The following is a 144,179-nucleotide window of genomic DNA, read 5'->3' on the forward strand; positions in this document are numbered from 1 at the left end:
TAGGGTTAATAACTACTACAAGTAGAAAGGCACTTTTACTTGAATATAGCATAGTGATACAGTAGCATATTGGACTGCTGTCATGCCATTATACATAATAACACCACTCAGTCCTATTAAAACCTGTAAGATATGTATCTCAGTAAAGCAAAAGAAAAATGCAAGTACACAAGATGGATGTTGAACAAGCAGAAAAGCTAGAATTAAATACAAAACAATGAGCAAAGCTAGCAGAAGAGACCATAATATATTGACAACTACAATTCAAATATGACACATATTCACACCAAATGTAAGACATGCGCCAGGGAACTGAGCATGTTTCACATAGCAACACTAAAGAGAATTCCACATGATATCTTGGATGTTATCAATGTCAGGCCAAGTACAATATGCTGACTCAGCAGCCTTCTTCATCATGGTCTACATTTCTAAGTTCACCCCAAACTGGCGATCAAGATTCCCTGGATTTTACAGTCTCATAACAAACTAATGTACATTTCTGTGTACATCACATAGTTACAATGGCAGGCATCAATGATTAATGACAATATGATAGTCTGCTTTGAACTCAAAGTTATCCATTGGAAATAGTGCATATGACAGCCTATGTGCAGCTTATTAGATTTATATAATATATGTTTTCAAAGTGGTATGTTCTACTATTCTATACAAAATGATAATTACTGAAAGATGTACATCAAGTCCTTCATTTTTTTTTGTAAATAACCTGTTCAGTTTATCTGTGTATATAGATGTCTAAAATTTAATGAATGGTAAACAGAGGAATCCAACCTCATTGAACCCAACTCAGTCATTCTACAAGTCCCAGAATGTTTTCACATTCTTCAGCTCTGCTGTGCTATTACAGTTCATTTTTATAACCTTGTAGAGTGTTTTGCTTTTTGCTAGATTTGTGCAACTGTGGACGTAGCCACCTAACCTGGGGCTTGCAGAGAGCTTGCCCTGCTGCAAAACTCCTCCTTACTTCTGTTGTCACCCAAAGTTTCCTTGGATGAAGTGTTCAAAGAGTTTGACATTTCAAGTTTGCTGTCAGCAGGTCATATTTTAACTTAATAGAACTTTCTGTTGATTTTATGTATGAGTATGCATGTGTATGTATGTATGTATGTATGTATGTATGTATGTATGTATGTATGTACCTATATATATTGTTTATGGATACAGATAGACACACATTATTTATGGATACAGGCAGACACACACACATATACACACACAGACACACACACACACAGACACACACACACACACACACACACACACACACACACACACACACACACACACACACACACACACACACACACACACACACACACACACTCTGGAAATGCAAACACAGCAGCCCAGCATTAACAATTGTCAGAAAACCCACACAAACAAACATGCAAACAAAGAATGCATTAATGTTGAGGAGTTTTGTCCTCATTGCCCCCTTCCTCTGTGTGTGTTGTCCCCTCCACTCTTTACATATATATTTGTTCTAATCAATTGACTGACATGAAGACACTGCATACGTATATAGATACACAAGCCAGTAGACATACACACACAAACGCACACATACACAAACAAATATGTGTATATATATATATATATATATATATATATATATATATATATATATATATACACACACACATACATACATACATATATGTGTGTGTGTGCGTGTTTGCGTGTGTGCGTGTGTGTGTGTGTGTGTGTGTGTGTGTGTGTGTGTGTGTGTGTCTGTGTGTGTATGGGTGTGGGTATATATATATACACACACAACTAAAGCAAAAGGTATAAAGGACCCCAGGCAAACCATTTAACAAAAACTGCAGGAAAGACCCAGCTAGAGTCTTCACTGTGTTATACCTTAAACCTCCTGCATTAGAGACCCATGGGATATATGCAAATTGCCCTTAAAGACATGCCAGAGATTCAGATATATGGATTCTGAATGCCCTTGACTTTTTACTTTGTTAAGTTTTCCTAGTACATTCAGGTAAAAAAGACAAACCCTATTAGCAATAAATATGCCATGTTTCACTTTTTTTCTGAGAATACTTTGGGAACACTGACTGACTTTATTTCTTTACTATCAAAGCATGATCTTTCTGAGTGAGTAATCATAGCCGGCTGTAGGCACCAGCGAACCCTGTGATCGCTGGGGGCCCGCCTGTTTCTGGGGGGCCCCCAACCACAACAAGATATCTTATTTTGATATTTTATAAAATATTTGTCAAACCAACAAAAGCTAGTGCAGTAATCTTGTACACTTAATAAAACAGGTGGGTAATAACTCTTATTACTACTTTAAAATTCAAAGATGTCTGTGGTTATAGTAACAGTGTTTTATCAAGTAACAGGCTTCACAATTCCATTAAATATTTTACCAATGACATGGTTCCCCTGACTTACTTAAACCCTGCTGGTGGACATTCTCTCCACTAAAACAAACAACATAGGCAGCTTTAGGTACCTGCAATACTCTTGACTGCAGGGGGGGGGTCCCCTTAATCATCCTTGACTGTGTGGGGGCCCCATAAAAGCTGCTGTTTCTGGTTGGGAAAAATGAGGAGAAAAATGTACTGATTTCCATTATGGTCTTTGACCTGAACAGGGCTGTGATATGACCCTGTTATGATAAAGCTGACAATGAACATGAGCAAGGTAAGCACTGGGGAGATCAGCAGCTCAGAGTGCCTGATCTTGGTGCATAGCTTAGAATTTAAGAAGAGCTGATGCTTCTGATCTTCAGGGATGGTTTTCTCTTTCAGGGAATTTTATAAATGCTGGAAGGACAGCAGATTAACTCTTGGCTTTTTGCTGAAGAATTATGCACAGTGCCAACAATAGTATCAAAATAAAGGCTCAAAATCAGGAACATGTTTTAAATATTACTCTAATTCACTTAAAAAGTTAATAGAATAACAATTTTTGCATCAACATGCATTGTTTTGGATAAGAAGAAGAATAAAACTCTGATGCCTGGAATTATCAACTGACAGGAATCCTGAACGATTTACCAGCAAATCAAACTTCTTATGAAGGACAGAACAAAATTATCAGCAAAATCAGAGTAGGTCTGTAAAATTACAGACAGTGACAAGTATGCATTACTCCTCAATGAGATAAATAAAAGTGACTTACCAATGCTGCTCTTTGACAACTGTTAAACAGCAGTCACTCATCTGGTGTGACAGTTCCAGTGTTGCACAATGTATTGCTAATTGCTGAAATAAGTACAGAACTAGCATTGCTATGGCTTGTGTGCATGCATGTGTGTGTGTGTGTGTGTGTGTGTGTGTGTGTGTGTGTGTGTGTGTGTGTGTGTGTGTGTGTGTGTGTGTGTGTGTGGGTGTGCGTGTGTGTGTGTGTGTGTGTGTGTGTGTGTGTGTGTGTGTGTGTGTGTGTGTGTGTGTGTGTGTGTGTGTAAATTATCACTGATTTTTATTTGTGCGCACACCCAATAATGTCAGAACCCATACATCATTCTTCTGGGTATCACTAAAAAATGCAGGTAACAAGTCATTATATTTCAAAATAAGGCATAAATTATATCATAGGACATTCAGACACTTATATCTAATAGGAGTCTGGTGGCCCCCACTCTCCAGACTGTATAAACTGATACAGGGGGCTCGCTTAATCATCCTGGACTATGTGGGGGCCCACAAAAGCTGTTGCTGGTTGGGGAACATGAGAAAAATATGTTCATTTTCTGATTACACTCTTTAACCTGAACAGGGCTGTGATACAACTCTGTTAGGATAAAGCTGATAATGTTCTCTGCTCTCACCTGCATCCATTCTGAAACCGTGTGTGTGTCTGTGTACAGAAGGCTGCTGTGGTTTATGTGGGGGTGGGGTTGTGGGTGGCTGGGGACTGTGTGGTTATTACTGCTTTAATTGTCATCAGAGTCAAATCTTAGAGGTGTGCAGAGGAGGTCAGTGTAACTTATGCTTGGGCTGATGACAGGGTGGTCATTGTTTCTTTTACTTTTCTCACAGACCTCAGAGGTGTACAAAGAAGGCAAAGGAGGTTACTATTGCTTATGTAGGGGCAGTGTACGGTTTAAGATCAACAAAGTGGAATACATTACTTTAATTGTTATTTTTTCACTTTCCTCACAATCACATATCAGGCATGCATACTGGCATCTGCCTTTGGGGATTAGGGGTGAAGAGTGAGGAGGTATGCTATGTATATCAGTAGTTACTTAAATTACATGACTGTGGCAGTTTGAACCTCTACTTTCATCCCTGTCTAACATCAGAGGGATGGATAGGCACTTGCTGTCTTTTTATTTTTTGGGGGGGGGGGTTAGGGAGGCAGGCAATATTCTCAGATAGGACATGTGTAGGCTCACAACAATTGCCTTTTTAGTTTATTGTTAGCTACTATTTTGTCATCTTTGAACTTTAAGCCTTGGGAATAACGTACATATTCCTTGAAAGAAATAAAAAAATAAGACTGTAATTCTATTCTTACTCAAGATTTTATTTAGGCCACCATTGGATTAAACATTTTGGAAAATGGTCTAAAATGCATCCAAAAGCATTTATAACCCCTATGACTTCTAGGGGCACCTGCTTAATTGAGTTATTTCCAGAAATGGTTATTATTGTGTTGTCTTGGTCAAGAAAGGTGTGTGAAAAGGATGCGAGGAAAACTAAAGCTGAACAGCAGCACTGAATTTCTTTCCTTAAACACAATTTATGTTCAAGCCATCATTGGATGAAAAGGTTGTATAAAAAAAAAAAACTTTAAAATGCTCTTCAGAGCATATAGAAAGTTATGAGGATTAGGGAGAGCATGTGTGTGTATGTGTGTGTTGTGTGTGTGTGTGTGTGTGTGTGTGTGTGTGTGTGTGTGTGTGTGTGTGTGTGTGTGTGTGTGTGTGTGTGTGTGTGCGCGTGTGTGTGTTGGGGGGGGGGACGAAACTGTAGGCAGTGCCTGTGGTGCCATTTCACCTAATTCCAGACCTGCACATGGAGTTTTTGTTATGTATCACTGTTGCAACTAAATGCCAGTAACTGTAAATGTACCTTTGTGAGACAGTGCAATATAGTATTGTAGGCAGGCCTGCCGTAATGTAATAATGTAAGAGCATTGCAGATACAGATCATTCTATGCGTACTACTCCTAAAAAGTTTGCAGCATGAACTAAAAGGTTGCTTAGGAGTGGTGGCAGTGACAGGGTGATGCTTAGACTGAAGTGCCTAGGGCCCCCAACTTGACATTTGCTGGGGGAACCCCAAAATACTAACATTGGCCCTGTGAGTAATTTATTTAGATTATTTGGGGTGGAATTTCACAGATTTCGTCTACTGCAGGCAATAACCTGGAAAAAGTGTGGTCACAGTTTAGTACTACCATTGCCTTACAACATGTGTAAGGATTAAGAATGGGTAGTTGAGACCCTTTTGGGATTGAAAGTGCTTTACATAGAAAAAGAGACACTCTAATGATTTTATAGTGCAGCTCAGTGATATGAATAAAAAGAAGTTATGTACTCACCATAACATTCCATCTGAGTAGTTAGACTTCATTTGTCAGCAACCTGTTGGTTCCAGATCCGATACGGATCCAAGCCGGCAGCTTAGAAAGCTAAAGATCCAAGCTCCAAGCTCCTCCCCCTTACCCATACTACACTGCAACCTCCTTCCAATCCTCGGATCGAGTTTGCCACCCATTACGTGACACACAACAACCTAAGATACCAAAAACCTGACCCAAACACATATACTAGGTTCATCAAACTCAGGACATAGAGCCCAAACAGAGAAATAAACCACCAAGGTCAGGGGGAAGGAGGGAGGGAAGGTTGCTGACAAATGAAATCGAACTACTCAGATGGAACGTTATGGTGAGTACATAACGTCTTTATCTGAAGTAGTTAACTTCATTTGATCATCAACCTGTGGGACAGAGTCCCCAGCTACCCGAAAACTTGGGAGGCCCTTAAGGAAGGATATTCCAGAGCACTGCAGAGCCAAAGGAAGCCCTTCCTCTAGACACCATATCTAGCTTATAATGAGTAATAAAAGTGTGAGAAGAAGCCCAGGTAGCTGCTGAACAAATATCATCTAGGGAAACTCTAGACCAGAATGCAGCAGAAGTAGCCATAGAACAGGTAGAATGAGCATGAACCCCTTCTGGTTCTGGTAATCCAAGTTCTTTATATGCTTGTAAAATACAAAGTGAAATCCATTCAGCGAGAATCACATTCGAAACTAGTTTCTCTAAAAAGGGTTTTAGTAAAGGAAACAAAAAGCTGATCAGATTTACTGAAGGGTTTGGACCTGTGCAAGTAAAAACGTAACTGCATGTGAACATCCAGCATATGAAGTTTGTATTCCCCTTTATTTTTAAAATTAGGGAAAAATACAGGCAAATTAATAGACTAATTAATGTTTGACTCTGAAGCAACTTTAGGAAGAAAAGACAGCTTAGTCCTGAGAGACACCCTATCCTTATGAAAAACTAGGTATGGGGGTTTCATACATAGCGCTTGAAGCTCCGACACTCTCCTGGCTGAAGTGATAGCTACCAGGAAGGCTGTCTTCCACAACAAGAATTTCAAGTCAACTGATGCTGTGGGCTGGAACGGGGGCACAACTAAGGCCTGAAGAACCAATGTCAAATCCCACAGTGGGGAAGGATTTTTGATAGGTCTCAGAAGAAAAGTACCTTTAATAAAGGTCTTGCAAATTCTGGCAGCAGCTAGAGAACCTGAATTTTCCCCACGTGAAAATGGGATATAGCCGCCAGCTGGACTTTCACTGTGGAAGAGCTGGCCCCTTGCTGGAAAATATGAGACAAAATCTAACACCACTGGAACTGGAGCGGTAAAAGGATCCAGATTTCTCTGCGAAGCCCAAATGGAAAAACGTTTCCATTTACTATTGTACATTTTTCTGGTAGAGGACTTGTGTGCCACTTCCAGAATGGATTTAACTGGGGAAGAGATACCGGGAGTCCTGGCAACTAATGGAACAGGAGCAACCAAGCTCTGAGCTTGAGGCTGTCTAGATTTGGAGGAGGAATTCCTGAGGGATGACGAATGAGATCTGGAATGGGATACAAAATCCAGGGTGGAGCTAGATGAGACCGTAGGCAAGGGAACCAAACTTGACAAGGCCAGAATAGGGCTAATAGGATAACCCTGCTCCCCAACTGACAAGCTTACTGTAAGAATTTTGTCATGAGAAGAAGCGGGGGATACACATAAAGAAGACCAAGTGGCCAAACATGGACAAGAGCGTCTCTGGGGACTTCCCCCGTTGGGGGAATCAGAGCAAAAAACTCACTGCACTTCACGTTGGATGGTGATGCAAAGAGATCACAGCAAGGCTGACCCCACCTGAGGAAAATCTGTTACACTACATAAGGGTTCAGAGACCACTTGTAAAGTGAAAGGATAGTCCTGCTCAATTGGTCTGCCAAAATGTTGGACCGACCCGGGATGTGCGTTGCTATCAGAAAACGGTTGGTGGAGATCGCCCATTCCCACACTCTCATGGCCTCTTCACAAAGTGGATAGGACCTGGTTCCCCCCTGTTTGTTGATGTACCAGACCACTGACATATTGTCTGACTGGATCGCAATAGTTCCCAGAGGAAGAGTGGTATGAAGGGCCTGCAACGCTAAAAGGACTGCTGTCATCTCTACAGCATTGATATGCAGAACGGTCTCGCTTGGGGTCCACGTGCCTTGGACAGTCCTTCCCAAGCAATGCCCCCCCACCCTAAGTGGCAGGTGTCTGTGCTCACTGTGTCTTGGGGTGGAGGCGTAACAAAGGGGCGTCCATCTCGCAGATCCTGGGATTGAAGCCACCACATGAGAGAAGCTTTGCCTACTTTGCTTAGAAGAATCGGAAAGTCTAGAGACTGATATAGTAGAGAACACTGAAATTGTAACGTCCACTATAACACTCTCATATGCAGATGTGCACAAGGAACCAGATTAATAGCAGCTGCCATGAACCCTAGGGCTCTCAGGACTAACTCTGCTGGGGGTGCTGGAGTCTGAAGGAGCGCCAAGACATGAAGGGCCAGGCTGTGAAGTCTGTCTGGGGTCAAAAATATCCTGGCCTGAAGAGAATCTATTCTTGCCCCTATGAAGTCTAGAATTTAAAAAGGTTGAAGAGAAGACTTCTTGAGATTTATTGTGCTACCCAGCCGATTCAACAACTGAAGAAAAAAAGTTTCTGACTAGTACAAGTTGATGCCTGCTGTGGGCAGTGAGAAGCCAGTCGTCCAGGTACGGGAAGACCTGAATGCCCTGAAGCCTCAGGTGGGCTGCTACAACTGCCATGACCTTGGTAAACACCCTGGGGGCTGTGGTGAGACAGAAGGGTAGAACCCTGAACTGGTAGTGACTGGCTCCTAGCTGAAAGCGGAGGAACCTCCTGGAATGCCTGTCCATCAGAATATGGTAGTATGCATCCTTGAGGTCTATCGAGTACATCCAGTCTTTCTCCTGCAAGAATGGCAGGATGGATTGTAAAGTTACCATCTGGGACTTCTCCTTGGCAATGGACAGGTTCATTGTGGATAGGTCAAGAATCGGCCTTAAGTCCCCTGTCTTTTTTGGCATCAAAAAGAACCTGGAATAGATGCCTGATCTGGACTGGTCTAGGGGCACTAGCTGGATTGCTCTTTTGTCTAGCAGCTTTTTTATTTCCAAAGTGGCCACCTCCCTTTGAGTGGGTGGGACATCTGGGAAGCACTTAGTGGATAGGGGACTGTTTATGAAGGGAATAGAATAGCCTCTGAATATTATTTGAAGCACCCAGCGATCTGATTTGATGGACTACCACTGGGCTAGGTGCCTCGAAGAATACCCCCGACTGCCTCCAGAGAGGACCAATTGGGCAACCGCTCAGGGCTGCTGCACGGGTCAGTCGGAAAAGGGTTACCATGACCCGAAGTTCTTTGGTCCCCCTCTGCCTCTGGGCCTGTGTTCACCGTGTCCCCCTCTGCCTCTACGGGAGAAGGAGTCTGGAGCATTCCAGGACTGCTGAGACTTCTGGAACCACAACATCTTCTGCCCTTGCTGGTTCCTGGAGAAGGACCTTTGAAAGTTGGAAAAGTGGATGCCAATGGCCAACAGCATTTTCCCGTCCATCTCGCTCTGGACTAGCGTATCTCAGATGGTCTTCCTGAACAGGGTCGAACCGTTAAAAGGGGCATTAGTGAAGGACGCCTTGAAAAGTTAAAAAAAAAATCACAAAGCCGGAGCCAGGCATGACGCTTCATGACAATACCAGACCCGGCTGCCCTAGTGGCTCCCTCAGTGGCATGAGAGAGTAGATGCATGGACATATTCAAAACAGACTTGAGAGTGGCCATATGAGCTGAGAATGTCCATTTATCCTTGGCTGAAATGGACTCTGAGGGAGACTCTGCATACTCTTTCACAAGGTCACGCTGAAGTCTAATTACATGGGCCATGTAATTCAGCGCCCTTATAGCAAAGGTAGCTGAAGCAAACATCCACTTTCCAAGATGATCCATCACCCTAGACTCCTTGTCCAGTGGCTGGACCGAGGAACTTTCCTGGGCCAGTTCCTTTTTGGTGGCCACTGCCACCACCATGGCATCAACTGGGGAACCCTTATTCCAAGTGGGCTTGTCAGCAGGAGGGCTCAATACTTTGTCTGGTCTTTTGGGTATTGGCTCTACAGTATCCGATTCCTTCCAAGCTCTGGTGGTAATGAGATCCACCAGAGGGTCAGCTGGGGGGGACACCCAAGAGGTAGATGGGCCTGCGTCAAATGCCTCCAGAAATACCGACTCATCTGAGGAAGGTTTTTGGAAAGACCAGCCCCCCGATGAAGAATTTCCATTATGTCTCCAAAGGAGATGTCTTCGGGGGCAATCTGGGGGAACCTTCCCCTTCCTTCAAGTCAGTATCCTCAGTGAGGGACTCGGGAGAGTCCATGTGCCTCCTCTTGCACTGGCATTTGCGAGGGGCTTCCTCAGGGGGACTCTTTGGGGAGGGCTCACAAACAGTCTCATATTCCTTAAGGGGAACTTGTTTAGGGTGTATCAGACACAGGCTGACCCTGGGATGACTGGATGATGGAAGACAAACTCAATTGTGAGGGAGCAGGGGCAGACTCCGAGGAAAGAGTGAGGGGTCTCGATCCTCCAGAGAGAACCCTCTCCACAACGTTGAAAGCCGAAGGGGAACCAGCTTCCCTGAAACTGGTGGGGTGGGTAGCCATGCCCCTTGGATCCGATGAGGGGATCAGAGCCAAGGCCGGAGCAGCCAGACCCAGGGGGATGGTATGACCCGACCACAACGGGTCTGAAGACACACTCATTACCTTGGATCTGAAGCCCAGATCTTGGCTCCGAGAGCGGGGATCTGACAGTGGATCCAACAGACTGGAGGGCATGGCCAGCGTCAAGGTTGGAGGAACCATCAGCTCCGACCCCCTGACTCCGGGGCTCCTGGAATCCATGGACTCCGAAACCTGAGGGTGGATCGGAGAAGGAGCTATCAGGGCAAATGTCGGAGCTGAACTCCTCGCTCTGGCTTGGTGGGGGGGACCCAGCAACACTCCCATCTGCAATTGAGTTTGCAGGTACCTTCTCATCATCTGATCCATGTCAGCTTCAGAGAGGCTCCTTGTGGATCATGAGGACGCCATGACACCGGCCGGGAGGGCTGATGCGAGGATGACCTTGAAGCAGGCCATGCCTCCTCCTCCAGCTCCAGGGAGAATCGTGGAGAATGGAGCCAAGGGGAAGATGGCCTAGCAATGTTTTCTGGAGTAGAGATCACTTTAGCGGGGGGGGGTGATGGATCCGAGTCCGCTTGCCTCTTGTGACCCCTCTCCATCTCTATCTCTCTCTTTCTCTCTCTCTCTCCTTTTCTTTGTGTTTGTCCTTCCTGGCCTCTCTCTTGCCCTGTTTGGAAGTGGGAGTGGGGGTCCCGGACAGGGGAGGAGGACCGAAAGCCTGAACAGTTACAGCCGTGGCTGACAAAGACGCTGCAGAAGTGGTGGTTGATTCTGCAGGTAAAAGACCCGCCAGAATCAGCTTGGTCCTGCAATCCTGCAGGGCCCAGAGGTTGAATGCTGTACATATCTTACAGCCCGATGTGAGGTGGGGAACCCCTAGACAAACCGCACACAGAGTGTGACCATCGGCCGGCGACAGTTTATGGCCACACTCTGTGCACTTAGAAAGCATCGGCTTTTGTGTCTCTGACATATCTCACTGACTAGGCTAAGTAACCAAGCACATACACACACACACACACACACACACACACACACACACACACACACACACACACACACACACACACACACACACACACACACACACACACACACACACACACACACACACACACACACACACACACACACACACACACACACACACACACACACAGACAAACACCAAGGGCGGGAAGGGGAGGCCTACACTGGTTGAAAGTTCTAAAACTTTCCTCTCTACTACTTTTTTTTTTTTTTCTGACACAAAACCCGAGGATAAAGTGAGGAAAGGGATTAACTGTTTAAACACTCAGACAAACCACACAGACCAAAAGTTAGCTGAATAACCTAACTATACCTGCCTGGAGCTCAAGAATCCCATGCTGCTGAAGCCATGGCAAACAAGATCTGAGGACTGGAAGGAGGTTGCAGTGTAGTATGGGTAAGGGGGAGGAGCTTGGAGCTTGGATCATTAGCTTGGTAAGCTGCCAGCTCGGATCCGTATTGGATCCAGAACCCACAGGTTGATGATCAAATGATGTTAACTACTTCAGATCTAATGTTCTTCATATTGATTACTGCCACAGTAGTCTTAGGTATATAGGTTGTAGCTTGCCAAGGATATAACACCCGGCCAGCTTCCAAAGCTTCAAGACACCTTCCACACACCCAAACTATCAAACAGCTCAAGCTGAGCTGACTAAAAGAAAGTTTGGGTGCAAAACTCTTCAGAGCTTTATTGCCACCAAAGAGTATGCTCCTCTGAGGCTTTTGAGGATTGGTGGTTGTCTTGTGCTTTCCTTAGCTGGGCAGATAAGTTCCCTTTGGGGAGCAAAACCTTCCATTTTCCTATTTTTTACTGTTGCTTTATTACTTTCCTCTTCAGGAAAGTTATTTTAAAGCTAGGAGTATTGTGTTTTAAAAGACTATTTTGAGACTGTAATATACTTTTAAATGGAGAACTCTTTGCTTCTGTCAGCAGTAAAGTTGTGTTATCTAACTGATAAACTATTTTATCTGGGAAAAAAATGTTTATTTTTAAGACTGCGGGGTTGCCATAGTGTTTGAAAGTCCTTTTTGATGTTTTTTTTTTCCTGTCAAAAAAGTAACTTTTGTGGACTGGTAGTTTTACTGGCATTGTTGCTTCTTTTCCCCAGGAGGGTCTATATTAGAACACCGAACGTTCAAAATTTCGAGTGTGCTAATATCAACCCGTTTTCAGTGAATGCTAAAAATATCGAAGAAACAGAAAACCGAATTTTTTCCTAGGGAAAGAATTTGGTTGTCCCTTTCTGTTGCTTTGGCATTTTCAGCGCTGTGGTGGAAAGTTACGGGTCGGGTTCAAGTAAGTGTGCGATTGTGTGGACGTGAGGGTTAGGGCGGGTTAGGTGAGTTAGGGTTAGGGTGCGGGTGAGGTGACTGTGCGATAGTGACGGACCTTAGGGTTAGGGTTTGGGTTAAGTTAAGTGGATAGTTAGTGGTGTATGTATAGTTTAGTGTAGGGTTAGGTGTAAGAGTTTAGGTGCATGTGTGTGGATTGCTGTTTGTTTGGTGTGCTTGTGTTGTGTGTATGTGCTTTGGGGCAGCAATTTTTTTCCCTAGGAAAAAATTCGCTGTTCTGTAGATTCGATGTTTTAAATTTTCGATTAATAGGGTTTGATATTAGAACACTCAAAATTTTGAAAGTTCGGTGTTCTAATATAGACCCTCCCCAGGATAGAGGCACCATTTTTAGCTTGACCAAGGAACAGATTGTCTCTCCCACAGTCTTTTGTTCTTCCAGCCACAAAAAGAAAAAGTTAAGCAACCAGCCTTTGCCACCACAGCAGACTAGCAATTTACCTCATCCACAGGAGGTTGACTCTGCTGTGGCCATTTGTTGTACCTCAGAACACTCATATTTTATCCCAGATCCCTCTGGTGTAGCATATACAGGCACTATGGACTGGGAGTTAGCCTTGTCCTCTGTGGCTGTTGGGTGTCTGTCAGTGGGCAAGAGGGAACCACTCTTGTTGGTCCTGGGAGAGGGAACAGGGAAGGTTTCACTACTGTGTCAGAATGCTGTGCCCATCCTGGGGAAGATGTGATTTCCATTAGTAACATGGTTGGCCACATTTTTCATGTCAAAAAGAAACAGAAAATTAAGCATTTATCTACGCCTCCTCAAATTTCTTTTGATTGGAGTAGTTTACTGGGACTAGCTCAAGGTTTGATTCAGGTTAGTGATCTTTCTTGTAAAGTAGTTTCTGGTAAGAGAAAGAAGGATGCCTCCTTTTGTATAGAGATCCAAGATTTGTAATCAGAACAGGAAGATGAAGGAATAGATTTAGGGCTTTGTCCTCAGATTTCTGATTCTGACTCAGAGGAGAGCTCCCTGTGGGAGTTCACTTTTTCTGAGACTGTTGCTGGAATATGCTGATGTTTCATTGGGAGAACACTGAGGTTTCTCAGTCCCTCAAACATATTATGAGTTGTTACAGAAGGATTTTCCAGACCTTGCACCCATTCTTCATTTTCCTGTCTGCTTTAGAGGATGTGTATCTTACTGGCTTAAAATTTTCCTGATAGTCAGCCAAATGTCCCCAAGAAGGCAGATAGGATGTATAAAGTTCCTCAGTCTTTTAAAATTGTATACACTATTCCCAAACCTGACCCAGCAGCTATAGCCTAAGTTGACTCTCTGTTAAGCACTTAGTTAATTCCAATCCTACTCTTTCTAATGTAGATGGGAATATTATTGATAGGTATGGGAAAACATGCATACTTATGCAACTTTGAATTTCAGTATTTTAAAATGTCAGGCTCATACATTAAAGTTTATGCAGACATATTGTGAAAGTATGAGGAGTGTTTTATCTACAGTTTCTTATTGTGCAGAAAAATCTGCATTAAATAACTTTTTTTGCTATTGCATGGGTCACTACTCATTGTTTGTAGTGTGTATATGACTCTATTGATACTTCTTTCAGAGCTATGGCCACTGCTACTGTTTTAATGAGGTTTGCTTGGTTGCAGTCTTAGAACTTCCAGATGATGTTAAAAATTAAATTTTAAATTCTTCCTTGGATAGATTCATAGGTTCATAGGTTCATAGGTGTTTACTAGGCTAATGACCACAAGAGCCTTTTTAAGCCTAGCCATGCATCCCAAATCTATGACAAGTTCTGATACCCTTGATAAGTGTAAGCATGGGCCTGGGAGAAGAACCATTTACAAGTTACCTGGGTCTATTAGAGAAATAGGTGTCAAACCAGGGATGAATTTCTGGTTTTCCATCCAGTTGTCCAAGTTGAATTGGATTAGGGAGGAACTCCACCTCACTTGAATGGGGAGTCTGTTCCATAGATGGGGTAGTCTCTGGGATACATACCTATCTCTCCAGCAGGTCATATTTAAATCACAGGCAATGTGTAAATCTTTAGAACAGGTAATTCTGGTACTGTTTGTTTTGTGGATATGCAGGAGGTCCATCAGAGTAGGGTCTGACAATGTCCTGTATCCCAGGCATAGATCTCACCTCAAAAGCCTGTAGGAGACAGAATATAGGAATAGGGCCTTGAGGCAGTCAGCATAGGGCATTTTACTTACTCCCTGTATTCTTTTAGTAAGAAACCTTTGTGGATGTTCCAGTTGTTGGATATGCCTGGTTAGGTGCATATTAAATGAGGCATTGTACTCAGTGATAGGTCTGATGAATGCCAAATACAGTGGAAAAATGACTTCCTTGGACTTAGATGCCATACATTTGTTCATAAGTTGTGCAACAGAATGATTTCCTCACCACTGTAGACATGTGACGGTCAAAGGCTAGATTGCTATCTATGTGTGCCCCTAAGTCCCTGACTACTGGGTCAGCTCTAAGGGGTGTGTTGCCAATATGATAGTTACCAGGGATGGATGGCTTCCCAAAGGATACTATCATGCATTTCTTGGCATTTAGTTTTAGTCTGTGGCTCTGACACTGATTGTTTGTCTGTGTCAGCCCCTCCTGGAGAACATTTGTGTCAGTGTAAGATTCAATGACAACTCCTAATTTGCAGTCATCTGCAAATTTATTCAGCCAGAGACCACTGACATTGGCCTTGACCTCTGAGAAGTAAATGCCAAAAAGGAGCAGTGCAAGGACTGATCCCTGAGGGACTCCACTTGTAACTGGCCTCTTTGTAGAGGTGGACTCCTCACTTTTAACTTCTTGGATCCTGTCTATAAGCCAGTTGTCTATCCACTGGGTGACATATGGATTTGTACCTAAGAAATGTAGTGTTTGGCCTCTCTGCTGCCGAGGTGATCAAAAGGTGTGATGAAAGAGGCAAGCTGATCTAAGGCACATCTAAGATGCTTCAGTCCTCTTTTTCCAAATTGTCAAGGGATTCTCTTTCTCCTCTTCCACTTTTGGCAAAAGAGATAATAAACAGTCAACAGAATTCAAACAAACAGATGTTTAAGAAGAAGTGGCAAGGAGGTTCCAAACAAAAGTCTCAAATCTCCCAAAACCAAGGACACTCCAACAAGACTGAATAACTAATCAAGAGACTTTATGACACTCTCCCACCCTGTCCATCTTTCCCTTCCAGAAAGTCTAAATATCTCTTTTACTCTTTGGCAACATATTGTTTCACACAAATGATTTCTAAAAATCATTCATCAGGGTTACAGATGGGAGTGGGAGTAAATTCCTCTTTTTCAGGGGGGCATCCCTCATCCTGCAGATCAGACTGTTTAGTTTCCAGCTATTCTTCATCACATGCTTTCCCAAGGAGTGATAGAATAAGTTCTGCCCTCCTAGGTGGGGAAGTGGTTTTATTCAAGGATGTTCCTTGCCCCAGAGAAAGAAAATTCTTGGAGACCAGTTCTGGATCTTTCTTTCCAAAACCTGTTTGTGATAGTGCCCAAATTCAAAATGATGTCACTTCACGACCTATTGCCTCTTCTTCCTTTTTCAGTTTCTTGGTAACACTAGACTTAAAAGATGCTTGTCATCACATTCCTATTCATCCAGAGTTCAGGCATTTCTTAAAGTTTTGTGTGTCTGAATCACATTATCTTTTCTGTAACTTATTATTTGGAATATCCACTGCACCAAGACTGTTCACAAAGTGTCTGCCTACAGCTATAGCTCATTGCAGGCTACAGGGTATCCACATTTTTCTGTATTTAGACAAATTGCTTATCTTTGCAGAGCCTTTTTCAAAATGTTAGGAATATATCTCTCTTGGGTGAGAGATCTCTTGCACAAACTGAGATTCCAAGAGAACATTCAAAAGCCTTTTTGACTCCCTCACACAGGATTGTGTTCCTGGGATGTCAACAAGACACCTCAGTTCAAAGAGCTTTTATTTTATAGGAAAAAAAATAGATTTTTTATTTAGATTTATTTCTAAGGTTTTCCACCCAGACTTCAGTCACTGCAAGGGAATAATTCAGGATTTTGGGTCTCATGGCATCTATGATTCTCATGATACCCCTGGCAAGATTCCACATGAGAAAGATACAGTGGCATCTGAAATCTCTTTGGTCCCAGCATTAGCACCTTTACCTTTTCAGATCCCAGTACTGGAATATGTCAGAACAGAAATCACTAGATGAAGACAACAGATATCCTTAAAACAAGGTCTCCCTTTCCCCCTCCCTGCTCCAAAGCAGTCATCACAAATTCGTCAGAGTTTGCTAGGGAGCAAGAAGTGCACCGAGTGTGGGACACTAAGGCCAAATGCAAGCCCATAAATATCAAGAAGATGCTTGCATTGAACAAGCACTCAGTTATATGAACAATCTTTTGTCCCCTGGACCTCTTCAAGTCTTTACAGACAATACCACACAAATGTGGTACATTAATAAGCAAGGGGTGAACCATGTTTTATCCCCTTTGAAGACTACCCACAGTAGCTTGGGATATAGCTTTGCAGCACAAACTCACTCTGCAGGTATCCTACATTCTGACAGAGCAAAACTGTATGGCAGACAAGCTGAGCAGGACAAGGACAGACCTTCACAAATGGAAACTAGATACAGGGATCTTCCAAGATATGATTCATCTGTGGGGATATCCTCAAGTAGACATTTTTGCTTCCTCTCTGAACAATCATCTGGCAAAAAATCTGTTTTAGGACTCTATGCAAGAAGGTCTGGAAGAGAGATGTCTTTTTTTTTCTTTTGAAAAGAATGTTTCTGTATGTCTTTCCACCCTTTCCACTAATATTCAGGGTACTTCTGAAGATTCAGAAGGAATCTGCCAAAATTATTGTGGTGACTCTCTTCTGGTCCAGGCAACCACGATGCTCCCTTTTTTGGAAATGGCCAGGGGAATTTACCACAAGCTTCCTCATAGAATGGATTGAATCACACAAGAAGAGGGAGTGTTTGATACACCCTAACATCAGTCATCTTCAACTGACTGCCTGGATGATAGGGTCTTAATTCATTTTAGGCACATGTTTGCTGTGGAAATGCAGCAGGTAGTAATGGAGGCTGTTAGAAAATCATATATTAGCAAATGAAAAAAAGGCATTCTAGTTGGTGACAACAACATAACCAGCACCCATTCAGGGCTAGATACTCTATGTTTTTACAATATTTTATTCCTCTATCAAGGTTCATTTATTAGCCACTTCAGCATGTCTGCCCATGTGTCCTTCTCTTTCAAGGTAGTTACATATCAAAATGTTCTTGAGAGGGATTTTGCATAAGAGGCTTCCAAGTAAGCCGCTGTCCCCTCCTTGGGATCTTAATTTTGTAGTAGAGAAACTAACACTTGCTTCATTTGAAGTAGGCAATCTGGCTGACTTGAACGTCTTAACATGGAAAACAGTTTTAGTGACTGCTCTGACTTCTGCAAGAAGGGTATCGAAGTTGCAAGATCTTATGGTGAGTCAACCCTATCTCATTTCCCAAAAGAACATGGCTTCTTTGAGATCTGCTCCTTCTTTTATGCCTAAAGTTGTATACATATTTACCTTAAGTCAATCCATCCATCTCCCTGTTTTCTTTTCTGAACCTAAAAATGAAGGAGAAAGGATACTTCATACCTTGGATGTCCACAGGCAACTCAGGTACTATCTCGACAGAAAAAAATCTTTCAGATTATCGAAGCAATTGTTCATTTCTTGTGAAGGTAAGAAGAAAGGACAAGTGGTGTCAAAACAGACTTTCAAGTGGTTGTCTAAGGCTATTATCTTTTGTCATACTCACATTGACAAATATATTCCAGGCAGGGTCAAGGCCAACTCTATAAGGATCTTGGCTTCATCTATAACTTTTTGGAAAGGGCTTGCTTCTAGAAGTATTCTAGATGCTGCTTTTTAGTCATCTGTACATACTTTTACAAAGCACTATAACCGGATTCCTTCTCTAGGTCTAGATCATGCTTTGCTAGGACTATTCTCCAGGAGTTCCTGGACCATTCTCCTTCCACCTCACAAATATAGTTAGTTGTGGTAATCTACCCATATAGCTAATGGTACTGTAGCAGTGATCAATATGTATTATGTTCTTCATATCGCTCACTGTTGCAGTAAAAAATATGTTGAACAAAGTAAAGTTGAGTAAGTTGAACTTACCATAATGGTAGATATTTGAATGATCACTGCTGCAGTAGCTGCTTCCTCCCTTCATCCCCTTGTTTTTGAATATTTTTGTATGCCATGTTGTAGGATATTTATCTTTTGTTATTCCAAGTCTTGTCCTTTCAGGGCTCAGCCTGCTTCTATTTGCTGGCAGTAATACTGTGAAGGGTTTGGCCCCAAATGTATCTTTTGGTCAGCTCAGCTTGAGCTGTTTGATAGTTTGAGCATGTGGGAGGTGCCCTGAAGCTTTGGAAGTTGTCCGACTGTTGTGTCCTTGGTAGGATATAATCCATATAGCTAAGGCTACTGCAGCAGCGATCATTCAGACATCTACTGTTAAGGTAAGTTCAGCTTACATAACTGAACTTTCCAACTCTTCACTCCCATACGAAAATGACATTGGATGATTTAATGTTACAGAAGAGCTTTCTTGTTTTGTCACATGGCATTAATTAAAAGTCATTTTAATGTTATGTTAGACATGCATTAAGGTTTTTTGGTATATTCTACAGTGGGACAAATATGGAAACTTATCTACCATATGGCAATATGGCATTGTCTGATAACATTCACATACTCTTAACTAAATATGTATTCTTGCATCCTGCATGTATTCTGATGCTGCATTAATTATGATATTGCATTAATCATATTTAAATATGATAGAAACACTGTAAATATATACATATTTTATTTGGCAAAGAAAACAATTTTTTTTTCTTACAGGTTGCAGAGAGAATGCTGCAGCAAAAGTGATAACCTACACAGCAGAGAGAGGATGTTTATGATGACAAGCTCTGTGATTTTCCATAAATCAGCCTGAGAGTTTAGAGTTTACCAGCACTTTATATTCAATTTGCAGTGAACACAATTTAGAGGGCCAGTGAGCACAGTCATACAGACAAAAGCTGGTTCAGCACTTTTATAGGTGCTGAATGTTAGATACATAAATATGGTTCATGTGTAATGTTGGGACAAGGACATAAACAATAAGCAATAACTGTAAATAAAATGGCAGATGCTCCCAGTCTTAAAGAAGCCCTTTGCTTAACTGAATCACTTCCAATTAAGATAGTTGCTTTCTGCATACTCAGTAGCATATTAATATCAACAGTTCTTTTAACAAGGTTGATATTAATATAGGCAGTTCCTTTAAAAAGGTTGTTAATAAAACATAATATGCATGTTTCTTTGGAATATACCTCTGCCCTTTAGTATGTGCTTAATGTGTTGAATTCCAAGGGACACAGCTGTACAGTGTCCTTTTACATTTCACTAATATAAGGATGGCGCCAAATGGAAGAAAGAAAAATGCAAGCCTTTCTGAGAGGTACTTAGAACACCCATTCAGAAAGACCCTGACAAAATACAGAAATGTGTGTGCAAAGACATTTGTAAACTTTCTTTTGGCACTACAGGATTAGTGTAGATCACACAAATGGCAATACCATAGTCTAGTTTAACCCTTCTGATGGAATGACCACATATTATGTAGCAGATGACCCTTTTGCTTCTGACAGCTAATCACAGAATGACTTGTGTAAACATTTTTATTCTTAGAGTTATACTTCATATCCAGTCACTACATAGAATTATGACATCACTCAGTATTTTTCTGAATATATATGACAGCATAGTATAACATTATATGAATTCAGAAATTCAATGCCTATCCAAAATATTCAAACTCTATTGTGTATTTTTGATACCTATTTTTTCATACAAAGGTTTTTACATATTTTTAAGAAAGGTTATGCTTCAAACTGCATATAAAATTTTAAGTGTTTCAAAATATCTCAAAACTTACAATTTTCATAATGACTGACTTGTACCTTAAGTTTACCATTTCTCACAGAGGAAGAATTTTCTCCATGCATCTGAAAATAAAGCAGGACTAAAGCCTTTTTGTTCAAGTGTATAAACATGGTATTGCTTTCTCGCTTCCAATTTTGGCAGAAGAATGTAATATCCAGAAACTTCATAGGCATTAAAAAAATCATATTATACAACTTCTCCCATTAGTATTAAAAAATGTGCATGCTGATTGGTCAGCATGCACATTGTAAATCAGAGTTATAGTAATGGAAAAAAGGTCCGGTTGCCCGGACTTTTTCCGTTACTATAACTCTTTTTTTCACACTGTTTTGCTATGTTAAAGGAGTTTAACATAGCAAGACAGCTTTAAAAAAAAGCAACAGAGATTCTTCGTTGCTTTTTTTAAAGCTGTCTCGCTATGTTAAACTCCTTTAACATAGCAAGACAGTTTGTAAAAAGCAACAGAGATCTTGCTTTCTCCGTTGCTTTTTTCAAAACTGTCTCACTATGTTAAATGGGTTTAACATACCGAGACAGCTTTAAAGAAAGCAACGGAGATTCTCTGTTGCTTTTTTTAAAGCTGTCTCGCTATGTTAAACCCATTTAATATAGCGAAACAGCTTGTAAAAAGCAACGGAGATCTTGCTTTCTCCATTGCTTTTGCCCACAGTTCTGATGTACTGTGTAGGCATACGCATGCCAGTACATCAGAACTGCCTCAGAATACCAGACAGCTGTGGAAGGGCAGCAAGGAGGCATTATACAATGCCATTATTTAAGAAAAGTAATTCTTTTTTTTCTTAAATAATGTCATTGTATAATAGCAATAACCCACTTCTGGGTGTGGGCAATGCTGGATTTACCCACGGTTGGCTTTGTTTGGCCACTCGGGCTTCACCCTCGTGACCAAACCATGCCAACCGTGGGTAAATCCAGCATTACCCACACCCAGGCGTGGGTTATTGCTATAATATAATGCGGTTCCTTCGAAATCATCTGTAACTCTATTTCACTGAAAACCTTTGATGGCAATTTTATAACACTGTTTGGCCTTGTTGCCCTAAGGACCCCATCAGTTTACTTATGTGCATAACACAACATTTTCTTCATATTTAACAGTTCCCTGCAACTTTTCCTAGAGTTAACTTATCTTGAGATTCCCCAGTATCGATAATTGATAGTGATATATACTGCTGTCTTCTTTTTTTGTTTGCATGCCATTGATGGCTGCTGACACTTATTTCCTTTCTCCAGACGACTGTTACAAAGATGAGGAAGGAAACATAATACTGCACCCAGCAGTAGAATTTCTTTGCTTGGGACATTGAACTTAAATTTATTTATTTATTGTCTTTTGTTTACCGGGAAAGTCTGACTGGGCACAAGTCTCATTTTCTGCTTAGGCCCGGGGAGAAAAGCTCCACATAAAATGCACATTTACAATGAACAACAATAAAAATTAATCATTTTAAGCATTACTTTGTAGGCAGTATTGAAGTGGATAGTATTTATCATATACCTTAGAAGTTAGATTATTTTAAATAAGTCAAGACATGAACCATGTAATAGCTGAAGGACCAAGAGCAATATAATGCATATGGGTTCAGTATATGTATATTGGCATTAATGAGGTAGGATGTCACTAGAGCAGGAGCAGAACATAAAGGAGGAAGGGCATAAGCAGAAATAATCAAGAAAAAAAGTTCTGATAGTGGGCAGATTGAGATAACAGTAGATAAGTACGATGACAAAGTGGGTAAGGGGGGAATTAAAAGGAAAGGACTAAAGATATAGGTTAGTTGGAGGAGCCATATTGGGGATGAAAGAGAAGAGAAAGAGAAAGGGATAAGAAAGGTGAAAGAGTCAGGGTGATTGATACATAGATTGGCTATGGAAGAGAAACAGAAATAAAGAAGGGTTTAGTCAAGATAGAAGCATGCGCATAGCCGTGAGGATGTTAGATGTTACTTTACGTCATGTTTGAAACATGTGGTACTGTTGTATTGTTTTAGGGTGAATGGGATGGAGTTCCATTGTTTAGTAACATAAGTTGGGTAAAGTGAGTCACCTGGACTGTTATGAGACTTAGTCTTGGTCAGGAGATACTTGTTCTGTGAGTGGAGATTCGTATGGAGGCAATTAGAGTTTGAAGATATTTTGTAGTGAAGGGCAGGTGTTGGGCTTGTGTATTTTGTGGGCACTAAACAGCTGGGAGTAGGTAAGGTAATTAGGTAGTCTGAGCTAGTGTAGGTACTTCAGTGAAAGACAGGGGTGTGAACGTTTGGTAAACTGGATGCAAACTTAGCTATTTTATTGTAGCAAATCTCTAGTTTATATTTAGAGGTGGAGTGAAGGTTAGTCAAGATGGGTGCTGCCTAAAAAAGTGAAGGGAGAAGACAAGATGTTGCTAAAGAATTCCTATAGGAGTTGGTGAGAAAGGGTTTGTTTCTGAAGAGGAAGCCCAATGTTTGTGGAGTTTTCTTGATGGCTTCAGTGATGTGTTGGTCATATTTTAAGTTATCATCCTTTAAGACACCAAGAACCTTTATGTTGGAAACTGTTTCAATTCAGGCATTATTTGCTGATATGATGTTGAAGGATTGTTTCTGTGCTGACATAGATTTGGGTAAAAACAGCATTAATTTGGTATGGATTGTTTAGTATAAATGGAGGAAAGAGCAGCCCTACTGCTTAGAAGGCTGAGCTTGCAGTGATACTAGGTACATGTCACACACACACACCTGTGCTTGTGACTTTGCATCCAGTTGTCCCCTACACAAAGACATTCTCAGCCATGAGAACTTTACTGTCCATTCTTGCCCAGGGAGTACTCCATTTACAAGAAAAACATACTCTGCCCAAAGAAGAATTGACAATGGCTACTCAGCCCCTTTGATTTTGTCCACCAGCTTTATAATTGCTAACCGGTCTTGGGTCTCCAAACACAGTCAGATGCCATGTTACTTCAAGTGTATTGGCCAATGTGTTTTGCTTTCTGAGCCATTTTAAGGTGATTACTGATAACAACATGGTCTGATCCCAGTCTTCAAACATGTATGTTCCAACTCCATGATGTATCTCACCTCTATTAATGGCACAGGACATAATCAGTTTTATCACAGTTATACTTTATTCTAATTGCTCTCTTTGTTCATGAGCTAGACATCATATGCAGTGGTCACATTATAACAATTAAATAAGACAATATGCCGCTATTGACTGAAGAAAAAAAAGAGCAGTAGATAGTGCAGTTTTACGAAGTACTAAAATAGAGTATCCCAACCAATCTCTTTAACTTTCACTAATAATTTGAACTCTTTCATTTAAATAATCAGCTCAGATAACAATTCTGAAGTGTGACTAAAACTGACATCAAACTATAAAACAACAAAGCAGCTTTCACTGATGAAGTGAAGGCTTAACATCAGAAACGTGACACAGAATGCATTTTGTCAGAACAGGCACACCTGTTTAACATTCTTTGTCACAGTGAGAATGCAACGGACGTCTGGAGGTATGGTAAGATGGTGCAGCAAGAGGGAGGGATCATCTCAGTTCAGAAAAGTGTTGTCACTAAACAGTAAACAGCTTGTATTAGCCAGGATTCATACAGATTGGCAGGTCAGCCTTGAGGTCGCAGTTGAAAACTGAATTTTTAAAAAGATTTTTTTAAAATAGTAACTCTCCACTAAACCTTAACTTTTTAAACAGGTAAAACTCAAGTTACCTACTTTCACATCTGACTTCTCTAGTGCACACTGCAGAGTGCATTCTTTTCAATCTTACCTTTAAGCATCCCTGTGACTAGCACTTTCTCTAATACCTGCTGGAAAGCACTAGGAAGCCTTAAACTCATACAAACACTGAACTCTCCTTGTTAACAAGGAGAAATTAATAGTAGGCACTAAACAGCCTATAATTGCAAAGTACCTTGCTAAGGAAACAGCTCCTATACTTTACAAAGAAAAACAAAAAGCCCCAAACCAGGCATGTCCAAGGGTCAGCTTCCGGTGATTTCTCCTGTCCACCTGGTGAATCTGGGCATACTGGGGCAATGCAGCAATTGCCTCATGTACACAGACAACCCTCTCCTCCTACCACCCAGCACTACAACCTGTGAGAGATGCACTTACATAGCCAAAATGGAAGCAAAGCTCTCTCCACCCAAGATTGTGCTAAACAGTCAAGAGGAGAAGGTTAACACCCACACTACACATCAAGCAACACATAGCCCTTCTAAACCCGCACCACCAACACCCACATATAGCAACACTAAATCCACATATGCAGAGGCCCTTAACTGTAACCTGCCCAAGCAACAAAGACCTCTGAAGCTGAAATGCAAACAAACACCAATCACAACCAATGTGTCACATAGTTCACAACACCAGTGTGCCACCCAGCAACAGCCCCTAAGGCAAGACAATGTACCTAACACTTTAGTCATAGGTGACTCTATAGTCTGGCACACTGATGTCCCTCTCACCAGGTTGAATAAGGAGAAAATTACAGTCAGCTGCCTGTCGGGTGCCAGGATCCGCCACATAACACATGCACTCAAGTCACTCCACAACAAGTACAAATATGACTCTGTCATTGTCCATGTTGGAGTGAATGACTTGAGACATACCTCCCTGGACTACATGAAAAGAGACATGGAAGAGCTCTCGGATCATGTGGCCCAGGCAGGTATGACCCTAGCCCTGAGTAGCATCCTGCCTTCGCCCAGAATGATACCACAATATAAGGATAAAATGATTGACTTCAACAATTGGCTAAGCTTATGGTGTCATTCAAAGGGGATCCAGTATCTGTCTGCCTGGGATGACATGATTGACAGACCATGATGCTTTGCCAGAGATGGTCTGCACCTGTCACCCTGGGATTCAGGTTACTGGCTAAGGCTCTTGCCACCCCTATAGTGCCTTTTTAGGCAAACTTCAAAGGACAAAACCACCACTGTAACAGGTACAAGCATGCAAAATCTGAAGGTAATGCTACTCAATGCTAGAAGTCTAAACCTCAAAATGCACTCTCTCGAGGCACTCCTAAAAATGGAGAACATCGATATCTGTGCAGTAACTGAGACCTGGTTCAAGGCTCCAGAGAGCACCCCTGCAATACCAGGCTACAACTCTTACCACACTTTTCGGCCACCAAACCAGGACCGAAACACTAAAGGTGGAGGAGTGTCAATATTCACCAAGGATATTCACACCACCAGGCTAGTTGGCCAACACAATGTGTCTGAAATTCTCCAAGTGCAACTAACACTAGGTAAGACTGCAATCCAAATTGTAGCTTGCTACAGATCCCCCACCATACCCCAAGATTCTTACTACACCTTTCTAAACATACTGGAAAATATTAAGATAGAACCAAACACCCTAATACTGGGTGATTTTAACTACCTTGCCATTAACTGGGAAAACTACTCATGTCCCAACACTTTTGCGCAACTGTTCTTGGAATTCATAAATTCCAACGCCCTGGATCAACTAATCCATAGTCCCACCAGGGGTTCCAATATCCTAGACCTGGTCATTACCAACATGGGAAATCAATGCTCCATACCTATGGTCACCGCCTCATTAGTCAGGTCTGACCATAAGCTAATCACCCTTAACATCCACATCCCACCCCACCCCCAGTAAAGAAACCACCATAAAAAACTTCTCCAAAGCCAACTTCATGCTACTCAAGTCAGAAGTGACAAACTTCAAGACACCCATGCAGATGGGAACTGAAAGTTCAACTGCTGAATCCTACACTAAGGCACTGTACGAGCACATCCACTCATGCATGAATCGTGCCATCCCAAATAGAACCAAAATGCTCTCATCCAAAAAGGAAGCCAATCTGGTGGTCCCCTGCCATAAACAAACTTTACAACAAAAGGAAGAAACTTTTGCAGAAAAGAGGAAAATCCCAGGATGCAAAAAACTCCCTTACTAGCCTCAGTAAGAAACTGAGATGCCTCATAAAATCCTCCAAAGCTAGTTACGAAAATAAAATTGCCAAAGATTCCAAAGACAACCACAAAGCATTCTATAACTATTTTAAGAATCTAAATGGCAATGCTCAGATCTGCTCTGAGCTAAAACAGAATGGCATTAAATATACTGATCTGAAGGATATTGCCAATATCCTGGCAGATTGATTCAGTGTCAACTTCACCCCCCTCTCACCCCCTAAATGGCCCATCTCAATACCGGAAGATTGCCAAATTCCAGCAATAACAGCCACACAGGTACAAAATGCACTCTCTAAAGCCAAGAATACAGCATCCATGGGACCAGATGACATCCCGGGCCATGTACTACATGAACTACAATATGAACTGGCACCTCACCTAAGTGTCATGTTTAATCATAGCCTCATCTCAGGTTTCGTGCCCACTGAGTGGCGCAGAGCTACAGTTATCCCAATCCACAAGGGGGGATCCACCTTGGATCCCGGAAACTACCGTCCCATCAGTCTGGCAAGCCTTATCTGCAAGGCCATGGAGTGTATTATCATGGAACTTATAAACAAAGACATTGGCAACCTTCAAGCACTAGTCCCCACCCAGTTTGGGTTTGTGAAGGGCCGATCTTGTCTCCTGAACCTGATTGACTTCTTTGAATCAGTCTCCAGAGCCATGGACAAGGGTAAGGTGGTCCACACAGCCTATCTAGACCTTACCAAGGCCTTTGACACCATCCCCCATGTCAAACCCAGAGCTGTTGGACATGCTACACTTAAAGAAATCCCAATCCCTCAGAGCTACACGCTCCAGGGATCTAAACCTTGTCATCACAATGAACAAAACATGCTGGAGGGATAGCTTCCTGACCCAGAGACTTTCCAGACTCTGGAATAGATTGCCCATACATGTCAAGCAGAGTGCCTCTTTGGACCTCTTCAAGAGGAACCTTGACGATTGGATGGGAGAAAGGAAATTCACCCCAGGGATCACGTCAGTTGCCCTGCTAGACAGGGGTCCAGGAAAGTAAATAATGTGTGAAGAAATAGCCAGGGAATTGTTATGGCTAGGCTTGTATAGGCCCTAGGGCTGATAGCCTAGCACCAACCTATGAACCTATTTGTTAGACATGAAAATAAGATAGCTGGCATCACAGAGAGCTTGGATACAGAGGACATATGTTTCCCTGGATACACTAAATATGAATGCTTGTGTAACCAAATAAAAGATGACAGTGTTTTGATTTTGATTTTGATTCATAATAGTTTAAGTGCATCATTAAAATTTACAAGTAGCTTACTGGAATGAGCATCGACTGAAATCTATTTGAGTAAAGAGAAGATTACCCTTGATATTATTCTTTGTTACATAAGTCCTAATTAGGAATCAAAAGCTCACTAGGACTATTGGCTAACTTAGATATTAATATTAGAAATGCTAATACCCTTTTTAGGTGACTAAATTGCCTAGATATTGATTGATTTAACTTCAGTGTTCAAACTGCAAATTCTAAGGAATTTTCAAATATTTTGCCTTTTTACAATTTGTAGCAATTGTTGTTTGGAAAATACAAGGGGTGGTAACATATTGGATATTATCTCAACAAATAGATTACACTTTATTCAAAATGGAAAGGGTATTCTGCCACTAGGTACTTCCGATCATAGTATGATTAAGTTTGAAATTCACAATATATACTCTCTGTAAAGTATTCAAAAAAGTGCAAAACTACAACATGATTAATTACTCTTTATTGCATGAAGCCTTATCAAATACTCAATGGTTAGAATTCATGAAATTTAAAGAAAAAATATTTGGCTACAATATGTTGGCAGCTTTATTAAAATTAAGTGGGGAGAACACCATACCCTACCAATTATGTTAATAAAAAGAAAGCATTTATGATCTATAGAAGGTATCCAACAAGAATGAATAAAAGAAGGCTACATAATATTAACAAATATTTGAAATCTCAGACAGCAAATAATTTGCCTTAGTATGAGAAAACTTGTCTGATAACAATGCTAATAATAAGAATTTTCATAAATACACTAATAGGAGCATAAAAACCCAAAATATGATTAGTACTTTAAAAATCAGTAATTTTACTATCAATGATCATGAGCAAATTGCAAATAAATGTAATTTGAACTTTACTTCTATGTTTGTTTCACAGTCTTGTGAGGCAGTTATCATGTCAACATATCAGTGTTATGATCATTCTCCTTGTCCATTTATTGATACTCTTAGTATAAGAACGGCATTGAATAGAATAAAAAGGGTAACACTGATGGGCATGGATAGCATCCCTGCTATTCTTTTACATAATATAAAAGTTATACTTGTGCATATAATAAAACCGTTATTTAACATGTTACTTTATACAGGTTTGGTCTTGGAAAGTTTCACATTATCTCAATTTACAAAAAATAGAAAAGCGATGAGGTAAAACATTCCAAACCTATTAGTTTGACTTCAGTTGTTGGTGAATGTTTTGAGCATTGTATTATAAATATTATTAGTCATTTTAACAATCTTGGGTTATTAGCTTTATTCCATTTAAAAAGAGAGAATAAACTTTAATTAATTTACTGGTATTTTATGATCTCATCTCTTTAGCAATGGAAGAAGGCCTAATGACAGGAGTTGTGTACCATGATATGGATAAGGGTATTGACTCAATGCCACATATGTTAAGTCATAAAACTTTGGTTATGACTATCATCAAGCCATACAACATCAGGTAGATAATGAATTGGGTGCAGGGCAGAATGGAAGTGGTTACTATTGGAGGTGCCGACTCATATAGTTTAATATCATAATTCTATTATACCTCACAGTAAGCCATGCTGGATCAATGGATATGCTGATGATTTAAAAATAGGGTTTATAATATCAAATGAAACTGATTTAAGTTAATTAATTATTACTGGGATGATTACTGGGCCTGACCTTTAGCACAGATAAATGTTTGTTTATGTATTTGGTAAAGTTAAAACCAATTATAATATCTACTCGAAGTAATCATGTTTAAAACAAGTTGATCATTGCAAAGACCTTGGCATAGTAACCAAAAATAAATTCTCCTTTGGTAAACATACTGAGGCAATAGGCATTTATTCCATTAAACAACTATATTTGATGTGATGGAACTTAACAACAAAAGACACAGATTGTTCATTTTTTATATAAAATCTATATAAAACCAATTCTTGAATATAATAGTTCTTTTTGCATTTATACCAAAGGAAAATTAACAAATTTAGCAGTCCAAAGGACATTTACAAAAGGGTCTTATTTAACATTATATTTACTTATTCTGAATGGTATAAATTATGAAATCTTTATACTATACATTACTATATTATTAGAGGTAAAATGATTTTAGCATATAGGGTATTTCATGAATCCCTTTTCCAAGCCACATTAAATGTTAGTACTCAGCAAGGAAAATCGTTACTTAGGAATCATGGTTAAAACTTACATATGAAACCAATTAGAACTAAGAGGGTTCATATTATATTGTCAAACTTTCAAAAGTCAGAACGCCATATGGTTGAACCCATGCATTTGAACTTTCAAAAGTTTAAAAACATCAAAAAAAAAAAATAAAAAACAGAAAAAACCTACCCAACGGTTGTAAGCAGGGGGGCAAACCCCCTGTACCCCCCACATGAGTGGCTGTGCCCCCACACCCCCCCACTCTTTAAATATACCAACTCCGAGATCGCATTACAGTGCAGTAAAGGGAAATCTTCCCTTTCCACACTGAACGGAAATCCCCATTGAAACGGTTGAACTTTTGAAAATTCGAACATACGGGTTCGACAATATGGCGTTCGAACTTCTTACGGTTCGACAACGTAATATGTATCCAAACTAAGAAAATGAATTCCTTTATTTCAATAGGGAAACCTTTGTTATGTAACACACTTCCTTTATGGGTGAGCAAATCAAAAAGTTCTGACATTTTTAAATCTAATATTGATTTATGGATGAGAAATAACGTATTTGATCCCGGCATGGTGGAATCAGTGTTTCTGGTAGGCCGTTAGACCTGAATGCTGTTATTCTCATTTATGACATTTATTTATATTGGTGGAAGAATGTTAAGCAAACAAGCCAAAGACGTGGTCAAAAATTTATTTGAACTTCAATTTCCACATGTTGAGAGAAGAGGAACTTCCATAGAACTAGAAATAAAGAACATTTTTATTATTCTAATATCAATAATATAAGTAATAAAACTGAAGAACTTGTTACTTTAGTATGCCAGTTTAACTACTCCATAATAGTTAGCACTGGGGATTGGTAATGTGAAGGTATCTATTTGTCAGGTTACCAGAAATCTGACTGTTTAAGAGCTACTACCTCAGGAGTGCTTGCTTCTTTGATCAGGAATCATTACTAGCTAAACTACTAATTAGAGATCAGAAAATGCAAATAACTGTGGTGGAAGCATTGAGCAGTTTTTTGGCAAGCAAAGTCAGAGGATCATGGCTTGTTTCAAAAGTCAAAAAATGAATGGCAAAGAACAATTTCAGTTTATTGAATATGAAAATAAAAAAAAAATTAGATATGGAAAATCTTATTAATCTTAGGAGAATTTAATTTCCTGAACATTATCAGGCACACTGGAAGTTGTTGTTCACCCCCCCCCCATTGTTCACTTTTTGACTATTGATTGCATAATTTAGTTCTTACCAAAATCTGATTTGTGCAGCATAATCTTGCTCAAGATAGACATGTTTGTATTTCATTGGACCCCTTAGGTTGTTCAAGCCATTATGCTTTTCATTTTTCTATTTGTCAAAATGTAAATAATTCAAAGTTGATTAAAACTTTTTTATGATTGCTGTAAAATAAACAACTATGGCATGAATTAAGGTCTTAACAAAATAGCTTGAAATAATATATGTGGCAACAATGCCTCCAAATGATGGGACATGGCTGAAAAGGCTTTGTCTTATTTTTTTTTGGAGGAGTGAAAAACAAATAGGACTGGTAATCAGTAACATGAATCAGCCTCATGGTGGAACAGATCACTAATTAAATTGTTAAGGGTGAAGAAGAGCAAATTTAAAATGTTCAGTCTATACCATTCACTTCCAATTTGAAGCATGTTTAATAAAGCTTTTCAGACCTTAAAAAATGTATTAAGATGTAAAACACCAACTGTGAGAACAAGCTGTCAAGTTGTCACAACAACAAAAACATTCTTATGTATACAAAGGTAGTACCAAGTGTAATTCCATCAGGCCTGAACCAATCCTAGATGTGGGAAAATTCTTTATGAGGGCATTGCTTAGGCTAATGCACCTACCAGACATTTTTATGAAGCAAACCAGACAATGAATAATAATCAGGTGGCATATCATCAATCAAATAAAAGTAATCAGACCACTCAATGTTTTATTGAAATTACCCTTGCCACATCTTTGCAAAAGGTTAAGAAGTTAAGAAAGATAGTAGCACAGTTCTTTTTTCCATACCAGGTTATTTTCTAGTTAACTTTGCTAATGATCCAATTCTATCATGTACATTGTTATTTAATATATTAATGACAAGGTACTGTCTACCAGATGCACGGAGCTAGCCAAAGTGGTTTGTGTTCATAAGGGAGAGACATTTAATTCACGTACCAATTACAGACCAACCAACCTTACGTCATTACTAAGTAAAATTTTGAAATATGCTTTTTGGCTGTATTGGATAAAAACAAGAGCACTGCTGTCCACACTCATCATAATCAGCATGGTTTCAGTAACAAAAGATCTGCATTAGCCATTCTAGCTAATTTTACAAACCAATCAGTAATGCCATTGACTCAGGAATTACTGTTGGTGTTTTATTTATTAAAGGCATTTTGCAGCATTCCTCACTATATCCAATCACTATATTCAGTCAATGATTAAGTTTCATTTAAACCCTTTTATTATTAAATGGATTACAGGTTGGTTAGAGAACAGACATCAAAGAGTAAAATGTCAAAGGCTACTATTCTGAATTGTCTAGGATGTCAGTGGGAGTCCCACAAGGCTCAGATTTGGGCCCATTTTTATTCAATATCATGTTCTCTCTGATTCCATTGTGTAAAACTTATTTGTTGGTTAAATATGCTATTGATATAAAGATTGGAGCATTTTTATTCAAACATGGAAGACTGTTCTTTTTAAGAAGTGCCATTGTAATTTGCCTATTTGGTTCAGTGATAGGGGATTACATATTAGGTATAATAAGAGTAATGTAGCATTCTTTAGTTCTCATAAACCTGAGCTTGTACTATTCATGAGTAACTCTAAGTTTTTATTTATTTACTGAGCTATTGAGGATCTTATGAAGTCAAGCCTTACATTCTCATGGTAGTTTTTGATCCTTGTGTTTTGTGTATGAATATCTTCAAGGCAAGCAGAATAAGGATATGTTGGGATATTTACTTGCTATCCATGAAGAAACTGAATGTTACGCTGTGGTGAATGTGTGGTTTCCCTTCCATTCATCCATTCTCTCTGAATAAGAGAAGTAGTTTGCTTTATGTGGAGTGGAAGACAATTCCACAGACATTGTATCCTCTGTGATTCATATCCATCCCTCCAAAATATCCTATTTCTATTGCAAAAGACATTGAGATCCATTGAGTGGATGTCCGCACCACTGCTGGACTTGCGAATGTGTGATAGGTCAAAAAGATATGGTGTACTGAGACTCTATATGCAAGACAGAGGTCACATCTTAGCAACCTGTATGATACTGTAAAGAGGGACAAGGCTTTGAGATGTTCTGCATAATTTTTATGATTTATGCCCCTAATTATTTTCCATTTGTGACAAGAAGTTAGACAGGTACATACTGAAAGGGGCATTGTACTCTTTCACCAGCTTAATGAGACCCAAGTACAGTGGAATGATCAGACACCTATAGATATAAGAAATGTAATGAAAATTATTTATTTACTATAGTCGATATGTGGTGATCAAAAGACAGTTCTTTGTCTGTATGAGTTCCTAGATCCCTGATGACAGGATCAACTTTCAGGCGAGGTTGCTGTCAATGTGATAGTTACAATAGAGTCATGCTTGCTAAGGGATACTATTAAGCATTTCTTGGCATTTAGCTTTAGTGCTTGGTTTGGACACCAGATATTTGTTTTAAAAAGGCCTTCTTGGAGGACCTTGGTGTCCTCTGGAGAGTTAATGATAACATTGAGATTACAGTTATCCACAGACTTGGTCAGTCAGAAACACTTAACATTTGCCTTGACCTCTGAGAAGTAAATGCCAAACAGGAATGATCCAAAATCTGAATCCTAGTGTACACTGCTAGTGATGGGTCTTTTGAAGGTTTCTGGCCTGTAACTGTAATTCAGTTAACTATAGGGATTTACATTTAGCTTGGATAGTTTATCTATGATAGCTGAGTGTGGGATGACGTTGAACACATTTGTGAGGGATGGATATGTTCTTTGCACTGATTTGCCTTCAGCCTTTGCTTCAATAATCTTGTCAAAGTCCTTGACTGGGATAAGGAGGCAGGCTCTCCCCCCTCAAGAATCTGAGTTGGCTTGGGTCATGAGTCTTTAGGTTATCTATATCCTTAAAGAATTTCCTTGATTATTAAAACCTAGGAATGAGGATTATGAATAATTTTAGACTTAAGGTTAATGCTCACATAATCAAAAATAAGGCACTACATATCATTGGTCTCATCCTAAAAAATATCGCAACATGATCACCTTCCACCTTTGTCAAATTATTTATCCTTATTTTGTAACTACAGTAAATGTGAGGTTATGGCAGTGGGCAGCATCCAAAGAAAATTTACCAAGGAATGACTGGTTGCAGACTTGAACATTTTGGATTATATATAATACGTTACCAATGGCTGAGAGCCAGGCTGTGATTAGCTTTCACTGCCCTCCATGATGAAGAGCTAAGAGTAGTTCTTTATGTGGAACTACGTCAGCCTTTGACAGTTTGCAGAGTTAGGCCTGTTACATACAAATGTGACTAGTGTTGAATCACTGCTAGAACTAGATTTACATCATAGCCAAATTATGGAACAAATTGCAATTAGGGATTAGAAAAAGTAATAGTAAAGTTCAATTTAAAAAGTCATTAAGACACTTGCATGGGATCCTTAATCTATTAAATGAACCCATAATCTGCATTTTAAATGGCCAAATCTGTCTAAAAACATTACGAAACTATGAAACTGAACTACGGGCCTGATTCCAAAAGTCTTGCTCTCAGTTTACATGACCATTTATGCTGAGACCAATCTGAGAGTACGTCTTTAAGAATCTATCCCCTAGTGAAAGCCTTTTTTAGGTAGGCCTTATACCAAGGTAAGTCACTTACACTGAGAGCTCATCTTTCAGATGCAGGGCAGACTTACTCTGAGAACAACTTTTGGAATCTAACCCAGAGAAACTAGTATACTTTCTGTTCAGTTACAGTTACAGTACAGTTACACACCATGTATTCTGCCTATATTACTTACTTTTGCCTGTCTACATTTACTCAGGTTGTGACTGATAAGGGTCAAAAGACCAGGCCACTTACCTGGTAAACAGATATACTATAAACAAAACAAATAATAAATAAAAAATAAAATTTAAATAAATATGATGTCTTGGGCAGGATCTGTTTCTTCATTAAGCAGGACTAGTGTTTGAAAAATTTTCCTTTATACACAATAAAGCACATTATAAATTCTGTAATTTGTAAGCAATATTCCTGCTGACCTCCAGTGACTCTGCAGTTCTGAGTAAAATTGTTTCACAGCTATCAGTTTTACAGACTCTGCTCTCATCTGTTGCTCCAGTAATGGCATTTTCCTATCAATATGCCAGGTATTTTCTCTTTTGTCTAGTTTGGACATCACCATCACTCCCAAAAATATTTTCTTGCCTTTGGTTGGCCCTGCACTCACCTCCTAATTCAACTCTCCCTGTATAATTTATGGTACCTGCTGTTACTGCATCTGGAATACATTCTGTATCTGAATTACTTATGTCACCTTCATGTTGATCTGTCTTGATTTGAACATCTTGCTTAGATAGTTTTATCCCTCCATGTGCTCATCTTTATTTATATTTGCAGTATGGACCGTACCATTGCAATATCCTTACCCTGCTGCCACATTAGAAACACAGTAGAAATGATGACACATTACCTAAGATCAGAGGTCATGTGACATGAGTGACACACACACACACACACACACACACACACACACACACACACACACACACACACACACACACACGTGTGTGTTTTTGTAGCTGCATTGAATTAATGACTAGCCAAATGCCATGCTTTGGTTTTATGGACATTGACTTCTCTCAGTTTATTTCATGGTTGTAAATTTTATGTACTTGTATTTTATGTAATTTGCCTTGGCTTTTACCTTTTGCTACCTGCTATGACAGTAGTTTAATTATTTTGCATGTCTCACTATATATCTTCAGACATACCTCTCAACCACTTAGTGCAAGAAATCTGGACAAAGCCTGATGTAATCAGAGGACAAAGGCCCAAAAGTAGGGAGAGATTTTAAATATTGCTCTTATAAACTTAGAAAGTTGCTAGAGTAACAGTGTTTGTGTTAACACACATTTTCCAAAGGATCTGAAGTTTGAAACTAAAATGTATGTCATTATTGTCATTATTTAGCCACTTCAATACTCAGATCACCCCAGTGATTTACCAGAAAACCACAAACTTTATGAGGGAAAGACGACAAATACGAGGCAAAAATCTGGGCATTCTGCAAAAATTTGGACAGTTGATAGGTATGTCATCATGGTGTATGCATGCACTTTTGTTTCATGGTTGAGAAAATATGCTGTTATCACATTCATATTACCTCATCTATTGGCTAACAGCGTGGGTATTTTTGGTATTTATATACTTGTGTCTGTTCTTACTCTATATTATTAAAATATTACTTGTCCTATACTACACATGTATATGTGTGTGGAGATTTTCTCCTTGTGTGATTCTAGTGAAAAGGGGTCTGTATATTTGGCTAATAAAATATAAATAAAAGAATGCAAGTTCATTTACATTAGTGGGAATGTGCACATGCCAGCTGCAGTATAGCTGACTGGCTTTTCGACTAAGTATTTTTTCAGTAGAACACTAATTTATGAAGTTCTAAACCCTAGATACTGTGCTTCTCTTAGGAGCACAAGTTCTTTCTACCAATATTACTGCACTTGGATGGTATTGAATCTGACTTAATATTGCATTAAGTCCACTATTAACTGACAGGATAACCTTCTTGGCCAAAGGATTCAAAATCTGAAATTCATTCTCTTTGAGCATTACAAACCTATCCATTTTACTCTTTTTTTCCCCTGACAGCCATTAGGAAATATTTAAATATTCACATCCATTACAACATAGAGATACTTAAACACATTGTTAGAGGCTTTATAGTTCTGCTGATTAAATAATTGTGCACTTGTCCTAACCAGTTGGTTCTTTAGTCCTGAACAAAATAAATGTTGAGAAAATGTTTTCCTCAACTTAAAATTCGAGCTTCACCCTTGAATCCTTTTCTCAGACATGTTAAGAAACTGGTTATGATCTGTAACCCAATCATAACTCTATATGTAATGGGAATATTCCAAATGTATTTTCCAAACATTCACAAATAACTAGCAAAAACTCATAATTTTGCCAGCAGTTTAATTTATGTAAATAAGACTTCCATATGTCTCCAAACAATTCCTTTCTGGATGCTTTCTGTGAGATAGTTACAGAAATATGGACATGACTACCTTGTATACTTAGATGTAAAGTAACATTCAGTATCTTTCAAGTTGTTCAAGTTATAGTAAAGATACCAGTGACAATTCTGCAATGTTCTGTAGCATCAGTTAAGGCTTTGGCTGATACGAAGGAGGAGATTGAAGTAATTTATTTAGACAAGATTGACATAGATATAAAATATTGCATGTATTTATGATTTAAAATCATCTAGCAATATTTGCACTGTAGTACAATCTATTTTAAGAGCGAGAGTATAATTTTCTGTCTTCCACCGTGACTTTCCATAAGATGCTCCTAAGCAATATGCAACATAGTTAAGAAACTGTATTAAACAAGTGACAAAAAGATTAACATCACCACTGCAGAGTGTCCTAGGCAAGCTGTCATTTTGTTTTGCACAGCCTGCTCTATTATGTTTCAATCATTAACTGGTAACTCGTGCAGTTAAGGAAACCAGATCCAAATGATATCTTAGTACCACAAGAAACTGCTGCAGATCTATGGATTCCCTGACCCTTTCAAACTTCCTTTATGATTTCCTTCTTATTGAAGATGATTTGATCTAGAGGGATCTCTTTAAAATGTTATAAATTAATACAAAAGTAATAGCTGTGATAATAGTCACACTGCCATTGTCCGTAGGACCCAGCATGATATAACATATATGATATGAAATGATATGTAATTCCATAGCATCATCACCTGAGACAGATTTGGGGGAACACTTGAAATCCAGTGGTGATGACACAAGTCATACAGATGACTATTTAGCAATTATAAGATGATCTATTTCCCTTTAGTAGGAATCTACTAGTACAGCTGACATTGGAAATATAAACATATGAATAAATGCTGAATAGCTGGAACATGTATTGTGCCCCTTTTGGAAATAATTGTTCATGTCATAGTGCAGAGCATATCAGGTGATTACCATATAGATACAAACAGAAAATGTCACATTTGCATTCCCATCTCAGCTTTAAAATTGATGCTGATTTGCAAATTCTGATTGTCTGTTAAAGTACTTTTAAGCACATACCTTCTCTATACATTTATCACTCACACCTGTCCCCCTCTGCCTTCCTGTGGATATGCTGGACCTCTGAAGAGTTAACAGCATGCTTTTAGTTCAAACCACAGAATTCATAAAGGCTTTCGCTTTAAAGGAAATCTTGTTCTGAAGGTAGGTAACACATGTAAGGTGGATGAGATACTTTCAGAACTGCTTAAAAAATACTATTAAACTTTGCCACATCAATGATAGCACTAAAATGTATTGCAGAAACGTTGCTCTTCCAACATCTAAGCCATTTGAAGTTACATATATTTAAAGTATAGAAAGATTAAGATTAGATGACTGGTTGTTTGGTATCCTTTAATGTATGCAATTTACAAACATTTTTTTTTATTTTTTAAGATGGTTATCTTTTTAAATGTTTCTAAATGTACTTGCAATATACATGTTATTAGTCATATGACTTGGAGTTTTTAAGTGGAATTCATATATTATTACAGTATTTTCTTCTGAAAAAGTCTTTGGTATAGTAAAATGATAGCACTCAAGTATTTTCAGTAAAAATGTTTTAGTTCTTACCTTGCTGACTGTTTTGTTGTTTACATTTTTAACTGTGGATGAAAAAAGTTATGCCTGTGGATACAGTATATTTAAATATCAATAAAGTAATCAACACCATTCTCTCCAGAAGATTAGTAAGAAAAAGCAGTTTGCTTAAATATTTCCAAGTGGCACAAAAAAAAAAAAAACAGTTTAGGATGCAGGACACAAAAAGAAACTCTTAGGATGAAAGGATGATGGTGGAGTTTGAGAATAATTACAGAATAAAAATAGCAAAAATAATATTCGGTACATTTAAAAGTAAAAATACAGTGGAACTAGAAGGCATATCAAAGCTTTCTTAAATATTTTTTCCATAAAGTGTCTCATATGGATTTTCTATATGAGGGTTATAAAGGATGAAAATTATGTGAACTACCTTTGCATATACAAAGCTATGAAAACACCTTTACATATGTAGCTGTTTGTTGCAGCTGACGCTAGCTTTAAAATGTAAAAAAAAAATATTTGCATACAGAGACATAGAAATAAAATGATAAAATTAATATAATGGTACAGAACAGTCTTAAGCAGTAAAGTTGACTAAGTCTATCTTAGCATGTACTCACAAGAATAAACCTGTATTTTACAGCAGCTTGGAACAGCGAGACTTGGAACGGTAATAGAGGATGCTTGCAAGTTTCTTTTTGTCAACATTTCACTGCATCAAGACTACTTTGATCACACAGTCTAACAAGTCAGAGAACAGGAAGAAAGTAAGTTTTACTTTTGTTTTTCAGCTTGTTCCTTTTTTCCATGTTAATGTGACTTGGAGTAGGTATATTTAAAAATTGGGATTTGGGGACTTAATGCTCACAATGGGGTGCAGTGGTTCCCTCTAAAAAAATATTGTTTTTCTATGGTATGGAAGCTCAGAAATGTCACTGTTTTGAGAATGAGACCTCCTGAGGATCAAAGTGCTTTAGTTTAGATTAATTGTGTCAACTAAACTAAACATGGTTAATTGCAATGAGTGCAAGATGTCCAGGTCATAAGGTAATACATGAAGGGTTGACTAGAATACATGGACAATAAATTGCAATTATGCATTAATGGGTCATAAAAACAGTATAAGAAATGTTGACTTGAACATTTTTCCATGGGAAACATCAAACTTTATAAAGAAAAAGTGACCATTGATCAGTAAAGAAATAATTACTAGGATTCTATTCACAATGAAATATATTCCAAATACAGATTTCTCTTATGACTATACAAGCTTTATTTAAAAAAAAAAGTTTTGTTTTTGCATTTCTGTAACCATGTTTTTTCGTAGAACATGCAGAAACAAAGTGGAAGGTCAGGGGCTATTTCGTAAGATGAATAAATAAAATTAATAAAAATAAGCTGAAAATACAAACCTTTTATCTCCTTTTTCAGTATGAAAACAACAAAACTTTAAACATCTTCATGTAATAGTCATCACAGCATTGTTCATTTCTACAACACATAAATTGCTATATTTATATTCTTGATAAAATTGCAGACAACATGGGGTCAAGCTCCAAAACCTTCAGACTATGCAGTGTAGTTATATACACCATACTAAGTTTATGAGTGGGATTCAGAAATGAATAGCATCAGAACTGTAGCTAGGTCTTCTCAAATTTAAACATGAACATACAAAAAAAAAAAACAATAAATAAAAGAAATGTTTCTGTAAATGAACAGAATATGTTATAAACTACAAGTTCATAGAGTCATACATATTCCAAGGCCACTGAGTTTCATGACAATTCTCACCTTCAATGCCAGTACACTCCAGCTGGATGCAACACCTTTTTCAGGAATCCATACCAGTCATTTGTGGAGTAAATTTGTGGATACTAATCCAGTCATCTAGCTTAGGTTTAAAGGAATATAGGGAGTTGCAATGCTATAGAGAAAGTTTATTCCAGAGGTTTGGACGGTGCAGTGGTGCAGTGGTAGCATTGTCGCCTCACAGCAAGAGATGCTCTGGTTTGATTCTTGGCTGGAGTGCCTTCTGTGTGAAGTCTGCATGTCCTCCCTGCATTTGTGTGGGTTTTCTCCGGGTTTCCTCCCACATTAAAAAGACATGCATCTGGATCATTTCTCCCTGGGCCTCTGCTGAAAATTGGCTTAGCTCCAAGTCGGATTTCCCAGCAAATAAATGTTAAGTAAATACAAAAAGGTTTGGGAAGTGTTGGGTTATGCACTTATCTCTCCACCATGTGGTCCAGCAATAGCCTCCACACCTTGCACCATTTGCTGGGTCCCCAGCAGTCTGCAGGCTAGCTTTTCAGTAGAGTGATGTATGTCATCCTGCAGTAGGCAACCTGACAGGCTCCCAGGTGCCCTCTGGTGGTCTGTATCTGGTGTGGGTTGAAGGCTTTTTAAGTGGATGTCACTGTGTATGGGGGGGACCAGGCAGGAAGTGGAAGGCCTGGTGATGGCTTTGGTGGACCAGTGGCTGGAAACTTGCATCGCTATGTCCTTGAGCACTGGGCAGAGATGCACAGTTACCTAGTCCTGCCCAACAGGCCAACATGGCTGGGCCGAGCCAGGAAGGAGACCACCTGTCACCCTTAGGCTTTCGAATACTGGCCAAGGCTCTTGCCACTCCCATAGTGCCTTTTTTAGGCAAGGCTTAAAAGATAAACCCACCACCATAAATAGTACAAGTAACAAAAAACTGAGAGTGATGTTACTCAATGCCAGAAGTCTAAACCTCAAAATGCACGCACTCAAGTCACTCCTCAGTATGGAGAAAATCGATATATGTGCAGTAACAGAAACCTGGTTTAAGGCTCCAGAGAGCACCCCAGCACTACCAGGCTACAACTCATACCATACATTTCGGCCACAGAACCCGGACCAAAATACAAAAGGCAGGGGCATATCCATATTCATCAAGGATACCCACACCTCCAGGTTAGTGGCACAGCACGATGCTTCAGAGATCATCCATGTGCAACTAACAACGGGCAAAACTGCAGTTCAAATTGTAGCTTGCTACAGATCACCCACCATGTCCCAGGACCCCCATTCTGCATTTCTGGAAACACTAGGAAATATAAAGGTCCTACCAAACACTCTAATATTGGGTGATTTCAATTACCCAAACATTGAATGGGAGGACTACTCAAGTACTAACTCCCTTGCCCAACATTTCCTAGAATTTATAAACTCAAATGCCCTGGATCAACTGCTCAACACCCCCACCAGAGGTGACAACATATTGGACCTGGTCATCACCAACATGGGTGACCGGTGCTCCACATCTGAGGTCAACCCCTCACTGGTTAGATCTGACCATAAACAAATCACTTTGGATATCCACATTCCGCCCCCATCCCTGGACAAGGAAACCACCGTGAAAAACTTTTCAAAAGCAAACTTCACGTTACTTAAGACCAAGGTGGAAAGTTTCAAAGCCCCCTTGCTAAAGGATAACATTGTCCAAGCTGCAAAATCCTTTACTAATGCATTCTACGGGCACCTACAAGAATGCATAGATCGTGCAATCCCAAGCAAAACGAAGACTCAGTCCTCCAAGAAAAGGAAACCAGTCTGGTGGACCCCTGCCATAAACAAGCTATACAATAGAAGGAGGAAACTAGTACAGAAAAGAGCAAAATCCCAAGAAGGGAAGACATCCCTGATCAGTATCAGCAAGAAACTACGATCCCTCATAAAATCATCCAAGGCGAGTTTCGAAAGAAAAATTGCCAAGGACTCCAAAGATAACCACAAGGCATTCTTTAGCTATGTCAAGAATCTAAGTGGCAATGCTCAGATCTGCTCAGAGTTAGTGCAGAATGGTACAAAATACACTGAACTGACCAATATTGCCAACATCCTGGCAGACAGGTTCAGTGCAAACTTCACCCCCCTCTCACCCCCAAAAGGGCCCATAACCATACCAGAAGAATGTAGAGCTCCTGAAATCACAGCCACTCAGGTTAAAATAGCCTTCTCCAAAGCCAAAAACACAGCATCAATTTGACCGGACAGAGTCCCAGGCTGCATCCTACATGAGCTCAAAGACAAACTAACCCCTTACCTAAACATACTGTTCAAACTCAGCCTCTCCACAGGTTACATACCCATAGAGTGGCACACAGCAGCAATTATTCTGCTCCACAAAGGTGGAGCCACAGCAGACCCCGGGAAGTATCGCCTCATAAGCTTGATTAGCTTGGTCTGCAAGGCTATGGAGCACATCATCATGGAACTCATTAACAGAGACATTGGGAACCTCCAAACACTGGACCCTTCCCAGTTCGGCTTTGTTAAGGGCAGATCATGCCTCCTAAACCTGGTGGACTTCTTTGAGACAGTTACCAAGGCTATAGATGAGAGAAAGGTGGTACTCACAGCCTACCTAGACCTCGCAATGGCCTTTGACACCATTCCCCATTTTGGTATAATAGACAAGCTCACCAGCCTGAACATAAATCCCTACATCACAAGATGGGTTGCCAACTAGCTCACAGACAAAACCCACATGGTAAGAGCTGCGGGAGCTAGGTCTGACTCTAAACCAGTTACAAGTGGCATTCCCCAGGGCTCAGTCCTAGGACCCCTCCTGTTCGGCATATACTTCTCAGAGGTACAGGCAAGCACAGGAGGACTATGGCTGACCAAGTTCGCAGACAACTGCAAACTAGGGGCTATAATTGACTCTCTGGCTGACACAGACATCCTCCAAAAGGGTCTCACTGAGACGGACACCTGGTGTCAAAATCATGGCCTCAAGCTAAATGACAAAAAGTGCATAGTCATCCCCTTTGGGAAACACAAAGTACCCACAAACTACCACATAGGTGGTAGTCCCCTAAATACGGAAGACGTAATAAGGGATCTGGGGACCCAAGTTGATAGTAAACTCTCCTTTGATAATCACATTGCCAAAGTGGTTAGAAAATCCTTCTACATGTCACACCTTATCATGAAAGGGTTCGCATCCAGATCAAAGGAGGTCATTGTGCCCTTCTACTCATCGCTCATCAGACCCATCATAGAGTACTACACCCCATTTGGGATGTATCTTACAAGACACCTGCAACAGCTGGAAAGACCACAGAAGTACCTCACCAAGAGGATCACTGGCCTCAAACAGATGCCCTATGCAGCTCAACTGAAGAAACTCCAGCTGTACTCGGTTGCATACCGCCTACTCCGATGTGATCTCTGCCTGACATACAAGGTCATGTCCAACCCAGAACTGATCGACATGCTCCACCTAAAGAAAAGCTTATCCCCTCGAGCCACACGCTCTAGGGATCTAAACCTCACCACAACAGTAAATAGGACATGTTGGAGGGATAAATTCCTATCACAGAGACTTCCCATACTCTGGAACAAGATGTCAGTCTACATTAGGCAGAGCTCCTCACTAACACTCTTCAAGAGAAACATTGATGAGTGGATGGGAAACAGAAAGTTTATCCCAGGGATCACTTCAGTGGCTTTGCTGGACAGAGGCACAGAGAACTAATCTAAAGGGGCGGCAAAAGCCAACACATTCTGGCTAGGCTTATAAATGCCTTCGGGCAGATAGCCTAGCACCTACCTATGAACCCATGAATCTATGGAGGTGACAGACCTCAGTTTGGTGTGGCAGTATGTAGCATGGCTGTCAGCTGTCACTCCGCCATATTTCCCATCAAGGTGCTCCCTTTCCTTCTGTGTCAAATTCATCTCCAGTGCAATGTGCAATCCTCTCAGTCACCAATCATCCTCCCTCAGTCTGCCTGCATTTTCTACACCCCCCATCTGTTTATGCAGCTGTCCTGTTTGTCTATATCTGGTTTTTGTGTTTGTTTGTTTGCCCCTATTGTCATCTTGATACTCTCTTTCCTCCTTAAACCTTCCCATTGTTACCTTTCCCCTCTACCCTTCTTGAAAATACAATAGACAAGATGCACACCTGTCCCACAATATATATATATATATATATATATATATATATATATATATATATATATATATATATATATATATATACTACACACACACACACACACACACACACACACACACACACACACACACACACACACACACACACACACACACACACACACACACACACACTCACTTGCTCCCCAACCTCCATATCACTCTTCCTTACCCTTACCCTTCAGTGTGTTCCACGGCTCACTTTTCCCTTTATTTGACTATCCTATGTAGCCATTTCCTTCTGATTTATATTATGAAAAATAGCAGTAAGTGTGTTGTCTAGCCATTAACTGAACCACAAGCTGTGCTCGCAGAGGCACATCACTGTGTGTATGACTTTGAATCATCGCCTGCAGGCTGCATGGATGCTATTGGGCTTTTGGGATCACATGACTGCCACAGCACTATCCCAGTCATTACATGAACTGCTATGTTTTTCTCAGCAAATTTATTTATTTATTGCCATTTGATTACAGGGAAAGTCCGACTGGATAGAAGCTCATTTTCAGCAGAGGCCCAGGAAGAAAAGCTCCAGATTATTACAAAACATGATCAGAACAACAATTTTACAATCTTCAAAAATAAAGCAAAAACATCTGCAGTTTAAATAATTATTACAAATGAGACATAATATAAAATAAGATTCTATACAAGGTATGACAGCTATTTAACATGTAGAGAAATTAAAGGTAAGTTAGTGTAATAAAAATAAGAATTGCAATATGAAATGAGGAAAAACAAGCTTATGGTATATTTAGAGAGAAAGTCAGGGAAGAGAATTTGATAACAGTAAGGATGTAAGCGAAGAAGGGAGAGTAAGGAGGTAAGAAGGAATGATAAGGTACTTGTTCACATTTAGGGATATAGTTTATCCTGGTTTTGAGTAAGAACAAAGCCAGATATTAGCTAGGAAGTATTTCAGAGTGGTTTTGAAAGATGGGAGGTAGGGTATAGACCTGATAGATACAGTTAAAGGACTTCCAGGCCTTAGCAACCTTGTACAAGTACAGACAATGCCCAGCAGATTTGCTAGGTTTGAAGACAAGACAGGAGTTTTTGGTCACTGGATCTCAATGACCGACTGGGAACATAGTTAAACCATTGTAATGCTTGTGCATCTAGTGATGGTGAGGCATGGTGAGAGGAGGGTGACTATGACCTTTCAAAAGCCTTTGATATGGTGAACCATAACATACTTATAGACATACTAAAAGCCCAATCACTAGATCCACAAGCATTACAGACAGCAAGCAGTACTTTGGGATAATAATCTTTCTACTTCACTTCCAGTGAATATTGGAGTACCCCAAGGCTCTATCCTAGGTCCTCTACTTTTTTCCTTGTTTATTAATGATCTACATATCAAAATTCCTCAAGCCACCTGCATACAATATGCAGATGACTCTACTTTAATCTGTTCAGCTAAGACCATAGCCTCTCTCCAGTCCCTTACCCAAACTGTATTCAACAGTGTTGAAAATTGGTTCATGCAGCACTGCCTCCTCCTGAACCCCCAAAAAACAAAATTATTGCTCTTTGCTTCGACTCATAAATCACCTCAACTGTACTTCACAATAACCTCTAACAATGCAACAAACATATCCCCAGATACTACAACCCATCTACTAGGAGTAACAACTGATAACAACCTTAGCTATGATGACCACATTAATTCTACAATAAAGTCTGTCAACAAAAATTAGGCACCCTTTACAGAATCAAACCCTTCCTTACCCCTTCAGCCAGAACGACTATTGCCCAGGCCCACCTTATCTCTACCCTGTTCTATGCTTCTGCTACATATACCAATCTATCTAAAAACAACCTCACCAAACTTTCCACCAGTTATAATAACATAGCCAAATTTGCCACTGGCACCCCCTTTAGAACTCACCACTGCCTCAACCTCAAACAAATGGGATGGCTAGAACTGCAGAACCATCTACTTTGTCAGCAACTTCTTATCACCCAAAAGATCCTATACCACCCTAACAATACCCCTATCCTCACTAATCTGATTACACCCTACAAAAATCTTGCAACACTATGCTCAGCTAATAAGCTCCTAGTTTCCACTATTAAATCATAAAACAAAGCTGGGGGCTCACTTTTCTCCAACACAGTAAGGAAAAACTGGAATCAGCTTCCTACTGAATTTTCCACCCTTGCTTCCACTTTTCTATTTAAAAAACATCTTAAAGAACATCTTAAAACTCACTGGCTTAGTCCATGTTCTAACCCTGACGGATATCTCATTCCCCTTCTTGCTTTCTCTACTTCTCTACTCTATTCTATGCCGCCTATTCAGTAATTTACAATTTCCTTCATAGTACAAAAAAAAAAAAATTGTTATGTTTTTCTCTCTGTATTTTGACCTTAGCTCATGCCTACTAAATGACTCGGTACAATTTTGTTCTGACCAATGTAGCCAATATACTGTAATTCACTTGACTATTACTATATATTGTATTCTTTGTCACTGCTGATGCTTGGAGCTTTTCTTCCCAGGCCTCTACTGAAAATGGACATATATCCAGTTAGACTAGCCCGGTCAACAAATGTAAAATAAAATAAAATACATAAATAAATAATAAATAGTTGTGTAGAATGTTTTTAGTGTTGGACAGGCAGCTTTATTTATTTATTTATTTATTTGCAGTTTTTTTTAACTGGGAAAGTCCATTGGGCCAGTATGAGCCCTTTTTCAATGGAGACTCGAGGAGAAAAGCTCCATGTACATACATACATAAACAATACAAGCAACAATCACATCAAAATTAATAGAAGCCAATCTGGTGGTCCCCTGCCATAAAGAAGCTTTACAACAAAAGGAAGATACTGTTGCAGAAAAGAGGAAAATCCCAGGATGCAAAAAAACTCCCTTACCAGCCTCAGTAAGAAGCTGAGATCCCACATAAAATCCTCCAAAGCTAGTTATGAAAATAAAATTGCCAAAGATTCCAAAGACAACCACAAGGCATTCTATAACTATGTCAAGAATCGAAATGGCAATGCTCAGATCTGCTCTGAGCTATAACAGAATGGCATTAAATATACTGATCCCAAGGATATTGCCAATATCCTGGCAGAACGATTCAGTGCCAGTTTCACCCTCCTCTCACCCCATAAAGGGCCCATCTCAATATCGAATGATTGCCAAATTCTGATAATAACAGCGAAACAGATAAAAAACATACTCTCCAAAATTAAGAATACAGCATCCATGGGACCAGATGACATCCAGGGCTGTGTACTACATGAGCTACAAAATGAAATGGCACCTCACCTAAGTGTCATGTTTAATTATAGCCTCACCTCAGGCTTTGTTCCCACTGAGTGGTACACAGCTACAGTTATCCCACTCCACAAAGAGGAATCCAACTTGGATCCTGGGAGCTACCACCCCATCAGTCTGATGAGCCTGATCTGCAAGGCCATGGAATGTATTATCATGGAACTTATAAACAAAGACATTGGCAACCTTCAAACACTAAACCCCACCCAGTTTGGGTTCATGAAAGGTCGATCTTGTCTCCTGAACCTGATTGACTTCTTCGAATCAGTCTCCAGAGCTGTGGACGAGGGTAAGTCAGTCCACACAGCCTATTTGGACCTCACCAAGGCCTTCGACACCACCCCCCACTCTGGAATCATAGATAAACTTACTAAGCTGGGCATTAATCCCTACCTCACTCGATGGGTCGCCAACTGTCTTACTGACAGAACCCACGCTGTAAAAGTAGCCAACTCCAAATTCAGCTCCAGACAAGTGACAAGTGGAGTACCTCAGGGTTCAGTCCTGGGACAGCTCTTGTTTGGCATCTACTTCTCTGAAGTACAGGCCAACACTAAGGGATTCTGGTTAACAAAGTTTGCAGATGACTGCAAACTGGGAGCCATTATTGAATCCCCAAATGATGTGGCTATTCTACAAAAGAGCGTTACTGAAATAGATGTTTGCTGCCAGAGCCATGGGCTCAAGCTCACTGTCAAGAAATGTATAGTTATCCCCTTTGGGAAAAAACATGTACCCATGAATTACCACATAGGTGGCAGTAAACACCGAAAGTGTGATAAGGGACTTAGGGACACAGGTGGACAGTGGTCTCACCTTCGATAACCACATCGCCACAAGAGTCAGAAAATCCTTCTATGTGGCACACCTCATCACTAAGGGCTTTTCATCCAGAAAAAAGAAGGTCATTGTCCCACTGTACTCATCCCTCATTAGAGCCATTATAGAATACAATGTCCTGTTTGGTATGTACCTCTCAGGACATCTGCAACAACTGGAAAGGCCACAGAAATACCTCACTAAATGAATCACAGGCCTAAAGTAGATGCCTTATGCTGACCGTCTAAAAAAACTCCAGCTATACTCTGTCGCATATTGTCTACTCAGAGGTGATCCTTGCTTAACATACAAGGCCATTTCAAACTCAGAGCTGTTGGACATGCTACACTTAAAGAAATCCCATCCCTCAGAGCCACATGCTCCAGGGATTTAAACCTTGTCATCACAATGAACAAAACATGCTGGAGGGATAGGTTCCTGACCAAGAGACTCCCCAGACTCTGTAATAGACTGCCCATACATGTCAAGTAGAGCGCCTCTTTGGCCCTCTTCAAAAGGAACCTTGACGATTGGATGGGAGATTGGAAATTCACCCGGGGATCATGTCAGTCACCCTTCTAGACAGGGGTCCAGGGAAGTAAATATTGTGGGAAGAAATAGCCAGGGAATTGTTATGGCTAGGCTTGTAGAGGCCCTAGGGCCAATAGCCTAATACCAGCCTATGAACCTATGTAATACAGAAATAAGTCAGCAGAAGTTATTACAAACAGTTTTCACAATACCATCAATGAACCACATCAAAATTAATGCAGGGTATTACAGAAATAAAAGTCAGCAGACGTTATTACAAACACATAAAAAATAACAAAACTGTATAGCATGCCAAAGTTATAGGTTTATGGGGCATTAAGCATTAACATTTCTGGAAGGTAGATAACTTGTAATATTTAAAGTGAAAAAAGAAAAAAGGAGGGAGATTAGAAAGTTATAGGAGTCAGAAGAAGTTGGTCGAATAGGATGTCTGAGTGGAAGGTAAAGCTTTGAAAAGGTATTATTGATGGCATTGGAAGTATAGCATAGAGATTAGGAGGGGTGAGAGCAGGAGCATTCCATTTTAGAAGAGAGATAAGAGTGGAGTAAGATCTTAAAAGTAGAGAGGTTCTTGGTAGTTCAAATATGGGGAGGAAGTGAGTTCCATTTCTGTGCTACGGAGAAAGATAAAAGAAATTGGTCAGGAGTGCATAATGGTGTATACACTTACAGTAGGTTCTGTTTATTAGACCTGAGGGATCGGTCAGGAAGGTGCATGGTGAGGGTGGGAGAGAGAGATGGGCATTGAGAAGGCTTGAAGATGAGTTTATGGGCAGTGGAGAGTTGACTGAAGGGGAGATAGTTGGGGAGCTCTAGCCAGTTTAAGGAGTGTAAGGAGTCACAGTGGTCAGAGGAAGATTTGGTGCTTGTAGCAAACTTTGAGATTTTATTGTAGCAGGATGCCAGTTTAGTATTAAGGGTAGCTTGAAGATTGATAAGGATGGGTGCCCTGTACATGAGAGAAGAGAGGAGGTAGGTAGTAGAGAGGGTAAGTTTAGTTGAAGAGGTTAGATAGCAATTGTGGCGGTAAAGCATACCACGTTTCTGGTGAGTTTGAAGGCGGATGTCAAACTTTAGTTGTTCATTGATAAGAACTCCTAGAAGCTTGGTATGGGCGACTGCTTTGATCGGAGCCATATTTTAGCTTATTATAGAGAAGGAGTTTTTGTCTATTTTAGTGTTTTTAGATGGGGTGAATATCACGATTTTGGTTTTGGATGCATTGAGAGCTAGGTGATTGTTTAACATCCAAGCCTCAGTGGTGTTGAAGGTGGCCTGAGTTACTTGCAAGAGTATGGGGAGGGATTTAGCAGAGCAAATGATCATAGAGTCGTCGGCGTATTGGACAAGTTTAGCATTTGGGGTGCAAATATGGAAGTCATTTATGAAGATATTGAAAAGTAATGGCCCCAGTGTAGAACCGGATGGATGGTGGATAACTGTATAGGTGGTAAGAAGTTGTGTATATGTTAGTCGATGTGGCAGTTCTAACCAATTTAAGCTTTCAGTGCTATACAGTGGTCAGTTCTGAAATGGATATATGCTGTAAATTTAGCAACTTTGTTTTAGCATTGTTCAAGTTTTATTTTTTTGTGAAGCCTAGAGGTTAGTAAGGATTGGAGTGCCATAAAGAAGAGTGGAGAGGAGATAAGTAGTCGCAAATGTAGTTATAGCTTGGTTGGTGAGAACGTTTTTCACTCTGTAAAGCATCCTAGTTTTTGATGAGTTTTTCATGCAATTTTGTATATGCAGATTGAATGCGAGATTATTATCTACTATCACTCCTAATAGTTTGCTTTGAGAAGTGACTTCACTGGGTGTATTATGATGGCAGTGGACTTTAAATTTTGTTTTTTCATGAGAGAGGGATTTGGGGAAAAAAGTAGTAGTTTGGTCTTTTTGGGTTAAGCATGAGTTGTGATTTACAAAGCCATGTTTCAGTGGTTGTTAAAGCTTCCTGAGTAATTATTTGGTGGTGTACCATGTTGTCAGATGTGCAAATGAAAGTGGAATCATCAGTGTATTGTATTAGGGTGGCATATTGTGTGGCTGTATAGAGGGCATTGGTAAAAATGTTAAAAAGTAGGGGACCAAGGATAGTGCCTTGTGGTCCATTGGCTGTGACTGGAAGGTAAGGAGAGAGTGCAGAATGATATTTTACTGACTGATACTTATTAGACAGGTAGCTTTTGAACCACAGAAGGGTGGGCTGAGATAGACCTAGTGAGGACATTTGAAGTAGAAGTTTCTGTGACAGACTGCATCAAAGGCTTTAGACAAGTCTAGAAATAAGGAAGAGATGAGTTTGCCATTATCTCTAGCTTTATTGACAGTATCTATATAGGTTAGAAGAGCAGTCTTGTACTATGGCAAGGATGTAAGCCATGTTGTGTAGGTTATATGAGTTTGTCTTACAGGAGAGAGTCTAGCAATCATTTCTGAATACGTTTTTCAAGTATTTTGTCATTGGGAGATAAGCTTGCTATAGGTCTTTAGTTAATGTCTGTTGAATTTCCTACTTTGTGCAGAGTGACCATGTGTGACGTTTTCCAGAGACAGGGAATGTAGGATTCCTGGACTGACCTCTTTATAAGGATTGAGACAGAATAGGCAATGCTATTTGCTGCTATTTTTATAAACTCACTTGGAAGGTCATTACTTGAAGAAGAGCATGGTTTAAGTTTGTTTAAGTGTAGTTTTATATAGGATATGGCCACAAGTTTGAAGGTAAAAGTGTATGTGGTGACATGTGGCTGTTGGGCAGGGTTGGGATTAGATTTTGAGGAATCCTTGATTAGAGGTGCTGTACTATCTATAAAATAAGAGTTGAACTGTATTGCAGTTTCAAGTGGTAATTATCAGGAGAGGGGTTTATGTTGAATTTTTGGCCAGGATGTAAGATTTCTTGAATGGATGTCCAAACTTTTTTAGGGTTGTGTTTAGTATGATACTGAAAGTAATTATAGTATAGCGTTTGTCTTCTTTTATTGCATTTTAGTATGCGAAGCATTCTGAAGTTTTCAAGACGTTGAGGGGATTTATATTTTTGCCATTCTTTCCATGCATTATTTATTCTAGGAGGTGCAAGGCTATTTTGGATACTTAGAAAAGTTGTATTGAATTCAATTACAGGATCATCTAAGGTGAGGACTTTTAAGAAGTTCCAGTTAATAGATAACTGTAGTAATAAAGATTTCTGGGTTAAACTTGGAGAGGTGGCAAGTTGTTTTTTAAATATGCTGGTTTAACTGGATGTGTGAGATATCTGGTCATATTGATTGGAGATGATCACAGAGAGAGTCTGACATTGTACCAGTGGTGGAGCATTTGCTAGGGTCTGATACTAGGATCCAGTCTAATAGCAAATTTGATGTCTTCCTATAATGTGGGGGGCTATTAATTAGTTGTGTGAAACCAAATAAATTCATGCTAGATGTAGGGGAGTTAGAGTTTATGTCCAACCAACTGACACTCTCATCACCCAGTAAATTGTTTTCTTGTGGAATGTAGATATCCAATGTAGGATATTTCCAGTACAGCTGCACTGCCTCCAAGAGGGATACAAAGGACAAAATACACATTTGTAATTGTTTATTTTCAGGAAAGCAATAAGAAACTCTGTTGAAATGAATTTTGGTGTTGGTTTGCTGTAAGGGGAAATGTGGCAAGTATTGGGAAATACTAAAGCAGTACCACTACCTACCCTCTTTATACGGTCATTATGGATGATATTATAGCTAGGAGGTAACTTTGGAATAATTTATCCTGGGTATAAGCCAAGTTTCAGTTACAGCAAGAACATCAGGCTTATGTTAGGTAATCTAGGCATGTAGATCAGTACTTTTATTTATTATACTTCTAACATTTATTCCAGCAAAAAATTAGATCACCAGGACTGGGGATTGGCTGTTATTGGGTTACAGAAGTATGTGTGAGAAAATTATCTTTGTGTTCATTATGATAGGTGGGGCCAGGACTAGGGTGCATATCTCCTCCTAGAAGGATGTTATTATATTGGGAAATTATGCATGCTTGATTTTTGAAGAGGATTCTTGCACTTAATTTTATTTTGGTTTGAGATGAAGTGGAGTTAATCAGTCTATATAGTCCAAGAGCAGAAGAGGCTCAACACGACCAATAAAGAATAAATAAAATACTTTAATACTGCAGCAAGCAGTATTAAAGTATTTTATTTATTCTTTATTGGTCGTGTTGAGCCTCTTCTGTTCTTGGACTATTGGATTTTGTATATCGGTGGAAGACTCTTTACTCAGTGCTACTTTGTTGGTTAATATATTAATCAGTCTATATTTGGAATAAATGCAAGGGGCAATATTAAATAGGTTTGGTGCAATGGGTGGAGAGTATAAAGAAGGAGTATGGATAGGTGGTTGGGACAGAGATGGAGAGATGTTGAGAGATATTATTGAGTCATGGTAGGATGAAAGATGGCACAGTAGGAGGAAAAGATTACAGGCTAAGCTGAAGAGAAGCATAATTAAATACAGGAATCTGTATTTTATAGATGTTAGGTAATAGGGAAGTAGCAATGAAGAGGAAACAAGAAGTTACAGGACAGTAAGAGATACAGTGATGGTGGATTCTGAAATCTGGACGAGGATAGGTAAGGAGAGAAGTATTTTCTATAAATGAAGACAGTTAGGTTGTCCTTGTATATTCTCTGGAATGTAAGGAATAGAGGGGTATTAAAGGTTAGAGTATAATGATGTAGTCAAATTAAGAAGAAAGGGGGGCGTGGCCAAGGATGAACACAGGATAGCAGCAGATTTCTTCAGCTCCACCAATTTCATTACATTGACAGGAATTAATTACTTAAAAAATTAATTCTTGAAGTAATTTTCTTTCTAAATATGTTTGTTTTATATAGTTCTTGAACTATATCTAAAAAAGAAAGGAAATCTTAATAATATTCCTGTCAGAAATTACTTTGGAAATTTTCCTGTCAGTTTATCAGTCTGAAATGAGTTCCAGTAAGACAAATTCTCAAGACTCCAGCATCAAGAAAGAACTTCAGTCTCTGATAATTATAGTCCAGCAACTTACTGCTAAGATGGATAAAATGGATACTAAAATAGACACTTTCATAGAAAAAACTACAAAACAAATAGACTTGTTACATATGGACCTGCAACAACAGAAGATCCAGATGACAGGCATAGAAGAAGCTGTGAATGACATGGAAAATAAAATACAAGAACAGGAAATCAACATTGAGTTTCTGCTGAAACAAAATACACATTTACAAACAAAGCTGGATGACCTGGAAAATAGATCTAGGCAATAACATTAGGATTTTTGGACTGCCAGAAAATATTGAAGGTAACAATATTACTTCTTTTTTAACAACATGGCTCCCTAAAACTTTAGATTTACCAGAAGCATTCTCTTTTGGTATCGAAAGAGCACATAGATCTATAGCTAATACTAACTCTAACAAAAACTATCCTAGATCAGTTATAGTTAGATTTCTATCATCTTTTGATAAAGAGATGGTTCTTAAATCTGCTTGGGCTAAAGCTCCTGTTAAGTTTAATGAGACAACTATGCGTTTTGACAATGACTATTCTTCCATGGTAATTGCTAAAAGAAAAGTTTTTCTGCCACTAATAAGGGAGCTTAAAAAAGCACAGTTTAAAACATACCTTCTGTTTCCTGCCAAGCTTAAAATCTTCCTTCCTGATGGTCCTAAGGTCTTCGATGATTTAGACTCTGCTTTACTGTTTGTCAAAGAAAAAAGGATTTTGGATAAATAGAAGAAATGGAATGGGCTAGTTCTTCATTAAAGAGATTGGCAACTGAAGCTTCCTGGAAGACTTCAGAGAAGAAGAAGAGACTAAACAACAAATGATTTGTTATATGTTTTTTTTCTCTCTCATCATTTTAGTTCATTATTAATCATTTTGAATATAGTTCCTGCATTTCCAGAAAGCCACAAATATTTTGGAAAAGATTTAATCAAAGTTATTCTCTATGTGCAAAGAAATGTTTTGTTTCATAACCAGTCAAAATGCCTGAGGATTTAATGGCAGGCTGTGACTCGATTTGTTTTTCTTTCTGAAAAAGTAAGGTTAGTAATTTGATACATTTTTTATCTTTACCTTTTTTTCCTTCTTCTTTATTATTTTCTTTGTTTAAACAATGACATTCTATTTAGATTATGTAGTGGGTAAAGGGTGGGGAGGGCAGGAGAGAACAGTAATGAAAATATCATTAATAGAATAATAACATATTTATTTCTTGTAAAAGTTTATAAGTTCTTCAAATGCTATTTCTAATTATACTTTCTTGATTATACTGCTTATGCTTGTTTGTAAATAATCTGTCATGCTTTAACTAATAATAATCAGAACTAAATAAGAGTAAATAATATGTTTTATTTTTAACTCTATTAATATAAACAGTAAGTAACATTCCATTGTATATACTTCTTACAGCTTTCTCTTACATTTTTTATTTCTGCCTCACTCCCTTTTATTTTCTACTCTCTTTTCTTTTCTTTATTAATATATAGAAATGCTTTAGACTGTGTGGGCACAGTGAATAATAGGATTTGTATGAAAATTGAGTTGGGAGAAGAATGCTGAGTTTTATTGCTTGTTGGTAATTTTGAGTTTAATTTCACTTGCATAGAGGCTGTGATGATCTGTGGAATACATTGTGGAGGTTCTGTCATGTTTAGATGCATTTACACTGCTAAATGAATGTTTGTCACTAGTTTTTAATAAGTTTCCCACCAAAATGTTAAGAGAGACAATCTGGGATGTGGGCTGTCTTATGCACAATGTCCTTGAGTTACCTCAGAATCTTCAAATCACAGAATTCTCACAGAGAAACTGAAAGCAGTTAGTATAAACATTGACAAGGTTATCACACTGACACACCACAGATTCAGGAAAAATACTCTGTTCATAAAATATGTCAGTTATAATGAGTTTAAATGATGTAGTTTCTTGTAGTAAGTAAATGTCTTATTTTAGAAGGCATAAAAATGAAACATTTATTTAAATGTTTTTGAAAATCTACTTAACAGCAGCATAATAATCTGTGTTAAAAATTTGTGTTCCAAACATATACTTTACTATAACTCATTTAATTCATCTGATTGACAAACATAAATAATCTTATAACTCTATTCTGGAAGAAATGTCATGTGATATATTTTAAAGCAGTAGGTTAGCATGATTGTAAAATCTGGTTACCAATATGTGTTTGCTGTGCATTATTTTGTATAAAGCAGACAGATTTATTCTAGGGACAGCAAGTAGGATAGTGCTCTACTAACACACAACTCAGTGAGATCAGATATATATATATATATATATATATATATATATATATATATATATATATATATGTGTGTGTGTGTGTGTGTGTGTGTGTGTGTGTGTGTGTGTGTATGTATGTGTGTGTGTGTGTGTGAGTGTGATGGCTTTTTTTTTCTGAGAATCTGCATAACTATCCAATATGATTTATAATAATTTCTATGAATACAATATTTTACTCTATTGACAAAATGAATGTTTGCCAAAGTTTTACTAAGTTTCCGCCAAAATGTTAAGGGAGACAATCTGGGATGTGGGCTGTCTCATGCATAGTGTCCATGAGTTTCCTCAGAAGCTTCACTCACAGAATTTTCACAGAGAAACTGAAAGCAGTTAGTATAAACATTGACAAGGTTATCACACTGACACACCACAGATTCAGGAAAAATACTCTATTCATAAAATATGTCAGTTATGATGAGTTTGGATGATGTAGTTTCTTGTAGCAAGTAAATATCTTATTTTAGAAGGCATAGAAAATGAAACATTTATTTAAATGTTTTTTGAAAATCTACTTAACAGTAGCATAATAATTTGTGTTAAAAACTTGTGTCCCAAACATATACTTTACTATAACTCATTTAATTCATCTGATTGGCAAGCATAAATAATCTTATAACTCTATTCTGGAAGAAATGTCATGTGATATATTTTAAAGCAGTAGGTTAGCATGATTGTAAAATCTGGTTACTAATATGTGTTTGCTGTGCATTATTTTGTATAAAGCAGACAGATTTATTCTAGGGACAGATAGTAGGATAGTGCTCTACTAACACACAACTCAGTGAGATCAGATATATATATATATATATATATATATATATGTGTGTGTGTGTGTGTGTGTGTGTGTATCTATGTATATATGTGTATGTGTATATGTATGTGTGTGTGTGTGTGTGTGTGTGTGTGTGTGTGTGTGTGTGTGTGTGTATGTGTGTGTGTATATGTATGTGTGTGTGTCTGTGTTTATGTGTGTGATGGCTTTTTTTTTTTTTTTTAGGTAATAACGCAGATGTTTCTGAGAATCTGCATAACTATGCAATATGATTTATAATAATTTTTATGAATACAATATTTTACTCTATTGACAATAATGAGTTTAAGTAAATGTTCATATACAAACAATTCAAGATTTTTTTGGAAGCTGTTGATAGAATTCACATGACAGAAAATAGATGCATCTTAATGCATGTAATGTCTGAATCATATTAGCCAAAGTTTTTGATTTAAATGAATGTTAGAACATAATTTTCTCTCCTCTTGATTTCTAACATTAAGATTATTTGAATGCTATTAGAATTCAAGTGTTATATATTACATAGATCTATATAATAGTATGAACAGTTTTTTAAAAAAAAAAAAAAAAAAAAGTTTATTTTAGTTTATATGATGCTGTTTTACCAAATGTGTAGTTTTGTCTTGATAGATAATTGAATTGAAAACTGTTAACCTCAGTTAAATATAACTAGTATTAAATTGATAAGGTGGTAGCTGAGGTACTGCTGCTTAGGGTAGGGGGTTAACTTGAGTAGTAAATACTGCTCTAAGTTGGAGTTTTCAACTCCAGGTGGGATGCAAGGTTTAATCCTTACATTATTTTCACTTGTTCATTGTTATATGTATATAGTTTTGACATCCACAATATATTTTGTACACTCATTGTCACTACAAACAAAATTGAATCCTATACAAAATCCCATAAGAGATTTAATAAATACAGCTATATTTAAAGGTACACCTAAAAGAGGAGATGTAACATTATTTATCTTGTTATTTGTTATTTCGATCATAAGATTCTTGAGTTTTAAAAATGCCAAATGACATCTTTAAAAGGAATTTCTTTAAACATTAATGGATTGAATAATCCGTGTAAAAGGGCAAGCCTAATAAGATACATTAATCTACACAAGGCCAATCTAGTCTTCCTGCAAGAAACCCATCTCTTGAAAAAGATATTGATAAACTAGCCACTAATAAGTATGCAGTATTGGTTAGTTCAGAGCACACTCAGAAAAAAGAGGAGTGGCTATTTTATGGAATAAAAGTATGCCCATTCCTAAAACCATTAAGTCTTATCAGGATGACAAAGGAATGTTTTGTATGGTTACAATACAAATTAATGGGAAGACTTACACTTTAATTAATGTATACTGGATACCTGGAATTGGTATTAATACAGTGAAACATCATATTGATAAGATCATATCATTCTCTATAGGGGATATTATTTTAGCTGGTGATTTTAATTGTATACTACATGAAAGTGATACTACCACTATAAAGAAAAGAAGAATTACATCTAATGCAAAACATTTAAATGATTTTGCTAATTCTTATCATTTGAATGATATTAATAATCAGATAGAGTCAAAATCATTACCATACACCTTTTTTCTAACAGATACAAAACTTATTCAAAAATAGATAGGGTCTTTATTTCTAACCAGATGGTAACAGATTTAATTAATTCCAAAATCATTTCATGTCCTATATCTGATCATAACTCAATTGTTTTGAATTCATGATAAAAATACTCATAATGTTCAGATCAAAAGGATACCAGCATACTTAACTCAGCTAAAAGACTATAAAGAATATATACTTTCAGAAGTACAACATTTTCTAGACATAAATAATACTCCTGAAGTCTCCATTGTCTATGTTTGGGATGCCTTAAAATCATATCTATATGGACAAAGTATCAGATGGTATAATAACAAAAGGAAATCTTGGGATAAGGAATTGTTAGATATTCAAAGTAAACTAGACTCTTATAAACATAATAATAAAGAAAATATTATGGACAAGAAAGTTATTGAAGAAATAAACAAACTAAATGAGAAATACAAAGAAATTTTAACTCATAAAGTTAAAATAACTTTAGAGAAATACAAGTTTTTGTCTTATTCAATAAGCCCCAAATACTTACATAGACTTAAAAATAAAACAGAAAGATTGAATAAACAAAACCATATCAAAGAAATCTTTTCTCTAAGGAAAAAGAAGAATGTTTCTAGTATACCAGAAATACTGGATGAATTTAGAAATCACTTTCACAAGATTAACCATAACAACATTAACATGGAACCTAAAGATAAAATAAAGGAGTTTATAACCACAAACATGAATAAAAGCTTAATAAACAACAGATTAAACTATTGGACAAGAGTATTTCATATACAGAAGTTATTACACAAATAAATAAGCTTAAATCAAACAAAGCACCGGGTAATGATGGTATTATACCAGAGATATATAAAATCCTTTCTAAAACTACATATTCATTAATACATAAGGTTTTTATTCTGGCCCAAACTGAGTTAATAACCCCCATCTTGGCAATATACATTTATTTCACCAATTTTAAAACCTAATAAAGATCCAACTAGATGTTCTTCATATCGACCCATCTCATTACTTAATGTTGATTATAAAATGTTTATGAGTATTTTTGCTGATAGATTGAAGACAATTATCCCCGGAATTATAGACATAGATCAGACGGGCTTCATTGTAAATAGAAATACTTTTGATAATATAAGAAGAACTTTAACATTAATTGATTTTGCAAATAGGAAAAAGAAAGATTTAACACTTATTAGTCTTGATATAGGTTCAGCATTTGATTCAGTAAGTTGGGACTATCTGTTTACCTTACTGAAGTGCACAAATTTCTCTGATGCATTTGTAAATTTAATTGAGCATTTATACAAAGGAACGCTGGCTTATATTAAGGTAGGAACATATGTTTCACAAAAATACCCATTCTTAAAGGTACAAAGCAAGGATGTCCACTTTCTCCACTATTATTCACTTTAGTAATGGAGCCTTGGGCTAATTTGATTAGAAACAGTACTGACATAGAGGGTTTTGAAATAGAAGAAAATACAACATCAAAAATTCAACTTTTGCAGATGATGTTCTAATTACATCAGCAGGATCTAATTCTTCTATGCAGTCTTTATTTGATAAAATGATGAATTTTAAAAGTATTTCTGGTTTAATATTCAATGAAGAAAAACTAAAATACTACCTATATATACACGAAAAAATACTCTCATTAGTGATTTTACTAAATATGTACCCAACTCAGGTCAGATAACTTATTTAGGTATAATACTATCTAAAGATATTAAATCTATTATATATAATAACTATAATACCTGTTTTCTTAATATACAAAATCTTTTTAATACCTGGAATAATATGTTTTTACTATGGAGGAGAGACTTACAATTATTAAAATGATAATATTCCCCAAGATTTTATACTTAATACAATCAATAATACTTTCACCTACAAAAATAACTATCAAGAAACTGAATACACTAATGTTAAATTTCTTATGGGCACCTAATAGACCTAGGATTGCATTAAAGAAACATACTAATAGCTGGTCTCAAGGGGTATTTCTTTTCCAGACTTTAATTTATATATTATCTCTTCTATTATAAAAGTTATTACTTTATTAATAGATCGGTCATATGTCACAAAATGGAAAGATTATTGGGAGCTAATTAGTATGCACTTCATGAAAATCTCCTTAACACATAAAAATATGATTATAAATAACTCCATGTTGTGGTTGCTAAAGGAATTTTGTACTTCACCTATTACACCTAAACATATGGTCTGTTACCCATTAAATATTATTATTAGTTATTGTAACTTTATATTCATGCACCCTAAGTATAGGGAATGGAATTTTATTGTATTCCCTATAATTTATACTCAGGGTATGCTTATGTCATCTACTTCTGAAGGAGCTCATTTAGCTATAGATAATAATCTAAAGTACTGGTATCAGCTGATATCTGATAATAAAGTTAAAAATCTAGATTTCTTAAAACAAGAATTTGATCTAAGAGAAACTTGCTGGTTAGAGGTTCAGATCTTTAGACAACATCTCATTGATAGAATAGATCTAATGTCTATAACAGTTAAAGAATCTATTCCAAAACTGATTGATTACTTGATAATAAAGTTACAGCATAAAGTTTCTGATAAAGGTAAACTTTCATATATACATAAAATTATCAGACAAGAAACTTTTACAATGTAGATTCATACTGGAATTATTTCACCTCTATTAATGGGGACCCACCAACTCAACAAGATAAACAATATATATTGGAATCTGCTTATAGAACTACATCTTCCATTGTCTGGAGACTTTATACATGGAAATTTTTACATAGATCTTTTATACACCTTTGATGATGAATAAAATTAATAATAAAGATAATCTATGTAAGAGATGTAATGTAGAAATTAATGCTGACTGGGCTCATATGTTTTATGACTGTATGAAGTTGAAAGAATACTGGAAGTCAATTAATGAATTTTTGCAGGCTCTTTTTACAGATAATTTCATTATTTCTAAGTCTCTTATATTATTCAACACACCTGTACCTCAATGTGTTAAAAAGATTAAGCTTCCCTTGTTATGGTCTATCCTAGCAGTGGCTAGGAAAATAATAACTAGAAATTGGATTTCAGATACACCTCCTTCGTTCAATGAATTTAAAAATGTTATGAATATAATGTGTCATATGGAAATAAGCACAATTAGAATGAGAACAACTAGAAAAACATCACATTTTATTGTATGGGATAATTTACAAAATTTGTTAAAAAAATTCTAATTTCAATAGCACAGTATTTTAGTTTAATTAATTGATCTGATTGTAGTGGATGTCTTTGTAAATACTTTAGTTGTTTTGTTGAATATTATAATAATACCTATTTTTAATTATTTGTATAAAATTGTTATGATATTTCTCTTATATGTTAAAACAATAAATTTGTTTTAAAAAAAAAAATTAAGAAGAAAGGAAAGTTTGTTTGGAAAAAGAAAAATATACAGTGTGGAATACATAGCTACTATTAGGGAGGGTTGTGATTATAAATGGATAGGGTGCAAAGCAGTATGGGAGGAAGAAAGATAGTTGGGAATGTGGTTAAATTTAAATAGAGATAGGGAAGTAGAAAAGAAGAAACAGAAGTGCATATATGGAAGTAGTAAGGTTATTTGGGGAGAGTTTTGTAGTAAGAGTCACAAGTAAAATGTGTATGTAGGAAGTTTAATATGAGAGTAAGAGGAGTTGGTGGGAATTAGGGGAAGGGTAGGGGAGTGAATTGAAGATGTGAATAACGAGGTTGAGCGTAGTGGGTTCTCACCTTCAGGTCAAGTTATAACTGAGTGCAATCAGTTTATAGTCAGAACAAATCAATTAACACAGAGAGGCAAGTAAGACAGAATGTCTGTCATTTCCTGAGACTAAATGACTAGCATATGCAGTACAGATACCGGTCAAACAGAATGGGACTATGGCCAACTTAGTAAGCGGTCCTTAGAGTGTACAAACTGCTTCATGGAGTCTTAGAGGATGCATGTATTTAAAAGATTAAAGTTAATATGCATCAAGGTTCTTCATGATTAATATACTTACACTAAACAATGACACATTTCTCAGTAAACTTGTAGGTATAGGGCCTTGTGGCAGAGCTCCTGCACTATCGAGGTCAACTGTATTGATCACAGGCCTGAAATGACAGAAAAAAAAATTCTACTAAACTGTAAAATTATATTGAGGCAATAAAGTTAGTACTTATTATACAAAAAAAGAGTTGGAGGAAGGACCATAGTAAGTCAGAGCAAGAGAATATGGGGAAATATATGAGTTGAGTGATGGTAAGAAATTGTAAGAAATTGTATGAATGTAAGCTCAAAGTAGTTTTAGCAGGACGTATAGTGATAGAAAGTCACAGTAATTCAGTGAAAATACGGTGTAAATCCACTGGTGTATCGAGCAAATTCTGAGAATATGGCACTACAGTGATAAACACAATATAACTCCATCACATAGAAATCATTCATGGGATTAACCAGTACATGAAAACAATGCAATATATATATATATATGTATATATATATATATATATATATATATATATATATGTATAGTTTACAATCACATGTTCGTTTGTCTTTTAGACGAATGAACTATGTGCGAAGGGTCTATATTACATTATTGAATCCTGATAACATAGAACACCACAACACCGATACACAAAGCCCGAACCGCAAATATGTCGAACCACTTAAACCGCAAATTTTCAAATCTTGAATCATAGTCGGCCAACACCACCGCGCTCTGCATACTACATACCCAAACATAATAAATAAAACACATACATACACAAACCAAACCCTACTTCTAACACTACACTAAACCTTACATACATTACTATCTATGCACTTAACTTAACCCGCACCCTAACCCTAAGGTCCATAACTATTGCACATTACCCTACAGACATATACCCAAACAAAACAAATAATCCACACACATACAGTTAACAAAACTCTACTTCTAACCCTACATTAAACCTTACATACATTACCTATCTATGGTCTTACCTTAACCTGCACCCTAACCCTAAGGTCCGTAACTATCGCACACTTACCTTACAGAGCTATACCGCAGATGGGCCAACCATCACACTTCAACATTTCACGTTTCATGGTTTTGTACATTTGCCGTTACCATAGTTTGCGCTTTATGTGTCGGTCTTCTGGTGTTCGATATTACCGGGATTCGATAACGTAATATAGACCCATGTGCAAAAACCAGTTGGCAGAACCGGAAGGGCGATCACCACAATGTCGAAGCTGACAAGAGCGAATGGCCTCTGTTGTCAGCTCCAACATTGTGGTGCAGATTGCACTATAGTGGGAGTGGGGAAATGTACCCTTACCCTCACTGTAGTGCGATCTCAGAGTTTGTAAATATAAGTGGGGTGGTGTGGGGGGCACAACCCCCTACATGGGGATGCAGTGGGGCTTGCCCCCCTGCAAAAACCTGTTGTAGTATGCTGAGTAGGTAGGAGCATTTCAGTGTAGTCGACATTTTTGACATTCAACTGCACTGAAATGCTCGGTTTGACATTTGCACTGTTTGGTGTTCAGATTTCCGAACATTTGGTTCGGACATCTGTACATTTGAACAGTGTTACTCATATTACATACGTATGTGTTAAAGAGAAACATACTCAGCATGCATAAAGCTTATCCAATCTGAATTAAATTGTTACAACTATAACACACTACCCAAGTCTTTTCACTGTTTTACACAGTCTTAGAACAAATAGAAATGTAGTAACATATGACACATACCTGCTCTATGAAGGAAGATAGTGACTGAGGGTAAGAGGAGACAACACTGAGGGGATATTTAGCAACACATTCTACTATAGAGACAACCCGACCCTGGGGTCAATTTATAACTGAGAGCCATCCATTTATAACCAAAGCAAAGCAATTAACAAAAAGATGCAAGTAAAACAGGTTGTCTGTCATTTCCTGAGAGTAAATAACTGGCATATGCAGTGCAGATATCGGTCAAGCAAAAGGAGACAGTGTTTAACAAAGTAAGAGGTCCTTGGAGTGCACAGACTGTTTCACAGAGTCTATCGAAGAACAGTATATAGTAAAATTGCAAACAATAGACAGAATTCTGATTATGTTTGCATTGTAATAAACTACAGTTAAAGTGGCCATATTCACTGACCCTGGATTCAGTGGATCAAATTGCAAATTACTCGGGTCTCATTATGCAATGTTACTCCTGCTGCATAGTTAATAAGCATCAGCCCATATTCCACTACTTGATATATAGAATCTGTGCCTCACTTGGTCATGTAAGCAATTGCTCTGAATCCAGCTCTATAGTTCACATTCTGAAGTTGCAGCACCTCTTGGCAGGTTTTAGCACTTGCCTACCAATGGATAGAGTTCATCAAATTGTAACTTTCTGTATGATAAATTTGACAAAAACAGCATTTGAAAAAGCAGTCCTTAATCACCCAGTCCTTCAAGGAGTGAACCATTCTAGCATTTACTCTCAGTGGGGGCTGATAAGGGTCTCTGCATTTGACAGTATGCCTAAATCCTCCCTAAAGGCATGAGTAAAGCTAGCATGACAGCATCCTGACCTCAATTCTTCCTTATGTAGCAGTGCGGACAGTGGCAAAAAAAGCTTACTGTCCCCATCTGCAGAAATGTTACTGGAAATACAGAGATATGAGGAGGTCCAGAGAGGGCAACCATAACCATGCTCTGCAGTTAGTGTTAGACTGTACAGAGATATTAAAGGACTTTAGGTATTTATATTATCTGGTTCAGTTGAATGCAGACTACTGCTGAGTTTGTATGAGAAAATATGTTCAAGGAGCATTCTTAACTTATTCACTTGAATTATTCCCAAGACATACATCTGGAGTGTTTCTCCACGGGCCTCAGCTGAAAATAGGCTCTGTTCTAGTTGGACTTTCCCGGTCAATAAATGTTAAATAAATAAAATAAATAAATAAATTATAGTTGACATCTATGTTTTGTATTATCGTCAGTCCTGATTCATGTGCCTGACTGATAGTGTATTCAATTCATGGATGATAACAGTGCAAGATGCATGGTGTTTCTTGGGCACATGTCTCTATTTGATGTGCTGGTTCATCAACATTGTCAAATGTTACTGCGATGTCAGCTGCACTTTTTCAAACAGGTCTTAGAAATTTTCCCAAAGGTCATTGCTAAAAGTGGCCATATTCGCTGACCCTGGATTTAGTGGATTTAATTGTAACAAAACGTTTATGAGGAAAGTAAAAATGCTCCATGCAGTACCAGGTTACATGTCACTCAGCAGATCATTTATACCTGGCACATCTGCAGAGATCCATTAACAGTATCGAAGAACAGCATACGGTATAGCTGCAAACAACAGACTGAATTCTGATTAAGCTGCAATGTAATAAACTACAGCTAAAACCCATCCTTGTGCTGTTCAGTGTCTGCCAACTCAGTCACAACATGGATTTTCATGTCATTCATATTTATCGTACAGAATTCAGCATCTAGCAAAACTTGACAACAATGCCTTGTCTTCCGCGTTGATTGGTTTGGGAATTCTTCCAAGCCACTTTAGAAGGGTGTGCTTGTACATACTGATTTTTTATGTTTATAATCCATGCCTCTATAATGGAAATACCAGATCAATAAGCCTTTTGGACAATACAGGACCACATTTGGCAATATTCATTGCTACCATAATTATAATAATATCAGATTAATGATTATTAATAATACCATTACCAGTGACCTAGAATTATAAACTGGTATTATTGCTCAAATCACAAGCATATAACAGCTTGTATAAATTAGAAATGATATTCTGAGGTACAAGTGCATACTAAAGAGCAAGCACATTCCTGGACAAGAATCTGCTTCTGGGCATCGCATTAACAACAATATATAAATGATCGATGTTCAAAATATTGACATCAAACATTGAGATACAGTACTCCGGCAGGAGCTGCACATGCTCCAAGTATTAAACCGAGAGCAGGCAAAACCACAACAAATGCTTTTGCAGGCAATGGGGCAAGCACCCTTGCAGGCACCATGTTGAGCATTGTGCTCACACATCCCTGCTAATTATATACATACTAACTCCAAGATTGCATAATCCCTTGAGGGAGCAGTAATAGTCCCTGTCCTGGGGATTGTCTATCTCACATACATGTCAACCAGCTGTTTAAGTTGCCCAAATGGTGTTGACTAAACAGACATCGATAATGTGGATGCTCAATCAGAGCATATATAGCTATATATATATAAATATATATATATATATATATATATATATATATATATATATATATATATATATATATATATAGGTCCCTATCAGTTTATCCAATTTCCAGAAATTCGAAATTCATATGGTCGAGACCATAAGATCGAGTTTTTGAAAACCCAAAGCTTTTGAATGGAGATTGCGGTACAGTGTGGATCGGAAAATGTATACTTTACCTCACTGTAGTGCAATCTCAGAGTTGGTATATATAATTTGCAGGGGGTGTGGGGGTATTAAAAGGTAGATTTTTATGTTTTTTTTTTTTTTTGATGTTTGAGTTTTTGGAAACTCGATTGTATGGCCTTGACTGTATGAATTTCAAGTTTCTGAAAACTCGATGATCTGTCATAGACCCATATATATAAAGTCTACTAGAAAGGGGCATTGTTTTCTAAATGTAAAAGTATCTTAAAAGTATGTGAACAGAGAGGAACAAAACCAGAACTGTTTACCTAGTTCAAATGTGTGTAGAATCAAAAGGGGAATATACAACATGTCTATATATGAACACAGTGGTGCATAGTGATATTTGGCAATAAACTCTTGCAATCAACCACAGATTATTAGATTACCTAACTGGTGTGTTGAAGCAAGACTATATCATCAAGTAAATAAAGACAAATTGCAAAATGTCCATGAAGAAAATGTTTAAAATACTCAAAAATACATTAGCTTAAAGTCCAGTGTTAACCAAACACTCTAAACTCATACTACTGTGAGACATGACACCTTTGCTCTAGTGACTCATACGTCAAGCCTTTTTACAACGATTTCAGTTTCTTGTATTACACATCTAGTAACTAACTGCATTCTTTAACAGACAGTTCTGTGGGACCCCTTTAATGATCACCTTACAAACTTACTTAGAAATCCAACTCTTGGCATAAAAGTTGATTTTTATGCCTCAGCGAAAGGGGGCAGTGGTTAGGTATTGCCTCTCTACTTCTGAGAATTCACCTTTTTTCTGTAACCCCTACATTCTGGGATATCCATGTATGTGCACGTATGCACAAAGTGAAGTAGTGTGCAGTTTGCATAAACAGTTTTGTCCTCTAGTAAGTGTGCCAATTTCATCCTATGACTCCAGTGAACAAATTCCTGCATATATAAAAGTAATAATACAAATCTGACAGCACATTTTAAATAGGTAATAGAGTTTATGCTTCTCTGACTTACATGGAACTCAAACAGAAAAGTTATTCATAGGAACATAGAGGCAGACTATGCTTGCCCCAGTAAGGAGGGCCCTGCCACTGATTAGCAGACTATGAATTTTTCCTTATATCTAATACCAAGGACTTTCTTTCATGAGTCCATTCTTGTGCTGAATCCCAAGCAATAACGACAAAAGTGCAAAGGACCAGGATGATGTAGAAGTACAGCATGTCTGGGATGTGGCCTAACTATGAGTCCTAGATGGGACAGTAATGCTTGCTGAAGATGTGCACTGTGAACCAGGTGGCTGTGACAAAATATCTGTCATAGTGACATTCTTCAGTCAACACTGTGGGCAGCCACTCTTCTACTGGATCAAGGTTTGACACAAATGTTTGTCAGTGCTTGGTTAACTTCCTGATAAAAAAAGGTTCATGCAGTTTGAAAACCACTTGGGAAGTACCCACTTAACTACCACAATCTCTTCCTTTCCTGTTAAAGGGGAGATCAATGATTGGTGTTTCTTTTGAAGTCTCACATGCAGCTTAAGCTACACTGGAACAGAGTGTGCAATGGGAAATTCAAGCAATTCAGAGGTACAAAGGCCTGTAAAAATATTACAAAATTAAGACACTCAGCTATAGAAACAGGGAAACCACACAAATGCTGTACCTTCCGAAGTAAACATTACAACCCAAGATGAAGAGTGCAGTCTTGCTCTCCTGGTATAAAAATAGGGAGATCACAATCCCAAATATCAAGCTCTAAGAAACCACAATGACTTTGCAAATTTCATAATTTATTTATTTATTTCTGTATGCTGTTTGCTCCTATTGCATGTTAGTCATCAGCCTATCCGTTCTCCATCAGAGGGGCGAAAGTTGACTGAGAGGGGCTATTATTCAGATAGCCATTAAGGGTGGATTGAGTTTTTTTTCTGCTTAGTCCTACCCTTTCTGCATAGATGCCTGGTTTGCAGACCTGGAGAGGGACATGTTGGTCTATCTGCTCTGGTCATATCTCACTTCTGGAAGGACATTGCCAGAAAGCAGCTCCTCCCTTGAAATGAAGGAGGTGGTTTTCTCAGTCTCCATCTGAAAAATTGCACTTCTATATGGGCCATGCCCCTTTACACCACTCCCTTTATGCCTGGTGCTTCCAGTGCCATGGCCATGATTCGAGCCCCAGTCATCAGTGTCACAGTAAGCGCTCCATCCCTCTGTGCCATGGAGTTAGGCAAGTGTCATAATTTATGTCACATTGCATTAGCAGTCTAATCATTACACTCTATGCCAAGAAAACATACATACCAAGGGTAATATTATTAGTATGTTAACGTAAAAGATTAACCAGTAATATTCCAGTAAATACACAAGTCTGTATCTCAATCAGACTTTTGCCAAAAGGACTGTAATAGAATGTCTTCTACACTATAATAAAAATGCCTGCTCCTTGAATTGTAATATAAGGTGCCCATAGATATTGCATTCATCCTTGCATGTATTGACTGCTACAAATCATGTATACGGTGACAGTGATTTCATTTTAGAACATATGCTAACTACATTCATTACCAGATGGTTGTGTGGGACTCTTTTAATGATCAACTTTAAAGAAGCTCTAAGAAATCAATAAATACCAGGTTAGGTTTAAGGGACTGATTTTTAACAAGCCAGCACAATGTGAATATTTATTTATTTATTGACGTTTGTTAACCGGGTTAGTCCAGCTGGGCCAGGAGCCCTTTTTCAGCGGAGATCTGAAGAGAAAAGCTCCAATTACATACAGATTAAGTATACATAAACAGTTTAGTGTACAATTAAAAACATACATAACAGTTTAGTGTACAATTAAAAACACTCAATTAATTGGCTAAACACTACAAGTTTACATATATTCAGAATTGCAAATAAAAATAAAAATATTTTTTTTTTTTATTTATTTTTTTATTCCTGTGTGTGTGGTGTAAGTATCTGTTTTATAACTGGTGTGGTAAGGTGTATAGCAGGATTCATGAAAGGGGTGGAAGGGATATCTAGAGGTCTAATGAGATGTCAGTGAGATAAAATGTAGGAGATAAGAAACTGAGAGGATTGTATGATATTGTGGTACAACAGTAATAGTACTGGAGTGAGAAAAAAGTATGCTGTGAAGTTATAATGAAGTGTGTACTACAGAGTAAAAGTGGAGCTAGGTAGGGTCATGGCAAGTACAACTTTTGGTTCTCATAAAGTGTAGTTTGAGTTCTTTCTTAAATTGTAAAGGGTGTGTAATTGAGCATAATTGGGATGGGAGGTTATTCCATGCCTGGGATAGGGTGGATTTATAAAGTGATCTACCAATAGATTTTTTTGGTTGGTAGATGTCAAGAAGTTGTTGGTTAGAGGTATGAAGTGTGCGAGTTGGTGTGTAGGTAGAAACCAAGGAGGACAGGACAGGGCAGGTTGATGGTTTATAAAGTATGGAGTGAATAATTTGTAACTGAGATAGAAGAAGTTGTTGTGGGAGTTCTAGCCATTGTAGTGAGTTGAGTGAGAGGCGGTGGTGAGAGTTGTGGGGGGAGTTTGTGATGAATCTTGCTATTTTGTGGTAAGTTTGTTGGAGTTTGGCCAGAGTAGTTGTTTGAATATTAGTTAGAATAGGGGTGACATAGAGAAGGGAGGGGAGAAGAAGAGCCTGTGATAGGGACAGTCTGGCATCGTAGGTTAGGAATCTATGGTGTTGGTAGAGCATACCAAGCTTTTGGTGAGTTCTCTTTATACTTTGAAGGATGTGTAGGTTAAATTTAAGTTCATCATCAATGATGGCTCCTAGAAGTTTTGTGTGGGAGTCAGGTTGTATTTTGGTGTTATTGGAGGATGAGATAAGAAAGTTAGATTTTAGGTGAGAGAGAGTCCAGGGGAAGAATAACAGAAGTTTGGTTTTCTTAGGGTTTAGGATAAGTAGATTTTCAGCTAGCCATTTTTCCACAGATAGAAAGGTGTCCTGGGTGAGTGTGTGAAGGTCAGAGATATTGTTGGAAGTGCAGATAAGAGCTGAATCGTCAGCATATTGGATTAGTACAGATTGCTTGCAGGAGGTATATAGTTCATTTGTAAAGAAGTTAAATAGGAGGGGTCCCAAGAGGGAGACCTGAGGCACCCCAGTAGTTAGTGGGAGGTAGGGTGAGCAGGAGGAGAGCCAACGAACAGATTCCTGTCTATCAGACAGATAACTAGAGAAGAAGGTCAGGGTGGTGGGAGCTAGACTGAGGTTAGAATGTTTAGTCAGAAGTAGAGGGTGAGAGACAGTGTCAAAGGCTTTTGAGAGGTCAAGGAAGAGGCTGGATACTAGGAGGTTGTTGTCTCGAGCTTCAGCTATTGTGTGTGTAAATGACAGGAGGGCTGTAGAGGTGCTGTGGTTAGGGCAGAAGCCATGTTGTGAGGGTGTGGGAAGGTTATGTTGGAGGAGACAGTTTAGGAGTTGAGAGTGTACACATTTTTTCCATTAAGTTTGGAGAAAAGAGAGAGGATGGCAACTGGACGAAAGTTTGATGGGTCTGTTGAGTTTCCCCATTTATGCAAGGGTGTAGTGAAGAAGGATTTCCAAATATTTGGTACTGTAGCTTCCTGGATAGATCTATTAATTAAGATAGATACTGGATAAGCTATGGATTCGGCAGTTAATTTGAGGAAAGTGGGTGGTAGGTTGTCAGAGGAGGGAGAACAAGGTTTTAGCTTCAGAATAAGTGATTTTATATATGAGTTGGGACTGGTTTGAAGGAGAAAAGATTACTGTTTTGAGGCTTGGAAGGGATATAAGTGGTGTTTGAGTTGTGGTTTGAGGGAGTAAGTTTCTGGACAGTTTCGATGACGTGTCTATTGAGAAAGGTAGCAATTTTGAGAGGGCTATTGTTTGGGTAAGAAGAGGGATTTGAAGGGGACCAGAGATTGAGAATTTTCTCTAAGGTGGACCAGAATTTCTGTGGATTTGTTTTACAGTTATTCTGGGGAGAGTTATAATATGATTTTTTTTGTCCTTACAGACATAGCTTTTGACAAGATTCTGAAGTTCTTTGAACTTGAGAAGTAGGGAAGGCTGTTTAGTCTTAGTCCAGGCTTTCCAAGTATTGTCACAGTTTTGCATGAGTGATTTAGTTTTTTTAGAAAGCCAGGGGGGGAAGTTAGATTTGATTCTAATACGTCTTGTGAGAGTATCAAGGAATATGCTATTAAATTTGTGAACAGCATCATTCAGTGGCAGAGTGAGGTTTATTTGCCTGTGAAGAGTGGCGCAGTATGCTGGTAGGAAGATGGTCACTCAAAGAGTTTGGTAAGGTAGTTGGACTGTGGTAAAGCTTGGGAGAGTTAGTAAAAATCCAGTCGATGGTTGAGGTGGAAGAGATGTTATTGCCAAGTTTATGTCAATTGTCATCAGTAAATGAAGCTATGGCATCATCTAACTTAGTTATGTTGTTTATGACAGTGTGGTTGTGAAAGAACCAGTAACCCTATCACAGCTGCTCTGTTCATTCTAAGAGATAAAAAAATAAAGTTCTGCTACAATACTAAGATGAGTTTTAGTCCATTGCATTTATTTATTTAGTGATTGATTTTATTTTGTTTTGATTGCCCCTTCATATATATATATATATATATATATATATATATATATATATATATACACACACACACACACACACACACACACACACCTACACATATATGTATATGTATATATATATATATATATATATATATATATATATATATATATATATATGTGTATATATAGATTCACTTTATAATCTCGAAATACTAAAATACCGAATTTTAGTATCTCGAGACTATAAAGCCGAAAGCCAAAAAAAACAACATCCACAACCGCGAAATTCAAAATCGTGATCATTCACATACACACACCACCACACAAATAAGCACACATACACCTACCCAATGACACTACAACAAACAAAACAACACACACAAACACAACACAATGAACAAACACACCTACCCTACCTATAAGCAAGCCCCCCTGCACCTCCCATATGGCGGGGGCTGCACCCTCCACACCCCCTCTACTTATATATACTAACTTACTAACTCCAAGGTTGCAGTAAACACACAAACACATAAAACTCACCAATACCCACACTCACACACACAAATCCCTACCCAATACCCTTACAAGAACACCATTTACCTGAATTCCCAGCTAAATCCACAAACCACACTACATGTCATGAACGTGACAACACAATGGCGGATTCCACATTTCCGCATTCGATATTATGCAGTTTCACGTAACTGCACTTTCGACTTTATGGTCTTGAAATACTAAAATTCGATATTTTAGTATTTCGAGATTATAAAGTGAAACCATACAAGCATATAGTCTTCATGCACTAGTAGCTGTGTGCTTGTTTGCCTACACTGTGTCCATTCTCACCCATCCCACTTTCCCTCGTGTACCCAAACCCTTCATCCTCCTTTTGCCATTTCTTTTTCATTTTAATTCCAAAATATTGCAGTGTTTTTCCCAATGACTCCTAAACCCTTCTGCTTTCCCCCCTTTTGCCAACTTTTCTATTCTTCTTGTCATTATCAAGAATGATTTATGTCGATCTGTTGACCCCTTTCCAGTTTTCTTGGGAGTATGCATTTTACTTCATATGCCATGGATCGCTGTGGCCTCTATTTTCTTACTGTCTTCACTCCCTTCTTATTATCCTCTATTGATTGCATATGTCTCCCATATATTCTCCATCTTCCTCCCAGAAATTGCCTTCCGTACATGTCAGTCACTTTTCTGCAGGCTTGCTTCTTCATTCCTGTTCCCCAGTCCCACATCTCCAGCACATATTTTTCCCCTCTGCCTTCGTTTGTTTAACTTTTTTATTGAGAGATAGCATCTGTGCAACATGCACAAGTATTGGTCCATCATACCCTATATGACTTTTGCCTCCTCCATAATGTCTATCACTTTTTTCAAGTCCATTTGGTTACTTTCCACCCTTCCTGCCTGACCCATCTTTGCCTTAGTCCCTCCATTGTCTTTCTGTCTTCTTTGCATTTGAGATCTCCCTTACATTTTTCCTTCTTTATTTTGTTCCATTTTGCAACAAGGCCTGCCTGTTTTCTCCTGTCACTTCCTCTTCTTTTGCCATTTACCCCCCTTGTGCTGAGTATTTCTCAGTACTATGCATGTCCTCCATTCTTATTTTGACATACTGAATCCTTCCATAATTTACGTTAATGATGTGAATGCTGCCCTTCCATTTTATGACACATTTATTAGGCTTTCCCTCTCCCTTATCTTTTGTCTACTCCTCACATTATTCTTCGCCTCATAACCAGTCACATTCAGCTTTTCCCTGTTCTATTTTTCCACATTTTCTCCTTGCTACCTTGCTGTTATTCTTCCCTTACCTACCAATGATCTCCTTTTTCTTTTGGCTCCGTGTTTTTTTCACTTCAAGTGTCTGATGATACTGTGTGTTAATGCATATGTTGAGTGGTATTCCATTCCCTCTGTTCATTGCAGGTGTTCCCAGACAGTTCTTTGTTACACTCCTTTCTTCTTTCCCTTTTTCTACTCACCTTTCTACTTCTGTTTGTGTAGCTTAAATCTATTTTCTTTTTGTGTATATGAACAAATATCTGACCATGTGCAGGACTAGTGTGTTCTTTTATAATTCTGCTTGCATTCATTCTTCTGGTAATCACATACATCTATCTGTCCCACTGCATAATACTATATATATATATATATATATTTTCTTAGACACCCCTTAAACTGATTTGTATTGTGCCTTCCACTGTGATTCCCAACTTCAGATCTATTTCAGATATTTCTCCTCCTGTATTTCTCCTGTTCTCTTTTTCCCCTCTTCTACCTGTCCTCATCAGCACAGACTTTTTTGTATTCCATTTTAGTCCAGAACTTTCCTTAACAAGGGCAAATACTCTGATACTCTGTCCAGTGCTCTTTCAATGTCTAGGAGTATGAAGTCATCAACATACGGCACAAAACTCACTTTTCCCTCTGTCTGCTTTTTCATTTGTTTCTAGTTCATTCCTGACCACTATGGGTAGTTTCTATCGTTAAGATTTATAGTCCTGGGAGAGAGAGGGCAGCCCTGTCTAATATGTCCCACATTTACTATTAGTTCCTGTCTAGAATTACTGTAGTTTGCCTTTATCCAGCTTGTGCACCTCTCACATTTAAATCTCATCTCGCCGAATCAAAATCTTTCTGCAGATGAAAAAATACTATTACTCCTCTGTTTATCTTTTCTCTTCATTGTATTAGATTTTCAATAATAATTCTCAGTAATCCTCTGATCTATTCTCTTTTACAACTCAAAGTTTTCCACTTTTTGCTTCATACTTTCCAGCAATTCCAGTCCCCCCATCTACCTCTGGGTTTACTAGCTTCTCCTTCCACACCCGGACTTTCTCCTGTGCAGGGCTTGGATCAGTATGGATCTTAAGGATGTCCTGGGGGGGTCATGATACTGACTGCTACTGCTGGGGGGATTTTTTTTTTATTTAATTACCTACCCTAATTTTCTCCTCCCCTTCCCTTGTGTTCATCTATTCTGTCAGAGGGCTACTCCCTGCTAGGGACCATGCCTCCCTTCAGGAAGTGCCTGCATTAATGCCCCCCCCCCACCAGAATACACAGTATATGACCATCGCTCCCTGCAGCATCTCAGAACTCTGAGCCACCAATCAAACCAGATCACCCGGGCTGAAGTTAAGACTTTATTCCCATATGCCACAATGCTGGCTGACTTTAGAAATCTATTTTTAACCCTCATCTATTATACATGGCAGTATATCGTCTGATTCTTTCTGCAATAATTTTTGGCATTAGCTTATCTGAATTTATAAGTGATATGGGCCTGTAGCACTCTACCTCCCTCCTGTCTCCTCCTTCCTTAGGTAAGACTACAGTTGTAGCATTTTTTGCATATCTCTCTCATTCTTTTGCATTCCTCTGCTAGTGTCTGCCATAGTTTCTCCTTGCCCCATTTGTAAACCACAGCTAGATATCCATTTGGCCTTCCTGCCTTCTTGTCTTTCATTTTCATCATTATCCTGTTCTTCTCTTCTGTTGTAATTAGTGCATTTAGGTCTCCTCTTACACTCTCCTCTCTTCTACTTCACTGTGTCCATCCTGGTGGCTTTCACTGTATAATTATCTATAATAATTTCAGATGTTAATTTAACCTTGTATCTTCTATTGTTTCTTCATGATCTTTTCCACTCAGACATCTTATTTCCCTATGCTCTCCTACCTTTTGAGTTTCTTTGCTATTCTGTGTCTGTTCTTTTATCCCCCAGCAGCAGCAGTGTTTTCATTACCATGCCTGGGAATGCACATTGTTCTGTGTAATTATTTTTAATTCCATCTTTGCTTTTATTGCTAACTTTATCTGTGCTAGTTCTTCTGCATTTGATCCTGCTTTTCCTGTGGCTTTTTTGTGTTATTTTTGGCTGTTTTTCTAATTTCTTTAATTTTTTTTAATTCTGTCTTTTGCGTCCCTTTCCTTGTATTATTCTGCCTTTAACTGTGGTTTTGATTCCATCCCACCATTTTCTTTCTATTCTGCTCTGTAATTCTTATTATTTTTATTTATTTTATTTTACATTTGTTGACTGGGATAGTCCAACTGGATACATGTCCATTTTCAGCGGAGGCCCGGGGAGAAAAGCTTCAAACTTACAAACAGATAAAGACAAGCAAGTTACAGTATATGCACAAACATATTGTATTAACATACAAGTTACAGTTTCACATTTCAAGCTTATAAAGAATACAGTTTATATACAGAAATATATACAAATACATTACAGTTCCTCTTATCAAACCTATAGGTGCAGCTTATATACAGAGTATCTGCAAAGATATTACAGTTTCTCTTTTCAAACCTTTTAGTGTAAGGTTAGTTGCTATGAATAAGAAATTGCAGGTATTGGAAGTAGATGAGGCTTTAGTCAGGGTTAGAGGAAGGACATAAGCAATGAGTTTTAAAATACTGGGTTAGATTTTTTTTAACTGATTAAGGGAGGGGTTCAGGGTAAGGTCAGATGGGAGCGAATTCCAGGTTTTGCCTACTGAATTTGCAAACAAAGATTCTCCAGACAGGTTGTTAGCTTTAACAGCCTGAACCAAAAGTTTTGTAGTGGAACGAAAAGGGCTAGTGTTTTTGTAGGGATGGATAATGTTTTTAAGGGAGGGCATTTTTTTCTGGGTGGTTAATAACCTTGAATGCTACAGTAAGTTGATTAAATTGAATTAGCCTGGGGAGTTCTAGCCAACCTAAGAGGTGTAGGTTTTGACAATGGTGTGTCCTGTAGGGAGTTTCTGTGGCAAATCTGGCAATGTGATTGTAAGAGCTAGAGAGTTTGCTGAGATCAGTTTTGTTCAAATTAGTGAGTATAGGTGAGACATAGAGTAGAGTTGAAAGCAGATGGGTATGGGCATGGCAGGCCTAGCTAAATGGGTGAGAAAAGGTTTGTTTTTGTATAGGGAGCCAAGTTTTTTATTAACGGTTTTAATAGTTTGGTTTACATGCATATCATATTTGAGGTTATTGTCTATTGTAACACCCAGGAGTTTGGTATACATATCTGATGAGATTATGGTCCCATTGCTAGATGTTATAGTAAATGAAGGTTGGGAGGATTTGTGAGTAGGGGAGAAGAGCAATAGCTTTGTTTTATTAGGGTTTAATATCAGCTGTCGATTAGAAATCCAGATTTCCACTGTATTAAAGGTTTTCTGTGTTAAACTAAGGAGATCTGTAGGGTAGAGGCTGAGCAGATCAGGGTGTAGTCATCAGCATATTGTATACAGGTTGCATCTGAGATTACAGTGTGGAGGTCATTGATAAAGAGGGAGAAAAGAATGGGACCTAATATGGAGCCTTGAGGGACACCGAGGGTAATGGGGAGAAGGGTGGAGGGTTGGTTCTGCCAAAGGACAGCCTGCTGTCTTCCACTAAGATAAGACTGAAACCATTGTATAGCATGGCTGTTTAAGGATATTTTATTTAGGGTAAGTAAGAGTAGCTGATGGTTAACCATGTCAAAGGCCTTGGAAAGATTGAGAAACAGGGCAGAAGATAGTTTGTTGTTGTTACAGTTGGAATTTATGACGTTAGAAAATGAGAGTAGGGCTGAGGTGGTACTGTGCTGTGGTCTAAATCCATGCTGGGAGTTGGCCAGAAGATTATTTTCAATAAGGTAGTGTAAGAGTTGTCTATGGATACACTTTTCCATAATTTTAGCCAGAGGCGAAAGGATAACTATTGGTCTATAGTTTGACAGTTCAATGGAGCTGCCACCTTTATGGAGTGGTATGACAAGGGATATTTTCCAGATAGAGGTGATAGAGGCTTCAGTTATCAAAATAGTGACAGGGTATGCTATGACATCAGCAGCTTTTTGCAGGTAGTCTGAAGGGAGGAGGTCAGCTGAAAGGGTGGTTGGTTTGAGTTTTTTAATTAGGGCTCTAATGAGTGAAATCAGAACTTTTTGGAAACTAAAGGAGAGATTGTCACTGGGTTTAAGGGTTTCAGCGTTAGGACAATTGGGTTTAAGTTTGCTAGCAACAACCTGGATGGTTTCTGTGAAGAAACTGTTGAAGGTGTTGGCAATGGACTCTGGCAATTTTTGGGTAGGGACTGAGGGGGTTGGAGTAGTGGATTTCTCTGGGTGGAGGAGTTTGTTAATACCTGCCTAGAACCTCTGTGGCTTGTTGTGGTGTTTCTGCTGTAGATGGCAGAAATTGTTTTTTTTTGTCTAGTAATATGGATTTTTTGTATCATTCCTATATTGTCGAAATTTGAGTTGATCTTGTCAGGCTTTATAGAGGTGCACCAGGTGTTCCAGGCATTATTTCTTTGGATGATCTTTAGTTTGGTTTCTTTAGTGAACCAGGGGGAACTTTTGTTTTAATTCTAATAGAGCGTGCAGGTGCATGGTTATCAAGGATGGCCAGGAATGTGTTATTAAAGTGTGTTACCTCCTCATCTAGTGGTAGTTGTTTTAGAATTGACCAATTGCATAATTTAAGTTCTTCTAGGAATTTTTGCAAGGTTGAAGTTTTTGTTATTTCTTATTGTTTTATATGTGGGTAGATGTGGACATTCAAATTTGGTCACTTAGATCTCCAGGGAGAGTACCTGATTTGTAAATGTGGTGGGGGCTATTAATTAGTATCCAGTCCAGGATACTTTCTTTATTGTTAGGCTTGCTGATCCTAGTACTGGAGGTTATAGTTTGTGTAAAACCATGTAGGTTTACGTGAGTGGTTGGGGTGTCTGCAGTGCAGGTGTTCCAATCTATACTGAGGTCCCCTAGAACAATGGTCTCTTGGGGGTAGGCATTGGATAGCCAGTAGAGGATGTCTTCTAGGGTCCCTGAGTTATTACCTGGGGGAATATAGACACATACTATGTTTATACATGTGTTTTTATTTATTTGTAGTTTGGAAATCATAATTTCTGCTTTGTTAAATATAGGTGGTTGAAGGTTGTCTAAAGTAACATTTAGGGTAGTTTTATAGAGAACAGCAACCTCGCTCCCTTTCCTGGTAGTATGATCTAGCCTGAGTATATTATACCCTGGAGGTAGAATTTCATTATCTGGCGTAGTTGGTTTTAACCACGTTTCAATGAGACAAAGTATGTCGGGGGAGTAGGTTGTCAGGAGGGCATGGAGGTTGTGGACCTTATTGTTGATGCTTCTAATGTTAAAGTGGCAGATCAATAGTGAGTTGGGGGGGTCTAGTTAGGCTTTGTCTTATGTTTGGGCTGTTATGATTAGAGTTGGTGATGTCTAGGGATGGTGGCCCAGGGTTGGGGTGGATATCCCCATCAATAATAAGAGTGGGAGGCAAACTAGCTATGAGCTTTAGAAATTTATTTATCAGTTTTTGGTAGAATTTAGTTTTGGTGTTAACATATCTGGGTATAACCGGGTGGGTGTTAGCAGGGATAAAGGAGTTGGTGTTGATGGACATGAATGAATGGGCAGAAAGGTTTGAAAAGATTGGGATGGTAGCAAGGCATTTGGGATGGTTGAATACTAAAAGGGATTGGTTTTCATAGATGGTGAGAGAATAAAGGATGACTAGTAAAGGCAGGGTGTAGAGTAAAGGTGGTATTTTAAAAGACTTGGTAAGTATTAGAGACATAATGGGAGGAATATACTCCTGGTAGGTAGGCAACCTAGGTGTAATAGTAGGTGGGGAGATAGTGGTGGGGTGGGTTATAAATGAATTCCTGTTAATGGTTGGCGAAGGAGGAAGGGTGTGTCTGAGGGGTTATAAATTTAGAGGTACTGGGGGGTGGGTGGAAATAGGGGGCGGGGGACAATTGAGCCTGGAGGGCAAGCAGAGTGGGGCTTAACCACACCAGAGGAATCCTCAGAGCCTGTGGTTAAAGTAAGATGCTTTTTTCTTGCTTTTGTACTTGCTTTAAATTCTAATCTATGTTCTGTTTTTAAACACAGACAGCAACTTTAATGGTACAATTTGGTGGAACTTTTTAGCATTAGGAGTCTTATTTAAGGGCTTTGAAGTTTGGTGCTGCTGACCCAGTATGGCTGAATTAAACAGTTTAAGCAGAAAAACTTTAGAAAAAGTAGTAACCTTAGTTAAGTTTGTTTATAAGGGCAGACCAGTGTGGCTGTCCATTTTATTTTTCTTTTTAAAAAAATTCCCAACTGGATGCAGACCTTGTAACTGTGCAAGCCTTTCAGGGTGGGAGCCGTGAGAAGAGATAATACCTAAAAGTGTTAGTTCATCAGCAGAAATAGAAGTATAGCACATCTTTCTGTGTAATTATTTTTAATTCTGTCTCTGCTTTTATTGCCCTGTACCATTTCCTAACTTTGTTATAGTTTCATAGGTAGTTACTAGGCATGAGGTCCACAAGACTATTGAGGAGCCTAGTCCAGTTTTTCCAATTGCTAAAAGCACTGTCTGGTTAAGTGATTTGTTCCAGGTCAAAAACTAAGCAGACGGAGGCCGAAGTAATCAAACACTGGATCACTGGAAGCAGCTGATTGGCAATTCATAGCCATAATCTTATGTGCTAATTGCCAGATTTGTTATCTTGTTTTTCACTATCTTTATTTCTATCCATCTTGTATTTTACACTGTTTTTTTCAGCCTTAGGAATCTGTCTAGCCTACTTGCCTGAGCCAGTATGTTCCTGGTGTACATATATTCTTTCAGGTTTCTATGCTTCTTTCTTCATATATGTATTCAATTCCTGTTTTTCACATTTTGCAGGTCCTTCTGCATCTTGCAGTAACCAGTTGATTTCACTGAACAATATTCAAGTGAACATAGTACATGCAAACAAAAAGGTCTGAAAATGTATTTCAGCAGTTATTGTGGTTGCACATTTCCTCACTGTTTTGTGATTTCTGGAACTGGTATATATAAATATAGGGCCGGATTTACGAAAGCTTGCACGGAGTGCAAGAAGAGTGTAGGAGCTCACGGAGGCAATATGTCTGCTGTGCGATCCAGGTACAGCCAGCAGGGGTGTGCACGACAGCTGCTAAAGCTACTCTTGCACAGACAGCGTCACGGTATGCAAATTACCTCATTTGCTGCTGAAAGCTATGCAAATGAGATGAATTTGCAATCCAGGAAACACTTACCTGTCCGTGGAAGATTAGTGTTATCTGCAGAAATGTACTCCGTTAGTAACGAAGTACCGTTCTGCAAATAGCTAAACGAAGCTATGACAGCTCCAAATAAAGGATGCATACAGTTGAGGAAGCATGCCAATGGCCAAATATAAGACCATTGGCATTTATAAATGTTTAAAATTATTAAAATCGAACTTTTTTTCCCCAATCTCCAATGTTTAAGTATAGCTCAGCACTGTGCAAACGTGCGGCGCTTTAAAAAACAAGAAAATAATTTAAAAATAGCCAAAAATAGCCATTTTCACTAAAAAGCTTATCCTGCCATGCAGGTGAATGGCAGGCTGAAGACAACATGGCCACTGAGTAGTGGTTGCTAATGGGGAGAAGCTCAGTGTGAGAGATGTAACCATGCATTACTAGGCAATCCTATGCAAATGAGGATAAGGATAGTGAATCCCAATTTTCCTCAGCATGTGAGCAATGTCCCAAGAGTGTAAGTGTAGGAGTAGGTGAGTAGTAGAGTAGAATATAGGTAACATCATGACGGGTTGTGTCAGAAAGGCTGTAAGCTTATTGGAGCACAGTGTCTTGTGTTTGCCCTGAGTTGTTCAGGATTGCAAGAGGCATGTCTACAGTTGTCTTTTTTGAAAACCAAAACCCAAAGGTGTACGCCGTGAATATATCTGAAATTTCTTGCAAACATGCACATAGCATGTGCGCCCATGTGTGCTCGTGTGCGTGTGTGTTTGTGCAGTGCTGCCCCGGGCGGAAACAGAAAGGGAAAAGGAAGGAAAAGAAGTAGTAGGAAGTTAAGCAAGGAGAACTAGCAGAACTGCCAGGTGAAATATATCAGAATCAGTCAGTTACACAGGTAGCAGACTAGCCCAGCCCAGCCCAGCCCAGCATTTTAAACTCTGCAAACAGCATTCTTCCCTGTTTTTTCCAAAGAACTCTGCAACACTGCAGTATACAAAGAGGGAAAGCTTAAAAACTTTAAAGTCAGACAAAATGTTAGGGGCTGCTCTTGCTATCATAAACCAACATGTGCAAGGTTCTGAGGGTGGTGATGTTGTGAATGCTGCTGAGCAACCCACAGTGAGGAGACGGAGAAGAGTGTACAGACCCAGGGTAACCTACCAGGGGTTACATGAACTGGAGATAGTGGAGCGCTATAAGGTGGACAGAGACCTCCTGCAGCAAATTGTTGAGCTGTGCCGGCCATGCCTCACACACAGAACCAACAGAGGGGAACCCATCCCAGTGGATACCAAGGTATGTGTCGGCCTAAGAATACTAGTTACAGGTACCTTCCAGAGACCAACTGGTGATATGATGGGAATTTCACAGGCATCAGCATCCAGGGTACTGCACCAGTTCCTGGATGCCATGTCAGCACATGTCAGTGAGCACTTATATTTCCCCAATTCCCGTGAGGCATTGGCCAGAAATATGCGTCTTTTCCACCAAATAGCAGAATACCCTGAGGTAGTGGGTGCAATAGACTGCACACACATACACATTAAAGCACCACCCGGTGAGCAGTGTAGGGTCTGCATCAACCGCAAGGGCTTCCCCTCCATCAACTGCCAGGTCATGTGCGATGCCCAGGGCATAATAATGAATGTGTTTGCTGGCTGCCCTTGAAGTTATCATGATTCCCACATCTGGCATCTGATGCAGCTGTACCAGAGATTTGCCAATGGGTACATCCCCGATGGTCACCTAGTGGGGGATGCTGGATACACACTGGAGCCGTGGCTGATGACACCCATCAGAAATGCACACACCCCCGAACACGAACTCCATAATAAGGCACACACACAAACAAGAAACATAACTGAGCGTGTGTTTGGGATGCTAAAGTCATGTTTCCAGTGCCTGGACACATCTGGTGGAGCCTTGCAGTACATACCAACTACATGTACCCAAATTGTCATGGTATGTGCCATGCTACACAATATGATCCTGTGGAAACAGCTGCAGCAGGAACAACATGGGGCAGGGCCAAACAGCCCCCAACCATTGCCAAGGCCTGCACAGGCACAGCGTCACTCAGAGGAGGAACAACCTGAGCCTGCCCCAGTAGGCAGGAGGAGGCATGCCCAGTATGCCCTGGCCTTGGCAAAGAGGCAACAAATAGCCCATACACTGACTCAGTAGGAACCCTGGAAATGACACCTCTCTCTGACTCGCACATACAGTAAAAGGGATGCCTAATTTGACACTACCTGTTTTCAAACATGTATAGGGATTGTAATATGTGCATCTGACATTGGCAGCCCTGCAGCACCACCTGAGGCATGAGTCCATATTTTAAGCAATATAAAGCACTGCTAAGCAAATTTTACCAGTATTGAGCATATTTAAATACAATTACGCATAGCTGTGCACCGCACTAACCAGCGCAACGTCAGGCAATGTTGGGCAATGTTGGGAAAAGTTGAGAAAAGTCGGGTAAACAAGCTCACACCTGCTTCATTGTTCCTTAACCAGTCAGGTCTGCCCAGCAGGAAAATAAAAAGCAGTGACAGGGCTCGAACTCAGGATACTGTGCACTATAGTCACAGTACTGAACCACTAAGCCATGACAGCATTTCACTGGCATAGACACAACTTAAGTCTCTCACACATACCAGATGGGGGGGTCACATACCTAACAGTCACAGCCAGCAGTACAATTGTAGACAAACTCAAACAAAAACAAATGCTGTATCCTGCCCTCTGAAGAGGCATATGAGTAACCTCCCCCCAGGCCTATGCAGACAGATAACAGCAGGCCAGGCAGTGTGATGTGGGTTGGGTAGGCTATGAAGTCACAAACTAATATGCGTGTAATTGGAAGCTAAGGTCTTTAGTACAGTGGTATGCCTCAAGCCAGTATGACAGGCAACAGTACAGACTGAAATGGTGTACCCCTCATCCTATGTACACCCACAGTAACAATCAGGTGTGCCCCCCGGGTAGAAATGTACAAATAATAGCTGTCCCCCCTGTATGTAGAAATGTTGATAAGTCTATGCAAATTGACTCATGGAAGCCCTGCAGGCACAGCGTGCTTCCTGTTGATGTATAACACAAAGGTGAGCCCTGAAGTAAAAACCAACTTGATTTTCCACACACATATAGTATATATGTCCATAGTGTGCATGGTCACACACAAACAAATTTAGCAAATTTCAGTCAGCAACATACTGAAAGGTCATACTGGGCATGCTCACACACTTAGGCCATGTCTGAGTACAGCAGTGGGCCACACATATCTGGCAGTTGCAGTTCTTACTCCAGACACTTGTCACTAATCACCAATCCTGCCTTGCACACACAGTGATATGAAAACAGACCCATATAATATATTGGACCCCTGTCATAATCAAACTATGTACTACAAGTACTTAAGCTGTTCAATGAAAGTGAAAATGCAAAGAAGATCAATAAATCTCTGATCAGTATCATCAAGAAACAATGAGCACTGCTAACATTATCCAAGCCATGTTCTGGCAAAAATATTGCCAAAGAGTCCATAGAGAACCATGAAGCTTTCTTTCACTATGTCATAAATATCATTGTAAACTCATATATGATCTGAGTCAGTGCAAAGTGTAAATTAATACATGTACATGACTGACATTGCCAACATCTTGTCAGACAGGTTCATACATATTTACCCCCCTCTCACTGACAAAAGGACCCATTACCATACCTGGAGATTGTGAAAACCCAGAAATCACATATACAATGGTTAAACAGCTCTATCTTAACCTAAAAAAGGCATCTATGGGATGACATGGTTTCCCTAGCCGTGTCATATGTGAACTCCAAAACAAACAGGCCCTGCACCTAAACAGTCTGTTGAGACTCACCCTCTGTACAGGATATGAAACTGTTGAATGGGTTAAAGCAACATTTGGCACACTCCACAAGTGTTGGTGCACAACAGACCATGGGAACTATAGTCTTATAAGCCTAATAAGCCTGACCTGCAAGGCCATGGAGTCTATCACTATGGAACTCATAAACAGAGCTATTGGGAGCCTACAAACACCCAACCCTACCCATTGTGGTTTGGTCAGGAGCAGATCATGGTTCCTAAACCTGCTAGACAGTTTTCAAGGCAGTCACCCAGGACATACATCAATGAAATGAGATCTACACTGCCTACATAGACCTTGAAAAGCCCTTTTCCAACATCCCACACACATGTCGTATCCACAAAATCAACAATCTGTGGATAAACACGTATGTCATCTGATGGATTGCCAACTGGGGCACAGATAGATCCCACAAGGTAAGAATTGTGGTCTCCTGTTCAAGCTGGTAACAACTGCTGTCCCCCATGGCTCAGTCCTGGGACCCCTCCTGTCTGGTGTATACTTTTCAGAAATACAGTCAAACACACGAGGGCTACGTTTAGCAAAGTTTGTGGATGACTGCAAAAAGGTTGTCATAATCGATGTTTGGGACAACAGAGACATCCTTAAAAAGGGTCTCAGTCAGACAGATTTGGTGTCAAAATTATGGCCTCGAGTTGCAGTCATACAAATACCACATTGGTGTCAACACCCTAAATATGGAGGTAATAATAAGGGATTTATGGACACATGTGGATAGTCATCTTTACTTCCAGAAACACATTCACAAAGTGGTTAGAAAATCATGCTATGTGTTCCCACAAATTGCCAAGGTCTTTGCATGTAGGTCAAAGGAGGTCCCCTCTACTCATCAGTCATCAGACACATCAGAGAGTATCACAGCACACTTGCGATGAATCTGACTAGGCACCTTCAGCATCTGGAAAGACCACTGAAGTACTTCAACAAGAGGATTACTGGCCTCAAACAGTTGCCCCATGCAACAAGACTGAATTTAACTCAATCTGTACTCTGTTGCATACTGTCTACTCAGACGATCTCTGCCCGGCATACAGGTCCATATTCAATGCAGAACTGATGTACATGCGCTATCTGAAGTAAACCCAAGCTCACTGTGCCACATGGTCTAGGGATATCATCATCACAACAATAAATAGAACATGTTGGAGGGATATATTACTAACTCACCAACTTCCCTTGCTTTGGAACAGGCTCCCAAACTACATTAAGCTGAGTCCCTAACTGACACTCTTCCAGAGGAGCCTTGATGAGTGTATGTGAAACTGAACTGTCACACCATGGATCATTTCGTCAGCTCTACTACACAGTTACACAGTGGCCTAGGGAACTAACCCCATGTGTGGTGATAGCTGAACACTCTGGCCATACTAATATGCCTTCAGGCAGATAGCCTATTACCTACCTATGTACCTATATATATATATATATATATATATATATATATATATATATATATATATATATATATATATATATATATATATGTCAGGGGAACACAGTATAATAAGCCAAAGATGGATGGGCAGAGATGTGTGTAAGAGGGTGACCATGACAGGGAGCCATCCACGACTGTCCCACCCAGCACACATCCCAATGGCACAAAAGACATGAGGTGCACATCTCACCCACTGTACATAACAGCCACCAGTATCTGTAAGCATTACAGTGTATGTGGTCCATGTGCCTGCTGTACAACATGACTGTACAATGAAGTACACATCTACTATCTGTAGACATGTACCTGTCACATAGGTTCATAAGTATGTAGTAGACTATCTTCATGAACGCATATATTAGCCTAGGCAAGTTGTACAGCTTTCACCACCCCATTGGGTAGTCTTCCAAGCCCTAGTTCTAATAGTTAGTACCCTAAGCCCCTTTCTAGTGGGGCTGCCGATGTGATGCCTGGTGTGAATTGTCTGTTTCCCATCCACTCATCAAGGTTCCTATTGAAGAATGTCAGCGAGGGGCTCTGTCTGATGTACATTGGGACTCTGTTCTACAGTAAGGCAAGTGTCTGGGATGGTACTCTATCCCACCAGCATGGTGTATTCATTATTGTGATGAGGTTCATATCCCTGGAGTGTCTAGTGCAACTCAATTTTGTTATCTGTAGATGGAGCATGTTCAACAGTTATGTGTTGGACATGGCTCTGTATGTTAGGCAGAGTGTGCCTCTGAGTAGGTGCTATGCAACGGAGAACAGATCTAGTTTTACCAGTTGTGTTGCATAACACAACTGTTTGAGGCCAGTAATCCTCTTGGTGAAGTACCTCTGTGGTCTCTACAGCTGCTGGATATGCTTAGTTGAGTACATCCAAAATGATGCATTGTACTCAATGATGGGTCTGATGATTTAAGAGTAGAGGGCCACCACTACCTCTTTTGATCGTGATGCAAACCCTTTGTTGATTAGATGGGCCACATAGGATTTCCCAATCACTTTGGCAACATGGTTGTCAAAAGAAAGACGACTATCTACTTGTGTCCCCAGATCCCTTATTGCATTGTCAGTTTTAAGGGGGTAACATCTATGTGGTAGTTTGTGGGTAGTTTGTTTTCACCAAAGGGGATTACTATGCATTCTTCCACACTGAGCTTGAGGCCATGATCTGACACCACACATCTGTCTCATAGAGTCCCTTCTGGAGAATATTTGTGTCATCCGGGGAATCTGTTATGGCAAACACTTTACAGTTCCCAGCAAACTTAGTCAACCACAACCCTCCTGTGTTGGCATGTGCTTTTGAGAAGTCTATACCAAACAGGAGGGACCCCAGGACTGAACCCTGGGGGACACCAGTTGTTACCGGTATAGAGTCTGACATGTAGACAGCAACTCTTAATTTGTGGGATCTATCTGTGAGCCAGTTTGCAATCCATTTTGTGATGTATGGATTCCTGCCCAGGTTGGTGAGTTCACCTATGATACCTGACTGGAGAATAGTGTCAAAGGCCTTAGCGAGGTATAGTAGGCTGTGTGGAGCTCATTTCAATCATCTGTAGCCTGGGTAACTGTCTCAAAGAAATCCACCCAGTTCAGGAGGCATGATCTGCATTTGATGAAGCCAAACTGGGTGTGCTCAACTATGTGAAGGTTCCCAATGTCTTTATTGTTGACTTCCATTATGATTGGCTCCATTGCCTTGCGGATCAGACTCGTCAGGTTCATAGAGCATGAATGCCAAGGGTCTGTTGTGGCCCCACCCCTGTGGAGTGGGAAGTACATTGCTGTGCAACATTCTATGGGTACATATCCTGTAGAGAGCATGTAGAGAGAGGTGTAGGTATCCTTGATGAATATGGATACATCCCCACCCTATGTGCTATGATCCAGGTTCTGATGCTGGAAGGTATGGAATGAGTAGTATCCTGGTAGTGCTGGTGTGCTCTCTGGAGCCTTGAACTAGGTTTCTGTTACTGCACAGATATCAATATTCTCCATACTGAGAAGTGCCTCGAGTGTGTGCATCTGGAGGCTGAGACTTCTGGCAATGAGTAGCATTTAGCTCACTTTGTGGTTATTTGTGTTGGTTATGGGGTTTGGTTTGTCCTGAGTGACCGGTGTTCCACATCTGAAGTCAACGCCTCATTGGTCCAATCTGACCATAAGCTAATTACCCTACATATCCACATTCTGCCCCCACCCCCCATTAAGGAAACCATGTTAAAAAATATCTCCAAAGACAACTTCATGATTCTTAAGACAGAAGTGGTGAACTTCAGGACACCCATGCAGATGGACAATACAGTTATGACTACTGAATCCTACACAATTGTACTTTATAAGCACTTACATGAGTGCATGGATCATGCTATCCCAAACAGAACCAAGATGCTATCCTCCAAGAAAAGGAAGCCAATCTGGTGGTCCCCTGCCATAAAAAAACTGCACAACAGAAGGAAGAAACTGTTGCAAAAGAGGGAAAAACCCATGAGTGGAGGAGCTCCCTGGTCAGCCTCAGTAAGAAGCTGTGATCCCTGATAACATCCTTCAAAGCTAGTTATGAAAACAAAATCTCCACTGATTCTAAAGACAACCACAAAGCATTCTATAGCTATGTCACGGATCATAATGGCAACACTCAGATCTGCTCTGAGTTACAGCACAATGGCACTAAATATACAGACCCAACTGATTTTGCCAACATCCTGGCAGATAGGATCAGTGCTAACTTTACCCCACTCTCACCCATGAAAGAGCCCATCTCTATACTGGAAGAATGCAAAGTTGCTGTCATCATGGCTGCACAGGTAAAAAACACTCTCCAAAGCCAGGAACACAGCATCCATGGGACCAAATAACATCCCAGGCTGTGTTCTACATGAACTACAGAATGAACTGGCACCACACCTAATTAGCATGTTCAATCATAGCCTCACCTCAGGCTTTGTGCCTGCTGAATGGCGCACAGTGACGGTTATCCCACTACACAAGGGGGGAGCGACCACGGACCCTGGGAACTAGCGCCCCATTAGCCTGATGAGCTTGGTCTGCAAGGCCATGGAACATATCATCATGGAACTTATAAACAAAGACATTGGCAATCTCCAAACTCTGGACCACAACCATTTCAGGTTTGTAAAAGGCAGATCATGTCTTCTAAACCTGATAGACTTCTTTGAAGCAGTCACCAAAGCCACAGACAAGGGTAAGGTGGTTCACACAGAGTATCTAGATCTTGCCAAGGCTTTCAACACCATCCCCCACTCTGGAATTATAGATAAACTCACTAAACTAGGTATAGATCCCTATGTCACAAGATGGGTTGCCAACTGGCTCACTGGCAGAACCCACACTGTGAAAGTAGCAGACTCCAAGTCCGACTTCAGACCAGTAACAAGTGGAGTAGGACAGGGTTCAGTCCTGTGTCCTGTCCTGTTTGGTATCTGCTTCCCTGAAGTACAGGCTAACACAGAAGGTCTTTGGCTAATGAAGTTCCCAGATGACTGCAAACTAGGAGCCATAACTGAAACTACTAACGATGTGGACATCCTACAAAAGGGCCTCACTGAGACAGATGCCTGGTGTCAAAACCATGGCCTCAAGCTCAATGCCAAAAAGTGCATTGTCATCCCCTTTGGTAAAAATTCTGTACCCATGAACAACAACATAGGTGGTAGTATACTTAACACTGAAAGTGTGATAAGAGACCTTGGGACACAGGTGGTCTGTAGACTCTCCTTTGATAATCACATCGCCACAGTAGTCAGGAAATCCTTCTACGTGGCACACCTCATCACAAAATGTTTCTCATGCAGAAAAAAAGAGGTCATTGTTCCCCTCTACCCATCACTCATTAGATCCATTATAGAGTACAACGCCCCTTTTGGTATGTACCTCACAAGACATCTAGAACAACTGGAAAGCCCGCAAAGAGGATTAGCGGCCTCAAACACATGCCCCACACAGACTGTCTCAAAACACTCCAGCTTTACTCTGTTGCATATCGCCTACTCAGAGGTGATCTCTGCCTAACATACAAAGCTATGTCAAACACAGAGCTGTTGGACATGCTCCACTTAAAGAAATCCCAATCTCTCTGAGCTTCAGCTCCAAAACCCAGACCAAAATACAAAAGGAGGGGGTGTATCCATTTTCATAAAGGATACCCACACCTCCAGGTTAGTGGCACAGCACGAGGCCTCGGAGACCATCCAAGTGCAACTAACAGTGGGTAAAGCTGCTTATCAGATTGTAGCCTGCTACAGATCACCTACCTTGTCTCAGGACCCTCACTCAGCATTCCTGAGAACACTAAAAAATATAAAGGCCCTACCAAACACCATGATATTTGGAGATTTCAACTACCCAAACATTGACTGGGAGAATTACTCAAGCACAAACTCCTTTGCCCAATGCTTCCTAGAGTTTATAAACTCAAACACCCTGGAACAGCTGGTCACCACACCCACTAGAGGTGACAACATACTGGACCTGATCATCACCAACATGGGGGATCAGTGTTCCACACCAGAGGTAAACCCCATGCTGGTAAGATCAGATCATAAAGTAATCACACTGGACATCCACATCCCGACCCCACCTCCAGTCAAGGAAACCACTGTAAAAAACTTTTCAGAAGCAAACTTCACGCTTCTCAAGACTGAAGTGGAAAGTTTCAAAGACCCCCTTGCTACAGGATAATGCTATCCAATCCACAGAATCCTTTACAAGTGCATTATATGAGCATCTACAGGGATGCATGGATCGAGCCATCCCAAGTAAAACCAAGACTCACTCCTCCAAAAAGAGGAAACCAGTCTGGTGGTCCTTGGCCATAAATAAGCTATACAACAGAAGGAAGAAACTACTACATGATAGAGCAAAATTCGAAAAAGGAAAGGCATCACTGATCATTATTAGCAAGAAACTACGATCGCTCAAAAAATCATCCAAGGCCAGTTTCTAAAGAAAAATTGCCAAGGAATCTAAAGATAACCACAAAGCCTTCTTTAGCTATATCAAACATTTAGGTGGCAACACTCAGATATGCTTTGAGCTACTGCAAAATGGCAAAAAATACACTGAACCAACTGAAATTGCCAACATCCTGGCAGACAAGTTTAGTGCAAACTTCACCCCCCTTCATCCCCAAAAGGGCCTGTGTCCATCCCAGAAGAATGCAGAGCCCCAGACATCATGGACATGCAGGTAAAAATAGCCCTCTCCAAAGCTAAGAACACAGCATCAATGGGACCAGATGGTGTCCCAGGCTGCGTCTTACACGAGCTCCAAAAGGAACTAAACCCTCACCTAAATTCACTGTTCACACTCAGCCTTACCACATGCTATGTACCCAAAGAATGATGTACAGCAACAGTCATCCCGCTCCACAAAGGTGGTGCCACAACAGAACCTGGGAACTATCGCCCTATAAGCCTTACCAGCCTGGTCTGCAAAGCTATGGAGCGAATTATCATGGAACTCATAAACAGATACAATGGGAACCTCCAGACACTGGACCCTACCCAATTCGGCTTTGTTAAAGGCAGATCCTGCCTACTAAACCTAGTTGACTTCTTTGAAACAGTTACCAAGGCCATAGATGAAGGGAAGGTAGTCCACACAGCCTACCTGGACCTCACTAAGACCTTTGACACCATTCCCCACTCCGGCATCATAGACAAGCTTACCAGCTTGAACATTAACCCCTATGTCACGAGATGGGTGGCCAACTGGCTCACAGATAGAACACACATGGTCAGAGTTGCAGTTGCCATGTCTGACTCTAAACCAGTCACAAGTGGCATCACACAGGTCTCGGTCCTGGGATCTCTCCTGTTCAGTATATACTTATTTGAGGTACAGGCAAGCACGGGAGGACTATGGCTGACAAATTTCACAGATGACTGCAAACTTTGGGCCATAACCGACCCTCTGGCTGACACAGACATCTTCCAGAAGGGTCTTACAGAGACAGATATCTGGTGTCAAAACCATGGCCTCAAGCTGAATGCCAAAAAATGCATAGTCATCCCCTTTGGAAAAAACAAAGTGCCCACGAATTACCACATAGGTGGTAATCCACTAGGTATGGAAAATGTAATTAGGGATCTGGGGACCCAGGTAGATAGTAACCTCTCCTTTGATAATCACATTGCCAAAGTGGTTAGATATTCCTTCTATGCAGCCCATCTAATCACGAAAGGGTTCACCTCTAGATCAAGAGAGGTCATTGTGCCCCTCTACTCATCACTCATTAGGCCCATAAAAGAGTACAATGTCCCATTTGGTATGTACCTTAATTGGCACATGCAACAGCTGGTAAGACCACAGAAGTACCCCACCAAGCGGATCATGGGCCTCAAAGAGATGCCCTATGCAGCTCGACTAAAGAAACTCCAGCTCTACTTGGTTGCTTACTGCCTGCTCAGAGGTGATCTATGCCTGATGTATAAGGCCATGTCCAATCCGGAATTAATGGACATGCTCCACCTCAAGAAAAACAAATCTCTTAGAGCCACACACTCCAGTGAATTAAACCTCAGCAAACCAATAAACAGGACGTGCTGGAGGGATAGATTCCTGTCCCAGGGACTTCCCTCGCTCTGGAATAGAATCCCAGTTGATGTTAGGCAGAGGCCCTCGCAGATTCTCTTCAAGAGGAATCTTGACGAGTGAATGTGAAATTGTAAATTTACCCCTGGGATCACTTCAGTGACCCTGCTAGACAGAGGCCCAGGAAACTAATTTAAAAGGGAGGTGAAAGCCAACACATTCTGGCTAGGCTTATAAATGCCCTTGGCCAGATAGCCTAGTACCTACCTATAAACCTATGAACCTACACACTCTAGGGACCTAAACCTTGTCACCACAATAAACAGAACATGCCGGAGGGATAGATTCCAGTCCCAGAGACTTCACATACTCCAGAATAAACTACCTATCTATATCAAACAAAGCTCCTCATTAGCACTCTTCAAGAAAAATCTTGATGATTGGATGGGAAATAGGAAATTCACCCTGGGGATCACTCCTGTGTCTCTGCTCGACAGTGGCACAGGAAAATAAATTTCTTGGGTGGCAAAAGCCAGGGTACCTTTTTGGCTGGGCTTGTGTAGGCCCCAGTGCCGATAGCCTAATACCTACCTATGAACCTTTGAGCCTTGCCTAAAAAAGGTAATATGGGGACAGCAAGAGCCTTGGCAAGTATTCAGAAGCATGGGGCGACAGGTGCATACCATCTGTAGCGAAGCAACAAGGCTTGTCTATTATGTCATCACAGGCAGACAAAGACTGGATCCCCTTTGAATGACACCAGAAGCTCAGCCAATTGTTTAAGTTTATCATCTTTCTGTTATATTGCAGTATCATGTAGGTGAAGGTAAGATGCTACTCAAGGTTTGACCCTGTGTGTGCCAGCATGTGGTGCATCAACCCATATATGATATGGTCATGGCCTATGCATACAATACACTCACAATACACCTAGTATGATAAGCCTGCTGAGGTTAGCAAATGTGAAAAAAATCTTTCTACAGACTGGCAGCAAGTAATGTCTGTATTGCACCCTGTAACTCCATATTGCTTGCTGAAGTGTAAAGATGTACTTAGTTTGGATTAAGAACACCGCACTTGCCAACTGTGTGTGTGTGTGTGTGTGTGTGTGTGTGTGTGTGTGTGTGTGTGTGTGTGTCTCTCCCTGGGGAGATAGCAACCTTTTTGGAGACTACTCACACACCTTAAAAGTGGTATACTCATCTTTGTCAAGTCTGATGATGTCACCATCCTACAAATATACCCGTGGAAAAATAACATTCCAGTAATGTGCATAGTGCATCGTGTAAATGTGCACTGCTGTAGTATCATAATGTAGTTAGGTAAGGGTTTGAATCATGCACTTGCCGAGTATTTGTGTGTCTCCCTGGGGAGGAGCAACCTTTTTGGAGACTACTCACACACCTTAAAAGTGGTATACTCATCTTTGTCAAGTCTGATGATGTCACCATCCTACAAATATACCTGTGGAAAGTTCAAATCCCAGTAATGTGTATAGTGCATCATGTAAATGTGTATTTCTGTAGTTAGGTAGGGGTTTGAATCCTGCCCTTGCCTACTGTGTGTGTGTGTGTGTGTGTGTGTGTGTGTGTGTGTGTGTGTGTGTGTGTGTCTCTCCCTGGGAAGGAGCAACCTTTTTGGAGACTACTCACACCACTTAAAAGTGGTATACTCATCTTTGTCAGGTCTGATGATGTCACCATCCTACAAATATACCTGCAGAAAGGTGAAATCACAGTAATGTGTATAGCGTGTCATGTAAATGCATACTGCTGTAGTATCCTAATGTAGTTAGGAAAGAGTTTGAATCTTGCACTTGCTGACTGTGTGTGTCTGTGCTTCAGGTGTGTGACACTGTTAGCCAATGTGGAGTGGGTTTTGATTTTTCTAGTGTATGAAATATCACAATGACAACTGTATGTGCATTACACATGTAAGATAGCTGTGGGGCAAATCCATATACATACATGTGACCTCAAGTATTTCATAGGTGGGTACTCTGCTTTCTCCATGAATGCATGTGTTATCTTTGCCAGAGTGTGCTGGCGCTTTCCAGACCTTAGGTCACTTCTGTATGCTTGTGACAAGCTTAGCCACTGCAGTGATCCCTGGGCTACATCTTCCATTTCACATCTGCTCATCACGGTTTCTATTGAAGAGTGTGAGTGAGGGTTTATGCTTGAGGTATATTTGAAACCTGTTCCAAAGCAAGCAAAGTCTGACAAAGATGACTAATCATTATAGGTGTGCAACAACCTCTGTGGATGTGCATGCAAACCCTTTATTGCTTATGTGCTCCACAGAGGGATTTCAAAGGAGAGATGACTTAACACATGGCTCTATGTATACATTAGTACTCGTTCCACATTTTGGGGGCTACTACCTATGTGATTCTCTGGGGATACTTTGTTTTCTAAAAGTGGATAACTATGCTTTCTTTGGCTTATAGCTTTACAGCATGAGGTTGACACCAGATATCTGTCTGTATGATACCCTTTTGGAGGATGTGTGTGTCATCTGGAGAATAAAGTATAGCCCACAGTATGCATTGTCATCAAACGTGGGAAGACAAATCCCTACTGTGTTTGCTTGCACCTAAGAAAGCTATATGCCAAACAGGAGTGGTCCCAGGACTGAGTGCAGGTGAATACCACTTGTTACTGGCATAGAATTGTACATGGAGGCTGCAAATGTTACTGTGTGTCCTACATCTGTGCGTCAGTTGTCAAGCCATCATCTAACAATCGTTTATGGTCAGTCAGTTGAGGTTATGTATAATACCAGTATGTGGGATGGGTATGAATTGCTGGTGAGCTATAGCTTGGCTGTGTTGACCTCCCCTCCCTTACCTATAGCCTTGTTGGCTGACTTGAAGTCTACTAGGTGTAGGAGCCATGATCTGGCCTTTAGAGAACCTAAGTGGGTATGGTGCAGTGTTTGCAGGTTCATAATGTCTCTGTTAATGAGTTCCATAATGCTGTGCTCCATTGACTTCCAGATAACATTGGTCTGGCTTATAGGGTGAGAGTTTCCAGGACCTGTTGTAGTTCTACCCTTAATCAATTTATAAGTCAATTTGTAAGGTAACAGTCAATCAATTTATGTTAACATTTGCACTGGGTGTGACGAGGGTGGACAGGTTTAAGAATAAGTAAATTAGAGGGTCAGGCCAGGTTTGAAGGTTAGCAGACCATGCCAGATAGGCAGGATTAAGTTGGTTTGTACATGTGCTGAGGAGGGATGCAGAGTATATTGTGAAATAGATGCTAAGGATGAAGCCGCCAGGTACCAGGAAAAGAGGAATGCCTAAGATGAGGTTTATGGCTGTGGTGAGAGAGGACATGCAGGTGGATGGTGTGATAGTGCAAGACACAGGGACCAGGAAGAAATGATGTACTGTGGCGACCCCTAATGGGAGCATCTGAAAGGAGAAGAAGAAGACATTGTAGCTCAACCCTTGTGGACTGTGAACACCATTACTCTTTACAGTTTACTGCTGTCATTCCACAAGTATGTAACCTGTATAGAGGCTGCATCTGGACAGAGCATTTAGGTGAGTGGTGACTTCATATGTCGGCTTGTGTATGACACAGCCAGGGACACTGTCCAGTACCATTGCCACTGTGGTGTGCACTTTGTTAAAGAGATGTTTTGACTAGAGTGTCTGTGAATCATCAGGTTTTACATTCTTCAGGTGTGGAAATGTGGCCCTTGTGTAATGACAGGGTGGTGAAATCCGCATTCAAACTGTCTGACAAGGAATTGGTAATGTCAGTCAGATAAGTGTACTTTGTGACCATTTACATTAACTGTGACTCGATCTGAGATTTACCCTGTAGATTATGAACAACACTGAAGAAAGTTTTAGTGTTGTCTTTGGAATCCTTGCCATTTTGTATTTTGAAGCTTGCCTTGTATGTTTATTGAGGGATTGTATTTTCCCAATGATACTGACCAGAGAGATTATCCCTTCTTGGTATGTCACTCTTTTGGTACAACTTCACACCTTCTATTATATATTTAATTTATGGCAGGGGTCCATGAGACTAATGCACTTTTCCTGTATAAGTGAGAATTTCTTGTGTATGTGATAGCACGGTCCATGCAACCCTGTAGGTGAACAGTGTGCATTAATAAAGGATTATGCAGCTGGGACAGTGTTAACCTTAGTAATGCAAACCAATGACAGATAGCAACAAAAGCATCACCCACAGGACAGTGTCAACTCGTGTCATACACACACATGTGTACTCAAGTTCCAAAATGTGTGTAGTACAATGAATATTGGCCACCAATAGAAAGTATGGAGTGTTAACACTGGCCAATACAGGGCATGTCACCCTGCTCATATGTCCAATATGCACGTACATGCAGACAGTGCACCTCCACCATGTTCACAAATGTACATCTGCAGACCTGTGCTGCACACACCCCACACTTACTGTCCACTGTATAACACATGCTGACACAACTACACATATCAGCCAAGTGGCACATGGGCAAACAAAACACAATTGGAATAAACACTGGTGGAAACAATACAACATTGCTAATTACAGCTTTAATGCATCATGCCTGCTCAGCTACACCTTCAAGGATATCTTTACAGTTTACTGCTGACAACATGCTACACATTCAACCATTGCTATACTTTATTAAAGTCACCCTGTGTATTAGCACCATGTTAGCCTGTTCCTGCATCAATGTTACAGATAACAGGAGGTGGCACAGGTTTCATCATATGCACAGGGCGTGTTGTTGGTTTGCCAGAGGCCTACACTGAGCTATACAATCAACGTGTGTGTGTGAGTGTGTGTGTGAGGGCCATGAGTACTCTTATGGGCCAGTGTTGATGTAATGTGTGCGGGTATGTGTTTGCCCTAGGTTTCTGGTTTATATGTGTGTGTCTGCATGCACACAGTTCCACCATGTGGCTGCCATATACGGGGATTTGTGAGACAGCTACAGACTGTACCTGGCAGGCTTTACAGATTACCATCTCTGGCCATGGATATGGAACCTGTGTCTGGCAGGGGTGCTACAGACAGTATCAGGTACTAATTCAGACTGGGTACTATCCAAAGAGGTTGACATATGTCCACTGGATCCAGGTCATTGCTAGGACTGGCCAGAGCCACATGCATGTGGTCTTCTAGGATGGTCTGTGGACAGCCCCCCCAACATTGCTGGGGCTGGTACTGGCACTATGGGAGTGACTGTGACTTGCTGGACATCCACGGCGACCTCCAGCTGCTGATGTTGCTGGCATACGTCCACATTGACGTCTCAACCATCCCGCACTGTCCTGACACATGGACATGACCTTGTGGAGGACATCCAATGTCTCACCCCAATGTTTATCAATGATCTCAGTGTAATTATGTATGGCACCTGCTAGGTCATGGATACTGTCATTTACACAGGTGTTATGAGCCCTCTATGCCCTTAGTCCCTGTCTGGTGTACCGCTCCATTCTTGTCTGTGCCTCCATCACAGCCTGGAACATGCGTGTGGTAGAAAGAGCTGTGGCATGTCTCCTCTGATGAGAACCCTTGGGCATCTGCCTATGTGGAACCGTTCCAGACATCTGGCTATGGCTGCTGTGTCCTGATACATGTGCCATAGATACCACACTGTCCTGGCCAGTGCCAACCGTACTCTGTCCCTCAACTAAGGGCAATGGTGATGATGGATGCACAGGCAGTATGACTGTGTGCATGGATGGGGTGGAGACTTGTGTACTGTCAATTGGTGGACCAACAACAGACCCTGACAAACCTGCCTATGCCTCAACACACCTATCCTCATGATCACTGTCTGTCTCAGTGACATCAGGTTCCCTGCTGTACTGAACTAGCCCCACCTCAGCACCTTTGAAAGGAAAACAGGAATCAGACTTTAAGACCTGAACATGATGTCAGACCACATGCACAGATGCACACATGCGCACATGCGCACATGCAAGCGCACATGCACACATGCACACACGCGCACATGGGCACATGCATACATGCACACATGTGCACACTTGCGCACATGCACGCATGTGCACATGCATACATGCACACATGTGCACATGCGCACATGCGCACATGCACACATGTGCACACACAAAAATACACTCCTCCCTAAAGCAGACACACACAACACCAGCAGTCTCAGAACATACACAATAGCAGGTGATGGTGGAATACAGTATCACAAGCAAAACAGTCATATCACACATGTCAGCATGCAGGACATGTGTTGCTCAACAGCACGCAGTGCAAGTGTAGACAGTCCTTGTTACTAACAGTATATATGGCTTTGATGCATGTGTTTTGCTATTAGGTGATGTGCCTCCCCCCCTGGAGCACAATGCATACATGGACACAACATTGCTGTGCAGATATTCAAAACTCTGTAATGTACTGTGCACCATAACAAATAGGTGTACATACCATGGCTGGATGTGTATCTGTTTGTCAGATAGGTATCCAATCCTGATTACAGCCTCTGTGTCTTTAGCAAATAATTATAGACACATTTTTAGCACATGCATGATGAGTATTCACACAACATCATCAGTGGTGCATGGATAATTGATGGAATACCATTTGGCCACATACCCAATGTACGGTATTTATGGTGAGTGTAGATCATACTGTGGACATGCCAGTGTCGTCCATGACAATGCATGCTAAAACACAACTGCATATTTAAACACTACACATACCCAATGTGTGTCATATGACCTAGCCACTGAAGAGCATCACAAGACATATATGTGTCAGTTATGCAAATGGTGATTGGTATGCATATTGTTTAGAGGTGCATATGTGTGCACATACGCAACATTAAGGTGTATAGCAAGGTGTATAGCAATGAAAGCTATGTGTAGTACTGTGGTTACAATAACTGGATGGGGTATAGTACCATAGGCCATCATCATGAAACATCATGTGGTCACTCAAGGCTACAAATGTTTCCCAAACCAGCACTACTCATGCTGTACCGGAACTGTACTACCTTGGCTATATTCACCATTTCACAACCAGTTGTTATATGAGTTTGTAAGCAGGCCAATAAGGAGCATTCCCTGACAGGAATATGTAGTGTGTTGCAGAGTGTTCAAATGCCACAATGATATGCCTCTACCCCTCAGGTATATTATGTGTAATGTGTGGATGAGATTTTGGATACTGGAGTGTGTCTTTACAGAGAGTTTGGGAATCCTTTATGTGTAGCATGTTAAAATGCTCTGTGTATGACATAGATGTGTATGTTATGTGCATGTTGAGTATCAGCTGTGCCTATCCAATGGTCACTACAGTCTAGCCACATTTGTTTGAGATGGTCTGGGTACTGCATGTGTTTGAGGCAGCTAATCACATTAGTTAGATGTGCGTGGTCTTACACCAAACATGCACAGCATGCATTATGGGTAGCTGTGTTACATGTGTACATGGCCTACACCTTAACTATGACATGTACTTTTTATTTACAATAATAAATGTAGAACACACTCACCAGCATATGTCCGCTGCCTTGATGTCACCCCAGAGGGACCTACATAAAGATGAGACGGTTTGTCAGTGGCCACAACTGTGGCATTGCTACTGTGTGTTTGCAATCTTACAGTACAACAACAGTTTACATTCACAGGGCTACAGATTATGTTCCAAATGATCAGTATTGCACAACAACAGGTTCCAAATCTTTTAACAAACACTCCACATCTCACATATGCATGATCTACCAATACAGATAACAGTAGCCTACAGATATGCCATGTTACCTGCATGCTCCATGTGTGCTTGCTGGGTGGCTCCAACCTCCATCATGGTGTATGTCTGCTGCTGTTGTTGTTGGGCAGGTGGCACCAGGCTCAGGAGCAGTTCCTCCACTCTGGTGAGGGGGGATGGATATTAACATCACCTCCTGTTGCAAGCTGCTGTCTCCGCACATCAGCTGCACACTGACGGACATGTCTGAGAAGATCCCTGCAGTGGTGGCGTACCTGCTCATATGTCCAGTTATGCAGGCCTACTTCATTTACCCTGTGGACAACATCTTGCCACATTGCAGTACGCTCCTGCTGGTCCTGGCTTGTTCGTGAGAACATGAGACTGTAGTGCTGAATCATACTGGTAGTAATAATGTCATCTTCAGCACTATTGTAAATGGGGTTCCTGTGATGTGCCATGATCCCTGGAAGACATAAATATGAAAATATGTCTGAGCAAGTCATATGGCACATTTAACATTATACAGTACAGATATCACTAAACTGCCATATATAGCAACCTATTAGCTAACCGAGAGTGAAACACTTTAACTGCCACTTATCACTACTCACCGCACAACTGCTTGGAAGTTCCTGGCTCACTCTCAATCTAATGAACCATGTTCTGCACAGCAACAAAATAAAATCACTATATAAGAATATACAAGAGTACCTGGCATACTGTATGCAACACGATGCACCACCTAGCCACAGCAGATATACATCAAGCTGATGTGTAAAGAAATCTATCATCCATCACAATGAGTGCAAGGTCCAGTAAATGTATTACTATTATACCACACAACTTGTTAATGGCAAACCCGTGTCCAAAATATGTGCACAATTGGGAATATAGGTTGCATACTGCTGTAGTACACTATGAATGTTGCTAGATACGCAGTTATATGTTTTACCACAGATATGTCAAAGGACATGTTACAGACATACCCACACACACATCAGACATAATTACAGAACACAAAGGTATGACAACCCAGACAAGCTTTCAATGTGTACTATACAGTACTGTGTGTCTGTACTTACACAACCTTAATCTTGAGAAATGTAATCTGTGATGAATACAGGGACCACACAAAACAGTGGATACAAGCAATGTGGACATACACCATACTTTGCTGTACAGGCACAGAGAGCTTCAAGTAGTACTAAAGTACACCCAGGATTTGGATTCAACATCAGTACCAATCAATAATCATAGATGTAGTGCTTTAGCCTTCAATGACACACCCTAGTTAAAACCAAGGGACTTAATCACACTGTATGCAATAGCAATTTTTCTGCATAGCAACAGAATACACAGCTTTTGCTAGGATCAAAGCAAGGACCCATAATACCATGACATAAACAGTTTCCCACTAAGCTATCCCACAGATACATATCTTTGACGTATTCACAAACACATTGACCATCACCGTCAGTTAACAGTACAGAGAATCTATTGCAACAAGTAGATGTAGGTATGTATGAGTATATATAACTATATATATATATATATATATATATATATATATATATATACATATACATATACACATCCATTGGTATACATATACATATATATGTAGGCACATATACATTTCACCTTTCATAGTGAGAATATCAATTATACAAAGGATGTGAGATGTACAGTAATGTAATAAAATTGCACAGTCTTGAGATAAATGCATTGAAGGTGTTCACAGCCCAGGTAGCTTTAGCAGGCCTCACTGGCTTCAACATTGCAAACTGAACAAACCACCCACAGTGTTTAACCACCACATGTCATATACCAGCACTGTATGCTGTCTTGTTTGTCACACACTAAAACCTACATACAAATATGCGCATACTAACCTTCACCAACATATATATCTCCACCCCTTACAAACAGTTGTAATATGTCCCCTGCTCTATGCACATATACAGATGTGAATATATATGACACATATATATTTCTCCGTATGTGTGTGGCATACACACACAAGGTCCACACTGTTGTAAGTCCCTGGACCTCACAGCTGAACTGTTGGGCCTTGCTGCAACACAAACAGTTGTCACATATGAACATACACTAACATTAAGGGGGGTATATATGGCTACAAATGCTAGATAAGCATACTCGACTGCTACAGCAGTTACCAATGCTAAGCTACACTTTAATAGACTATTATGCATGTGTTGTTCTGTCACACCCATGTTTATATAATGTCAGCGCTAATCCCCCCAACAGCCATTGGCCACACTACTGTACAGAACATAGATAACATGGATCAGATCTTTGACATTTAATGCTGAGCTACACATTTCACAGGTATGTCCCACTGCCCACAGGTACACACTGTCCATAGCAGTAGTTAAGCAGAACATCTATGCATAAATGAGTACTGCTGCCACATATGAATGGTTCACATTATGTAGACTATTCTTCAATAACATCTACTACATGCTAGTAAATACATATGTGTCACATACCTTTCCTTTGTATGATTTGGTAATATTTCTTTTTCTTTTTCCTTTTCTCTGTCTCTCTCTTTCTCTGTCTTTCTCTCTCTCTCTCTGTCAGTCTCTGCAATAGAGTGATTGAGTTTGTTGGCAGAGATTGCAGCCTGCTTTTGTAGGTATTTGCACATAAGCATGTGATGGCCTCTGCACCAATTAGTAGCCACAACTTGCTAATTGCATGCAGCCTGCTGTGTAGTAATTGCAGTAATCACTGTCATAGCAACCCAGTACTATAAATTGCTAACTCAGGTAGCCGTGGCCCTTTCAGCTTTCCAAGATGGAGATCATCCTTGTTTGTTGTGGACATCATTGTTTAAGACAGACGGTTGGTATAGTTCTTATATCAGAAGCCAGGGGTGTAGCCAGAGATTTACATTTTGTACTCAGACCTAATGTTGCTGCTTCCAGTACCCACTTGTCATTGTAGAAATTACTCACCCCTCAAAATGCTACCCCAAGATACATGGAAATATGTACTTTCTTTTCAACTTTTGCAATTAACTGCCATACAAAGCTAGTTATTGAGATGTATTCCTTTGGAATAAGAATTGTTTCTGAACTGCTATACTGTGAATATTCATTTACTCAGTTCTAAACAGTTTGTGCTTTTTTAGTTTTGACATTAGCACAAGCTGCTCAGAAAAACTGGACACATTTCAGTACTGTGAGTATGATTACCTACATCCTTGGTAGACCCTGCACACACAGGTATATTCTACATTTGGGTAGGGGTGCAGAAGTACAGAGAGTGTAAGTATTATTGTGTGGATTTTGTCTTGCTGGACTTACAGGGTTGCTGTGTACATGTTAGTTTATCAAGCAAAGTAGTCTGTCTGTGTAACTCCCAACTGTGGACCTATCCACATGGTAGCCAGAGAATAGCCTGTTATTTTTTGTCTGTGCACCACACAGGTCTTTTCAGCAATAGAGCAATGGCACTGTTACAGTTGGTTGCTACCAGTACATGGCTACATCAACTTGTATTTCAGTGTTGTATTCCTACATAAGGGTATGCTTCTGAAACTCCTTCCAAATCAATTTGCACAGTGTGTAACAGCAGAAAGGCTGATATGCCTCTGTGTTTCTGCCTCTGGCAGACCTCTCAAACACTCAGGTACATATTTGAACAGACTCAGGGAAAAGTAAGGAAAATGTCAGGGACACCTTTAAAATGTTAGTGCCATTAAGTTGAAACACTGAGAGAATCAGAGCATATGAATTAATGCACCTTTTCTGAAGTAAAATAAGTGTCTAACTCTTAATTATTGTCATTATTCATTAGGTGTAACTCACCACTTTTCTGGTCAAAATCAGTAGTTTTAGGAAGGATTCAGAGGGACAGAGTTAAAATTTGTGTCAAAATCAGGGACATCCCTGAAAATTAGGGGCAGTTGGGAGGTATGGCCTCTGCCCTAAACAGATATGCCAGTGTTTGTCCTGCTGTGATACTGTGTGGGGTTGTAAAGTGATGGTGTAACATTATTTCCTGCTAGAATGGCTGCTTCTCTTATCACAGTCATGTAATGTAATCCCACAACAACTGTTGGTAAAGATCCACAGAACAAGTTGTGTGGTATGGCAGTCCTATTTTTCCTTTACATTCACTCATTCTGATGCATGATATATTTATTTCAGCACCAACATGCTGTATATCTACTGTGGCTTAGTGGTACTTCATGTTGTGTAGTGTGTGCAAGGTCCAGGGTTCGAGACTGACAGAGGTGTTTTATTTTGCTCCTGAGCAGAACAAGGACCCTCACATACAGAGTGACTAAGGCACTTTTAAGCAGTTGTAAGCAGGTTTGCGTGGATTTGCATGATGCTTAGCAATGCTTAGCTAAGCGCAAACAAGTGCACACTTGCGCAAACTCGCTAACTACTGCTTAATAGTGCTTACTCCCGCTAACCCCCGTGCTCATTTCTTTGAAAGAAAAGAAAAATGGGGAGATAGGAAAGTGGCGAAAAAGGGGCACAAAGAGGGAAAGACAGTATGGAAAGTAGCTCGGGATGTGCAGGATGGGTGTAGGGAAGGCCACAGCTGCCCATTTCTTTAACAGCAACAGCTGTGCATATGGAATAAATTTGGAGGTAGATATGAAATCTTCAACCCTTGAGAGTGGGGTGAGGACAACAAAGTGTGTAGTAATGCCAATTAAATTACATTTTATGTGTCCAGTGGTCATGTGTGCAAAATGGGCAGCTATGTATGGGGCATAATTTTTTTTTTGGGAGCAGATTGCCCTTTTTTTTCAGGTGAGAGTGGAATGTGGGGTAGGGGAAGTAGGTATATTTGGGGAGGTAGGTTGGAGAGGTAAACAGACAAGACAAACAAGATGCATACAGGGGTGGTATATGACACGTGGTGGGCGAACACCTTTGACAGGGAGGGATGTTTGGAAATCACAAGACCATGAGCCCACAGATGGAAACAGTGGGACTGAGGTCCCCACCCATGGGCAGTCACCACTGCACCTTCACAGCCCAGAGGGTGGCTGTGCTGGGGACTGTGTAGGAGGGGCAGGCTGACCCGGGAGCTGCACCACTCGTGCCTCAAGCTGGCATAGAGGTTCTGCAACAGAATGTTCAATCTCTCTACGCACCACAGCCTGGACCGTTCGAAGGGTGATAGGTGGCCCTCCTCAGCCCATGCTTGCACGGGGGGGATGAGCCCCATCCCCTGCAGCACTTCCACCAGAAGGTGGCACAGGGCCAATGGAGGAGGAGGTCCCAGACTGGGCACCAGACCTGCTGGTGCCAGGTGCCATGGCCAGCTGAGGTGGGACATGTGGGTCCACTGGGACTGGCCTTCCCATACGAACTATGTTTTGGAGGATTTAATAAAGATATGGGTTAGTAACAGTCAACAACATTCCCAATTAGTTTTAACAGCATGCAGAAATATTCCCATTAACCCAACACTCCAGATTTTCAACAGTTGAAAAGCAAACATAACACATGCATATATAGAACAATAGTGGACATTACAACAGCATGCAGGTTGAATTGATGACAACAGGCCACCAATATTGTGGTATTTTAACAGGGCACATGCATAGAAATAAATGCAAATATTTATAAACCAACAGGACATATGTCCTAACAAATGTTTTGAGATTAGACATACCGATTGAGGTGTGGAATTGCATTTTTTATGCACATACAGTAGGGTGGAAAAGGATAGCTCAGTTAACAACTTATATATCCTTCTAGTTTTCACTACATTCCTATTAACTGCAGTTATATGCCCCTTACATGTATTATTACACTACCCAATGTCCTTATATTGTGCTACTGGATTTTGCTAGATCATTATACACATGAGCTGCATCTTACATACAAACTGTCCAAGATGCAGATGTTACTGCTACATATTTTGAGAGTTGCTCACACACACTACTGCTAAGATGGTACACTGACAGCTCTACTTTCATATAATTATCTAGATATGTTCAGGTGAAAGTATCAGTTATATGTTAACAGCTCCCTACATTTCTGGCAGCACACTGACATTTCTGGGGAACAAAATACCAAGCTACTCATGTGCCAGATTAACCTGTACATGCTGGGCATGAACCAACAGTTGAGGGCTGTAAATATGCATAAAAGCTACTGGCACTCCCTTCATCCATGTTATATGGGTCTATCCAAGTGTGGGTTAACACTGCTTAATACAACAGTACTATTTGTAAAATGCAACAGTACAACAACATATCAAAAAATTATACATTTATTAAAGGATTATTACACCTTTATTTATTGGGTTAAAACACTTTTTGAAGGCTCTCTCATTTGTTTTATATAACAGTACATGCAGAATAATTACTAACCTGCCTGATGACGCAGCCTTTGCAACCTATCTTCATGGGCTTGCTGATTCATAGCCCGGACACCTGCAGCTGTGAAGTAAATGCAGCGATATTGAGACATACCTATCCATAGTATAGACAAGCATAGCAATTCTTAACTACTTAATACAATGGCTACTTACTCAGTACTGAGGCATTAGGCATTGCACGGGACTCCTGGATCCACTGGTTCAGTTGATCCTCCTCACATCTCTTCAGGTCAGAATAATGGTGTCTGACCTGCTCACCAGTCCGAGGAATGCCAGTGGCACTGGTGAGATCACTAGCTAGACTGTTCCAGGCCTCCGTTTTATATTGGGTGCCCTGGTACTGGCCCCACAGGAGTCTTTCCTCATGATTGTGGACAAGAAGCCAAACCATTACTTTGGTCTCCTCAATGCCCCAGCGTTGCGCTTGAAATTGAGTGCCTTCTACAACACCGGCCATGCTGACTGCAGAAGGGAGCTACAACCAGTTATGGCAAGTATTCCCACCTGTGGAGCTTAACTATGCCTCATTTCCCGCACTTATTTGTGAATGGCCAGTTTTGAAAAAACTCAGCTGTAGGCACACCTGCTTAGCTGATGTTAGCAATGTTTAATATTCCTTTGATAGATATGTTTCTGTTGAAAGTGCATGGCTATGAAATGCTGTCATGGCTTAGTGGTTATGTACTGTGACTATAGTGCACAATATCCTGTGTTTGAGTCCTGTCACTGCTTTTTATTTTCCTACTGGCCAGACCTGAATGGTTAAGGTACAGTAAAGGAGGTGTGGCCATGTTTAGCCAACTTTACTCAACTTTGCCCGACTTTGCCCAATGTTGCCCAACATTGCTCGATGTTGCCCGACGTTGCGCTGGTTAGAGTGGTGCGCAGCTACACGCAAATACATTGCGCTTGTTACCGCGCTGCTCAGCTACGAGCAATTGCTATTAAATATGCTAAATACTGCTAAAATGTGCTTAGCAGTGCTTTCTACTGCTTAAAATAAGTTACTCATGCCTCAGAATGCATAACCATTTCACCTTCATATATATATAATTCGTTCACTACTACATATAACATTTGAATGCTTTTTACAAAACTTATACATGATAAATGTCAGGAAATATTTTTGTATACAGATTTCCTACACAAAATGGAATGGGCAGTAGTGGGACACGAACCGGGAATGCCTCCTCTTTGGGCGAAGGCTCTAACCACTACACTATTGCTATTTTGCTTAGTCTGCATATTTTTTTCTTATTATCCTCATCGGTGTCTAAGCTGCTAACTGTAGCTAAGCAATGGGAAACCCCATGCACACACGCACAAATACGGGCAGCTATATCAGAAATAAAACAAAAAAAATACATTTCTTTTAATTTTTAAATTTGTACGAGGTTTATCATATAGGGGAGTGTAGTGTTACAACGTACATTTGTGAGTGGACTCGCTCATGTAACTCAACATTTCTTGGGTTTTGTCAGTGCAGGAGCGTGGATTTTTGGACTGCTCGGCAGTCCGACACGCCCCCTACACTCGTCCACACTCCATGTAAGCTTTAGAGTTGAGGCAGCGTGCCCTCATTATTATGCATGGTGCGCTGCCATCATACTCTTAGACTGGCGTTTCCATGTAAGACTAATCTAGTCTTACACGGAAGATTATTAAATCCTGGGGATAGTGTGTGTATGCTTGTGGATCTTTCCCATTAGGGGGTTGGAGGGAGGCTTCTCCTCTGCAGAAAAGCTTTGTTTGTATTTTACTGAAAGTAGTTTCCAACACTTTTTATCATCACAAATAGTATTTCTGAATATCACTTGATGAATGAACATGAAACCACATCTTATGTTATATTCTTTCTTCCCAAATAGCCTGTCCTTCTGGAATTCCAGTGTTAGACTGAAGTCTCCTGAAATTATAATTCTTGCTCTCCATTCCATCCTCTCCCATTCCTTGCACAATTTTGCATAGAGCTGTCCATTATCATCAATGTGTACTTATATATTTCTCACATTTTTATTCTTTTATTTTTCTTGCCCATATAAAACTATCTCCTTTCTCCACTTTTCCTTATCCCTTCCTTTTGTTGCTGTTCCCCTCTTACTTTCCCCTTACTTGTGGTTCCATTCCCCCTTTGGGGGACCCTTTTCTCAGTATCTTTTCATTCGCCCACTACTTAACATTGGTCTCTTGTGGAAGCAGTACTTCTGTCTCCAGACTTTGTAGTGTTACATGCATTGTTTTCTTCATTAACCTTGTGCATCTCCCAAATATAGTGCCCTCTCAGCTCATTCTGGCTTATATGGGTGTTTTACGCTCCAATTACGCTCTTTTCTTCCCTATTTTGTCCATAGTTTCTTGATCCACCCTTCTTGTCTGAAAGATCCTTTTTCTCCTAGGAGCAGATTGTTTGATTCTATTTTATTGCTTCTTCACTTATTTTCTCTGTCATTCTCTTAATGTTCTTCCTTTCCCTTGTGTGTGTGTGAGCTCTACCACTGTAGTTTTTACTCTCCTGTATAATCCTGGATATCTTACTCTGCTACCTCATAGCACATCCCAATACTGGTGATGACAATCACCTTCCAGTCATTTTACCTTCATGTACATTTGCATGTGAATCCACATTCTCATTTTTTTCTCTCCTTCTGCCCACGCAATATTTGTAGGCCTCTCCCCTGCTAAGCAGCTACGGGCCTTCCTCTTCACAACTTATAACTTTTTGTGCCATATTCCCATTCTAGCTACCTGGTAGTGTGAACATTGGCTCTAGATGATGTTGAATGCTGATGTGAAACCCTGACCCTATGTACAAAAATGGGAAAAAGGAGGTTATAGATGGCTGGATAAATGGTTGAATGGATGGATGGATCGATCAACATTCCTCCTTTACCTTCATGTCTGCTTCTCCACACTGCTAATGTCTTTTTGCTCCCCACCATCTTCTCTTGTGCATTTGGTGCTCATTATGATTTACATGCAGTGTTAGCTGTGATGACCCTCATGTCCTGTTGCAAAACAGGTTTAAGGACCTTGGTCATTCTTATCTGCTGAAGTCCTCACTTTCCACCATGTGTTATTGTCATTGCAATAATACTACTACAACCTCTGAACTTTCTCATCCTTTCCCTACAACCCTCTCTTCTACATCAAAAACATTAAATCCAAGGAAGTCATTAAACTGCTGGACACCATCCCAACCAAAAATCTTCCTGGTTCAGATAACCTGAACCCACAGATTATCAGTCTCTACAAAGAACCCACCCTTCCCCTGAACACACATTTTATAATCTATGTCTCTTCAAAAATGTCATATCAGTAACCTGGAAAACAGTGCTTGTTAAATCAGTAGCAAAGCAGCCCAATCCTATCTTCATCTATCACTTTGCCCCATCTCTATACTTCCAATCCTAGGCAAACACCTTGAAAAAAATGTCTATATTCAACTACAACAATCTATCCAATAATGCCATCTTCTGTCTCCAAAGCAACACAGCTTCAGGCCTGGACAGAGCACCATGACTGCTCTTTGGACTCTGACTGATGACATTTTTCTAAACACAGACAAAGGCAACCTGACTAATGCCTTCCTTGGGGATCTTACTAAAGCATTTAACTTTCTTGATCATGCTCTTTTCATTAACAGACTTACAGAAATAGGTATCAGCACTGCTTAGCCTTGGTTTCAAACCTTCCTTTCTGATAGGCACATCATAGTCAAAATAGGACCTGATACAACTCCTCTAAAGAAAGGAATCCCATAAGGCTGCATCCTAGCCGCCTCCTTTTCTCTTTATTTATTAAAAAACTCCCTTATGCCCTCCCTCAAGTGTCTCTCCTCCTATATGAAGATGACATCATTATCTATAGGTCGCATCAATCAGACCTACACGTACATCACAAATGGCTAGTAAACAAACCTCTAATAACTAATAATTCAAAAACCAAAACAATGGTCTTTGGTACACCTTAAAAACTGTCCTAATGCCCAAGTAACACTCTTATCTCAGATCTACAAAACCTCAGCATAAAAAAAAAAAAAAACAACATTTTTCATGTATCTTAGCACTTGGCTCAACCATCCTTCTGACTTTTTTACCAACATAGATAAAAAAGATCAGAAATAAATTCCCTCCTTTTTTTCAGCCAACATATATTTCCCTTCCTCTCCTCATTTGCTAGGTCTGCCATTAGAAAAGTAGTCCTTCTCTCTCAAATTGAATACAACCTTTCCATCATTTCTTGTACCGTCAATGAAAATTCTGCTTCTGTGCAAACCATCTTTAAGTTCATCTACCACTTTTCGATAACTACATCCCCACAAACCCCTCCTCAGAACACCACTACCTCACCCTTACTAAGGCAAAATAACTTCTCCTCAAGCAAAGAGCTGATCTTTTGCTAGGATCCTTGCTATTTAAACTACTACACCTATCCATTTACACATCTCATTGCCAAAGTTTGTGAAAACATCTGTTTGTAGAACCTTAGACAATATTCACAAACAATTCCCACCTGTACAATCCCAGAACCAGTCTCCACTGTACTAAGCATATGTTCTCATTGATTGCTTCCTCACTTTGACAGTTCCTCTGAGCAAACCTCAAGGAACTTATTGACTGCTTGAAAGTCACAGGGGATCTCAAAATATTTCTACATAAACAAACCCAATGTTTTGCTCCAATAGCCATGTTACCTCATACCTGTTATTGTCCCTTTCCTGTATCTAACCTTGCCCTTCCCTCCAATAATTCCTTCCACTGACCTCTGAATTTTATCGTATATATATATATATATATATATATATATATATATATATATATGGATTCACTTCATAACACTGAAACTTCATAATACTGAAAATGACAAAACTTCATAATACTGAAGACCAAAATACTGAAAGCTCAAAATACTGAATACTCAAAATACTGAAACTCAAAATACTGAAAACACATATTATGCGTAAACTCAGCTTAAACAACATAAATCATAGCAATTTCTACCAAATATATGCAGGGGTCAAGCCCCCCTGCACCCCCCACGTGGGGGGTTGCACCCCACCACACCCCCTGCTAATTATATATATCTACTCCAAGATTGCACTTAACTACACTATGTGCAATCTTGGAGTTGATATATTTAATTAGCAGGGGTATAGTGCAGGGGCTTGTCCCCCTGCATATATTTGGTAGAAATTGTTATGATTTATGTTGTTTAAGCCGAGTTTACGCATATGTGTTTTCAGTATTTTGAGTTTCAGTATTTTGAGTATTCAGTATTTTGAGCTTTCAGTATTTTGGTTTCAGTGTTTTGAGTTTCAGTATTTTGATATTTCAATGTTATGAAGTGAATCCATATATATATATATATATATATATATATATATATATATATATATATATATATACTTCAAGCATTGTTTACTTTTAAGTGTATTTTGACTCCTGTGACTTAACAATTAATTGTTTATTGAATTATGTATACTATTTTTATTGATTCCTAGATAATAGTTTGCTGCAATACTTCATCTCTGTTAGTTTAATGTTAAACTGTTTGTTTGTATTAATCTCTGTACTTAGCCTTATAATACTACACATTTTTGATACCTTTTGTGAATTTTTTCACCTGGGCTGTTTCAGTAATCTATCAGTTTTAATTACTGTGCTGATACAGTACACCAATATACTAAATAAATAAATAGCGATCATCACCACTGGCATTATCAGCAAACCTCTTTTTCCCATTTTCTACATGAAGTCAGAGTGTTGCATCAGCTGCTGCCATCTTTCTCAATTTGGTGTCACTCTCCTACCCTCTTAGATAGTCACGTCTGACTGTTCCAGGTCTCCTCTCACACAGTCCATCCATTTGTTTGCCAGGTGGCCTTGTTTCCTCTTGCTGTCTTCCTGTCTGTCCCACATTTTCTTTGCCAGATTGTCTTCAGCTTTCCTGCACATGTGCCTGAACTAGCATAATCTGTTCTTTTTGACATTCTCTGCAACTGGAGCTACTTGGGCTTCTGCTCTGATGTCCTCATTTCTTCTTCTGTTCCACAGAGTGTATCTTACCACCCATATCTGGCATCTCATCATCTCTAACTTCCTCGTCTGCTCTGCCTTCACTGCCCACGTTTCTGTACCATACAGTAGTAGTAGGTAGTGGTGCACCTTAGTTTTCAGCTTTTTTTTTTTGGCATTCTTCTGTTATATACTACCCCTAACACTCTGTGTCAGTTGGCTGCAGTACCTGTAATGCTACCTTTGAACTCCTCGTGCAGACTTTCCTTCTCCTCAATCACCCCTCTAAAATACTTGAAGTGTTAACTTGTTTCACTGTTTTACTTTATGTCTCTTTTCTCAGCTTCTTCTGATTTTTCCCATTTGCTGCATTTACAACTGTCTTATCTATACTCAGTTTCATCACATGTGCCTTCAGTTTTGCATTCCATTGCCCTATCCTCACTGAAGTTTCTGCTCAGAGTTGCCTGTAATGCCACATTATCTGCATACAGCAACTTTGTTGATCTGTCCCTTCTAACCTGTTTGCTAATGTAGTCCATCATCAGTATGAACAGCAGTGGGCTCAGAGCTGAACAGTGATTCACACCCACTCCCACTGGGAACTCGTCCATGAAACCAAACACTGTTCATACTTGAATCATTGCATCCTTGAACATAGTCTGCACTAATTTTACTAAAATTTGTGGGACTTCAGACCACCACAGGACTGCCCAAATCAACATTTTTGGGGACATTGTCATATGCTTTCAACAGTTTTAGGAATGCCAGTTGGACTCTTTCATCATCTTTAGCTTTTTCTCAACTATCTGTCTTACTGCAAAAATCAAGTGCTACATTCTGATCTGAATCTAAACTGTTTGTCTCACATTTCACTTTTTACTAATCTGCCTATTTGTTTATCAATCATTCTCTCTAGAACTTTCATGCAATGTGGCAGGCAATGGTATCTCTATACTGCCCAGAGTTGTGGATGTCCCCTTTGTTCTTTTACAGTGGCATTAGTATGGTTATTATTTTATTTGGGATATGTTTTTCTCTTGATACTGTTATGAGTACCATCAGAAGCAATTTCTCCCCTAACTCACCTAACATCTTTATCATATCTGCCATGACCTTATCTGATCCCGCTGCTTTCCCAGACTTTATTTTCATTAGTGCTGTTCTTAGTTCTTCTAGGGTGAGTTCTTCTTTTTCATTGTAGGCTGTCTCTGAGGCAATACAACTTTTTGGGGTTTTCTTGATTCAGAAGCTGTTGAAAGTACTCCTTCCATCTTCCTTTGATGTCCTGTGGACTGGAAAGCAGGTTGTTGCTGATATCCCTTATGAAGGGTGTTAGATAACTCTCTCCTTTATCCTTTTGTCTTTCCCTTGCACCCTGATAGAGTGTCGTTGCTCTATTTACTGAGCACTTCCAGAAGTTGGTAGAGTCCCTTTCATGCCCTGCTCTTCACTACTGCAGCTGCTCTCTTAGCCTCCTTGTTAGCCCACCAGTATTTCTTTTTAGCCCACCAGTATTTCCTTTAAGCCTTGTCCATCTTTTTTCTAGCTCCCACTTTTTCCTGCACACCTTTCTTTTGATGACTTCCTGGACTTCTGCATTCCACCATCAACTTTGCTTATGTATCTTATTCCCATACATGCTTTGGCCACATCCATCCATCCACAACCCTTTTTAAAAATTTTTGCACATGGGATCGGGGTGTGTCACTTCAACAGTGACAATCATCTAGAGTCAATGTTTATAACTATCCATTCACACATGCTGTTTTGAGGTGCTGCCATTCAACTTCAACTCTACCTATTTCTTCCTCTTCTTCCTGAGGTGCTAGAGCCCTGAGTATTTCTTTGAACTCTTGTGCCTGCTCTTGAGTCAACTTCCAAGTCTTCAGCCTAGTGTCTATTGACCTCAGAGCCTTCTGTGACCATTGTTTGCAACTGATTCGCATAGCTCAATGCCTGGGAGAAATACTGAGATTTGATGTATGTCATTGGACTTAATGTTATGGAATAATATATTTTTTATTTAATAGAGAGTATTTATATCCAAAGTTAGGTGCAGCCATGGGCATTCCAGTGACAAACACCTATGATAGCTTGCCTTTATTGAAGTGGAAAAAAATGTATGGGTTTGGTCCAGATAATATGCTTATGGATAATGTTTTCTATATGCATTTTGAAGATTATATCTTTATGATTTGTACTGGCAATGAAGAACACCTACATCAGTTTACTGATTTTTTGCAAACATCTATTGATTTTGTTGGCATCTAGTATGAAGTCGTCCTGCACACATATCCCTTTCCTGAGTGTTATTATATCCATTGATAATGGTATAATGGCCACTAAGGTGCATGGGAAAGAAGTTCAAGCTAATAAATATTTACATTTTGAAAGTATGCATCCTACGTATATGTATTATAGTATAATACAAATTCAGTTTTCCAGGGCTTATTGCTTGAATGTGGTGATGAGAGTTTTAAAATGGCTATGGAAAATATGGCTTAGCAGTTCAGGTGGAGAGGTTATTTGAATGCCATGTTAGTATCTATTAAGAAAAAGTAGAGTCTGAATAGGGCATCTTCCCTGCACCCAAATTGTCAAGCAGCTCAAGCTGAGCTGACTAAAAGACATGTTTGGGTACGAATCCCTTCAGAGATATCCTGCCAGCAGAGAGAGGAAGGCTTAGTCTTGAAAGGACAGTGTTATGAATAACAAAAATAAATTTCCACACCCTGACATGAAAATGCACAAAAGACAAAGGGGTTAGAGGGAGGTAGCAGCTACTGCATCAGTGATCATTCAAACGTCTACTGTTTTGGTAAGTTCAACTTACACAACTGTACTATGTCTTCATATTCATTGCTGTTGCAGTACCTATATGGGTAGATTACCAAAGCTAACAATATTCGTGAGGAGGAAGGAGAAGTGTCCAGAAGCCCCAGGAGGATGGTTCTAGCAAAGCTTGATCTAGACCTAGCAAAGGAATTAATCTTATAATGCTTTGTAAAAGTATGTATAGTGGACCAAATAGCAGCAAAGCCATAGATGAAGCCAAAGACTGGGTTGAGTGGACTTTGACCCTGCCTGGAATAGATTTCTTATTGTGAGTATAACAAAAGGTAATAGCCTTAGATAAACATCTGGAAATAGTCTGTTTTGATACAGGTTGTCCCTCATTCCTACCTTCACAAGAAAGGAATAATTGATCCAGAGATCTGAAATATTTAGTTCTGTCAAAACAGTACCTGAGTTGTCAGTGGAAATCCAAGGTATGGAGTATTCTTTCTCCACCATTATTAGGTTCAAGAAAGTAGTTGGGGAGATGGATAGTTTGGCTGAAAGTAAACTTAGATACCACTTTAGGAATAAAACACAGGTTAGTTTTCAAAGAAGTCCTGTCTCTATGGAAAATGAGATAGGGTTGACTCACTATGACAGCTTGCAACTCAGATACCCTTTTTGAAGAGGTCAGAACAATCAGTAAAGCTGTTTTCCATGTTAAGACTCTCAGCCTGATTAACTGGTTCATATAGAGCAAGTGTTAGATTCTATAACACAAAATTAAGATCCCAAGGCAGGGGCAAAATTTTACTTGGAGGCCTCTTATGCAAAACCCCTTTCAAAAACATTTTGACATGAGGCTGCCTTGAAAGAAGAGGTCCCATGGGCAGGCATGTTTAAATGGCTGATAAATTAACCTTGATAGAGGAATAAGAAAAGCCATAGGATAGTAACTTACAGAAATATTGTAAAACCAGAGAACAATTAGCACTGAATGGGTGCTGGTTATGTTGTTGGTACCAAATAGAAAACCTTTTCAATTTACTAATATATGATTTTCTAGCAACTTTGTAACTCTGCAAGTACACCAATAAGTGCTTCCACTCCGTGTGGATTGAATAAAATCACAGCTGGCAACGGACTGAAATAACTGTCTCAAATTTAATAATCAGTGGCTAAAACAACCACGAACAAAGCAAAAAACAGTACACACTCAGTTAAGTGCTTTCACCCAGCATATCCGGGCTTCTTCAGAACTAATAATTTGATACAATAATGGTTACTATAAAACTTTTTTGGCACCAATTTTGTAACCATATTTAAAGACACAATACATCTAATACTTTAGTTGCTAGGAAATACAAATATAAAACAAATGTATTACATAAAACACATATCTCTCATAGGACTCTGAGCATAAATAGACTAATGCATAATAGATGGTGAAAATTAATATGCTATGTGAAAAATATATAAATTTTATAACATATAAATACAATGTATTTATAAAGCGAAAAATATTTAAAACCTTCATAAATGTCAATTAATATAAATACTAAATCATATAAAAGTCTATGACTTCATCAATATTTTATATTTAAAAATTTTTAAAAATTGTGTATAACTTACATATCTTAAATAAATTCTTGTATTATGAGTAAATGTATATATATTATTTTTTTATAAATACAATGTAGTTGTGAAATTGTTAATGTTCATAAAAAATGTTTGATATTTATAAAAAATATTAAATATAATGTAAAATTAAATATAATATAAAAAATTAAGTGTGATATAAGAAATTAATAATGTAATAATAATGGTTTTATGGCTATATTATCATTTAACCCAGGCGGTGTGGTGGCATCTAAATATGTTTGCCACCATACCTCTCTATAACTGAGTAAACTTTTAAAATCTCCACCAGTTGGATCAATTTTAATCACTTCCAAAATTAAAAATTTAAAATAATGACCATCCCCTTCTCTATCAATATGTCTATAAAGGGCATTAGTAGTATCTTTAGTTCTTATACTATATGTATGGTCATAAATCCTTTTCCTTAGATGTCTTTCGGTTTTACCTATATAAAAACTAGAGCATTTTTGACAAATGCTTAGATAAATGACCATCCTATTGTGACAATTACCCGCCTTTCTTATTACATGACTATTGTGTCCATTAGCTAAATGTATAATATTCTCTTCAGACATAAATTTGCATTGATTACATGTACCACACTTCGGACTTAGACTAGGAATCGATTTTTTCTTTCCAAAAGTTTTATATTGCACCAGCTGTTTGATATTTGTTCCCATTTTGTATGTATATATCGTTTTTTCTCCCAATATTTTACATAATTGAACATCTTTGGATATAATGTACCAAAAGTCATATATAATCTTTTTAATATAGCTGACTGTTATATTGAACTGCATAATAAAAGACCTGTGAAAGAGATTTTGATTGTTAACTAACTTGATATTGTCACTATCTCCAGATATACCATTCTGTTGGATAACCCATTTAAATTTACTCCCTAATAATGGTTGATATCTAGTGTGCCTTGCTTGTAAAATATATTGTATGGTGTTGTCCATCATAGTCAAGGGATATCCCCTCTGTAAAAAATAACTTCTTTATAAAATTTAATTCAGAATTTAACATTTCATCATCAGACATCATACGTGCAGCCCTCATACACTGACCTTTGAATACATTGTTCTTTAATTTTTCTGGATGACAACTGGTGTAATGTAAATAATTATTAGAAAATGTATCTTTTCTATATATAGAAGAAGTGAAGGTATTTATCTGATACTGAATAAAGGTATCTAAATAAGGTAATCCAGTATTATAATAAGTATAAGTAAACTTTAAAAATTCACTACTCTTATTAAGAAATTTAATAAATGATTCCAAAGTGTCAGAATCTGCATCCCACAATATATATATATATATATATATATATATATATATATATATATATATATATATATATATATCGTCCAAGAACCTGGAATAATATTTCACATGTTTATAAAATTCACTCTTAAATAGTACTGTATCTTCCCAGTACAGCATCACTAAATTAGCATAAATGGGAGCACAAGCGGCTCCCATTGCTACTCCTTTTGTTTGTTTAAAGTATTCACCTTCAAAATATATATAATTATTCTCCAACACAATGGACATAATTTCCTCTAAAAGTCTAATTTCTTCCCATTCAATGCTTGAATACTTAAAGATACTAGTACTAAAAGCTTCAAGTCCTTGGTCCTTTGGAATGCAGGAAAATAAATCTAAAACATCTATTGTAAGAAATGTAATATGATGAAAATTTATATCTAGAGGAAAAATACTTGTGTTCCCATTTATGCTAATTTAGTGATGCTGTACTGGGAAGATACAGTACTATTTAAGAGTGAATTTTATAAACATGTGAAATATTATTCCAGGTTCTTGGACGATATATATATATATATATATATTGTGGGATGCAGATTCTGACACTTTGGAATCATTTATTAAATTTCTTAATAAGAGTAGTGAATTTTTAAAGTTTACTTATACTTATAATAATACTGGATTACCTTATTTAGATATCTTTATTCAGTATCAGTTAAATACCTTCACTTCTTCTATATATAGAAAAGATACATTTTCTAATAATTATTTACATTACACCAGCTGTCATCCAGAAAAATTAAAGAACAATGTATTCAAAGGTCAGTGTGTGAGGGCTGCACATATGACGTCTGATGATGAAATGTTAAATTCTGAATTAAATTTTATAAAGAAGTTATTTTTACAGAAGGGATATCCCTTGACTATGATGGACAACACCATACAATATATTTTACAAGCAAGGCACACTAGATGTCAACCATTATTAGGGAGTAAATTTAAATGGGTTATCCAACAGAATGGTATATCTGGAGATAGTGACAATATCAAGTTAGTTAACAATCAAAATCTCTTTCACAGGTCTTTTATTATGCAGTTCAATATAGCAGTCAGCTATATTAAAAAGATTACATATGACTTTTGGTACATTATATCCAAAGATGTTCAGTTATGTAAAATATTGGGAGAAAAACAATATATACATACAAAATGGGAACAAATATCAAACAGCTGGTGCAATATAAAACTTTTGGAAAGAAAAAAATTGATTCCTAGTCTAAGTCCGAAGTGTGGTACATGTAATCAATGCAAATTTATGTCTGAAGAGAATATTATACATTTAGCTAATGGACACAATAGTCATGTAATAAGAAAGGCGGGTAATTGTCACAATAGGATGGTCATTTATCTAAGCATTTGTCAAAAATGCTCTAGTTTTTATATAGGTAAAACCGAAAGACATCTAAGGAAAAGGATTTATGACCATACATATAGAATAAGAACTAAAGATACTACTAATGCCCTTTATAGACATATTGATAGAGAAGGGGATGGTCATTATTTTAAATTTTTAATTTTGGAAGTGATTAAAATTGATCCAACTGGTGGAGATTTTAAAAGTTTACTCAGTTATAGAGAGGTATGGTGGCAAATATATTTAGATGCCACCACACCGCCTGGGTTAAATGATAATATAGCCATAAAACCATTATTATTACATTATTAATTTCTTATATCACACTTAATTTTTTATATTATATTTAATTTTACATTATATTTAATATCTTTTATAAATATCAAACATTTTTTATGAACATTAACAATTTCACAACTACATTGTATTTATATATAAAAAAATAATATATATATACATTTACTCATAATACAAGAATTAAGTCATACACAATTTTTAAAAATTTTTAAATATAAAATATTGATGAATTCATAGACTTTTATACGATTTAGTATTTATATTAATTGACATTTATGAAGATTTTAAATATTTTTCACTTTATAAATACATTGTATTTTATATGTTATAAAATGTATATATTTTTCACATAGCATATTAATTTTCACCATTTATTATGCATTAGTCTATTTATGCTCAGAGTCCTATGAGAGATATGTGTTTTATGTAATACATTTGTATTATATTTGTATTTCCTAGCAACTAAAGTATTAGATGTATTGTGTCTTTAAATATAGTTACAAAATTGGCGCCAAAAACGTTTTATAGTAACCATTATTGTATTAAATTTTAGTTCTGAAGAAGCCCGGATATGCTGGGTGAAAGCGCTTAACTGAGTGTGTACTGTTTTTTGCTTTGTTCGTGGTTGTTTTAGCCGCTGATTATTAAATTTGAGACAGTTATTTCAGTCCGTTGCCAGCTGTGATTTTATTCAATCCACACGGAGTGGAAGCACTTATTGGTGTACTTGCAGAGTTAGGGAATATATGATTTTCTAGAAGCAGGCGTTCTTGCCTCTATTAGTGTTTCCTGCACATCCTCAGAAAATGGGTGCTTAAAAGGAATTATGATCCTATCATCCAGGCAGTCAACTGAAGAACTTGTGTGAATAGATCCGTTCTGTTAGGAAGCTTGTGGTAACTGTCTCTGGCCAATTCCAAAAGCAAGGAGGACCATGGTTGCCTGGGCCAGAAAGGAGTTACCACAGTTGTCTTGGGAGATTCCTTTTGAATCTTCAAAAGTACCCTAAATATTAGTGGAAAGGTAGAAAGACATACAGGAAATATTCTTACCGAAAGAAAAGAAAAGGCATCTATCTTCCAGGCCTTCTGCATGGTGTCCTGGAAAAGAATTTTGCCACTTGATTGTTCAGAGAGGAGGCAAAGAAGTCTACCTGAGGAACTCTCCAGAGATGTATCAAAACTTGGAAGACCTTCTGATCTATTTTCCATTCATGAGGGTGTGCCCTGGTTCTGCTCAGCTTGTTTGCTATACAGTTTTGCTCTGACAGAATGCAGGATGCCTGTAGGGTGAGATTGTGCTGGGAAAGTATATCTCAAGCTAACATGATTATTCTGAAAAAGGGCTAAGATCTGGTTCTCCCTTGCTTGTTGATGTACCACATTAGTGTGGTATTACCTGTAACCACTTGAAGAGGTCCGAGGGACCAAAGACAGTTCAGAGATTTGAGGGCCTTGATCACGGCAAACATTTCCTTGATATTTATGTGCTTGCTCTGTCCTTGTTGTCCCACACTCCCTGCACTTGTATCTCTCCTGAAACTGTTCCCCAAGCAAAGTCTGAAGCACCTTTGGGGACTGACTACTTTCGAGCAGGGCAGGAGAAAGGGAGTCCTGGATTTAAGGATATCTGTTGTCTCCACCAAAAGCTACTGGGATCTGAAAAGATAAAGGGTGTTAATGCTGGGATCAAAGAAATTTCAGCTACCACTGCATCTTTCTCATGTGGAGCCTTGCGGAGGGTATCTTGAGATCATAGATGCCATGAGACCCAAAATCCTAAAGTATTTCCTCTCAGTGACCAAAGTCTGAGTGGAAAACCTTAGAAATAGATCTAAATAAAGATCTATTTTTCCTGTGGAAGAAAAGCTTTTTGAACTAAAATGTCTAGTTGACATCCCAGGAACCCAATCCTGTGTAAGGGAGTCAGGAAAGACTTATAAACAAGCTCTACAACAAAAGGAGGAAGCTACTACAAGATAGAGCAAAATCCTTGAAAGGTAAGACACCTTTGATCATTATAAGTAAAAAACTAAGAGCTCTCATAAAATCATCCAAGGCAAATTTTGAGAGAAAAATCGCCAAGGACTCTAAAGACAATCATAAGGCCTTCTTTAGCTATGTTAGAAACCTAGGAGGAAACTCCCAGATATGCTCAGAATTAGTTCAAAATGATGTGAAAATTACTGAACCTACACACATTGCTAACATACTGGCTGACAGGTTCAGTGCAAACTTCTCCCCCTCCCCAAAGGAGAGATATCTATTCCAGAGGATTGTAGCCCCCAAACATCTCCAACGCCCAGGTGAGAACTGCCCTCACTAAGGCAAAAACACAGCATCCATGGGACCGGATGGTGTCCCCGGCTGTGTGCTTCATGAACTCAACGAGGAATTAAACCCACAGTTAGGACAGCTGTTTAATCTTAGCCTCACCTCAGGATACGTGCCCAAGGAGTGGCGCCATGACTGTGGTCCCACTTCATAAGGGCGGTGCCTCCACAGACCCTGGAAATTACCGCCCATTAGCTTGACAAGCCTTATCTGCAAAGCCATGGAGAGGATCATAATGGAACTCATAAATAAAGACATAGGGAACTTGCAGACTTTGGATCCAACCCAGTTTGGCTTTGTCAAAGGCAGATCCTGCCTCTTAAACTTGATTGACTTTTGAGACAGTCACCAAGGCCATTGATGAGGAAAGGCAGTCCATACAGCCTACCTCGACCTGGCAAAGGCCTTGACACAATACCCCACTCAGGTATCATCGAAAAACTCATCAGCTTGAATGTAAACCCATACATCACAAGATGGGGTTGCAAACTGGCTAAGCGACAGAACCCACAGGGTCAGAGTTGCTGGAGTGGCAAACATATTTAGATGCCACCACACCGCCTGGGTTAAATGATAATATAGCCATAAAACCATTATTATTACATTATTAATTTCTTATATCACACTTAATTTTTTATATTATATTTAATTTTACATTATATTTAATATCTTTTATAAATATCAAACATTTTTTATGAACATTAACAATTTCACAACTACATTGTATTTATATATAAAAAAATACTATATATACATTTACTCATAATACAAGAATTAAGTCATACACAATTTTTAAAAATTTTTAAATATAAAATATTGATGAATTCATAGACTTTTATACGATTTAGTATTTATATTAATTGACATTTATGAAGATTTTAAATATTTTTCGCTTTATAAATACATTGTATTTTATATGTTATAAAATGTATATATTTTTCACATAGCATATTAATTTTCACCATTTATTATGCATTAGTCTATTTATGCTCAGAGTCCTATGAGAGATATGTGTTTTATGTAATACATTTGTATTATATTTGTATTTCCTAGCAACTAAAGTATTAGATGTATTGTGTCTTTAAATATAGTTACAAAATTGGCGCCAAAAACGTTTTATAGTAACCATTATTGTATCAAATTGTTAGTTCTGAAGAAGCCCGGATATGCTGGGTGAAAGCGCTTAACTGAGTGTGTACTGTTTTTTGCTTTGTTCGTGGTTGTTTTAGCCGCTGATTATTAAATTTGAGACAGTTATTTCAGTCCGTTGCCAGCTGTGATTTTATTCAATCCACACGGAGTGGAAGCACTTATTGGTGTACTTGCAGAGTTAGGGAATATATGATTTTCTAGAAGCAGGCGTTCTTGCCTCTATTAGTGTCTCCTGCACATCCTCAGAAAATGGGTGCTTAAAAGGAATTATGATCCTATCGTCCAGGCAGTCAACTGAAGAACTTGTGTGAATAGATCCGTTCTGTTAGGAAGCTTGTGGTAACTGTCTCTGGCCAATTCCAAAAGCAAGGAGGACCATGGTTGCCTGGGCCAGAAAGGAGTTACCACAGTTGTCTTGGGAGATTCCTTTTGAATCTTCAAAAGTACCCTAAATATTAGTGGAAAGGTAGAAAGACATACAGGAAATATTCTTACCGAAAGAAAAGAAAAGGCATCTATCTTCCAGGCCTTCTCGCATGGTGTCCTGGAAAAGAATTTTGCCACTTGATTGTTCAGAGAGGAGGCAAAGAAGTCTACCTGAGGAACTCTCCAGAGATGTATCAAAACTTGGAAGACCTTCTGATCTATTTTCCATTCATGAGGGTGTGCCCTGGTTCTGCTCAGCTTGTTTGCTATACAGTTTTGCTCTGACAGAATGCAGGATGCCTGTAGGGTGAGATTGTGCTGGGAAAGTATATCTCAAGCTAACATGATTATTCTGAAAAAGGGCTAAGATCTGGTTCTCCCTTGCTTGTTGATGTACCACATTAGTGTGGTATTACCTGTAACCACTTGAAGAGGTCCGAGGGACCAAAGACAGTTCAGAGATTTGAGGGCCTTGATCACGGCAAACATTTCCTTGATATTTATGTGCTTGCTCTGTCCTTGTTGTCCCACACTCCCTGCACTTGTATCTCTTTTGAAACTGTTCCCCAAGCAAAGTCTGAAGCACCTTTGGGGACTGACTACTTTCGAGCAGGGCAGGAGAAAGGGAGTCCTGGATTTAAGGATATCTGTTGTCTCCACCAAAAGCTACTGGGATCTGAAAAGATAAAGGGTGTTAATGCTGGGATCAAAGAAATTTCAGCTACCACTGCATCTTTCTCATGTGGAGCCTTGCAGAGGGTATCATGAGATCATAGATGCCATGAGACCCAAAATCCTAAAGTATTTCCTCTCAGTGACCAAAGTCTGAGTGGAAAACCTTAGAAATAGATCTAAATAAAGATCTATTTTTCCTGTGGAAGAAAAGCTTTTTGAACTAAAATGTCTAGTTGACATCCCAGGAACCCAATCCTGTGTAAGGGAGTCAGGAAAGACTTTTGAATGTTCTCTTGGAATCCCAACTTGTGCAAGAGATCCCTCACCCAAGAGAGAGAGAGGTTCCTGACATTTTGTTAAAGACTCAACAAAGATAAGCAATCATCTAAATATGGAAAAATGTTGATACCCTGTGGCCTGCAATGAGCTATAACTGGAACTATACACTTTGAGAAAACTGTTGGTGCAGAAGATAGTCCAAAGGGTAATGGAGAGAACTGAATATGTGATCCAGACATGCAAACCCTTAATAAATCTCTGAAGTTTGGATGAATAAGGATGTGATGATAAGCATCATTTAATTCTAATGTTACCATGAAACTTGAAAGAGGAAGAAGAGCTAAGAGGTTTTGAACTGACATAATTTTGAATTTGGGTACTATTACAAACATGTTTTGGAAAGAAAGCTAGAAAAATGGTCTCCAATATTTTTTTTACTTTGGCAGTAGTAACATTCTTGAAGAAAATCTCTTCCCCACATGGGAAGGAGGACCTGGCTTTATCACTCCTTGGGACAGCATGTGATGAACAGTGGAAACAAAAGTGTCTGCTATGCAGGATGAGGAATGACCCTCTGGAAAGGAGGAATTTTCACCCTTTGCCATCTGTAACCTTGATGAATTATTTTCAGAACCCTTTTGTAAGAAACAATCTGTTGTCAAAGAGAAAAATGGAGACTTGGACTTCCTGGAAGAGAAAAGGTGCCAGGGTGGGAGGGGGTCATAAGGTCTCTTATATAGTCATTCAGACTTGTTGGACTGTCTTTGGTTTTGGGAGATGTGAGACTTTTTTGGAACCCTTGGGTCACTTCCTTAATGTCTGTTTACCTGAATTCTGTTGAGGCTGTTATTCTGTTTTTGCCAAATTTGGATGAAGAGAAAAGAAAATCCATTGGAGAATTTGGAATAGGGCGGCTAGAAATCTTAAAAATACCCTGGATCAACTTGCCTCTTTTTTCACACTTCTTGATCGCCTCTGCAGCAGAGAAACCAAACACCAAATCTCTGTCCAAGGGAGAATTTAAGATCACATTGTTTACATCATCTGGGAGGTTCTGAGAATGCAGACAAGTAAAGCTCTTTTAAACAGTAGCAGTGGCCACAGCCCTGTAAGAAGTATCAACAGAGTCATACACACGCTGTAAACAATGAGTAGTGACCTGTGCAACAAAAAAAACTAAGTTATTTAAAGCAGAGTTTTCTTCCCAAGAAGAAACTGTACATAAATCATTCTTCATATTTCAGAATATATCAGAATAAACCTTAGCAATATGAGCCTGACAATGTAAAATTCTGAAAATCAGATTTGCAGAAATACACACTTTTTCCATATCTATCAATAATTTTCCCATTCTTATTAGAAAGAGTATGACTGGAATTACCTAAATGCTTCGCAGCAGTGGAGTCAACTATGGCTATAGTTGCTGGGTCAGGTTTGGGAATAGTGTATACACATTTAAAAGACTGAAAAACTATACACATTCTGTCTTCCTTTTTAGGGACAGTTGGCTATCAGGAAAATTGCAGGCAGTAACATACACATCCTGTAATGCAGACAGGACAGGACAGGATGAATTCATGTAGGCACTAGAAAATACTTCTGTAACAACTCAATGTATTTTCAGAGGGACTGAGAAACCTCAGTATTCTCCCACTGAAAACAGTGGGACATTCTAGCAATGGTCTCAGAGACAGAGAACCTCCCCACAGGAAGAATCAGAAACTGAGCCCTCCTGAGAGTCTGAATCAGAAATCTGAGGACCAACCCCTGAATCTGTCTCGGCATCTCCTTGTTCAGATTCCAAATCTTGAATCTCTTCAGGAAATGAGACATCCTACTTTTACTTACCACAAACTAATTTACAAGAAGGATCAATAGCCTGAATTAAAGCCTGAACCAGTGCCAGTAAACTACTCCTATCCAAAGAAATTTGAAGAGGAGTAGATACGTGCTTGGTTTTCTGTTCTTTCTGAGTGGAAAGATAGGGTCAGCCATATTACTAATGGCAAAGCTGCTTCCGCAGGGATGGGCACAACATTCTGGCACAACAGGAAAACCTTCTCTGTAACCTCTCCCAGGGCCGACAGGAGTGGCTAACCACTATAGTAGCTATTGGTGCTACACCAGAGGGAGCCGGGATAAAAGATGAGTAATCTGAGGTACAACAAATATCACCAGCAGAGTCGTCCACCTGTGGCTGAGGCAAATTGCTATCCCGCTGTTGTGACTTAACTCTTCCCTTTTTCTTTTTGCGACTGGAATAAGGACTGACTGTGAGACTGGCAATCTTTTCCATGGTCAAGCTGAAAACGGTGACTATTTCCAGGGGAAGGCAAGCAACAAATGCTGGTATAACCACCAGTCCATAAAAGTTACTATTTTGACAGAAAAACAGTAAAAACACTTTAAAACACAATGATAGCAATACAATGGAAAAACAAACACAATTGCTCCACAGAAAATATATTTTAGGTAGTTTATACAACATTTAAACTCACAGAAAAAATGAGTGCTCCATTTAAAAGTATGTTATACTCTCAAGACACTCTGTTAAACACTCTGAAGAGAAAATTAATACATCAGTAAGTATAAGAAAATGATTTTTTTCCTCAAAGGGAACTTATCTGTCCAGCAAAGAAAAGCACAAACTGACCATCTATCCTTGAAAGCCTCAGAGGAGTGTACTCTTCAGCCACAAGAAAGCTATGAACGGCTTCACACCCACACTTGTCTTTTAGTCAGCTCAACTCAAGGTGCTTGACAGTTTGGGTGCATGGAAAGTACCCTGAAGCTTTGGAAGCTGGATGGCTGTGATATCCTTGGCAGGATATAACCCACATAGCTAACTAAGTCTATTGTAGCAGTGATCAGTATGAAGACAATTCTGTCATATACAAGAAATAATTAAAATTAATTGGTTTCTGTTAACATATGGCCCTGAATTTAACTCTTTGTTTGGGAATGAGTTCAAATTTATGTGTATATATATATATATATATATATATATATATATAGGTTTACCTTTAAAATGTCGAAAGCACATACACGAATGTGCACACTACAGAAACGCTTCTGTGAAACCTGTACCACCGAATCTTCTGAAAGTTGAAAAACCGTTGAACGTCAACATTTCTGACTGCACCACACCTACAAACAAGTGCTAACATGGGTCATAAAGGGGGAGAGATTTTGCGCTTCAGAACATCGGCATTCAAGGTTTTGAGAAGACGCAGTTCGGAGTTCGTGGAAGCAGTTTTGCTGTTCCGACCATCAACATTTTGAAGGTAAACCATATATATATATATATATATATATATATATATATATATATATATATATATATACACACACATATATATGAGGGAAATATATTTGAAGCAGCAACTATCCTATAAAGAAATGAATGAATGAGCTCCCATATATATATATATATATATATATATATATATATATATATATATATATAGTTTATTACTTTAATACCCTTCGTACCAAGTCTTTTTATAACTGTCATTTTTATAATGCTGTTTCTAAAGATAATAATTTTGTCCAGCCTAATACTAGAGACACATTTATTTTTAGATGCTTTGCCATTTGTACTATACAAAATATTATTTATGTAGCTATGTGCATAAAATACACTCGATTTTATATAGGGAAGAGTAATATGAAATTAAAAAAAAAGGTTGTGGGAACATTAGTCTGGCATTTGTAGTAAGATAGATACAAATGCATTATATAAAAATATTTTAATGGCATGGAATGACCTTGAATTTAAATTAAGGATGATTCAGCTGATATATAAAACCAAAAGAGCTGATGATCTGCTATTAAGGATAGAAGTAGCAGAATATAAGTGGATTAATTACTTCAGGGCAGATGCCCCTCCTAGTTTGAATATTACTGCTACTATAAAACCTATTTTTAAATTGAAATATAATATGCTAAAATATTTGTTTTGACATTATTTAACATGACCAGAATGTTTAAATGATTTTTCTGGGCTGCTATAGTTATATATTTTATACATATTTTTATGTGGATATAATTTAATTTAACTGATGTTTAATTGCTTCATTTGTTAATTAATGATGAGGTTATTATAAACTGGCTTGTTCCTGCTCACATTTTTATGCAGTGAAAAAAGAGTTGGTCTTGAAATCTTTATGTTTTTGTTTTTGATAAGGAAGTGTTCAGCCTACTTAGTGGTTGTAGCATTTCTTGTTTTCTTGTCTGTCATTTTTCATGAGCTCATCTAACCCTGCTGCTTTCCCTGACCTCATTTTCCAAATTGTGGTTTGTTGCTTCATTTTGGGTACAGGTTCTTCTTCCTCTTTCTTTGTAGCCTGTTCACAGGACAGTCGAACTTCTTCATTCACAAATGCTGAAATGTGAGAGCCTTAGTATATTTCTAAAATCGGGGCTCTTCTATGGATATTGGAAATGTAGATAAAAAATGTACAATTGCCAGTTTTATGAGATTTTGTTTGTGAATACAGTCCAATGAGTTTCATAATTTTCAAAATCTTTAGTGCACGATTGGAAAGTGCTTAGAAAAGGAAGAGCTGGAATGTAGAAACTGTCATTTTTTAGATGCATGTCAAAATCATTTTAACTTAAAAAAAAACATTTCTAAATCACATTCTAACAAATTTTAGAAGATTTGGGACTTTTTTTTAAATCAGGGTCATAAAAACAGTATATTGAAACTCTGGAATAAACTAATGTCTGCTTGCTTTAGAAGATCAATTTTGCCACACTAATGATATGCGACATTTTAAACCAAAAATATTTTTATGGATATTTCAGCAGAGCACACTTAGAGTAGAGTAACTTATTTATCACTTACATTTCAGTGAGTGTTTTATTATCCTGATAACAAACCTCGTTACCGTTGTTCATTTTCTGCAATGTGACTTACATTCTCTATTGGCAGATACTGGTTAAACGGTGATTTATATAACCACATTTGTTATGTCAGCCTTATCTATCTTATCTGTCGACATTTCAAATAATGACGTACTTTTTTCCCCTAAGAAGAACTCTCATTATCTAGTTCTCCAGAATCATCCTTAAATTAAGCAGGATTGCAAACAGAGTAAATTGTGGATCTGGTAGTAATCTCTCTTTATTCTGTAAGCTCAAGTGCATCATGTTTGGTTGTGTTGCCTGTCTTTCTTCAGATGTGATGCTAATTTTGACTTGTTCATGAACAGTTACACTACAGTACACTTTCTGTTTCACTGTTTATACTGTCTGCAGTGTTGATGTCTTGTACGTATCCTGATTTTCTTCCATAACTCCAGAATGAAAAATATTTTAAGTACTTTTGTTCTCATATGTTCCTTGTGTTTATGCATTTGCTTTCTTTTCTGCATTAATGCTTTCCTTTATTTTCTTGAAGAGCATGATGCTCCCCTTCTGCCGCATTATCTTACATTTCCTAATAGTCACCTTTAAGATTTAACCTTTTCAGTTCCTTTATCTGGGAACTGTGTAGTTTTTATTCACTTCTAATTATTTACCTTGCCTATAACAAATTATTATTTGTACTACAGCTTCTATGAGGTGGGTAAGCTATTATTCAGGCCTGGTTGTAATTAACACTATGAAAGACTGGATATACAGTTTTGCCATTTATTTTTCTTTGTTTTTTTCTGCTTATTGAATTTGATATAAGGAGATAAACTCACAGTAAATGCTTAGAGAATGAACATCTGTCTTTAGCAGTAAATAGCACTGATTTTGTTTTTCACTAACCTTTCTTACTGAAAATAGTTTAATAGAAACACATAACATTTTAAGTTATCCACATGACCTGACATCATCCTTAGTTCATTTTCTGTCAGGCTGAGTAAATTAGTATTTATATATATATATATATATATATATATATATATATATATATATATATATATATATATAGCAATTCACTATTCATCGAACCCTATTCAGTGAAAGCTCAATTAATTGAATGATTGTTTCAGTGAAATATTTCCTAGGGAAAGGATGTGGTTGGCCATCATTGGGGATTTGCCTTTTTCTCCACTGTAGTGTGATCTCAGAGTTGGTATATATATCTAGTTAGGGTGGGTGTGTGTGTGTGGGGGGGTGAAGCCCCCCACTTTGCTGAGTTTTAAATTTTGCTGTATTTGTTCTGGTCGGTAGAGGACCTACTATTTTTTTTCCTAGGAAATGTTTGGTTGCAACAGTCATTCTCTTAATTGAGCTTTCGCTGATTTGATTTCATTGATTAGTAATTCACTCAATTAAGCTTTTGACCCATCCCTCTCTCTCTCTCTCTCTCTCTGATAAAACAGAAATGTATAGAATGTGAATCTTTTACAGTCATGTAATAATGTTTATAAGTGAAATGCTAGTCAGGTGACATCTAAGAGAGATGTATCCCATCCTGTCATTCAAGTATAAATTGATGGATTTGACCTGATAGTTAAAAAATATTGAAATAATTTTTAGTTTGTTTATAAAACGTATGTGTTCTCCATGAAGCAAAACTCCCACACCCTATGCAAGATGCTGTGTCCCTTCAATGCCATACTCGCCTCTGAGATCACTCAACCTTATGGGGTGGTGACTACTCTTTGGCACTACCACATCGGAGTGCTCCTTTTTTTAGCTGGCTAAAAAGCAAGACTCATAGATACAGTCTTTGACCAACTTGACTAGTTCTGGTAGACATCAGTGCCTCAAGCTCATCCATTTCTCAAGCTATAACCTTAGATACCTTAAGTATCTATTTACTAGAGTCTCAGTCTGTACATTGTGATATATCATTCTTTTAAGTTAGACTAAAATTGTTCACATCAGTATCTTAGAAGTGCCATTTTAGCATCAGCACAAACCAAAGTGAAATGTTGCTTATACTGACTCTTTAACAGTGAGCTTTATTGTTGACCATAATGTGCTTAGTGAACAAACTTTATTAGCCTTCTTCTTTATATATGATCTGTACATATTATTATAGAATATCTATATAGGACTGATTACCTCCTATATTATAATGATCAGGGACCTCATTTTGAGATATGTTTAAAAAATATCTGGATGCGGTGTATTCTGAAAAAAATGTGCCAGTTATGCTGTCTTTTTACTTCATTATAGAAATCTTTTTCCATCTGACATCTTTCTTTCCACACAGACTTGATACAGTTATCTAAAATTATAATCAGTGGAACCAAAAGTTGCTCTGCCCTGATTTTTCTGTCATTCTTGACAATCTTAGGATAGTCAGATTTTCAGGCAAGTGGTGTGACTGACTTTTGCACAGGTTTTTGCCTGTCATACACAAGGAAGCTCATGTGTGATGTGAGGTTAATTGATCTAGTCTGTTAGAGATGCAATCACTACTGTTGTATACTTGCTGTTTTTACTAAACTGTCCTGAACTTTATATCAGTTGCAGGTTTAAGATCTCTACAATGATTGTTATGTTAAATTAGAAACTTGTCTGTTTGTACAGATCACTCCTGGATTGCCATGAGCTGAAATCAAATACCAGAAAATAAGGATGATTCCTTTGCTTGTTATCAGATATACATAAACTATTGTATTGCTAATCACTGATTTCCTTTGTTAGTATTTGAGAAATTTTAGTCCTATATAAAATTTCACAATGTATACTATGCATACAGACTTCTTTTTTACTGTATTAGACTCCAGAGATTTTTTTCCCTGAGTCTCCATGTAAAAAGGCTATACCTGATTGATCAACTAACAATCGATCAATTTATAAATAGTAGCAGTAATGTACTAAATGTAGACCTGAACCTAATTCCCTATATTTTCAAGAGTATCATTTTAGTATATTAAGAGTACATACAGAATGTATACATTGCTGTGTGTTCACATACTGAAGGCACAGTGCTGCAGCACCTATAGAATGTACCTGCTCAGGGAGACAGATCAGAAAAGGTTTTTTGCATCTGTTTCTGTTCACAATATATGATCATGACCGTCCATTTAGGTTTCTCCCCATTGCTTCACCTGTCAAGTCCTTCAGACAAGGTATGCTTTGGATGAATAGTATATTGTTTTCGGATGTGGGAATTAACGAATGAGATTTCTTAAAGGTACTGAAGTACCATATACTAGGTAAATGGGAGAAGGTGGAGAATAATGTGAAACCAAATGTTTCAGGTGAGGAGAGCTCATGGTACAGGTAATTTGAAGCCCTTCAAAGATTATTACTTGTAACCACCTCTCTTCCCACTACAGCTCCTTGTACTACTTGTAACTGGCTTCCAGCAAACCTTTTATACCTATAAACAAGACTTATCAACATCACAGACAAAAAAATGAAGATTGTCTTCCTTGGCTGTTTAAATTATTTTAGAGGAGTGAAACAAGGCAAAACAGAAAAAAAAGATTCAGCATTCTTCACCTGTATTATCAATAGTTTTAAGGAAATCAACAGATAAATCCTTCATGCAAGTTATCTTTATTATTATTCAAAAGTATTTCCGTGTGGAAAGGACCAATGCCACCCAAAAGCATTTGATCTACTTCAAAACCCATTTTAATAGTAAAGCAGGCAACCGGTTATTTCTCTGCAAATACAAACTGAGGAGGACAGGCACTGTTTTTTTTCTCTTTTCTTTTTCTAGAGATAGCAAAAACACACAACATAAAGAACGCATAACCTGATATTTGGGTAACAGTGAATTATAAATTCAGGTAGAGACCTTATATTCATATTTCAAAAATCAAATCCCTCCTTTACCAATAGTTTCATGAAGCACCCCCATTAAAAGTTCATTATAAGACTTAATACATTTGATGACCAGAAACAGCCTTGTCAGATATTACATTACCTCCTGAGTAAATGATATGTGCATTACAGTAAATCATTTTAACACCGCAGAGGAAAAAAAACCCAAGAACACTCTTAATGTGTGTATGCTTTCACAAACTTTAACTGACTGTTTGCCTTCTACAGTAGATTACCTAATTGTCTGTAAGCCTCTAATTCCTTAGAGATCTGGGTATTGGCTGTATTACTGTCACAATAAAACTGCAGATTCAGTTGCACTGCACTGTGTGTAATGAGAACCTAGTCAGATTCCTTATATTTCTGTAGTCATTTACAATGATTGATGTCATGAATAGTGTCAAAAAAACTTAATGACTATTATGTAATCAAATATTTTTTGTAGCCTTTGTCATGTGTTACATTTTGTTTAATTCCTAAAAGTATAGTTAGTTAATACTGCAGCATCATCAAAGCAACTTTTGGTTGTTAATTATTAATCATTAACTAATTAGTCTGCCAGTTAGGGCATAGAATTAAGGTTATGGGATCATTGCTTCTTGCAGTCTAGGGTTTGATTCCCTCAACCTCGATTTGCCTACTATTTAACTTTGTGCAAGACATTTAACCGGACAGTGCTCCTGGATTACTTCTGAAAATGGAGCACTTGTGTAAAGTGGGCTTACACAGTTATCAAAATTATGTATAAAGTGGACTTACACAGTTATCGAAATGATATATATATATATATATATATATATATATATATATATATATATATATATATCAAGTACATAAATTAAAGAAAACAATATTCATTGTTCAGTTCTCCGATTTACTTAGAATGTTTTTACATCTAAATTCATTTGAATTTACATTTCTCTTCTAAATTGTCTGCTTTGTGTTCTAGTTTCAGGAAAAAAAGTGGTAAATAAGTTACTTATTTATTGATGCTGATATGAAACCTGTTTTACATGATGTACAATGACTGACTACAACCACAACCCATTAATAACTTTATTTTTAATCTAAGAATATATGCCAGTAATGCAACACGATCAATTCTTTTTTTACTTCTTTTAGAAAATGAATCAAAAATCCGAGGGCAATGGCATTCACAGCTGATGCACTTACTAAAGTATGCTTCTTTAGTTTAAATAAAGCATTGCAGATCATTTGTTATGCAAAATGAGCAATATGTGGACTAATTAGCTAGCATGGGGGACACTGACAGATTGCTGTAAATGCAAATAATTTAATAGTGCAGTGAGCTATGAGAACATGTTTGTCAATGATTGAATCAGGACAATGCAGAATGTCGTGAGCAACGAAAATGGTTTGCAAGGAAATAATATAGTAATGAAACATCCCTAGGAGAGAGTAAGGCAAAGGCCAGTGCTGCATATAATCATTTTTCTGGGAATAAAATATATCATTATGTTTTACCACATCGCTGCGGGAAATTATTACAATGACATATAAATATTTGAAAGAACATCTCATGTTGGAAATGCATTAAAGAGGACTGAAGGTTATGACCTGCTATGAACAAAGCAAAGACTGGTAGCTCAGCATGCCCCAGCCTGCAGTAAGATAGAGAAACGAATAGCTATTTAAACAGAATATTATATACAATATACATGGTTACTGTCTCTGTGACCATACTAAATACTATTGAAGTATTCCTGGGGAAAGGCAGATGTTAATTGGACATGTGCTCACCACCAGAACTACCTGCAGTAAGGAATTCACAAAATCAAGTGATTCATAAATTTCCACAGTTGGTTATGAATGCTCATGTTAATGATTGCAGCCAAAAGCCTGTTTTCATCCATTGTGGTACAGGTAAGTGCTGGGGAGTTTAGTGGACAGGCAGGAGTGGTGTGTGTGTGTGTGTGTGTGTGTGTGTGTGTGTGTGTGTGTGTGTGTGTGTGTGTGTGTGTGTGTGTGTGTGTGTGTGTGTGTGTGTGTGTGTGTGTGTGTGTGTGTGTGTGTGTGTGTGTGTGTGAGTGTATGGTGCTGCATGTGTGAGTGAGTGTATATCTGACTGTCTGCCAGTGAGGTCGCAGTAGAGAGGTTAATTATGAGATGAGAAGGTGTATGTGTCTGTGTGTGTGTGTGTGTGTGTGTGTGTGTGTGTGTGTGTGTGTGTGTGTGTGTGTGTGTGTGTGTGTGTGTGTGTGTGTGTGTATGGTGCTGCATGTGTGAGTGAATGTATATCTGACTGTCTGCCAGTGAGGTCGCAGTAGAGAGGTTAATTATGAGATGAGAAGGTGTATGTGTTTGTGTGCATGTGCGCGTGTGCGCGCGCATGTGTGTGTGTGTGTGTGTGTGTGTGTGTGTGTGTGTGTGTGTGTGTGTGTGCATGTGTGTGTGTGTGTGTGTGTGTGTGTGTGTGTGTGTGTGTGTGTGTGTGTGTGTGTGTGTGTGTTGATGCAATTGGATGTATATGTGAGTATATGCATGAATGTGTCAATGTGTGTTGTGTATGGGTTGGGAGGCTGTTCCACCTCCACACTCCCCTAGAATAATGAGCAAATCCTGCATCACTGGAAGGATCCACCAGATACAAAGAATATCTCTAAAGATGTATGAGATGGGGAACATAGAGCCAGAAATTTAAAGAATTCTCCTGGTGTCACTTGTTCCCTCCATTATCCATATTGTCCTCATGTCTTAACCATCGTTACAGACAATATGGATAATGAGGGGGACAAGTGACACCAGGATAATACTTTATTTTATTTAAGTTTGATGACCGGGGAAGTCCACTGGACCATAAAGATCCCATTTTCAGTGGAGGCCGAGTGAGAAAAGCTCCAAATATTGCAAGTTACATATTACATGTTACAAAAGAATAACAAAGATCTGTACAGAACAATTAAAACATTTACAGAAATATAATACATTATGTAATAAGCTGAAGAGGCAGAAGGCATGGCCGAAGGCAGGAAGAGAGGAGAAAGGCTAGGATTGTGGTAGTGAGGGTCGGAACTTTGAATGTTGGTAGTATGACTAGCTGATATGATGGACAGAAGGAAGGTTGGTATATTGTGTGTGCAAGAGACCAGATGGAAGGGGAGTAAGGCTAGGTGTATCGGAGGTGGGTTCAAATTGTTTTACCATGGTGTGGATGGCAGGAGAAATGGCATAGGAGTTATTCTGAAGGAACAGTATTCTAAGAGCATTTTGAAGGTGAAAAGAGTGTCAGATAGAGTGATGTTTATGAAGTTGGAAATTGATGGTGTAATGATGAATGTTGTTAGTGCATATGCTCCACACGTTGGGTGTGCAATGGATGAGAAAGAAACATTTTGGAGTGAATTGGATGAAGTGGTGATGACTTTATCCAAGAGTGAGAGAGTGGTGATTGGAGCAGATTTCAATGGGCATGTTGGTGAAGGGAACAGAGGGGATGAGGAAGTGATGGGTAGGTATGGTGTTAAACAGGAATGCACAAGGTCAGATGGTAGTGGATTTTGTGAAAAGGATGGACATGGCTGTGGTGAATATGTATTTTAACAAGAGGGAGGAGCATAGGGTAATATACAAGAGTGGAGGAAGATGCACACAGGTGGATTATATCTTATGTAGGAGGGCCAGATTGAAGGAGATTGGTGACTGTAAAGTGGTGACCGGGGAAAGTGTCGTAAGGTAATGGCGGTTTGTAGGATGACATTGGTGATCAAGAAGAGGAGGAGGAGTGTGAGGGCAGCACCAAGGATCAAATGGTGGAAATTGAAAAAGAGTAATTGTGAGGTGGAGTTCAGGATTGAGTTAAGACAGGCACTGTGTGGCAGTGAAGAGTTACCAAATAGCTGGGTAATTACAGCAGAGCTAGTAAGGGAGATGGCTAGAAAGGTGCTTGGTATGACATCTGGATAGAGGAAGGATGACAAGGAGACATGGTGGTGGAAAGAGGAAGTACAGGAGAGTATACAGAGAAAGGGGTTGGCAAAGAAGAAGTGGGATTGTCAGAGAGATGAAGAAAGTAGATAGGAGTATAAGGAGATGAAGTGCATGGCAAAGAGAGAGGTGGTGAAGGCTAAGGATAAGACATATGAAGAGTTGTATGAAAGGTTGGACACTAAGGAGGGAGAAAAGGACCTGTACCGATTGGCTAGACAGAGGGACCGAGCTAGGAAAGATGTGCAGCAGGTAAAGGTGATAAAGGATAATGAGGGAAACATACTCACAAGCGAGGAGAGTGTGTTGAGGAGATGGAAAGAGTACTTTGAGGGCTTGATGAATGAAGAGAATGAGAGGGAGAGAAGGTTGGATGTTGTAGGGATAGTGAATCATGACGTACAATGGATTAGCAAGGAAGAAGTAAGGATAGCTATAAAGAGGATGAAGAATAGAAAGGCTGTTGGCCCAGATGACATACCTGTGAAAGCATGGAGGTGTTTAGGTGAAATGGCAGTGGAGTTTTTAACCAGATTGTTTAATGAAATCTTGGAAAGTGAGAGGATGCCTGAGGAATGGAGAAAAAGTGTTTTGGTAGCGATTTTTAAGAATAAGGGTGATGTGCAGAGCTGTAGTAACTACAGAGGGATTAAACTGATCAGTCACAGCATGAAGTTATGGGAAAGAGTAGTGGAAGCAAGGTTAAGAAGGGACGTGATGATTAGTGATCAGCAGTATGGTTTCATGCCAGGAAAGAGCACTACAGATGTGATGTTTGCTCTGAGAGTGTTGCTGGAGAAGTACAGAGAAGGTCAGAAGGAGTTGCATTGTGTTTTTGTAGACTTAGAGAAAGCACATGACAGGGTGCCTAGAGAGGAGTTGTGGTATTGTATGAGGAAGTCAGGAGTGTCAGAGAAGTATGTAAGAGTGGTACAGGATATGTACGAGGGTAGTGTGACAGCGGTGAGGTCTGCTGTGGGAGTGACGGATGCATTTAAGGTGGAGGTGGGGTTACATCAAGGATCAGCTCTGAGCCGTTTCTTATTTGCAATGGTGATGGACAGGTTGAAAGGCGAGATCAGACAGGAGTCCCCGTGGACTATGATGTTTGCAGATGACATTGTGATCTATTGTGAGAGTAGGGAACAGGTGGAGGAGACCCTGGAGAGATGGAGATATGCTCTAGAGAGAAGGGGAATGAAGGTCAGCAGGACTAAGACAGAATATATGTGTGTGAATGAGAAGGAGGATAGAGGATTGGTGAGGATGCAAGGACTAGAGGTGGTGAAGGTGGATGAGTTTAAATACTTGGGGTCAATAGTTCAGAGTAACGGTGAGTGTGGAAGACAGGTGAAGAAGAGAGTACAGGCAGGATGGAGTGAGTGGAGAAGAGTGTCAGGAGTGATATGTTTCAGATGAGTACCTGTAAGAGTGAAAGGGAAGGTCTACAAGAGGGTAGTGAGACCAGCTATGTTATATAGGTTGGAGACAGTGGCATTGACAAAAAGGCAGGATTTTGAGCTGGATGTGGCAGAGTTAAAGATGTTAAGATTTGCACTGGGTGTGACGAAGGTGGACAGGGTTAGGAATAAGTATATTAGAGGGTCAGTCCAGGTTGGAAGGTTTGGAGACAAAGCCAGAGAGGCAAGATTACATTGGTTTAGACATGTGCTGAGGACGGATGTTGAGTGTATTGGGAAAAAGATGCTAAGGATGAAGCTACCAGGTAACAGGTGACAGGAAAAGAGGAAGGCCTAAGATAAGGTTTATGGATGTGGTGAGAGAGGACATGCATGTGGTTGGTGTGACAGAGCAAGATGCAGAGGACAGGAAGAAATGGAAACAGGTGATCCGCTGTGGCGACTCCTAATGGGAACAGCTGAAAGAAGATGATGATGTAATAAGCTTTTAGTGAGTTAACATTTAAGCAGAAGGTTACCAGCCCTTTTGGAGGTTGAGTAAACTGAACATTTGCAGAAAAAGCCATTTTTGTTAAATAAGCTCTTTGTAAGTAAACATTAAACAAGTAGCTACTAGCCCTTTGCAGGTTAGGTGGACCATTTTGCATGGAGAGACTACAAGAAGATTGGATTATGGAAAGCATAGTACATTAGATAGCAGAGAGAAAATCAGTCCCTCATAGGGTGAGGCTGCTTTAGGTTGAGATGAAGCAATAGAATTGGTAAATGGTAATGCTTTCAGTGCAGGGTAGAAAGAGATGGGGAGGAGACGGGGTTATGTTGGACTAAATCATGCTTTAGCATCAGTTAGCGTGGAGGGCACTAGGATAACACTGCAGTATTATGCCTTAACGGCACCTATACAATATGTGGGTGGGAAAACACTATTTACCAGAGATTATGTTAAGCAAGGTACCTTAACAGCACTGGCAAAAGATGTGGACAGGGGGAAGCACTAGACACCAGGGGGGCTCATCATAGTAAAACTTAAAGGTACTTACTGAAAAAAAGAAGACAATGTGGGTCAGCAGGAACTATTAGACACCAGGGATACATTAAATAACACTATAAAAAGGCACTAAAAAGAATCAAAGCCTGCACCCTCCCACCCAGGATATTAGTCTTCTATGTCATAATTAGACACCAGGGATAAAATGAAATAATGACTAAAATTTAAAAAAAGTAATGTAAAAAGCAGAGGAAAGGGTTTAAACTCAGCACCCTTGACATAGGAAACAGCAACAATTACTCACCTCACTAACTTATAATTTAACATTGCATGTGGTTTTTTTTTAAATATAATACATAGCTCAGGTGTTATGTAAGGCCTGCAAAAGTTCATGCGTTATGAGGCAGAGAGTCAGGGCACATACAGGATGCCTCTCAACAGAGCCTGAATGTAATTATTCTTATAAAGAAGTCACTGGAATAACAACTTTTGTACTACCATGCATTTATTGAAGGATATGAAGTGTTAAAATACTAATGTTAGGCATTGACTGTCTGTAATTATCCATGATTTATGAGGACAAGAGAAAAGGAGACATCAAGGACATTGTGACAACACTGGAACAGGTATGGGTAATGTGATGTGTATGCATATATATATGTGTGTGTGTGTGTGTGTGTGTGTGTGTGTGTGTGTGTGTGTGTGTGTGTGTGTGTGTGTGTGTGTGTGCGTTTGACTATGCTTTACTGTGTGAATGTGTGTGGGAGAGTGAATGAGGGGAGGTACCTATGGCAGTGCAATGCACTGGCCACCAATGTTCACTGTGTTATTACACCTGTAGTTATGTTAGATGATATTTTTGCATGCATTACTTGAGGTGAGCATTTTGTAAAGCCTGGCTTGCTCCCAATGTACCACTAACTGAGTTTGTGTGACATTCTCTAAAATGATTCTTGACCTTTAACACACATAAAGGACTAATTGTAATAGACTGGTATTTGTGGTGACCTCTGCACTAGCCATATAGCAGAAGGCACTTGATCACGTACAAAAGGGAACCCATAGCAGGCAATTTGGATGACATATTAATGATAGGTCCCAGTGATAGAGGAAACTTTAAGCAGTGTAAAATGAACTATAGATAAGTATGGCTATATGGTTTCAGAGCAGCAGAGAGAAATGTGAGTGACTGTGGATAGTCTAATGATCAAAATCATCACAGAAAATTGAGGTTACTGAAAATGGAGGTTGTGCTAAAGTCATGAAGTCTTACAACTGTTTCTCACTGGTGTTCTTCCTTGGACTTTGAAATTATCACGATAGCTTTGCACACTGAATGCCTTGTTACATAATGAATCATCAGAGTGTTGCAAGATGGACTTCAGGATGACAGACAGCATGATCACACCAGCCAAGATGCTATTTACTGTGTGTTATTCCTATGCAGCCGGAATGTGATGCTTTATCTTACGGAATTTGAGCTTTTTTGTTTCACAGGTTCCAGGACAACACAGAAAGTCACATCACATCTACAATACATGCTAACAAAAGCTGAAAAAAGTTATACCCAGGCTGACTGTGAGGCCTTACTGTGGAGGAGGATTAGAGTTCAGCCAACACATGTATGTTAGCAACTGAGCAATGGGCATTAGTTATGATTCTCCATCTTAGAAAGGGAATTTTATAAATAAATGTAACCAGACTTCTTTACTGGTCCTTGTCCTTAAGGGCATGATTTTATGATAGCAAGTATAAAGGTACTAAATGACATTGTAATGCTGATGGGCTATAGATGTTAAGATATGGAAAGCCAGCAGACTAAACACTTGGTAATCTGTTAGAAGTATATAATGCTTCACCAATAACACATTTTTTTCAACATCACACTGGGCCTATTTGATGCAGCACAGTGGCAAGATGTCTGATCTATAGCTTTGCGGTCCATGGTTCAAACCTAATTTTTGGACACTGTCTATGGGGAACTTGCATTTCTTATAATGTCTTAATGAATATTCTCCAGGGATTTCAGTTTCCTTCAAAGATTATGCCAGTCAAATAACTACTATATATATTTTAAGTATATATTATGTTCGGAAAAGAGTGGGCGGCCATGGTGGTGCAGTGGTTAGCATTGTCACCTCAAAGCAAGAGGTTCTCCAGTTCGATCCTCGGCTGGGGTGCCTTCTGTGCGGAGTCTGCATGTCCTCCCTGTGGTCGCGTGGGTTTTCTCCGGGTGCTCCGGTTTCCTCCCACATCCCAAAGACATGCAGTAGGTGGATTGGACACTCTAAATTGGCCCTAGGTGTGAGTGTATGCATGTGTGTGCCTTCTGTGGAAGGCTGGGTACCGGGCTGGCAACTCGACACTGTAAAACTCCACTGCCAATCATGAGC

The sequence above is a fragment of the Protopterus annectens genome, chromosome 1.part2 (genome assembly GCF_019279795.1).
Source record: "Protopterus annectens isolate FY-2018-M chromosome 1.part2, PAN1.0, whole genome shotgun sequence".
NCBI classification, from domain to species: domain Eukaryota; kingdom Metazoa; phylum Chordata; order Ceratodontiformes; family Protopteridae; genus Protopterus; species Protopterus annectens.